The following is a 133456-nucleotide window of genomic DNA, read 5'->3' on the forward strand; positions in this document are numbered from 1 at the left end:
CCATTGAAAGTGTATGTACAGTATACTGTCCATGTCCAGAAAGGTAAGGAGACCCGGAAGAGAAGACAATGCTGAATAAAGTCCTAGTTTTTGTTATTTTTGTACTAAAATGTATTTTTGATGCTTCAAAAAATTCTAACTGACCCTCTGATGTCACATGGACTACTTTGATGATGTTTTTCTTACCTTTCTGGACATGGACAGTAGACCGTACACATTTCAATGGGGGGACAGAAAGCTCGGACTAAATCTAAAATATCTTAAACTGTGTTCTGAAGATGAACGGAGGTCTTACTGGTTTGGAACGACATGAGGGTGAGTCATTAATGACATAATTTTCATTTTGGGGTGAACTAACCCTTTAAGGATTTAAATTATGTTTTGTTCAAAATAGTAATACAATTTCTTTATTTTGTGACTGTTGAATTTCCATAAACTGCTCACTCCTCTTTATCATCCTGTGGTATGTACAATTCAATTAAAATTCAAACTCATTAATTGAAATGGAGCAGATTCTTAATTCTGAATATTGCCCAGTCCTGCTCAGATACGGATTCTGTACTTGTGCATGAACACTCCATCTGTCATCAGTCAGAGTTTTCTGTGTAGATGTGAATGTCTGGTTCTCAAATGTCTGCTCTATCAAGGACTCACTCTCTCTTTCTCTGGATTCTTGGCTTGAGCTACTGATCACTTGTGCTTTTGATCTTCCATTTCTTGGCACCTGTCTTCCACTCCCTTTTTAAAACTCACACAGTCTGTCTGCCTGTTGCTGTCTGTTGATCATTTCAAACTAGACGAAAATAAAAGGAGAGTTACAGAAGGACCATGGAAATGGTGCAATTTATGCTTAAAGATTTTAGGATCATTTAGAATTTTAACTGAAAAGGCTACTGAACTAAAGAAATTAAGTTAAATACCAGGGTTGTAACTGAGGGTTGTAAGATATTGAAGGACCATCTTTAAGGAGTGCACATCATTGACAGATTCATAAATTATCCTGAATACATACCACCAACCCTAAAAACTAACCCTAAAGCACTATAAAAGCTACATTAACCCTGTTTGGAATTCATGTAGCCTACTTACAATTTGAACATAGCTGAATCAGTACTGGCAGCATCATTGACTGGACGTGTCCCCACCATTTTTTTGTCATGGATAATTTCACCCACACATGTTTGCAGCATCAATACAGTGATAAATTAAGTCATGTCAGTTTCACTATTTATCCCAACATACAGAAACACACAGACTATATGAACCAAATTAATTCACTGTTTCTTCAGAACTTAAGTACTGAGCCCCAAACCCGACATGCAAGAAAAATTAAAAAAAAATTGTGCACAATGTACTAACTTGTTCCCTCGATGTACTAAAATATACGCACAATTTACCAATTTGTTCTCTTGATTTATAAATCGTGTGCAGGATTTAGCAAATCAAGGGAACAAATTAGAAAATCAAGGGAACGAAATAGTAATCGTGTGCACGATTTAGCAAATCGAGGGAACGAAATGGTAATTGTGTGCACGATTTAGTAAATCGAGGGAACGAAATGGTAATTGTATGCACGATTTAGTAAATCAAGGGAACGAAATAGTAATCGTGTGCACGATTTAGCAAAGTTTTGCAAAGTTTTGATTAGGGAGACTTTGTTATATCAGCCAAGTAAGCAGCTGTATTCTGTATGAGGTCAACAGCAATTTTGGCACATATAGTCATCATGTTGCAAAACAGATGGAGAAGAGCAAGATTTGAGCATTAATTGAATGTGTTATTTGACGGTGAGTGATGGGAAATAGATGGCTGTTGTTTACCAATGGGACTTGTGCAATCCTCATGAGAAGAAGAGTGATGTGAGAGGACAAGATCACCAGCCATATAGCAGTCACATGGCTGATTGAGAATGTTACGGACCTGCCGGCTCTATGGAAGTGTATGGTTAGCATAATTCAATTTGGGATGTAATATGCAAAATGACAATGCAATATGTAAAGTGACAATGCATTTCTTTATTTGCATTTACATTTTCCAATACATTTGTGCAACGTTTGGTGCAAAATGAAAATTAAAATTAAATTACATAATTTTCATTTGCCATTTCATACACCAGTTTTAATATGTAAAATGAATACTTATTTTAACGCTTTATAAGTTGCAAAATTAAAATGAAAATGTATTACAGAAATGATTAGATATGTATAACATGTTCAAGCAAAAACTGTGGCAAAATTATCATTTAAATGCTATTTTTCTTAAATGCATTAACACTCACAGTCAAGACACTTCATGAATGTAGCAAAATTCAATGTGCACATTGAAAATGCATTCCGAGCCGATCACGTGTCCGCCCCCTCGTGCCACGTCAATCACTGCGTGAACAAGGCGGGGCTTGCAGAAGGTCTGAGACTCAAATCTCAAGAAGAGGATTCAAGTCAGAGAACATGGACAAGACAGTTGGCCCGTGTACGTTTTGATCATTTCGGTTTATGGCTTCATTATTTAATTCGCACTTGTGGGCGGTGCTGAAGCGCTCCTTTCATCTGATTGGTCGAATCGCTCCACCTTCAACTAGGTCTTTTCATTCTTTCAGGCAGAATAAGAGTCAGTGCGAGTGAAGCACTGTAATGTCTGAAACCATCGCTCACTGTTAATCAGAATAATATTTGAATCAGATGTAGCTGGGCACATAATTCGTGTTGCTGAGACCTGCAAATTATTTCTAGGTTGTAGTATTGTATGAATATTGTCCCACTGATAAATACAGTGCAAATAGTTCTGTCTCTTTGGAAAAGAGTGAAGTGGAAATAAAAATCAATAATAGACTGAACAGTTCCATGTCTGTAACATTTACCACTCTCATCTTTTAAGTCATAAGGCACTAGTTATGTGTGTGTGACATTAATAAATAATTGTAAAAATTAATATTGTTACATTTCTGAAATAAAAATGGTATAATTAGCTCTATGCTGCTCAGTGCTCCTGTAGCCTACCCCAGAGCGCCCTCTCGCGGCTGTAGACGGTAATGTTTTCTCTTGGTTCTGAATAAATGCGACTTATATGTTTTTTTCCTCGTCATGACGTATTTTTGGACTGATGCAACTTATACCGAAAAATACGGGTAACATTATTATTATTATTTATTATGAGAGTAATTGACACAGACTAGAACTTTAATGTTTCACCAAATTCAGCTCAGATCTTCAGACTCGTCTGACTCGTGTTGCTGTATAACTGGCCAGACTTACCTTCCCAAAAAATCCTATTTAATTTTATTTCATAAATTTAACTATATTTATTTCCACTTCACTGTTATCCAAGGAGACAGAACTATTTGCACTGTTTTTATCAGTGGGACAATATTTATACAATACTATAACCTAGAAATAATTGAACGGGGTCACTTGCAAGTCACAGCAGCACGAATTATGTGGCCAGCATAATCGGATTCAAATAGTATGCTAATTAACAGTGAGCAGTTTCAGACATTACAGTGCTTCACTCGCACTGACTCTTATTCTGCCTGAAAGAATGAAAAGACAGAGCTGAAGGTGGAGCGATTCGACCAATCAGATGAAAGGAGCGCTTCAGCGCCGCCCACAAGTGCGAATTAAATATTGAAGCCATAAACCGAAATGATCAAAACGTACACGGGCCAACTGTCTTGTCCATGTTCTCTGACTTGAATCCTCTTCTTGAGATTTGAGTCTCAGACCTTCTGCAAGCCCCGCCTTGTTCACGCAGTGATTGACGTGGCACGAGGGGGCGGACACGTGATCGGCTCGGAATGCATTTTCAATGTGCACATTGAATTTTGCTACATTCATTGCGGGACATTGAATGAAAATGCAATCGAAGTGTCTTGACTGTGAGTGTTAATGCATTTAAGAAAAATAGCATTTAAATGATAATTTTGCCACAGTTTTTGCTTGAACATGTTATACATATCTAATCATTTCTGTAATACATTTTCACTTTAATTTTGCAACTTATAAAGCGTTAAAATAAGTATTCATTTTACATATTAAAACTGGTGTATGAAATGGCAAATGAAAATTATGTAATTTAATTTTCATTTTCATTTTGCACCAAACGTTGCACAAATGTATTGGAAAATGTAAATGTAAATACAGAAATGCATTGCCATTTTACATATTTCATTGTCATTTTGCATATTACATTCCAAATTGAATATAGCTACCCATATGCTTCCATACCGGCTCCTCCTCCTCGTTTTGCCTTTGCGTCTCCCCTACAGGTGAGCAGAGCACAGGTGTGGCGTGTTGCCTATAATTGCTTCCAGGACTGTGGGATTGCTTCTGGTATCCTGGATGTTTAAAAGCTCTCCAGACCTGGTTGAAGTCGGCCGCCGCTTCTCCTTCTCTCCCGCACCGTTTTGTTGATTTTGTTTCCTTTTACATGACTCTTCATATACCCTGATTACATAAGTTTTCAGTTCTCTAGTCTAACACTTATACTGACTTTATTTACTTTACGTTGCTCATTCTTTATCATTAATAAATATATTTTCTTTAAAGCAAATATCCGCGTGGTCTTCCCTCTCTGTTTCTTAGCCCGGCACAGGCTGCACCTCACAAGAATAATCCCTTAGGAAAAATGTATTGCTCAGTGGTTGGTTTTCCTAAACTCAGGAGACTTAGATGAGATTCTCATATATCTCTCATTTTAATATCTACAGCATTTCAGATGTTTCTCCTAAAAATCCTAAGGAAAAGTAAAAGTAGACACAACTGAGAGATGAGAAAGCTTGAAAGAAAGCAATCCAAAACGACAATGGGAGAGAAACGTGGGAGAAACATGGGAGATCTCATTATTGTCTTGCTGTAATCTCAAGACTCCATTATAAAAATGTTTTACTGCTCAGAGGTTGCTGTTGCTTTTTTTATTGCAATGGGGATTTTTTGGAAGACATTTAGTGTAAGAGCAATAGCTTTTTTTAACAAATGTAAGTGTCCCAGTGTTTTTTGTTGTTGTTTTTGCTTTGTTTAGTATTAATATTTTGTCTTGTACGGCCATTTTTTGCATATATGGAAATTGTTATGGTTTCCTCTGTTAAAGCACTGTGCAATAAAACACTGTCTAACTAAAACAACTTCAAATATGATAATGCATGTATTGTGTTTGATTTAAATTGTGTAGATAAATGACATTGAGGCTTACCAGAAGGAAGAAAAAAACAGAAATTAGGTTAATTAAAGATTAAATGGAACATTTTGCTCGAGTCTCCTGTCTCGAGTCCTTTATGCACACTTGGTAAATTGTTGAGATCTCTTCTAAAGCATTGCAGGAGACAAATACTAGACCCACAGATTATTTAGCTAAAGAGAACAATCTCAGCACAGTGTGTGATGTTCTTGAGATCTCTAATCTAAACTTTTGAGCAGACCAATGTGAGAGATCCAGAGTCTCTAGCTAAGGAGAAATATCTGAGCCCAGTGTGTGATGTTGTTGCGATCTTGTTTGAAACTTTGGAGGAGATAAATGTGAGACCACAAGAGTCTCTAGCTAAAGGGAAAAATCTGAGCAGTGTGTGATTTGTCTCTATGTGAAATTCTCACTAAATTTTGCAAACACAATCCAGTCATTTCAATCTGAATTTGCGTGATCTGGAGTGTCATGCAAGGGTTAAAGGGTTCATCATGGAGATTTCACTCACGTTCTAGTCTGGTTGTTCTGTATGAACAGTGCTTCATACTCTCTTTATGCTATTTCACAATAGATCATTTACCTTTTTGCATGTAAAACTTACCCTTCGCCGGGAGCTTGATTGACAGGTGATCTGACTAATCATAATGCTGAATGCCATTTTGTTTAACGTCATTAAAGAGCCACAAAACGATAATTATTATTTGAATTTCTTCAAAAATGACAAAATTTGAAACCTGAGACATTGTTTCACACCAGAAGTAACCTGCTCTGTGTTGTCTGTCGGTGTGTTGTCAGAGTCTTCTTTGCTCCATGGTGTATTTTTCACTGCGTGAGACATGATGTGTGGTGTGAGAGTGCCATGGCTTGTCGGACGTGGCAACAGTAACTAAGGGGGGCGGGTTTTTGCAAAGGTTCAATGCTATCTGCAATTGTTTGACAGCTCAAGTGTTCAAATTAACATTTGACTTGTACATGTATGATATCTTTATCATGCCACTGTTCCTCTCTGGATATTTTGAGTGGATTGATTCTTGGATAATGAGACAAATATCTGCTGGTCCATTATCAGCATTGCAGTTCAAATTAAAATGATCCTGTGACCTTTGCTTCGCTAGCACTATATCTTAGTTTTGAAAAATCATACTTTACTTACTGAACAAATTCCATATATAGGCTTACATATTTTTTGTCTTGTGTCCTTGTTATTATATTTTTTGTCTGTGTGTTACTAAATAGATTTTTTTTTATTTGATGGAGATTGAGTGCAAAAGTCTGAGAACACAAATGCTTCTCATTTAAGAACTTTTTTAATCAATAACTATATAAACAAATTATATTATTGAGTAAAGGCGGGCGTACACGGTGCGAATTCGGATGGTCGGAAGATCGTATGTCCACGCACACGGCACGAGTGAGTTTATCTGAAAATCGTACGGACGAGATGATATACGACACGATTTTACAACCTGCGAATTCCAGAAGCAATCGCACGAAGTTGATAGACGCGTTCGACTTGAAGCACCGCTGCACGCACAGAAGGTATGACATTAAAGTACCACGAGAGCGCTAAGAGAGCACACATAGCCAGTGTTGGGAAGGTTACTTTGGAAATGTAATAGGTTACAGATTACAAGTTACCCTGTTTAAAATGTAATAGTAGTGTAACTTTTTCAATTACTTTATTAAAGTAATGTAACTAATTACTTTTGAGTACTTTTTGATTACTTTTTTTTAAAATTAAAGAATAATAAATAAAAGCATAAACATCAACTTAAATACAGTTATCTAATAAGCATGTGACGTGTTCTGTGTAATAAACTCCTGAAACATTGGTGTTTTTTTAAACTGCTGTCTCTTTGTATATGATGATAGTTTTCTCAAAATAAGTAAAATGCACATGAAGTGACACAGAGCAGTTATAGAAATTATGTTTATGTGCTCGTGTACTCCTATATTGAGTCAGCAGAGGTTGAACACACTGCGAGCTTCAGTAGGCCTCTGTGTAGTAAATGAAACCATGTCTTTGCCATTAATTTACAGGAGGGGCAGACTGGGAAAAAAATTCAGACTGGAAAATTCAAACTCATACAAACAAATTCATGGACAAAACTATTTTTTTGTATGGACCTGGCATAAAAAAGGTTTAAATCTTTAATTTGGGGACATGCAAAATAATTAAAAGTTCTCTCCTGAACTGCACCTTCACTTCCATTTTTCTCTTCAGTTTCTTTATTTTGCCCTGTTATCCATCTCTCTCGTGACTTTAATACTCAAGATTGAACAAAACTATACTTTACAATACAATACTCTACAATACTACAATATCTTTATAGAAAAATCATTATACTGTACACGAGTCATGTTTTTCCCTTACAAAAGTTAACCTTGCTTTTATTAGCCTATATAAAAGTAAAATAACCTTGTTTTGTTTTTTTTTTGTTTTTTTGCAAATGGATTTGTATTTATTTTTAAATAAATACATTTGTAAAATAATTTTACATTTTTGGTTACCACATTTAAACAATAGTAACCATTTTCTCTGGATTTATAGTTAAATATTAAAATGTTAATTTTCGTAAGGGTTGTGTTGTTGTCTGTCGTAGCTCCCCCTAAACCTATAAAAAAATCGGATTTTTTTTTAGCTAAATTACTACTATAACATTACAACAGATAATAATGATGTCCTTTATATAGTATTTTGAGTGATGAATGGTGAGCAACGTGCTGCTGCTTGATTAAATAAAATAAAATAAAAAAGACAAAAAAGCATCTTTACAGATGAAACTGACCTAAAACCCTGAACAGTAGTTCTGCTTCTCTGCTCCAGCTGTGCGCTTCCACAGTGCACTTTATTCTCTCTCTCTCTCTCTCTCTCTCTCTCTCTCTCTCTCTCTCTCTCTCTCTCTCTCTCTCTCTCTCTCTCTCTCTCTCTCTCTCTCTCTCTCTCTCTCTCTCTCTCTCGCATTGATTACTCGGAGTCTGATCCAAACCGTTTGGCGGAGGCGCGGAGAGCGCGCGAGTCATGACTAACACTTCATTACTTATTAGAGATTTAATGATCATATGGCGGATTCGCAAATGATCGCTTTAGTACATTCGGCAGGCAATTATACAATAATGATATTAAATAGTGGGGCAAAATCGGCTGCCAGGCCACCGGGAATTGTCCCGGTTCTCCCGGTGTCCAGATCCGCGCCTGATTTCCAACACGCAGAATGTGCAAGTCTTATTGCATTTTTGGGGCTTTATATTCACATACACTAGTCCATGTCATGTTTTGATTCAAGTGTACTGACCTACTTTTGATTTAGTCATCCAAAATGTGGCATATTCCGTCCGCGTTAGGCATTTCGTTTTTATGACTGGATTCTATGAACCAGACTGTATTTCCGCATCCCGGAAATTATTAGGGCGGTATGTCTCAGAATAGTCAGCGCATTTTGGGAAAGAAATCAGTTGAATCTGTATGTGGATGTGTGTAAATATTCAAATGTAATCCCCTTTGTAATCGTTAAAAATTTCATAAGTAACTGTAATTTAATTACTCATTTTTTCGTAGTAACTGTAACTAATTACAGTTACAATAATTTTGTAATTAAATTACGTAACGCCGTTACATGTAACTAGTTACTCCCCAACACTGCACATAGCCAATGCATTCGAATCGCGGTACTTTGATGCCATACGGGTGATGTCATTCTGTGCAGCGCTGCTTCAAGTCGAACGCGCCTAATATAAAACGCGCCTGTTCCTGTCAGACTTCAGCGAGTTTATCCTCCTGGTCAATAGTCCACATTCGCCATGGCGCTGCCCTGTTCGTGTTTCTTCTTCTGTGGTTTTCCTAGTTCGTGATTGGTCAACTTCAGATAAATCAACAAATCGGCTCGTTCAACCGCGCACACGTCACGAATTCAAACCGATAGCTCACGAACTTTTTAGACATGTTTAAAAATGATCGGGAGGTCGGGAAGTGCTCGTCGTAAGCCACTCTGCTCGGCTCGTAATTCATCGCAAATAATACGAGCCGCGACCATACGAGCAAACGCGATTTCCACAAGATTGAAAAAAATCGCATGCGAACTCGTACGACAGCAAAAATCGCACCGTGTACGCCCGCCTTAAAAGACTGAGCTGAAAAAGTAGTTGGCATGTTTTTTTGTTTGTTTTTTGCTTTAATGACACCAGCTCCACAAGTTTGTGTAAAATCTGTTGATCATGTTGGGGGGCATCAGTGAAAGTAAATTCAAGCAAAAAAGGATTTAGACTGACCTAGATTATTTATATATATATATATATATATATATTTCTTAATTTTACATAAAAACGTTGCTGTTTACAAATCATACAACTTCTTGTTAATTTCCAGTGTTAAAGGAACAAGTCTCAGACTTTTACAACTTTTACTTCTTATCTGTTGATTCAAATCATTTAACAATTTGACATCAAAGTAACCACAATAATTACTGTAACAGTGACTAAATGACTGCTATTACAGGAATAGTGTGCAGTCATTTATAAGAAAGATGCGATCAAATCACTTATGGAGTAGCTGGTAGCTAAAATACGTCCAAAAAAAACTTACAGCGGTGTTTTGTGGAGAAAACGAGCTCAACGTCAATAGAGCATCACAGTCCCGCCCACAGCCCGAGAGAGCTCTGGTGCCGGAAGTAAATTTCCCATTCATTTCTCCAATTGACTTTCGGAAAAATCCGTATCTAAAGAGTTTTAGAGCATGTGTGAGGATAACCAGCTACGGCTGAACTCATAAGCATATAACATATCATTTCGAGTGAAAAAATTAAGAGAAAATCCAAAAAAAGTCAAAGGCACAAGACTGTGTACATATTTTCATTTCGAGCGCAGGAACTACTCATCCCATAAACCACCGCGTCTCACTGAATTCGACTGAAGCCACAACCACGAACGAGCCTTTTGAGCGACTTCCAAACATTCTTTTACTGTCTATGCTTTCAAATCTGATGACGACCGCTCGCGTGAACTTTTTCTTCCAGTGAATTTTATTTTATATAGTGAATGTAGTGAATTTACAATCGTGTAAATAAATAGTGTTTTATATAGGTATTGTGTATTGATTTTTATATTTATCATCGTGTATTTTATATATTGTGTGCATGTGTGGAAGTTGTTAACAATAACGTCAGCAACATGGTGCAGTGCTTTGTACCTGACTGCAATCACCGCTCAGTCGTCAACACATGTCGTTGCCATTACACAAATGTTCAGTAAATGCACAAAAAGGTATGCCTAGGCTAAATATTGTTTTGACAGTGGCATTTTTAAAATGCTTGATATGACTCATACCATATGAAGCCTACAGTAGCCTAGCTAAGTATATTACCAACCTCCCTGCAAAACTCTCTGTGTTTATTTTGCTGTGTTTATACTTCACCTGCATGTGGTTAGCAAACTGCTAACAACTTGCTGTAACTTCAACTTAACAACTTGACAACATTCTGTTCACTTTCAAATAGTTGGTCAACAGAATTGTGCTTTTCTGTATATGAAAATCAATGGTGTTATGTTTAAAATGTTAAAAAGAGCTCAGCTGGAGGGTACTGTAAATCTTGTTGCTGAAACCTTCTTAAAAAACCCCACCAGGGAATTTTTTTATAGGTTACTTTTATCATTTTGTATTAGCAGAAACACCTATGTCACACTGCTAAAGTATATATCCAATATGTTATCTTGTTTTGGAAGACACCCTTCCAAAACACCGCTTATACACACATCTTAAACGCGTGTTAATACCATTAATACATAGTTACTTAATCACTAAATCATGAAGACAATGGAAATCACTGATACAAATGTTGAGCCAAAACTGAAAGTGGACTTAAAATGGTAATTGCAATTGTTGCTAACTATAAGTAATAATGAATGGAACAGGTGTTGGCTATGGTCCCATGGTTCCTTAGGATATATAAAGAACCTGCATTACCCTGTGTAACACACAACAAAATGGACAACGTAACCATTAATGTGTTAGACAGCAAAGGCAATGTTGTCATGCTAACGGTTTCCAAGGACATCGCTGAAAGGAGGCAAAATGGTAAGTAAACAACATGACTGTGAAATAATTACAAGTCACCAATGATTTGTGCAAGTGTCTTATTTATCATTTATTCCCCCAGATCAAATGTTCCTTTCCTCTGTCATGGAGAAAGTATCAGCTGTTGAAACAAAAGGTACACATTTACTTAATGAACAAGAATATACAGGAAATAATTCTTGAGTGACACTGACCACATCTACAATCTTTCTCCAAACAGCTCTCCTCAGTGGCCCAGCTTGTGCTGCAAAGCTTCTCCAACCTCCTTTTCCATGTCCCACTACCTCCACTAGGTCGCCAGCACCCCAAAACCTCAGTTTTGTGAAACCACCATCCACCAGCCAGTGTCCCATTACTACCACTAGGCCCCCTGTACCACCTCCACCATCCACCAGCCAGTGTCCCATTACTACCACTAGGCTCCCTGTACCACCTCCACCATCCACCAGCCAGTGCCCCATTACTACCACTAGGCCCCCTGTACTACTTACCTCCACTGTCAAGGACCCACCACCTTCCACTGTGCAACCTGGTGCAGTGTGTGGAAACCCTTCAGCATCCATTCAACCTTCATCCCCTTCCTTCCAGTCAGACAGGCATGAATCTTAAGGTATTGCATCAAATACTGTAAGGAAGATAAATGGCAATACTGTTGTTAAATTACATAATTTTCTTTGTTGATCTACTTCTCTCCTTATCCCCTCCATTTTACAGAAATAACACATACAATGACACTATTTCTACTGGACCTTACTGTAGGGGAATTTACAGTTAAAACCCAAGGACCAGATATGTCGCAATGAAGACCAGGAGTCAGAGATGAGTTCAATTAATAATAATAATTTTACTTGAAGAAAATAGTTTGCAATTTCATCCGCAGAAGTCAGCTTCAATACTCTCGACGGAGTTCATAGGAAGCCCCCGTACAACTCAAAATCAACCACAGTTATACCCTGACAGAGGATACTAATTGCGTCAATACATAAGTCAACAAAATTCTGTTCCAAAACCTAGATAAACTGTCCAAAGACGTATATCTGATACGCTGGACACTGGCAATTGATCGTTTGTCCTGGGACTGTCTGAGCTTCTCCCTGTACAGACAGATACTAACACACATACACCGAGAACTTATCTAAAATTCAAGGCTTTCTAGCACTGGCGAGTGTCTTATCATTACGGTTGGATACACACACATAATATGTGGACATTAATCTTGAGGAAAAGAAATACAGGGTAGAACAGGATTCTTTAATATCTCATAAGTGCATATAAGGTTACACATTTCACTCTTGCCATAACTTGATTAATAGTCAAACAAGAAATCATGTAATAATATAATTAATATCAGTATGAAGGATATGGCAACTCGGCATCCACTCCTTCATTACAAGAACTCATCAGCACCTTTATTTTCGGAACAAAATGGCATAATATTGCCGGTAGCCATATCACCCTGGAGCCCAAGACCGGTTTCCCAATGAAGCTAAGCAGGGCTGAGCCTGGTCAGTACCTGGATGGGAGACCTCCTTAGAAAAACTATGTTGCTGCTGGAAGAGGTGCTAGTGAGGCCAGCAGGGGGTGCTCACCCTGTGGTCTGTGTGGGTCCTAGCACCCCAGTGTAGTGATGGGGACACTATACTGTCAACAAGCACCGTCCTTCGGATGAGATGTTAAACCGAGGTCCTGACTGTTGTCTGTGGTCATTAAAAATCCCAGGATGTCTTTTGAAAAGAGTAGAGGTGTGACCTCTGCATCCTGGCTAATTTCACCCATTGGCCTCTGACCATCATGGCCTCTTAACAATCCCCATATCTGCTGATTGGCTTCATCACTCCGTCTCCTCTCCACCAGTAAGCTGGTCTGTGGTGGGCGTTCTGGCGCAATATGGCTGCCGTCGCATCATCCAGGTGGATGCTGCACACTGGTGGTGGATGAGGAGATACCCCCTGTCTATGAAAAAGCGCATTGAGTGCCTAGAAAAGCCCTATATAAATGTAATGAATTATTATTCTATAAAAAAATACAAAACTTATTCTCACTAAAGGGCTACAACTTGTCAAGTGAGAAAATTCGAAAAAAAAACTAGCAAACATGTTAACTACTTATAAGAGAGTGAAAGACAGGCGCCGTGCAACTGGGGAAGGGAAGATCACCTGGGAGTACTATACAGTAAGTTGAAGACTGCTTTACTTTGTTTCTGAAATAACATTGTCATGTGTTACAAGACTGAAACATTGGTCATTTTCATTTTACATCCACCCCCACCAGCTAATGGATGAGTTATTTGGGTCATCAGGGATCGGTACTGCACCACCTGGCACCATTCACTCCACACCTCTGGGTTTGGAAGAGATCTCTTCCACAAGCAGGCCCACAACGTCTTCTCTTCAAGACCAGCCGGTAGGTGCTAGTATGGATGAACAGCCAGGAACTGCTACCATACAAAATGCAAACATCACAAGAAGGCAAAGACGACCACAACCCTTACAATTCCTGGACGCTTATGAAGATCATGCAGAGAGAAGGACTGCTGTGCTTGAGTCCCTGGTAAGGCCAGATCTGGAGAGATGGCGGCGACTTAAGGAGAGGTGGAGAAGGTCCTTCGGAAAAAAAGATGGTGACCAGCTTGGGAACAATTGTGGAGGAGCTAAAAAAAAAATGGGGAAAAGACAAGAGCAAATTATGCATCTATTACAGAACCCACATGAACCCCAATAAAAATATGTTTTAAAGATGTTATCTCTTTTGATTTACATTTACATTCAAATCTTTACTTTTCATCTTTTGTTTTGTATGTTAAGTATACACATACAAGTTAGATCTGGCCACAAATCTGGTCTCTATAATGACATGCATTAGTGTTGTGGGGTTGCTGGGGGTATGGTTCATCATTAACACCATCACTTACCACAACAACTTGATCACTGGGCTCTAAACAAAGATTATGCAAAATGCAGCAGGCTGAGACTGCTGAGCTGATATTAGAAATGCTTCTCATTTGCAGGTAATGGAGCCTCCTAAACTTAGATTTTAGAATGCCAAATGCATGCTCAATTACAACGCGAGCTGCATTGAGCTTTCTGTTAAAATATCTTTGCCTAGCAGACAAGTGGCCATTGTCTCAATAAGGCCTCATAAGTTGAGGCAACAAAGGGTAGGCAGAATCCCCAATTATGTGCATTCCCTGTGGAACAAGTGAATGAGGATCTTCTTCAAGAACACGACAAACTTCTGTGAAGCAAAATGCTCTGGTATCATGCCAACTCCCAGGGTGACCCACACTAATATGACAGAAGCGTCGCTGACTGTCACAAAACCCAGTTAAATTTACAGAATAAAACTGTTTCCTATTCATGTATGCTAGGGGATTATTACAGTGGGGTCTCATTATAGGAATGTGACACCCATCTACTGCACGTACAGTGTTGGGGAAACCTGCTGTGTCAAACCCTAACTTTGACATCTCCAGCCTTTGACCTCTGGGCCAGGATATGTGGTGGGCTATGTATGTTTTAATATTGTAACAAAACTCATGGAGATGCTTGGCAAGAGTGGATTTTGACATGTTAAATCTATCTGCCACCCCACGATATGACTCCTGATTCCCCAATGTCCAAAGGCAGACAAGAACACTGTTCGTGAGTGGCAGTTTGGTCTGATGTAAATTCATATACACAGGACCAAGGGTAGTGATGACATCCTGCAAAGGTAGAAAAATAGGTAATCAAGACAACATGCTAACACTTGTAATAGTTCAATGAATTTTATATTAACCAGTCCAGTACAAACCTCCACTTGTTCTCTGGAAAGCCTGAAATGACTTCTAAATTCTGAGAGACTGTAGAGAGGGACATCATCCTGCATAAAATTGGCTATTTTTGGAACCATTCTATATAGGAACAAGAGGAATTGTACTCACTATATACTACAGTACATGTAGCCTACCTGAACACACATGTAACATTAGTCAAACATTTATTATCAGTGTTTTATGTTGAATAGGGATTTTAATTAAATAATTAGTCTATACAGAAGTGTTAAAATTTGAGTAAAACTCAATTATTTATTTGTCAGAATGAGTCATTCTCTTTAATTAAACCAAAATAATAACAATTATTGTTAAAAGCCAAACAACAAGAGCTATTGATTACAAAAAACACCCATTACATCATTGCAAAGACTTTAGACTTTCGATACAGTATTTTTATTCAACATATAATTTTCAGATTTTAGGTATAGGTCTAGTAACTTTAAAGCTAAATTGATAATGTGTCTATAATTTGTTTAAAAATATACTTTTTACATTTAACCTTTACTCACCTTCGTTGCTCATCGTGCTCAATGTATTGCAAAAATAATGGATTTTCTATTGCTTCCAGCTCATCTGCGATCAAGTAAGCAAACGCCACATGATCTGCCATGACTGAAGTAATTTTAGCAAACTACCATAGACAGTAAAAGAAATGGACAGAGCGACCCCATTGGAACTCAATTGAGACAAGTGAAGCTCATTTTTAGCGATTTTTAGCACTTCCGTTTCTGACCAGGCGGGAAGGAAGTTGACCGGAAGTTGACCGGAAGGGCCATAATGTAACATAGAAGGTAATGGAGCCCTTTATACATTGTCGTGTATCTTTAGAAATAAATAATGGAGAAATTGAGTCTTTAAACGCCTCAGATGTAAAGTTATTCGCTGTCAAAGTGACGCCAAAATGAATGAGAGTCAATGGGATGCTAACGCAAGTAAAGTTCTGCTACAATGGCGGCACGCGGCCGACTTCAACTTCCGGTCGACTTCCTTCCCGACTGCAAACTACGGGAGCCACAACGTGTCCGGCTTCATATCTCCGTTGCACGCGACTACTCTCGCCGATCGGTTGCATCCAGCCGCAGCCGATGTCGAACACACCTGTTGCTTCAAATTTAGAACGAAAAGAATGTTTTGTTTAGAACGATACAAAACTAACGTTATTTATTAAAAATTAAGAACTAAATATATAATTATATATACTAAATATATACTTTGAAATACATATATTCCCTTAACATTGAAAAGTACTACTTCTACTACAACTACTAATATTTCATAAAATACCATTGTGTCAAGAATGAGCCGAGCTTCGTTAACACTACAAAACAAAACAAAAAAGTTTGTTTTAATGTGTTTCATTAAGTCTGCTTACGATTCTGATATAAGGCTCTGAGTAGTTGGATCTCCTCTTTACATGGTCTCGATAACGTTTGTCAGTTATAAAATTAATAATATAATTTTGCTGAAATGTATCAAATATAGACCTTATACGGTTTTGCTACGAGTGTGTGACTGAATGAATTTGAAGTATGCGATGCATTGTGTACAGAAATTGCTCGTCTTTGACTGCCTCCTTGTGGTCAGTCTAGGAAGAACATTTGTTTAATTTAATTAAAAATTAGTTTAATTCTGCTTGTGTAGCACTAATCAGAATACATTTTGTTCTACAGGAACTTTACACAGTGCCTTAGATAACAGCAGCATCTTTTGGTTGACAAATACTTTTCAATTAAATGCTCTTAACTGAAAAATTAAGGTGTTAGTATATAAAATGCACTGATTTATTATATATTACATATATTATAAGAATAGTAGTGCATCTTGATTTTTTCAAATCTGGTTGAACTGAATAAACTGTAATGCATTCATGGACAGAGGTTTATCCAGCCAACAACACATTACAATAAGCAAGTTGTAAAGTTATGAAGGCATGAACTAACATTACTGCAACACGACTAAAGAATATTCTGCAGCCTTTTTAAGATTTTTGAGGTGGATATTAGAAAAGTAGTTTTGAATATCCAGACTTTTGACTAATGGCACAAAGTCTTGTCCACACTGAATGTTTGATCCACTCCAGACAGGAACAGACCAACAAACATTTATATATATATATATATATATATCTACTACATTCTAATAGTATATACCAGGAGGTTTCATCAGATTTTATTTTCTTGTTAATCTAGTCACACCACCAAACAAATACATCCATTTAATCTTTTTTTATGTTTTCTAACATTTACTCGCCTTGCAACCTTCAGGTGTCACTGAAGTGTTCATTTCAGTGTTCTAAGCAACGTTAACCAATGAAGAACTTTTGTAAATGTTTAGTTTTCTTGATGGTCCTTCAAAATTAGTGTAAATATATTTGTGTGTATATTCAAGCAACTAATATTTAATTTTATAATAGATGTTTTACCAGTGCCTGTTTGCTTTAAAGGGTGAAAAAATGTCTTGCATATCATATCTCGGGACAGTCACTAATAAAAGCCTTGGGACTGTGGCATTGTTGTGATGACAACAGCATCTAAATTTTTCCTGGATTCATTGGTCACGTAGCTTATAGCCACATGGCAGAACTCGTATCCAATACTTCTGGTGAACCGAGGAACTGCCATCAAGATGAACAAGAATGCTAACAGATAGCTTAACATTTCTTGAGACTTTCCATTTCAGTTACTAGACTGAAACTACAAAACAAGATAAAAACTCAAAGCGATAAATCAAAAGGTAAGCAAAAATTTAGATAATTAAAAGCATATATCAGTGATGAAAAGAGGAAAAAAAAAAAGATTTGTGCTTTGACTATACATTAGATCCATGCAGGAACAGAATTAAATATTTCTAACAGGGTCTTGTATGTCATTCAATAATTCACACTGTAGTTTCCAACAAAAAAAAAAAAAAAAGAGAGAGAGACTTTAAATATATCAATACTTTTATTGAGTGTCATTTTGGAGTGTCTGGGTACCAGACACAAAAAAAAAAATTCAAAACCTTTAACACCTCAGCTTTCCTTTCCTGTTGCTAATGACCGGGACCTATACTGGAACATCTGTGCAACGTATTGAATATCATTTTATTAAAAAATAATAATTAAAAAAGAGAGAAAAAATTTTTCAAAAACAATACTTAACTCTGAACATTCTGCACAAGGAAAATACAATTTCAAGCACAATGCAAGCCTGATAGTTCCCTCCTCATTGTAAAATAAAGTTGAAACAAATAGTGTATATGTCTGTATGCACTGATGATCATTTGTATTTCCGTTTGCATTAGACAACTTATTTGAATTCCCTACATTTTCTAACAGAAAGGGCAAGACTAAACCAGTGGTCTGCGCATAGTTAATTTTGTAACTGTTACAAATCTCCCGTCATAATTCCGTCGGCCAGATCCTATTGTACCATCCCACCCTCATTTGCAGTTATCTTAGGATGACGTAGAGGATGCTGGGTTAATGACATCAGTGCACTGCGGTTCACAGAAAGCACCAAAGCGTCCATACACATCTTTGGCCCTGACGGCAAAATAATATGTGGATCCCGAGACAAACTGGGTCAAGGTGCACGCCATGGGCAGTGGCAGTGCCTTCACCTCCCCGATCTTCTTCCACAGTGACTGAGCCGAAGCACCAGTGCCTGATGCCGCCCCCTGGTGGTCCTGGTGATAGGCGTACAGGTGATAGGTGTCTACAGCGGCACAGTTGCGGTCGGTTTCTGCAACACACCAGGATAGGACGATCCCGTTTTGGCTCTGGACGCGGGCCAGTTTAAGTTGGGGTTGCTGCGGAGGGGACGTTTGGGCGGCCTCGGGTGGGAGACGTGCCGGTGGCGATGGTGCCAGTGGTAATGGTGGAAGAGTGGTGGAGGAAGAAGAGCTTGGACGGGATGGAGTATCCTGCGAGAACAGTAAGTGAAGGTAAGAAAGATTACAGGAGGCACTGGGTGTTAAAAATATAAATAAATGTCAAAACCATGGCCTTTGTATCTTATAGATTTTTATGGACACATACTTACCACAGAGGAACGTTGTGCTGATCGAGCTCCTGAACCAGGAAAAATATAAAACATATCAGCATACAGCTCTGAATTTCAAAAAGTAGAATAAAAGTAGAGGAAATAAATAAATAAATAAATAATTGTACTTTTCACTCACCGGCATTAGTGGTAGAGCTGACTAATGGAGGAGGCCCAGATGCACGCTGGGTAGTGATGGGGGAAACAGTGGCTTTCTGGACTCCTGTCACTGCACATCACCCACAAAAAGAGAAGATTATTAGTATAACCATTAAAAGTGCAAAAAGTGCAAGAGAATGCAAAATCTCATAACTAGGATGAGGAAAACTAGCAGTGAGACTTGGTTTGAATATTGGACTCGATGAATCCGCATAATCTGGGGCTTCATGAAACTGCTTGGTTTTAAAGTGACTTGTGTGTGAGCGGTGCTTCTTCATTCAGCGCTACACTAATAACAACAAAAATTGACTTTTATAGTTTTTACCTAACGTTAAGTAAGTAAAATTTCACTAACGTGATTGCACCTTACAATACAGAAATAAAGAGCAGATGTGTTTTACCTTGAACATCATCATCATCTTCAGTCAGATCTATCACAGAACCTTTGGGACGCCCAGTCTGTAGAAAGAGGAATACAATTTTGCACAGAACTGCACTTTTGACAAAAGTGGTATTTGCAATAACATTTGAAACATCACATCGTTTACAATAGGCCATTGTTTACCTGAGAGGGTGTTTTCGGTGTTGAGGCCTGATTATCTGTTAAATATGAGAGATTAATGAGATAACATTATGAAACAGCCCATAACATTTTTAAATAAACATTACATAATGCTATATAGCAAATAAAAGCAATGTGAGAATCATAATGCAAAAAAATAAAAATAATTAATTTATATATACACACATAACTAGTCACAATAATAAAGCTACATTTAAACAACATTTCAATGCATTTAATTAATACTGTATTATTCCATGCTTTTAATATTCATTAATTTTGTCTCATATCCCTCAATAGAAAAAAAAGAAATTACAAAATAGAATAAAGCACTTTTGGTCACACTTTATTTTAAGTTCAAATTCTCACTATTAAGAAAACATTGACTTTTGCTTCAGTAAACTCCTAATTTTTTGATCAATAGTTGGAAAGTTTAGGTATCATGTAGAATAAATGCTTTATACCTACTAATAAACAACCAATATGTTAATAATAAGCATTGCTTATAAGCAACTTGTTAATAGTGAGAATTGGTCCCTGTACTAAAGTGTTACCTCATTTTCCATTTAGCAGATATTCTATTAAAATATTCTCTCATACCTGTCTTTGAGGCCAGTGCGGAGGCCAATGGTGGACCAGCTGCAGCTGCCGCTGATCCTGTCGCCGCCGGTCCTGTGGTTCCTGGAGAAGAGGCCGCTGTAGACACTCCCACGACAGCAGCACACTGCGTAGGTGTTCGGGCTGTTGTCACAGATATCCCTGTGCTGGGTGAACTGACAGTCCCTGTGCCACCCGGATACACAGCTCTGGCTAAGGACACCACCGGAGCCGACGAGGTCGAGGAAGATGAAACAATACTGCCTGCTGGCTTTTGAAGGATGAAGGTGGTGGTAGGTGTAGTCGTCTTTGCTTTATTGTTGCTACTAACCGTAGATATTGACGACACCGGTATTAAACTGACACCACCAGCAGTACTAACCAATGCCCCACTTTGCCCATTTGCCATCGCTAAAGGCAGCTGAATCAAAAGAGGCTGAATAGACACTGACTGACCCCCTGATGTTGCTGAGGTGCTAGTCATGACCCCTGTACTGGGTCCAGTCTTAAGTAGTAGGGTGCCTGTCTGAGACTGGCCAGGCAAAGAGGTGGAGGAGGGAGTGGAGCTGGTAGTTGTGGAGATGATCTGTAGAATGGGTGCAGGAGAAGCTAATGCGGAGGAGGTTGGTGTAGTCAGTGTGGACAGAGGTTTGGGCTGGGCTGGGCTTGCTGAGTGGCGAAGGAAGTAAAAAAGAAAGAAATTATTCTAATCATTTGAGTTTATAAAGTTTTAAACTAGAATTAATAATATTGCAAGCATTTTACAAAGCTCACCAGTTGCATTAGAACCTGTGGGTGGACTGGACAGTTTGGGATCCACTGTGGTTTTAACAGTACTGTAAAGGAAGAGAAATGGTAGGGAAACATTAAAATAATGTCAATAACACAATCATTTCAAATATTATTTACTAAAGCTTTTTGAATAAAGCGCAGCACTAATATGTGCCATTTTTCTAAATTAGTCTTTGGCCAAAAGAGTGTCTAGAAGGGGTTTGTGGCTAGCTATTTTATGTTCGACCATAGTGGAAAAGATGTCGGCAAGTTTTAAGAGCAATTCACAGAAATTGCATTCCACTATGTTGCTTTTTCATTGGTTTTCTACATAAACTTTCACTAGATACACATTTTTGACCACTAAAAAAACTAAATGATTGTAATGTCTTGGAATGGAGGAAGAACAGCACAATCTTGTGAAGACGAATAGAGGTCGATATGTTTACCGTTGCGGGGTAGTCCTGTTGGTTGCATTGTTGGCCTGAGCAGCAGTGGAGGCAGCAAGAGCCTGATTAACAGAAAACAAAGTGCATTTAAAGTTTGACTAAACATTCAAAAGCACATTTGTTTGCAATTAATCAGTGAAAATGGTATTATATTTATGGAAAAGGCCCATTATTGACTTAAATCCTTATCCCATGACTCCCATATTGTTTTTCACCAAACCACTTTGACCTAATCAAGCAATAACTCTATTTTTTAGCAGTGATTCCCACTCTTACCTCTTGATTTCTCTTTGAGTTCTCTGAAGCCTGATTAGCAGCACCAAACTTTTTTGCCAGCCGGGAAATCTTGGCCTAAAATGACAACACCGTTTTATTGTTGTAAGGTTTAACAGTCCCTTTTTTTTTATGTTTTTTTATTGCATGTACAATACCATTAATTCTTGTATTTTACAAAAACTTCAAAACTCACCTGTAGTGTGTTAAAATGCTGCATCGTATTCTGTTGTTTGGTTGCATTGTCAATCTTCTCCACTCTCTCTTTCAGCTCTTTTATACTTCGGTCAAACACAGTCAACTGCAACACCCGTAACCGTTCCTCAACTAATTGCTGTACCATCTAATAGGAAAAGAGAGAGAAAAAGATTAAACAACATATGTCTGATAATCTGGAAAGTACTGGAAATCATGCTAAATTTTCTCTTTTCTTACAGAAGATTTTTTGAAGTCTATCATGAATGTTATCTACCAATATCCATTATTACAGACAATTTCCTACATTCTCCCAGAATTTTAAGGTTAGTTCACCCAAAAAGGAAAATTCTGAGAACCAATGTGTTTTGTTCTCATGTGGGAAACAAGTTGAGCTTCAGTTTACCATATGTTTATAAAAGCCTAAATTAAAGCAACCATGTCTCTCCAGAACACATCTTTATTTGTGTTCCAAACATGAGGAAACATTTTCAAAAAATATTTTATGTTCAACAGAAGAATACAGGTTTTGAACAACTAGAAGTTGAGTAAATTATGACAATGTTTTTTTTTTTGGTGAACCATCCCTGTAAGATTGATTTACTGTATTTGTCTATTTCTGTATCCCGCCAAAATGTGCCGTTGTATATAAGAGACTGCATGCTACAAATGCTGTGCTTAGAGATGAGGATTCAGGTTAAAAAATAAAATCAAATAACAAACCTTCTCCAGTTTATGGCGGCTGCCAGCACTGGCTGTGATTTTCAGCTCTAGCTGAGCCTCCAGCTCCTCACCCCCCAGCCTTGCTCGTTTTTCATCTCTCTCCTCCTTGACTTCTTTATCATCTTCATCTTTCACATCAGACAATGATCTCTTAGTACCAGCAGGAGAACTGCTGTCTGCTGTTGAGTAGAAGCAGAGGAAGAGTTTAGGCTTTAAGGTAGGGCGACTAGCTAAAGGAATGTTAGCTCATATGTTAAACTTCATGGCAGTATTATTGAGCTATAACAAATAGATCAAAACAATTATAGACTTTGGGTCTCAAAATGATCAAACTATTTCAAATCTATAGAATAAGTTTAAAGGCATAGTTCAACCATCAACAAATTCATTTAATTTACTCTTCCACATTGAACCAAAATGGTTTGACTTTTTCCAATATAAAAAACACAAAGATGTAAAAAATGTTGCAGCTTTTTTTGTCTATACAATAAGTCACTGTTTTTTGTTTTGTTTTTAAACCACCTTAACTTTAATTGTGAAAAAAAAAAAAAAAAAAAAATTATATATATATATATATATATATATATATATATATATATATATATATATATATATATATATATATATATATATATATATATATATATATATATATATATATATATATAAAACCCTTTCCTAAATTTTTGTTCCACTTAACCCATTCGGACCCTGCGTCCATTACAATGGACATCACATGTCAGCCCTTTTTTTTTTTACTTCTGGAGCATTTAACTTAGTTTAAAGCCTGCAGTCCATTAGATTGGACGCTTGTCATCCAATCAAATGGCAGTAAAGCTCTGCATGTGGTAATTTAAAAAAAAAACACTTAATTGAAGAGAAGCATGGCAGCACTTCACTCAAAGCACAGAAGTAAGCAGCATTTTCTATGGTTTTATTAACATTTATTGATATATTTGCCAGTATTTCATAGTTTGTATGTAAAATAGAGGGATTGAACTTATTAATTAAAGTTAAAAATCAATTATAGAATTGCAAGTTTTAAAGCAGGATTTTTTCAAATGTGTCTGTCCATTAGAATGGACAGTGGGTTCAAACGTCTGTTACTGAAATCACATGTCCTGTAATGCTGATTGAAATTTCTTATATATAAAAAAATCTGTATCACAGTACTAATACATTTTTTAAACTATTTCATATGCAGAATATACAGTTCTTGAAGTTCTTGAAAATATAGCTGATGGAAAATCTCAGATGTTGATTTTATGTGGAGTGATGAGGAAGATGGAAATGCAGATGGAAATGCAGATGATGCTAGATCTCCAACAATTGGTGAGTGTAGAATGAAAATTAGGGATAGTTAGTTAAGACGTTTCATACAATTAGATGTCCCTACATGTATTGAATAGTTTTATTTGATATACAGTTTCATTTATTTCCTGTAAAAATAAATTACACTATAAAACTTGTATGAAGTTGTTTTGTAAGGGACAGTTTTCGGTAATAATTTCAGGGGAGGACAGAGATGAGCCACCACCAGTAGTAGAGGAAGAAATTGAGATTGAGGCAGAGGAAGGTCAGGATCAAGAAGACAGAGAAGATTATGAGCATGAGCATGAGGCAGATGTAGAACCTGGTGATGATCCTTTTACAAATATCACAAAAAAGAGTGATATTCAGTGGCGTCGTCACACCTGCTTTACCCCAGTAGAAACAACATGGGAAAGTCCCACCAGTGACCCCCCTGAGCCACTAACACCATACGGCTACTTTTAGCAGTATGTTCCAAGTCAGATGTTTGAGCTGATGAGCACAATGACCAATATATATGCAGAGCAAAATGGAGTCAGGGGGTATAAACATGCCTCAGCTTCTGAGATTGAAGTCCTTGTCGGTCTACATATGGCAATGGGAGTTCTTGGTCTTCCAAGAGTGAGAATGTACTGGTCTTCCAGTATCAATATTGGAATTTTCACGGAAACCATGTCTCGAGATCGTTTTTTTCAACTCCGCTCCAACCTGCATGTTGTAAACAACCATGAGAGGCCTCCTGGAGACACTGATGTTTTCTTCAAGGTCAGACCAATCTATGAGTCCATAAGGAAACGCTGTCTGCAGCTACAACTGGAGGAAGATCTCTGTATTGATGAGCAGATTGTGCCTTTCAGAGGAACACTCTCTGTGATCCAGTATATCAAAGGGAAACCTACTCCATGGGGAGTGAAGATCTATTTCCTCTGTGGCAAAAGTGGGCTTGCTTATGATTTCCTCATCTATCAAGGTGCCACAACAGAGCTTTCTGAGAAAAGCAAAAATATTCTAGGGCATGGAGCTTCTGTTGTCTTCCACCTGTGCCAGAGAATTCAGAATCCCAACCACAAGCTCTTTTTTGACAACTACTTCACCACCTACAATATCCTTGAAGTTCTTGCAGAAAAGAAAATCCATGCTGCTGGAACAGCAAGGCTTTGCCGCTTTGCAAATCCACCACTGAAGCCAGACAAGGAAATGTCTAAGAAAACGCGGGGAAACCATGATGAAGTTATAAGTAGGGATGGAAAAGTTGTTCTAGTGAAGTGGTTTGATAACCGCTCTGTTGTACTGGCCTCCAACTTTGTTGGTGTTGGAGATGAAGACGAAATTGAGAGGTGGGATAAGAAAGAGAGGCAGTATGTGAAGATCAAGCGTCCAGAGGTTGTGAAGAAATACAACAAGGCCATGGGAGGGGTGGACAAGCTTGATCAGCTAATCAGCCTGTACAGGATTGATATCAAGTCCCGCAAATGGCCACTGCGCATGATTACTCATGCTTTTGATGTTGCTGTAGTGAACAGCTGGCTTGAGTTTCGCAGGGACAATGAATCCAAAGGAACTCAGCCACAGAAAATCATGGATCTCCTTGAATTCAAAATGAATGTGGCCGAAGTGCTTGTGCGTTCTGGGAAGCCACAGGGTTCAAAAAAACGAGGGAGGCCAAGCAATTCTGACGTAGCCAGTACCTCTCAAACTCCACATGAAGAAGCTGGACAAAAGAGAGGGGCAAGGGAATGGCGGCCAGTTCTTGAAGTCCAAAAAGATATGGTTGACCACCTGCCAAATTATGATGCAAAAAAAGAAGCAACAAGATGCAAATTGGAAGGTTGTTCTGGGAAAACACATGTCTTCTGTGATAAGTGCAAGGTGCACTACTGCTTTGTGTCACAGAGAAATTGTTTCAAAGATGCACACAGGAAATGACTCTAAATTGATTGATTGATTCCTATGTTAATTTTGTTATGAATAACACATGGGCAATTAAGGTTTAAATGTTATACTGTTCAAGTTTTTGACCTTGAGAAGAAGCTTAGAGTGTAGACCAACAATTTTTATGTTTATTATTGTTTTTCATAATGGTACATTTTTGTGAAGTACCCCTGTTTTGACCAGACGTCCATTGAAATGGACAAAAAAAATTACTATTAAAGATTATTGAAATTTGTAATATTTGTGTTTGGTCTCATTTATAGAAGCCTCATGAGCTGGGAAAATGTACTTTTATATTTTTCAGAAACTTGAAACATAATTCAGGTCTGAAGGGGTTAAGCAAGTCATATAGGTTTGGAACAACATGAGGGTGAGTAAATGTACACATTTTATTATTATTATTATTTCTTTTTTGAGCAAACCATTCCTCTACTAAATGATTGCAAAATAATTGATCTCCAATTGCCTGAAAGTCTTTTACAAGATTATTTGATAAAAAAATAAAAAAATAAAATCGGGAAGCTCATATTTTACTTCTCTGATTTAAGTTTTTACATGAGAACATTTTTTACCGTCTCCACAAATGAACTATACAGGAATGCAAGAGTGACAATTAATATCTGACCTCCCTGAAATTATCGACCGACCAGTAGTTTGCAGGCAGGTTGATTTTCTAGACATTCTCACCTCCTGCTTTCTCAGAAGTGCCTTTTTTGTCTTTTTGGTCCTCTTTCTCATCATCTTCATTCATCTTCTCCTCACTACTGTCTTTGTTTTCATCTTTGTCTGCTTGGATTTCATCCTCTTCGCTTAAGCACAGAAATCCTTCTTTAACCTCTGGATCACAATTCAACCCAGAGGGGGAAGCAGAAAGAGAAGAGGAGGAACTTTTATTGCTTGTCTCCTTTTTCTCTTCTGCGGCCACAAGGGGGTCGTCAATATCCATAGAAGGCGAGGTAGTTTGTGTGTTGGGTGGAGAAGGGGATCGAGAGAGGGTGAAAGATGGAGTAGGGGAACAGCGAGCAGAATCAGGGGCAGGTGACATCAATTTGGTCTCTTTATGATTCAAGTCTTTCTCCTGGACTTCCTCTTTCTTGGTGTGGGCGCCATTCACCAGTGGTGTCTGAGGTCGTGAGGAGGAAGATGAGTAAGAGGCAGAGCAGGAGGAGGTGGTTGTCAAGGTGGTGTGCAGAGCTTCCAGTTGCTGCCGGTCGCTCATCTTCATCGTTTTCCGTGCACGAAAGATTTTCTTCTGAGGTTCCTCTGGTACAGCTACTTCCATTTTCACCTGTGGAAAAACGGTTGGAGGATATGGTCAAACAAATGTTTTATATCCTAAACAGGCTAGTTAGCTAAACTCCATCCAGTACTCAACACATCTGATTAATCTGACCGAGTACAAGTGCCTGCAACTGAAGTGTGGCCACAAGGTGTCACTGTCACTCATCTAAATGCCATTTCCTGCTGTTCTAGAATTTTCTCTTGGCCTCCATCACAAAAGCTTTCTTTAACTGTAACAAAACAGTAGCCACATCCCTGGGCTTTGACTTTGGCTAAACTATTATCAAAAAATATATATTCAAAGTAAAAGTACTAAACTGTTTAGATCTGTTTGCCCACCCTATCAGTCTGAGCTGAAGCACCTTTCTGATTAACAAGTCCACAAACCACCCGGAATCTGTTGTGAATGAAGTTGAAACTAACATAAACCAACAATCTTCTTCAGTTCAATTGACATAAGTAGCGAGTTGGTAGGGCCTTAACAGTCAGCAGTGCATTTGATTTCAGAATACTGAGAGGGACAGCAGACTTTGTGTCCTCCCCCTCAACGTGATTGGTGCAATTCTTAACCAATGAGAGCAGCAGTCTACAGAATCTGCTAGGGACAAGAGGAGTTCATTATATAACGCAGATTTCAAAAGCTACTACTGGACCAAACCTAGACTAGTACTTCAGTCTGTGTCAATTACAAAAAGAAATTAGTTTGTCTTACCAGGCTTCTGTGATGTCTCGTACTTTCCTGTTCACGGATTTGGAAGCCAGTCGCATGAGGATCCTAAAAAAATATAAATTTTAATATTACGTTTTTAAATATAGTAAGACATTCTTTTGCACATATCCAAACTCATTTCTGCTGCATGACTTGGATCCATTTAACTATTAGTTCTTCAACTGAAAACCTGATCCAAACATCCTTCAGTTCCTGTTTAGTACAGCTCCCTCATGTTTTAACTAGTTGTTCTCAAAATGTTATTTGATCATTACAGATTTAAGGTACTTCACAGGAGTTCTGACAAAATACTTTGTTATCTAGTAATCTAGTCGACATACTTCGTTAATTCTAGGAGTATAGCTTACAATCCATGCTGAATCTGCAACCAAGTATGTATAGAGAAACAAAAAAACTTGAGCTAAAAAAGAAACCTCATTAAGCTGGCGACATCATGTAAGTACAAGTAGATAACACTTATTTCAGAAAAGAATCAGTACATCACACAATATTAGATACAGAGGTACATTGCGATTTGTTATGTTAAGTCAAGGTAATATTAAAAACACTTGCAAACTAAAGAGACCGAATATTACAGAAAGACAGGTATTTAAGAATAATTTATAGTATGGTGGTGTACTCTTTTATTTCTCTCAGAGCTAAAATAGTACACAAAGAATAGCCACCTGGCATAGATCTTAATTATAAACTCATGATGTGATACACAAAAATTAGTCAAGCCTAAAAATAGTGGTACTTGAGCATCAAACGCTAAAACTGTTCTGAAGATGACACCTGTCAGCCAGAACAAACAGATATAAATCAGAATACAGTAAAACTCAAAATAAATACATATTTACAATAAGTTGCTAGCACTGAAATTAATTTGCTATTAGCATCAAAGCACCTTCCTGGATGCAAACAATTAATCTGTCTTTATTTAATTCTAATGCTTATCTAATTCTGCAACTTTAGTTTAGTTAATCTCATCTCAGCTTCTTACTACACATCCCATAAAAATATCTTGCAAAGATCTGCCAGCATAAATCCACAGGACGTCGCATTGCTACAACAATCATCATCCTAGCAGGTGTAAATGACGTGGCTTCTGTATATGCCAAAATCTCATCCTCCTGGACCATTTGCAACACCTGTCAAGAGCCATTCCTCAGGGGTTTGGTATCTATGACAACAATGAAAAAGATCTCTACGCATCTCAATTGAAGGTTTTATAGCTTTGACTGATTTTCCATCCTAAACATCACAAACTACTCAGGAGCAAGGAGCAAGAGCAGAGTCAGGAGCAAGACTGTACAAGACACAAATGAAGGTGTCAAGTCAGTTGAAGAGAGATGGCAAATTGAGGTTCCATTAGTAACCCATAAGAAAAACAAGTAACATTTTCATATTCCAACATGTCATCCACCCAAAAAGAACAGACAAATGTGACAAAAACTAATCAGTAATAAAATGCAGCTCTGTATTCCTACATCTCCTCAGTTTTAGGTCCATAAAAAGGACATTCATTTTATAAAAATGGCTGCTAGCTTCTGGAGAGCTTGTTCTAATGTTGATCACCACGCACAGCCTTAATGTGGCCCTCCCCCACCCCAACTGTAAACATAAGCACTGAGGTTCCCGCTCGCTGCAAAATGATCGCCAGAGCTGCGGTGTAAAGCCAGGCTCAGTTCCACATTACTCCTTCTGAGGCTCAGACCTGAATCCACAGAATCTGTGGTCACTTTCAACCAAAGCTGATTTCAGAAACAACCTCTTGCGGATTGCCAGTAAAGAACTGTTCGCGTAGCAAATGCCTTACGTCGTCTTGAACACAAGTTACAAGGTCGATAACTGTCTGATACTTGAAATCATTTCTATGGTAAGCTAACAAAAAAAATTGTTAAACCTAAACTAAGATTAAATTAAATCGTTAAATTAAATCGTTCCTAGCAAAAAGCATTAAATATGAAAATATCGCAAAGAATCACGTTCGTTTACAGATTACACGCAATCAGCACTTCCGAAAACCCAAAGCATTAATCAAATTTTCAAGTTGAATGCAAAGTAGATGATCCCAATCATGTCAATATTGCAAAATTCTCACGAACAGCCAAAACAAACGCAAAAATAAAATCGCAAAAATGTCAACGTCCACAATAATACAAAAAGATGAACTTAGAATTCATGTAAAAAAAATCCAGCAAAAAGTCCATTAATCTAGAGTAAACACTACTTGATATGAATTTAAAAAATACAAAAATAAATAAAATGTGTTATCAGGAACCAAAACAGCTCAAAAACAACCTTGAGGTGTAGTCTTCAGGAGTAGGCCTTGATTAGTAGTGAGCGCGAAAAAACAGGAGCATGCCTAGTTCCCAACTAGCTCAAAAGCACACACAACACAGAAAAGAGGAACAGAGAGAGACAGAGAGAACGGGAGGGGGAAGGGATCGTGTGCCGAGAGGCGGAGCACATTCTTTGTAAGGTGTTGGCTGTAACAAGAAAAAAAACTGTGTAGCTACACACAATTGTAGCGTTACAACCAACAGGACAGCATTATATGAAACAAAAGGTCACTTTTTGACTCATGATGAAACTGTGAGATGATTCATCACCTCATAAAAACTCACTGATTGACCAGCGGTATTTTTAAAACCTGAAGAAGGTGTTCTAAAGTATGGCATTCAACTAAAGACCTTTATAAATCAGAGTAAAATAAAGAATCTAAAGAATAAAAACCTCAGCAGCAAGAAAGAAAAACTGCCAAGTGCTGAAAAGCACAACCTGCCCCTCCCCCACTGCTGCAGGCACAGAGAAAACAGGGTGGAAAATTACTGCGATGTGGATCGTACCATTTCTTCAGAGGAGGGGTGTCTCACATGCACCACTAGGTGTCAACAAGAGTGAGCTCAGCAAAATTTAATCTGCTCTGCTTTTTAAAAATACACTAAGTGACAAATTGTCCATATGGATTTTTTTTAATCCATATTTTTCAATGAATAACTAACTTTACAGCACAGACATCTTTTGGCTGTAGCTTTGCACAGAACAGGATAATGAGGTAAAAGGTCAAAATGTCACCACATACAACTGTAGATAACTTCTGACAACAAAATGAGCTAGTGGCTATCATCTTCGATATATAATGCCAGACAATTAAGCTGTTTAGCATATCTGATCACTTCTAACTATTTCTTCTTACAAAAAGAGGCGTCACATTAAATCGCTCACAGCTCATAAGCATTTCACACCTCTGCAGAAATTTGTGAGTAACTTTTGAGTAAAAACGCATATTTAATTCTGTGTCAATTTAGGATATTCTTGTGAGTTATTTCTAAAGGCAAGCTGATTAAATGGGAAACGAATCCCTATAATATTCTTTTTATTGTTTTCCTAGTAAAGGGTCATTTGTAAAACTAGCCTGAAAGCCAGACTAAAAGTCAGCAAACTACCTTTTTTTATTAGAAGTAGCAGATAGTGTATGTGCGTCGACACATTTAACTCTAGCGTTCATGTGGTTCACGTTTCCCCATCCTTTCCTGTCATCTCTCTACTGTGCCTATAAATAAAAGCTACTAGGACATAAAAAGCCTACATTAAGGCCATGAGAACAAAGCAAGGGACCTTCCTTATAGAAACAAATCAATTCTAGTTCAAATGGCTGATATGTCCACTGTCAATTTCCAAACAAGTCTTAAATTAGAAAAGAAAAGTAAAACCCTTACGAAATTTGTTGCAACTGATTGAGTTCCTAACAGACAGTAAATACTGATTAGTTTCCACATACTCAGGTTTCCGAACATAGTGTCCTAACCAGACGTGACAAGATCAAACCGCTCTTCCACATTAATCTGCACTTCTGTCTTAGCCATGACAAGTTATACTGTATTTTGCCAGTCTCTTGGTTTCCTTTTTTATGCATATTATCAGGTAGCTCCGCCCTTTTACAGAAAAATCTGATTAGGGCTGCACAATTAATTGAAATGGAATCAAAATCGTGATTTTCATGCATATCTTTCAGTGAAGTAAATCTCCACCCGAAGGCCAGAGGGCGCTCTTGCACTGAAAATCCAAATATGCACTGAAGAAGAAACCCATGAAATGCTCCCCGGGTGCCGCAGCATAAATGGCTGCCCACTGCTCCGGGTGTGTTCACTGCTGTCTGTGTGCACTTTGGATGGGATAAATGCAGAGCACGAGTTCTGAGTATGGGTCACCATACTTGGTTGAATGTCACGTCACTTTCTTTTTCAAAATGAACCCAATACTTACCAGGTACATCCTATGATCATGAGATAACGCAACCACGTCTAGCCAACTCAACTCAAGGAACACCCCCAAGTGTTAATGGAAGGGAAAGAGTTCTTTGCTCAACCTATCATGCATGCAAACGTGTTGACTTCTACACTTCAGGTGCAGTCGTGGCCTAATGGTTGGAGCATGGGTGCCCAAACATGGTCCTGGAGGACCGGTGTCCTGCAGAGTTTAGCTCCAACTTGCCTCAACACACCTACCAGGAAGTCTTTAATATACCTAGTAAGAGCTTGATTAGCTGGTTAAGGTGTGTCTAATGGTGCTTTTTTCCACTGCGTGGTACGACTCGGCTTGGTACAGCATGGCTTGACTCGGCTCAGTTTGCGTTTCCACTGCAGTTTAGTACTGCGTGGGTGGGATTATTCACATGTCGTTATTGTTGCGCCACCTCTACTGACACGACTCGTGAAAAACGTTTTCATTCCGCGTTGCTCCATCAAGCTCTTGCTGGATCCGCTCCTCTGCTATCAATGAGAGGAACGTCTGTACTTCCTCAACAGACAACAAAACAGCCTTTTTTGGGTTGTTAAAAAAGGTGCGCTCGTTCAAAATAGTTGTGTTCGCTCCGTTGGCTGTGCCGATTTAGATCTTGCAGTTCTTTTTTGTGTTGCAAATTCCGTGACGCAGGTAGTGAAGATTCTCTCTGGCCAATCCGTTATCAGCTGAGTTTACATGTCACGTTTTGGTAATGGTATGGTTCACTTGGAACCTCAAGCAAAGTGGTACTAAAAAAAGTACCAGGTACTGTGCCCAGTGGAAAACCCCCCCAAAAGTGAACCATACAAAACCGTACCATGCCATGCAGTGGAAAAGCACCATAATTGGGGTAGGATCTAAACCAGGGGTGCCAAACCCTGCTCCTGGCAATTGACTGTCCTGCAAAGTTTGCTCCAATCCTAATCAAACACACCTGAAGCAAATAATTAAAGGTCTTCAGGCACTTAAAAATTAAAGGCAGATGTGTTTGATTAGGGTTGGAGCCAAACTCTGCAGGAAAGTCGATCGCCAGGAGTAGGGTTGGGCACCCCTGAACTAAACTCTGCAGGACACCATCCCTCCAGGACTGAGTCTGGGCACCCCTGGGTTACAGAGTCAGACTTGTAACCCAAAGGTCACAGGCTCAAGTCTCAGTTCCAGCAGGGATTGTAGGTGAGGGGAGTGAATGTGAAGTGAAGTGACATTCAGCCAAGTATGGTGACCCATACTCAGAATTTGTGCTCTGCATTTAACCCATCCGAAATGCACACACACAGAGCAGTGAACACACACACACACACTGTGAGCACACACCCGGAGCAGTGGGCAGCCATTTATGCTGCGGCGCCCGGGGAGCAGTTGGGGGTTCGATGCCTTGCTCAAGGGCACCTAAGTCGTGGTATTGAAGGTGGAGAGTAGGTGATTGTAGGTGAGGGGAGTGAATGTACAATACTCTCTTCCACCTTCAATAACACGACTGAGGTGAGACTCTTGAGCAAGGCACCAAACCCCCAACTGCTCCCTGGGCGCTGAAGCAAAAATTGCTGTCCACACACAAAAAGTGTAAAATGGGAAAGGGAAAGAAGTTCTTTCATTTTACTGGTGAGACTCTGTGAGAACAGTCACTCCTCTCCCACCGCTGAAGAATGTGCAGTCATAACAGTATATTTATTTAAAAAAAAGACATGACATGGATCATACTATAACTAAAAGGGGTGTGGAGATGTAGAACTTTGAATACAAGGAAGTCTGTGACAACTTAAAAGAATTCAATCAATTCAAAAATTCATGTAATTATATACCAATGTTCCTCATGTCTGATGAAGCCCTTGAATGCAGCAGAACACCAATATTTTAAATCAGAAAAATCTGAAGCTCTACATTTTCATATGGAGGAAGTTAGGTGCCTTTTCATAAAGCATAGTCACATGAGAATAAAAAAGGAGAATAATACTGCAGCTATGATGAGAACAATAAAGAAACTGTGCTGTCAGGGTGTAAAATTAGATTCATTCTCTCCATTGTTTTCATTGCTCTCTATGGTTTTGCACTAGCCTAAGCTGTATACCACATATTTACACTGCTATCACTTTTCTGGCATTTTTGATTTCTTATTACAGCACTGCTAATATTGCTGGGTACATATAACTATCGGCTTGTGTTTTATTCTAATTAAATGTATTAGCATAAGATACTTTTTTCCATTATATTTTTATTCCAGTTAAAAATATTTTGTTCACAAGACCCTAGCATCTATCCTTAAAAATGTATTCCGAAAACTGATTTGATATAGCTTTGAGAAAAAAAAATTGTTTTAATGAAGAGAACAAACTATATTCCAAAAACCCGTAGCCACACAACTAATGTTCATCCTTTGCTCTTCATTAAACTATATTAGCACCATATAAACTCCCTTCATTAGTGAAAAGGGGATTTTATTCTGAACAAAGTCACTTAAAACCACATCATGCCTTAATAGCGATTTTCTAAGTAGGTTCACAAGCACCTGAGAGAATGTAGCGCAAGTATAAGTACAGACGAACGGCAACGGAAAATGTAATATTTACAACAGTGAGTGCCACTGGTGAAATAATAACGACCTGAATCCATCTCAAAACCCTCAATTCACAACAACTGTTTGTATAAAAACCACTTCCTCTAGCAACAAATTTATGAACAGCCTGCTAACAACAGACAGGACTGGCAGCAACAGGCTGCAACCAGTTGAGACGAGTTTACACCTCACAGATCTCTCATGGGTCTAAAAACACTTGGGAGGATTCAGGTAAAGCAATTAAACTAATCAGGTTGTCAATTTTTTCTTATAAATGAACTGATTCTCAGTTTCCTATATAGACTTTGCTCAGCACTTTCAAAACTACTAAAATTGCCGTTCAGATGCGTGAAATGGAAAATATTTCAGGCAATGGAGCTTAAACTCTTCTTAGAATAACAGGAACCATACACAGACTTATAGCAACCTAGCTTCAAATTCCCCTCCTCCTCTCTGCCATTTTACACTTGCAGCTCTACACTGCAATAACACAACATGGCCACCAGCTCGGCTTCTGGCAAGCTTAACAACTGCAGTTGTACTATTCACGTGATGTAAACCGGAATAGGCGATAAAATTTAAATTTAGTGGATTGATTTCACAACTTGCATAGAGCATGCATTTGACTCTGTCTGGTTCCTAACACTGTAGCTGTTTCCAGTAGCTGATTTTCTCACGTAAAAAAAGCCGGCTTTCAATCAATCCTCACGAGGGTTTCACCAACGATGTCTTCCATCAACCAAGGCTTTGAATCCCACAAAGCAACCTAATGTGATAAAATAGAGGTGACCTTGTCTTCTTCTGTGCCTTCTGGCCAGTGTAAGGATTTTTCTATTGACACGTCTGGTACGTGTTGCTCCTCTATGCGGTTTTATCATCAGTCTTCTGGTTTTGCTTCATTCTGGTGCACTGGAGTCCATTGCTTTTATAGGTACTCTTCAATCCACGTATTCCTTGTCTTCGACAACTTGTGCTTGATGAGTCAGTTATAGAACAGCATTCTCTACACATTAATTATGCATGGGTGGGCTAATCTATTTAGTATTCATCAAAGAAAAGGCCTGTTAGCTCTACTACAAAGGTGCTCAATCCTACTACAGATTTACCTTTGTGCAGATTTGGTTTTGAAGATTCTGATTGGTTCCAAAAAAGGACCTGAACCAGCTAATCATGCTCCTCAGGATGTAAATTACCACAGGTGAGTTAATAGAAGGTGGGACCTAAATTCAGATGAAAGGAAAATCTCAGGACTGAGTACCCCTGAACCACAAATAAACTGGTTAACAATCAACAAAGACTTTTAGCACATAAGTTAGACACTTATCAATATCATGTGATGTAGTCAAATACGCATTCTCTAAACAAAAACAAAAGAAAATGCTAACACTTTTCCGCTAATGAAAACAAAAATCGCAATCTAGTAACAAACCAAACATTCACAAAAACATTTTAATGAAAAGAAACAAAAGACAGGAAGACAGAGAGCTGGGAGCTTACACTGCTATCCTCAAATGCAGGCCACCTTCTGCTTGGAGGAGAAATCTGCAAGCGTGACTAGCCTCCGTATGATCAAAAGCCTAGCAGTAAAACTGAACACTGGGGGAGGGGCAGAGCTAGGGCTGTACCATGGATTTTACAGGGGTGCTAATTTTATTTATGTTAATAAATATTAAAACACTAATATACAGAGTTTGACACTGACAAATAAACTATACTAGCCTGATAACTCAGAATGAACAAAACAAGTTTGTTCTCTTAGCAAGTCAATTTATTCAGGGTTTACTTTTAGATTTGGCATAGACAAACATACATGTTTTGAAACAGAATTGACACTTAAAACTTCAAAAATACATTAGGTCTTAACATATCAAACTAGCTGAAATTAGTTCTAGAGCACAGTCACACTGCAGTGTAGCTCCACCCTCTCGCTGCAAAATAACAGCAGAGCAGACAATGGAAAATTACTGGGGAGTATGGATCATACCATTATATGGGCTGACAGGGGGAGACACTCCTAACTTGGACATTACAACTGTCTGAGTTCCAAACATACACTAACTACAGGTCATTTCCATCGGAACTCCCAACTAATCAGAGGGTTTTTATGTATGCCAAACAGCAGTGAGAGCCAATCAGAGCCAACTGGGTGCTGAAATCTATACACAGTAATTTTTTTAAATCTAAAAATACAAATAATTCATTAAATGAATCTGCAATGCAGCGGTTCTCAACTATAGCCCATGATTAGTCATGACTCAAGCACGTCTAGGCACCTTTCCTCAAAAAGCACACAAAGAATAAATGGAGGGGGGAGGGGAGCATTGGTTGTGCTCTACCATGTTTGTATTTGTCTTTTATATAAAGGATTAATAATGTAATAATATTGCTTTTCTAGTGTAGAAGATAAAATGTTAGAAGAGAGATTTTATATATATATATATATTATATATCTGACAGACCTTGCCATCATTGAACAAGCAAAAAGACAAACTCTTCAAAATAACTCCACGCTTTCTATTAAATTGCCCATTGCAAAAAAAAAGGCACAAAAATATTGGTCATATTTTAGTGTATATAAAAATCATGAATAAAAATATACTCTTTGATCCTGCATAACATGCGGTAAAAACTGTAGTATAATAGGCAAGGAATGCACTAGTTCCAAAAAGAGGGGTGTGTTCATAGTCCTTTGCATACAAAAGGAAGAACATGTTAAAACTGCCTAAATTTTCATACAATCATGATTTAATTTTAGTGTATTGCTGCATTCACAGATCAGTTTACATCTGAATAGAGGCATATGCCAACCTGCATCTCAACAGCTAGGAATTTGGCAATTCCTGTGTAGCACTAGCTGTCAGAATTGCTAGTCGGATTGTTTACCACAATAGTTTCAATATTTAGGATCGAGCTTTCAGGGTGAGTTTTGAGCCTATATATCCATTTCAAAATAGTACAAATTCACAAATGACAAAAATAATTCATTTGAAATTTCAGTAAATTACTGCCTAAGTGCCTGTATCTGTATTTTGTTTTTCATACGAATTCAGGACAAGTGTTTTTGATTTCTCTAGATGAAGCCCCACATGCTTATTTTACCCTGCCTAATAAGCCACAGATTCTTCTGCACCGCTAATCAGAGGCAGCGACGCACTGCTGAATCTACAGCACTACGGCAGGAAAAAATTATAGTTGAGCTGAGTTTTGAGCTTACAATCTGAAGCGAATGTGAAGAGAAAGACCAAGAACTGCCAAATGCAAATACTATAGAGACAAAATCAACATCTTTCTACTGCATGATTCTCGCTGACTGCACCGGAAACATTGCAGTCTGATGTGTGAACGAATGACTACGTGCCGCTTCTTTGTAATGAAGCAAACATTTTCGTTTCAAACTTGAGTTATCAGGTTGAATCGGTCTAATGACTCACTTGATGAATTAACATCTGACTGACTTAATGACTCATTGTCAAGTAAGACATGTCCAACTCAGAATTACCAGAGAATGGAATTGACTTCACATGACAAACAATATCAGGTTCTGTGTTGGCATCTCAGTACACACATGTTACTGGAGTAGATTCCAGCTCAGTTACTCAATATTGTACATTAGCCAGGTGATTACAGTTTAAGTCAGAATATAAATATCAAAATCTTTGCATTTGAAAATTGGCCGTTATTGCTGTTCGGAATTTTTTTTTGTTTTCCTAGGGAAACCACAGTGTATGTGCTCATTGAGCCACTGGCAAAGTAACCATGAATAATTTGACCCATGAGAAACTGTGCTGATCTAGCTACACAAAAACATAACTTACATTACATTACAAAAAAATGTATAAAATGTCTAAATCGTTTTTCTTATTTTTTACATGGAAATGAAATAAAGACAAAAGTAGGCAGCAATAAGCAACATAAAAAAATAAAAATGTATACCATGCTTAAAAGATCTCTTTTTAGAAGATCTCATTTTGCTAAAGTTTGAGGAAATAAGAGTGACAGATCTACAACGCGTTTATAAGATTTTGGATAATATTGGTGTACATTATTTGTTGGCCTCTTATTTTGCATACTAAAATGTAATTTTGTAAAGTTTATTTGTTATTGATTTTTGACTTTAGGTACTGTGTGACTACTAATATTCTATTCTTGGTGGCTCATTAAGAGTCTGTTTAAATTATTAAATTAAGTTAAATTAGTTGCTTTTAAGAAAAACATCTAAATCAATAAATACAAATATTATGTAAATGTTGTGGCATTTGGAAGTGTACAATAATATATAACAGAAATTCTTAAATGCATTTTAACCACTATTGAAAACAGATTACTAAATCTGTATATAACAATGACAGCTGAAACATCACTGCAAAATTATTTGCTGCCAACATGAAAAACAATCTGGGCCAATCTTGACCGAGAAGGGCCCAAGTTCTTGACCCAAGTTCCCCAATGGAATGTCCCATTTTCTAAGTTGCAGGGGCAGCACAAAGGAGGAGCTAATCCATACCAAAAATAAAATGCAAAGAGGGCTACTAGTGAAATAGGTACAAACATAACCTGAATTCTTCATAAAATCTAACATTTCAAAACAGCTTTCCTCTTGTAATGCTACTGTATGTGCAGTCTACTAATCACAGACGCAACCTGCAGAAACTAGCTGAAACCAGTTTAGACTCGCTTGGCTGTGGGTTGTATGTCATAGATCTCTATCACATGTGCCAGTCTAAACCACGTTCTGGTAGCATAAGTAAATTAACCAGCAGTTTAAAGTACCAGATTGAATTTTATATTAAACTAATCTAGAATTTCCTTATTGTGTGATGAATTGCTATGTTCAAAAACCCACAGAATTAACATACAAGTGCTTGAAATGAAATATTTAATGGGTTAAAGCCTATAAAATCCTTCCAGAATTGCTTGAACCAAACATGGCACAACAACAGTAATCCTTGCACGCTGCAGGCAGCACTCACAGTGAGGTCGCTTTAAGAACCCTTCCCCCACTCTGCCATTTTATACTGGCAGCTCAGCACTGCAATGACACAACATGGCCACCAGCTCGGCTGTTGTCAAGCTAAAAAAAACAACAACAAAGAAAAAACGAAGTTGCTCAAATCACAGGAAGAAATTACTAAATTAAAACAAAGTGGCCCAGTTTCATGGCTGCTTGATGTAGTGTTTCTTCATGTCTAACTCTACTGGTTCCTCACGTCAAGATATGTCGAGCAGTTCGTCCACACAGAAGCAGAAATTCTTGCTTTTAATATTTAATTGAAATTTTTATTCATGCTTGATTATCAAGTGTGTTCAGTCATTCAAGTCTCGTTACCCCACCAAATGACATCAGGTAGTTTTCTGGATAACAAAGATGGTATCCATTGACACATCAGGTGGGGGCTGCTTCTGGGATTATCAGAGAATACTTCAGTCTTCTGGCTTTGCTTCATCCTTCTGCACTGGAGTATTAATGGAACACTTTTAAAGGGTTGTCTCTTCAATCCATCCAGGTGTGTTCCCCACATTCAACACCTTGTGCACAGCGAGTGATAGTTATGGAGTAGCAGCAATGTCTACTGACATTATTATTACTTGTATTGCATTGGGTTATTATAAAAACATTACATCAATGATTATCAATGCAAGTCGTTTTTATAATTTTTTTTATTTATTTATTGTTACTTCACTAAAAACTAGTTTTGAGTTTACAGCTAACTGATCCATAGTTAACAATAATTTTAAAATTTATGTGCAGCTTTACCGCTTTCAGTACAGACAAGCTGTAACACAGGGGTGCTCAATTTCACTCAATCCTTTGGTTCCTCAAATCTTGCCCTGGAGGGCCAATGCGCTACAAAGTTTATTTCCAACCTGATAAAACTCACCTACCTGTGATTTTCTAATGATCCTGAAGACATTGATTAGTATGCTCAGGTTTGTTTGATAATGGATAGAGCTAAACTCTGCAGGAAAGTGGATCTCGTGGGCCAGATCTGAGGATCTATGGGCCTAGTCTACTATAATTTATTTCGGCCTCTAAACAAGCGCACAAGGAAGCTAATTAAAATCCTCAGGATCTTGTAAATTACCAGCAGGTGTGCTAAGGGGGACTGGACCCAACCGCTGCTGAAAGGAAAATCTCCAGATGCAAGATTAAGGCCAAGTACCATTTCTACACCTTAGAACTTCCTCTTTCTAGGGATGTCTTGATTCTCTTTTGGTTGAAGGGGTAGGGGTAAGGAGAAGGGCCAGATAACCCTTCAAACAAAGATTCTTTTGGATCACACTTCAAAAGAAGGGGTATAAATTATCTCAAAAACAAAAAGACACATAAATGTAAGCATTATTGGCATTAATAAAGATTTTAATTAAAACTTATAATTTGTTTTATGTTTACATCAAAAACAGCGATTTTATCCTCTCATTGTTGGAAAATATTATGTAGCAAGTATTTAAACTGTTATTAATAAAAGTCACGGGGCAGCGTTGACAAGTTTCTTTGCTCCTGGATGTGTCAGCTGCGCGATCTTCAATGTGTGTGAATGGTAAGGCTCTAATGCACACCTGCACACCAGTATAGGTGTGTGTATTGTAGGAGCTAGATGACGTTTGATGACGTGTAACGGTGTAGTAGTGGTGTACCAAATCCTAGAGGAATATTTTCACCCCTACCCCTTGACACTCTGTTTCAAGCGACAAGGGGAAGGGGTAGGCGTAGGGGTATAAAAAAGAATTGGGATTGGGCCTTAGTACACCTGAATCACATCTGTCAAAATCAACCAATTAAAAACCAATCTTCTACTTTAAGTAAACTGTAAGTAAAAAGTCATAACATAGCTAAACATGCATCATTGGCTAACACTTTCATACTAATGCTAAATCGCAAGAACCCCACTCACTGCATTAATATTACATTTAGTTTATTTAACATTTTGTGTAGTTGTAGAAATATTTTTGCTGAGAGAAACTAATGAAAAGACAAACATATAAACATGGACAGGAAGACAGAGAGCTGGGAGCTTACATTACTATCCTCAAATGCTGGCCACCTTCTGCTTATAGGAGAAATCTGCAAGAGTGCAATCAGAAGCCTAGCAGTAAAACCGAGCAGAGGTGTGGGATGAGCAGATTTAGGGCTGTACCATGGATTTTTACAGTGACCAAAAATCTCTATCAATATCAAAATTTCTATCAATAAATGTTTAAACATACTTTGCACTGAAATGCCCGTTACTATGTGCATACACATAACTGCAAGACATAAAAAAGTGTTACCAAAAAATAAAAAAATACAAATTTTATTCATTTCATTTATTGAAGTTTTATTTGTTTCCTTTCTAAATTAACTTTACAGTGGACATGCTATGAAACAGAATTGAGAACTGTTTCAATATAAATCAAGTCTCAAAATATTAAACCAGCTGAAATTAGTTCTAGAGCACAGTCACGCAGTGTAGATCTTGTTACCAAGTAACTCATCAGAGCAGACAACGGAAAATTACTGGGAGAGTTTGGATCATACCATTATAAGGACTGGCAGGGAGAGAAAGTCTAAACACTGTCGTTACGGGTGTGCCTTACACATCCTGGAAAGTGAAGCTGCAGGCTCTTTGATCGCCCCTTGATAGTTGCCTGAAGTATAGGTCATAAACCCTGCCCTTTCCATTTTAACAAATGGGACTTCAGATAAAAAATAAATAAAAAATTCTTAAAATTACACTTCCAATAGAATTTTCCGAAATATGATTTTGGTCATTTAAAGTAGTTATCACGCTGATATATGTTCAATTGTTAATTTTTGTGATACATTTGATTGTAGCTAGTAATTGGATAGTATAAAAATGGAGTGCGTCGTTGTGGTTGATTGAGTCTGTGGGAGTTTGATAAACCTCACAACACTACTGCGCAGACTCTGGTTCAGGTGTGTCTATGGCGTTTTTCCACTGCGTGGTACCACTCGGCTCAGTACGGCATGGCCCAACTCAGTGTGTGTTTCCACTGCAGTTTAGTGTTGCTCTAAAATTTGCTCATGTTGGATCCGCTCCCCTGCCATCTACAAGAGAAACGTCTGTACTTTCTCAACAGACCACGAAACAGCCATTTTTTTGGTTGTTAAAAAAGGTGCACTCATTCAAATGAGTTGCGTTTGACCCTTCGCTGGCTGCACTGATTTAAATCTAGGGGTTCTGTTGTGTTCGTGTCGCAACTTCAATGATGCAGGTAGCCATGATTCCCTCCAGCCAATCAATGATCAGCAGAGTTTACAAGTCAAGTTTTGGTAATGGTACGGTTCACTTGGAACCTCAACCAAGGTGGTACAAAAAAAAAAAAATACCGGGTACTGTACCCAGTGGAAAACCCCCCCAAAGGTAAATCGTACCGAACCATGCTGTGGAAAAGCGTCATTACTCAGAGATCTGACATATCTGCCAATCAGCATCTCCTCTAATCAGTGCCCCTCATCTTTAACAAATGTGCGCATACATAGATTTGTTTATCTAAAAATACAATTGTGAAGAAAAAAAAATCAGCAATGCAGCGGTTCTCAAACGTAGCTCATTAGTCGTGAGAGATCTCAAGCACATCTACCTTAAGGAGCACACAAAGAGAACATGGGAGGAGGAGGGGAGCATAGCTTGGACTATGTTTGCAGAGGCATCTTTAAAACATGTTTCCTTCTACACCAATAAAAAATATGCTCTGGATCCCTACTGTATCCTGTAAAACTAGACAATAAACTGTCCTCAGTGAACAGAATAGCCTGCAACCTCTACACTACTGAACAAACTCTTGCGCTTTCAAAAACGAAAACACAAATTAAGTAGAAGATGAGAAACAGAAATAAGTAACTAAATATTAGTGGGGTTAAAACTCATGGAAGTAAGAACACTCCCCCCTCCCCCACTGCTGCAAAATGAGCACAGTCGAAATTATAGGAAGGACAAGCACGGATTGTACTACTATTTAAAAAGGGTGTTGGAATGAATGTTAATGAAAGAAAGAACCTGGCAACTATTTAAAATCTCCGCCATTAGCATCCAGGCCACTGGAGCAATGCAATTCTCCATGCAATTTTCAGTGTACATTGCATCCAGCGGTTTGATGTTTTTGGCTACCTCTCTGGATGAATGCACACTTGGATGTTTTAATCTGCATGAACCGGTAGCCACAGTGTTTCCTACACTGCTAATTAGAAGCACAGATGCACCTCTGCTGAATCTACAGCAAAATAATTTTTGCCTAGCTATGAGCTTGCAGTCTAAATTGAATGATGACAGAGAAAAATATACACATATACACTCCTCATTTTACATAAAACTGCATGACCAAACATTGCTGATTAATTACAAATTTAAAACGTGTTTATTCTATCATTTCTATATTCAAGGTTAACTAACAGCAGCTATTACTCAGTTGTTATGAATGCCTTTGTCACTTGAATATAAAATAAAACATAGACTTAATGTTTTGTAGCTATGATGAGCAACAATTAATAAAGAAGTTGAATATCATCAGGGTGTAAAATGAAATTGCATACACTTAAGAAAATTAAACCTGCTGCTAAATTAGGAAACAACTGTGATGCCTGGCGCTGGAATTATTCTATTATTTAGGTTATGGAAAATAATAGTACAGTATTTGTTGCTCTCTACTCCTCATGCAGTAGCTTTAGCTTCATACATTTAATACTGCCTAAACTTTATACTATTCTTCTCCAATTCTTTTTTATTATTATTATTATTTGTAAGCTGCTCTCAATAAAAGTGCCTGATAAAAGAATAAATATAAATGTGATGTCAATATTTCGATATTTGCTAGTGCATTATAAAAATAACTGGCATTTTGTTCACAAGAGTTTTAAAAGCATAAAGATCACCATTCAATACAGAATAAAAACAGCATATTATAAAAATTGCCTAGAGAAAAAAAATAATTCTGCATGACCAACCCCCACCCCAGACCTGACTGAGACTGAAGGTGACTAACATATGTCTGGAAGTGGAACATACCATTTTCTAAATTTCAGGGGAGCAGAAGCATTTAAAGTTAATCCATGATAAAAAAATAAAAACCAAGATATATTAAAACAGAGAGAATTGTTGGTTGAATAGAAAACGGCTATATTTCTCAATGCTATTGTGTGCTCAGCCAGGTACTAACAGATATGATTGGCAGAAACTGGCTGAAACCAGTTCAGACTAGTTCAGTTATTGGCTGTCATAGAGCTCTCATGTATCGGCCAGAATTTGAAGGTTTCTGGTAAAAGATACAGAAACTAATTTAATTTGATCTACCATATTGATATTTAATTATAAAGTTAAAAATTTTAATAGTGATCAATGATTCTCATTTGTAACAAACAAATGTTATTACTTTAAAAACCACAAAAAATGTCAAACAGGTGTATGAAATGGAACATATTTCATGCACTAGAGCTTAAAATGGAATGACTAGAACCAAACACGGCACAATGGCAGTGAAGCATGCACACTACAGCTACCACTGAGAGCCAGACATCAGCAAAGTCTCTTTAAGAGCCCCTCCCCCATTCTGCCATTTCATAATTTGGACTGCAATAACTCAAAATGGCCACCAGCTCAGCTCCTAGCAAGACAAACAGATGCAAGTGCAGTGTTCTTGTGAATTAAGTGAGAACAAACAAACATCCAAAATCTCTTGATCTCAAAGGTTTTATAATTTAGTCCACAGATTGAATTCATCTAGCACATTTCTTTATCCTCAGGTCAAGGTCATCTGTGTGAGCTTACAGTTTCTTTTCATCATTTTTTTATTTATTTTTTAAATACTATTCCAACAAGTTTGCACAACTTCAAGACAGGGCACAGTGTTTTCAATCAATGAATCCGGTGCATTCTCCAACTTCATCAGATGTTATTCAATCCTGCTTCTTCATCCTCTAAAGAACTAGGCCTACTGACTGTTGTTGCTAAAACCTTCTCCACTAAAATTAAGAATGAAAACAGCATGACAGTTTCATCTACCTCTCCTTTTCTGTCATGTATTGCAAAGCCTCATTCTGACAGCAATTTAAATTGAAGCTTACTAAAATAAGAAAGTAACGAGCAAAATTACATAATCACAAAAGACTGATTAAAGATGCAACTGAATTAAGTTGCGGTGTAACAAAAATGATGTTGCGCAAGTATGCGTTGCATTCTCCGCATTGCCACAAGGGGTGCTAAAGCTGACAGTGTAAACTAGGGCACCAACAAACAATTATCTTGGTAATCGAATAATCTAACGATTAATAAAACAATTAATTGACAAATCATCTATTATTTCACTGATTAATCTGTAAGCTTTGATCTTTTATCCAACTTTTGCAATTCGCTAAAATATTGAGTAAATATTCTATACATATTCATTCAGTAAGCCACAATTCTCAGTATAATATTGAACTGTTCAGTACATGGTTCGGATTTGTTTGCACTTCTCATAAGGGTCTTCTTTTATTAAATTGCAGCTAGGATTTTTTTGTGCCACACTGATCGAACCACATTACTGCAGGCCCCTATGGGGCGTTTAAACCAGACGTGAAATTAACTTCACAACAAACGCGAATTTGCGTCATGGGAGGGGCTTCTGCCAGTTGAGTTCACACAGCATTCCGATTTCAACCATCATATATTCTGTTAATTTTCTAAATATTACAGTTATTGTATCATGAAATGTAGTTTTAAAACTAGTTCAAATATTCAGTTTATTTATAAAGGCAGCGCCTATTTAAAAATGTGTTTTACTAATTTCAAAGATGATCAGCTCCACACGATCAGCAGGAGCTCAGTGCTCATATTACCGACGAGAGCACTCTCAACTCGGCTAGTCCTTCTGACATTTGCTGCTGGCTCTGATGTCTCTTTAGTGGTTAAACATAAAATCTAATTTGTTTTGAGTAAATCTAACAGGTAATCTTTGGTCTTTATTTAATTAATCTATTTCTTCCAAGCAAGATCCTTTTTATTCCTGTTTCCGTAGAAGTAAGATGTATTATACAGCTCCGGGTATCCAGATGACTTTGTCCTCCATTGTTGTTTGGGATTTTCCCTCCACTCCCTATGTCGCTACTAGAGCAAGCTTCTGACTGGTTAACACGGCGCGAAATTTCGCCAAAGTTCAGATTTTTGAAGTCGCACATCAAAATGCCCAAAATGCTCAATTTGCACCGCGTCTTTCAAACCACAGGATGTCTATTCGCGTCTTTGCATTGACTTAACATGTAAATCACTCACGCTTAATGCTTCATTTGCATCTGGTGTCAACGCACCATTACATTCGGTCACAAAGAAATCGACTTTTCAACAACAAATAATGTGTCAACTATTTTTTTTATTGTAAATGTTGTTGATAATGTTGACTAATTTCAGTCCCAGTGCAAACGTCTTCTACTACATTTTTCTTTATGAGGTTGATTACGGTCATGATATTGCAAAAGTGTGAAGAGAACCTTGCTGAGCAAGTAAGTTAAAGTTGACCTGTTAATAGCTAACTAAATATATATATCTGAAAAAAGATCCAGTTATGGCACAGTCAGTTGAAGTTAATAAATTCTCGCCCTCTTTATTACTGAGCTCTGATAACATCAGATCAACGCAAGTATTTCATGCACTTGCAACACGTTGACCAAACATTCACATCTGAATTTGTGTGTACAGTACATTTTTGACCTTTTCTTCAACCCACACAGACAGTCATCACAATCCACACCTTGTGCTTAATGAGTGACAGCTGAGTAATATCTGTAGAAAACCTGAGCACTGCATCTTTAAATGATTCATTCAAGACAGGCAGTATCATATTATAAAAGTGTTGATGTTATTTACAAGAAAAACCCACAGAATGTTGCTCTTCCAAAAGTATTAAACTTTTCACACCTGCAAATTTTTCAAACCTTGATACAGAACTAAAGACACAGAGTCTACAAAAGGTATTAGGCATAATTTGTTTAAAATCTAATTTATAAGCAATCTAAAAAAACAAATCAATATGTAAAAAAATCCAGACAAAAGCTGGTGTCACGTTGTCTACTGTATAGTAGTTTAGGACGCGGAGATGCAGAAAATTCACATAATTTAATAATCCAAATAAGGGGGGAAACCAGGTAGGCAGGAACACACACAGCTCACAGTATTGACGATACCAGACAAAGGAATCAGGGAACAGACAAGACTTTAAAATACTAAACTGAAAGAGGGGAATAGAGGAAAAACCTGAAATCACATAAATCTGACGACTCCAGGGGGCTGACCAACAGTGGCGGAGCAGGTGGAGGAGCCCAAGGCAGAGATGGAGAGCTGGGTAGGGTTGCACCAGCCGTTCGTAAGTTCTTACTTAAACTGGAACGTAAAGTCTAAACTAGAGGCTTAGTAACTACTAGCTAGTTTATAACTAACTCTATCCAGCTCTATCCTGTTCTTTTTATTCGGTTGCACCATTTATTCTTAAGGCAGAACGTAGCTAGTAGGTCGTAAGCTCTCCGTAAAGTAATGCGTTGTCGCATAGAATGACGTCTATTTTTCTTAACCCAATCACAAGCCTTCTAATAGGTAAATAGGAAATAGTCTGAACAGCGCGTAATTTGAAACTCATTCTTGACTGGCCTAAACTGAAAGTTAAAAAAGACATTAAAGCACACGTTATCGAACTCAAAACATTACACTTTTAATTGAAAATATCTATCCCACACATGGAGGAGAAAAGAAACAGGAAGAAAAATTTCAGTCATGAAGAAATTCTTATTTTAATTGATGGATACAAAGAAAACATAACAGTCCTTGAAAGCAAATTAAACTCATCTGTTACAAACCGGAAAAAAGGTGAGATTTGGCAGGACATAACAAACAAAATAAATGCAAAAGGCTGTGAGCAGAGAGAGATAAAGGAAGTTAGGAAGAAGTGGAGCGACCTATGAATCTGTATGCAATCGCCGATTACATTTTGCATTGATCCAGTTGCAAAAAAATTTAAGGCGACACACACTTGAAGGCTTGGGGAGAGAGCGCCGTATCTGTCTGTCTCGTGCTGAATATCAGACGCTATCATGTCCGTTATCCGCATAATGCCCTCTCTTTTAAAGCGCAAACGAGCATATATGTCGACATCATCATAAATATCCAACGGATGATGTCTGTCTCGTAAAACTCGTTGACGAACTTGCGGCTCTTCATGATCAAATACGAGCTCATCAATGTGATCTAATCTGGCTGACATCTTATTCCGACCGTTATTCATGGACAGAGGCTTCCGTAAATATTTAGTTACAACGTATAGTTACGTTTAAACTAACTGTAATCGTGCAACGCAAAAATATTTAGTAGTCCGTAAGTCGTAACTTAGTGTCCATTTACATCAAAACTAGGCTAAGTTATAACTTACGCACAGCTGGTGCAACCGGCCCCTGATGATCCAAAGCAACGGGGAGGATCCAGAAGGGAAGGGAAGAAGAAGTCTGACAGAGCCAGAGCGACAGATATACGAGGTGCAGGAGTGCAGGAGTGGAGTCCCGAGGCAACGGATGGTAAACAACAGACCAAGGCAGAGCGGGAGGGATGAGGGAGCCCGGCTGAGACACTGGGTCGACAGGCCAAGGCAGAGTCTGGGACTCAGAGGCTGGAACTGGAGGCAAGGGATTGTAATCTCACCCTCAGCCATGGTGCAGTGGGTGGAGCTTCTCTCTACACTCTTGCTGTCCACAACCTTCTCCCTCATGGCAAGCATTGTAGCCAGCTGTTTCACCTGGTCTGACATCACTTGGAGCTCCAGCCAAGCAGTTAAAACATTAAATTTTTTGTGGGTCCAGTATTCTATCACAATGTCTACTGTATAGGAATGAAGGCGCAGAGACGCAGGAGATTCAAGGATAACAGTCTTAAATAATCCAAATAAGGGGAACACTGGGTAGGCAGGAACACACATGAAGCACATAGTATTGATGATAACGGAAAAAGGAATCACAGAACAGACAACACTAAATACTAAACTGAACGAGGGTAATAGACGAGACACACCTGAATCACATGAATACGATCAAGGAGAGGCCGAAGCACTGTCTGTCACAGGGAGCACATGGGATGGAAAACATATACACAGACAGTCCAGGGGCATGACAGCTAGGTGCACACTCTACGATGTATAGTAGTCCTTTATTAACAGACTGTATGAAAATGATTGCCGCTATAAGCCATGTCACACAGTGAAATCGCAGTTGGCAATAAGATCAGACTGTACAACAATTAAGACCCAGTGAAAACAGTTTTACGTCATCATTCCATGACAGGTTTGATGAAAGTTAGTCACATTCACATGCAGAACTGAAATGGTGGCTAGCAAGCAAAAACAATCTCTAATGTTAATTTTGATAATGACTTGTCTTGAAAAGAAAAATGGAATAGGTGTGGAGCAGGAGCATGATTTTTTTCTCCTAATGTGTTCTTGATTTGACAGTCATTGTAAAAGAAGCCTGACTTCAGTACTATGCCTAAAAACCTCGGACACTGACATAAGTTAATAAAATAAATTTGATCGCAATGGTCATTAATAAGCTGTTGTCAAACTAGCAATCAAAGACTAACGATTTTGGCCTAGAATCAGATGAATCTTTTAAGGATTCCCAAAATTCTAAATCATAGCCAAAGTCATACAGTGTGCACACAGCTTAACACTCTTAACATGAAACACAAAGAGTTTATAAATCTGTCTCCAAATACCAGTTTATCCATTTATATGATAAACAGATGAGTATTACACGTAATGGATGCTGTGTGTTACATTGTGCCTTGCTCTTCAAACAAACACAAACAAATTAAAACATTAGAATAAAATTGTTTACTTACCTGCTGCACAGTTGAACCAATAGTAAAATGTGAACATTGAAAATAAATTCAGCCACCTATTTCTATTGTATGGATCATTTGGAAGGGCCTGCAAAGATGTAGTTTTTTCTATAACCAGTAACAAACTGTTTGGGGACCTTATCCAACCTATTAATTTTTTTATTTTTTTATAAGCAAAATACAGTAGCAATGGTAACATTTAAGTGATGGAGTACCTCACCCGCTCTCTCTTTCTTTATCAATTCACCAAGACAGTTATGTATGTTGCAGTGGTGGGGACATTCAAATGAACCCCACATCCTGACATCACAATGTGACCTTTTTCAAAATGAGTAATTACTGCAGTGTGAAATACCTAAATGCTATTTGGACAACAAGGAACTTTTGAGTTCTGTATGTTTATAGTAAAATAACCCCTTATGTCAAAATATCAACAGAAATGTGATTCCTCAAGACAATCCTTTAAAGGAAATCAATGACCTAAATATTTTAAGCAAGTTCACCATATATCTGCCAAAATAAACTCATTAAAAACCAATCAATCTTAAACCTAGGTAAATATATATTTTTTTTTTCAAAATGCAAGCACTTTCCCGCTACTGCTAACAAAATCGCTAACAAGCCACTCGCAGAACATTACATTTAGTGCATTCTACAAACCATACATTCCATACATTTACTCCAAGATTCTAATGATAATACAGACACAAAACTTTACAAAAGAACAGGGAGACAGAGAACTGGAACCTTACACTGCTCTGCTATCCTCAAATGGAGGCCAACTTCTGCTTGGAGTTGTAAGCTTTCTCTTAAATCAAAAGTTGTAAGCTTTCTCTTAAATCAAAAGTCTAGCACTAAACTGAGCAGGCTGGGGGATGGGGGGTGGGATGCTGAGAAGGATTGTACCATTATTTTTACTGGGGTAATACTATTAATATTTATATCAGCAAAAACTCTTATATACTTAAAAATGGGGGGAAACAGTCCTGTGCATGTAATTACACAAAAAAAAACATTTATAAGCCCTTTTTTTATTAGCCTAATTGTTTTTATTTCTCATAGATAAACTTTAATGTGGACATGCTTTCAAAAAGAGTTAAATTAGAAAATGTAGCTAGACTACACAAAATATCAAAAATTAAATTAGTTCTAGAACACAGTCACACTGCAGTGTAGCTCCACCCTCTTGCTACCAAGTAACTCAGCAGAGCAGACAACGGAAAATTACTGGGAGAGTTTTGATCATACCATTATAAGGACTAAGAGGGGGAGACAATCTAACTTGTATCGGCAGAGTAAGCCAGGCACAAGAAACAGCATTAAACAGCAGTCTGCAGTTTTCATTGATTGGCAAGAGTTAAAACCTCCTCCTGTAGTTTAAGCAGAATGGACAACTAATAGCCAAGCAATCATATGACTAAGAAGAGAGTTTGTATGTAATATGTCTGTTAAGTGCTTATGTTTGCGTAGCACATTCAGTTAAAAATGCTATTGTTGAGTAGGAAAGTGCTTGTGTTCTTGCAATGTACGGTCAGGTAATCATTGTCGTAAAATATTTAATCAAGTCCTGGGTTTAATTAATGAATGAAGAGATGAGAAATGAAGAGCTGACAATTTAGCCCTATTTTTGTAAATTATTTATTATTTTTATGCTAGGATGTAGCATGAAGAGAAGAAGTAGGCAAAGAAACGAGATTCTGATCTGTTTTCAGAGGACATAATGCGAGAGAAAAAGAAGCTTCACTATTCAAGTATGTTAATCATTAAAACAAATCCAGTAACAAAGAACAAAGTAAAAAAAACTTTAGTGCCAATATCAAAGCACAGAAATTAATGTGCATATTGAAAACTGGATTCAAGAGACAAAAGCATAGCCTAGATGTTAAACATCAGTTACAAATATTCACACAATGTCCTATGCGAAAAATATATGGTCAACTAAAAAATGTCAAGTTTGGGACATGACTGTTTTCACAAATAATGACAAGAAGTATGGCAGAAGGGGTGGTAAAAGTGTTTGGCAAAGCCGTTTTGTCACTATTTTGCAATTCCATTTGATGCCACTGCTGGCAGAAAAATGACAGATGGTGCAGTTGGCAGATTTGTAACTTACCTAGGAGTCCAGTACTGGATTTGTGCTGTCAGTTAAAGACTACAATTTGTGTGCATGTTTGTGTGTGTAGCGGATTCACACAAACTACATCAAATGCACACAGAAAAAGGCACAGATGAACAAGCAAAATTCCTTCACTATTGCAGGTTTTCTTGGAAGCCATTGTATGACTGTTGGTAATGTTGTCAGTAATCTTTGCCAGGTTTCATTAATTATAAGTAAATTAATTATTGTTATTTTTCCTACTTTTCTTCTGGAATAACTTACTGGATATTACATTTAGAAACAACTGAAAAGTATGCTGAGATATATCTCATGATCATTTGCTCATACGTTTATATTCATGGAATCTGCCTTTACAATGTTACCATTACACACAAATCTATCATGCAATTTCTACGGCCTACCTACTGTCTGTTTATATCAAGGTATCGATTTATATGGAGATACCAGTGGCTGGTCATCCTATTGAAGCTATATTAAGATAAAAATGGTAAATTATGCCTTTTTGATATGAGACCAAGAACACAGAAAGCTATTTGATTTACAGAGACTTACGGTATAGGCAATCAATGTAATATTCACCTTCTATAGGTAACTCAATACCTTATAGAAGGTAGACTCACTGAATAACTGAACAAAAGACAAATTTAAATCTCTTTTCTTTGTTGGGATATTGTTGTTAGTCCATGTTTTTCTATTAACTTTTAAACCTAACATTTCTTAAAATAACCAGTCATTACAAAAAAACAGCATTAAGAATCGAAAAATCACCTAAAAAGACAAAATAGTTGTATTATTTAAAATATGTACAATTAACAATAGACTTTTCACCTGTATGGCACAAATAGCTAGTGACCTGAAATCCTTGTTCACAGTGCCGCTGTGCATTCAGGAAGTGAAGCTGTGCTACCACAGCCGGTTTCAGCTAGTTCTGTCCTATTCTCTACACTCAGAATACAAGAAGCTCTCTTACATCCTTTTTCAATCTTTAAACTAAAACCTTTTTTGAACTATTAATAGTAAATAAAATTATTAATAATTGTGAAACATCCTAAATTTATGTAATTGCTTAATGCACAACATATAGAAACAGAAACAGGATTTTTGAGGCACTAAAATTTAGCTAAATGAAATCGTAGTTGTTTACAGTGCCATTGTGTAATCAGGAAGTAAACTGGTTTCAGCCAGTTCTGTCCTAGTTTCTTCACTCAGGATATGATAATCTCTCTTACTCCTTCCTTTCATTTTTCCATTTTAGAGTTTGTTTTGACAAGAATATCAATACATTTTAGAAAAGTCACATTTTCTTTGAGATTAAAGTTTGTGCTTTTAAGTCATTACACTATTTATGATATAAAAACATATGGACGCAAACCAAGTAAAACATTCTGATATATATATTTTTTTTATTGAAAAATTATAGCACAACCAGGACCTGTGATATAGCCTAACAACACCCATTATCAATGCTTAAAAGGGAAGGGAAGACTGAACAATGTAGACATGGAACCACAAGTTAAACATGTGGTACTTGTCACTTGCACAGCTGACGCACAGTAATTGCATTTTAACCAAGTACACTCAGACCTGTCTGTGAACAAATGTCTGTGACTGTCACGCAGCATATAAGTGAAAACATACCAGGAAATATATAGCACAAAAGCACTGTTACCCTGTGACTTAAGACTAGCACAGCCTTACCCCTCCCCCACAGTGAATGTCAATGGCTGAGAGGAGAATTACCAACAGAAAGGGTCGTACCATTTAAAAGATCTTTAGGGGTGGAACTGAAAAACGTATATAGTTCAATAATGTATTATAAGAAAATATTTTTCCTTGTCTGGGGAAAAAGTTACATTGTTATACTTTTAAAAACATAAAAGCAACTATTAAAACTGTGAAATAAGTAGACAGGCAAGAGAAGCAAGACATGACACATGAGATCCACATGATGCGCAAAACATGTTATAGATATTAAGTATCAAGAATTTTCAATAGCTGTCCATAACTCAAGTCTTACTTTCTAGTGATGAATCAACAGCTCAACTTCAGCTGTTCAACTATATCTTGATGTTGCTTGGCAAGGTTCTTAACTTAAGTGAATTCTCCTTCAATGGACTATTTGACAAGAATGATGGACATCAAGAGATATTCCAATGAATTTTCCTATCTCTTATAATTGATCGGTTTCATTGTAACAAGGTGGATTTACTGCCATCTGCTCTAATCCCTGGTAACATGATCCTGCATTCTTCAAATGTCGATGTGTACTAGTCCACAGAACGTTTATAGCCAAGTAATGTAGCGTTTTTTGAAGCATGTCCTTGAGCAAAGCAAGCAAAGGCAAAACCAGCCAGTTTTTTTTTTTAATGGAAGTCATATCTTTAAAGAAATCTCTTCATGGGGAAGTCGTGGCCTAGACATAAATGGCTGCCCACTGCTCCGGGTGTGTGTTCACGGTGTGTGTGTGTTCACTGCTGTGTGTGTGCACTTTGGATGGGTTAAAAGCAGAGCAGGAATTCTGAGTATGGGTCACCATACTTGGCCGTATGTCACGTCACTTTATGAAGCAGTACAAACGCATAGCCTTTTAAGGCATACTCCGTTTCATAACATTGTGCAAACAAGGGCAGTTTATATGTGCACTAAAAATTTTCATCCCTGGCCAATGTCTGCGCAATTTCTCTCCATAAGTTATAAGTGACCCCCTTCATAAAATCTTGTATTTTCAGCTACATGAAATACATTACTTACAGTTTGGGGTGTCGTTGTTGGGTCCAGAATAGTCGGCACGGCCTGGACTTTGAGCAAAAGTGTTCTAGCAAAGCCAGCATCATACTGTGATTTATTCGCAAACAGTCATTTGTGAAATGTTGTGAACACATGTGTAAAATAACACTGACGTGAATGGGACATTCGCAAAAAAAAAACTGAATCCATCATTCCCTAACATCTGGATCCTTTGGCAGCATATTTTTCCAGAGCCAGGAATGGCATTGCAATCTTACTGTAAACAGCTACTTCTTCAGACCCACACACTGCACGTTGACTTAACACCTGGGAGCGTGACAACGATGCGACGATGCAAATTTATAATTATCATAGTTGTCTTGCATTGGAGGCGGTCATATGCAAATGACTGGTGCTAGGTGACATCACCTTGACCCATAGGATCCATAACAGGCCGTATTTGGAGCTTGATTGAATAAAATGCTTCGTTTATAATGGGGAGGACGTCTTAAGCTATGAAACTTGCAGGAAGTTTTAATAGTACAAAGACTTCTTATATGACAGAAGATCAAGGCAAATTTGGTTTCTCATGTCATCACCCCTTTAGCACAAATGCCACGTTTCCACCGAAATTACCCGGAACAATTGTACCAGGAACTGTTTTCCCCAGGAACTATTTTCCCCACAGACCTGTTGCTTTCTGTGTTTCCACAGCGGTCTAAAGTACCGTGAAGATTAGGCTAATAGTCTGGTGATGTAGGTCCGTGTTTCTCAATACAAAGTACGCAAATTTTGGACTTGCATCCTCTGTAGTTCAGATTTTGCGCATTCGACTCGGGAGTGTGATGTCCGCAACGACGCAAATTCGGTAATTCTGCAAACAGCAGCGTACTTGATCAGTCAGCTCGCCTTGGCTACTGCAATTTTCCTCACTGTATATTTACAATAAAACGAAATAGGATATCAAATACCACTGCCTCCTTTCATTTTCATTTAAACATAATAATAGCAGCAGAAATGTACTTAGTTCAGGGAAATGTGTGTGTGTGTGTGTGTGTGTATATATATACAGCCTTTACAATGAAATTGAATATTATATAAATTTCTTCTTTTTATTTTCAATTTAACATATAGATAAATTGAATACAGACCAAAGATTACCAGTTAGATTTACCCAAAACTTAATTGTATTTAATGTGTAACCACTAAAGAGACATCAGAGCCAGCGGCACATATCAGAAGGACTAGCCGAGTAGAGACTTGCTCTCGGTGGATACACGAGGACTGAGTTCCTGCTGATCACGTGCAGCTCATGTCTCCGAGATCGGCGAAACACATTTTCAAATAGGTGCTGTCTTTATAAATAAACCGTGGATTTGAGTTTTAAACAACTACATTCTCGCCTGAAATACTTTTAAAATTACATTTCATGATACAATGATACATTAGAAAATGATCTGAAATAAATGGTGGTTGAAATCACAATGCTGTGTGAACTCAGCCAGTCAGCATGTTTAGCGCCCAAGTCCCGCCCCCAAAAGTTCCGGAACTTTGAAAAAGTACTACCTCGCCAGCAGGGGCTTTCTAAGGGGCATTTTTTTACCCGGAACTTTATTTAATTCCTGGTTTCTGTAGTGGAAGCACACATAGTACCAGCCCAAAGTCCCTAGTTCCTGGGTAAAGTTCCAGCAGTGGAAACGCGGCTAAAATGATCTGCATTTAGGGTATCCACTTTTTATCCGTTCATGCATTGCTAGTATCATGCTATTCCGCTGACACATTGAAATCACATGACCATGCAAATAATAGTTCATTTTCTCAGTGTCCCTATTATAGGACACCAATTAATCAATAATGGCTTACAAAATTATGGCATTTCTCCAATGACATCAGTGACTAAACTTTTGCAAACAATATAACGTTACATTAACACTGATGTTAGCTGGCCAACTTTAAAAAAAAAATTAAATGAAGTCTATATGTAAAGCCCTTTTATTTTTTTGGATTTGTAAATAAGTGATGTTTCCATGTTTGAAAGAAATCATATTGTAGTCATAACACTTTGAAAAACCAACCTTATAAATTCAACATAAATAGCCTAGACAGGCGAATTTGTTTATTAAGTTTGTAAATGAGTTTACACCTGATGTAGCGTGCTTTACCACACAAGTACATTTTAAACATAAACATAGCCCAAATTCAACATAAAATGTAAATAAATCAATCAATAATAACAATAAAATGTATATTAAAGTTACAACTATTCTCAAAAAATAGTACAAACAACTGATTTTACAGAAACAAGTGTGAAAACTCACCCAATGTTTTGATCAGTCGGAGCGCCTTAAAACCGGTATCTCCAAAAATAGGTTACTACGATGGTCTCCGTTTCGTATTATTTAAGTTTGAAAACGCGGATTCTGTTGGTAACGTCTTTATCGTCACGCAACGGAATCGCATACAGTCATACAGACAGACAGCAGCACAAGGTGACTGACTGTAGGCTACAGTGAGAGCGGGCTGACAGTACCTACACAGTACACAGTGTAGTTTGGTTGGTGATTCGCGCTCTCTTCTCCTCTCCAAAGACACAACAACAGGGGGTGGAGACATGCGTTTCGCGGGACAACTGGAGAATCGAAAATAAAGCACCTCCTACCAGTAACGTGTATTTCATAGACTGTATAAAAGGTGTACTCGCAATGTTTAATCAAAATGTCCATTAGTAATTTTGACGTAGTTTCTGAAGTCCAGCGACTCATTTTTCCACAGGTACAACCGTGTTCTCATTTCTCAGTTAAATATTTATTTGGGTTTGATATAAGTGAGAGTACAACAGCAAATAGAGGCTAATAATGTATTTACGAAATGATTAACGAATAATTATTTCGCTGTGATTTCTGTTTTGACATATAGTTTGTGCCTACCGGAACAGAGCCGTTCAACAACCGACCTCGAGTTTCTGTTTTCATCGTTCACAAACTCAGACATCCATACTCGGTTTCACACCCTTTCAGATCTTCATAGCACCAGCTATCTAAATAAAATAAAAAATGAGTTGCCACGATACACCAAAACTCATAATGTTGCCATATGAACAAAAAGTATACTGATTTAGTCTTAATTGGGTGTTAAAACGTAGTTTTGGTTCAATTCATGAACATTTTGTATGAGTTATTTCGCTCCGATTGATCCATACCTGTTTTGATTCAGAAACAGTTCATAGGAGTCATTCGTTCGTGAATCGGACCACCTTGGTTGTGCAAAATAAAAAATAGCTAACTCAAAAGAACCATTCGTTCGGGAATCGGGGTACTGGTTATGATGCATGTTTCGCTCACGCTGTTTATTCTGCAGCTGTGGCATTGAGGCGCTTATGTATATAAGTGCAGGAAATACTAGTCCATGTTTGGGAACAGTTAATGGAAAAGAGATCAAATTGCTTTTTTAATCGTGATCTTTATTTGGTCGAACAGCTACTTAGTCACGTGACCTGTCAGTGGCAGCTCCTGCCAGCCAGTTGAAGATTGAACCCCTACTGTAAAACTGAGTCAAGCAATATGAATTAAATCAGGGCCGGCTCTAGGTTATTTGGTGCCCAAGGCGAGAGGCGAGAGAGCACCCCATAACCCCCCCCCCCCCCCCCCCACCCCGGGAAAAAGATACTCCACAGATATACAATAGTTATTCATTTTTATTTTAAATGTTCACACAACAACTCTTTAAAAGCAACAACCTGAAGGATACAGTAGAAAACAATAGAGAAGCATTAAGATCTCACCTCAAGGAAAAGCAGTCATAGTGTTTTCATTTTATTACGTGTTTTCATTTACCCCATCATTTAAAGCGCTAAAACCAGCTGTCAGATGTTTTCGCGCCACTCCCGGTTTCTGAGCAACGCGCGTGAGTTTGACAGCTGCCTGTCAGAGTGACTCAGTCGTTTTTTAGGATTGTAAATCTAGTAAAAGAAATGGACAAATACAAGCAGTGTGTGGACAGTGCACAGTAAAAGTGTACAGCGTGTTCGCAGCTTTCATAATACGATACATACATTTAATTAACTTTTTTTTTTAAATTCTGCAATTTTGCGCCCCGTCCAGCAGATGGCGCCCCAGGCGGCTGCCTGTGTCGCCTGTCGGCAAAGCCGGCCCTGAATTAAATTGTATAGTAACTGTAACACTGCACGATCTCACTATACTGCTTACATACATACCTTTGTGTATGGTAAACACAGGCTGGGCACAGCTATTTTTTTTTTTTTCAGTTTTCGTGTGGTGAAAAATGCTCACTGCACAATGTCAGTAGACGGACGAGTTGAAGAGGTAAATCCACATCTCGCTGAACACGTAGCAGCCACAGCCTTAGTCGCTCTGGAAAGAGTAAAGGTGAATCCTTTCATCTGTCGGCGTTAGTAATGCACGTTTACGTCGCCGTGGTTGTTTTTGACGATTAGGACATCCGCGACGTGCACACTTACGCACCATTTAAAATATATATAGCAATACCAAAATATAAACAATGTAGAATAGTTTGAATACAGCATGCGTCTCCCTTTAAACTTCTTCTTCTTGCAGCGTTTATTGGCGGTGGGCAAGCCAACATTTGGTGCATTAATGCCACCAACTGAACTGGAATGTGGAGTGACAATGAGAAACCTATATATATATATATATATATATATATATCGCCACAAAATCTACATAATCCAGAAGGATGTTTCCTGATTTTATGTAAATTTCCATTTAAAGATGAATGTCCTAATCTTATTCTTGCTATTATTACTTATTCTCTTCCTTTTAAGTCACTTTCAGTCTTGTTTTTTTAGAATCCTACTTTCTTTTGGATTTTATACAGATATCTACCTGTCTTCTCCGTATCCCATTTATGTTGCCAAGATTTAATTACAGCTTCCTTAAAGGGTTAGTTCAATGAAAAATTTTAATTATGTCATTAATGACTCACCCTCATGTCGTTCCAAACCCATAAGACCTCCGTTCATCTTCGGAACACAGTTTAAGATATTTAAGATTTAGTCCAAAAGCTTTCTGTCCATCCATTGAAAATGTACGTACGGTATACTTTCCATGTCCAGAAAAGTAATAAAAACATTTTCAAAGTAGTCCATGTGACATCAGAGTGTTTTCAATTTGTTGAAGCATCGAAAATAAATTTTGGTCCAAAAATAACAAAAATGACGACTTTATTCAGCATTGTCTTCTCTTCCGGGTCTGTTGTGAGCGCGTTAACAACACTGCAGTGACGCTGCTGACATTTTATCTTTGTTATTGGGCACACCAGAAAACACATCAGCAGCGCCACTACAGTGTCGTGAATGTGGATTCACAACAGACCCGGAAGAGAAGACAATGCTGAATAAAGCCGTCATTTTTGTTATTTTTGGACCAAAATGTATATTCAATGCTTTAAACAAATTCTAACTGACCTTCTGATGTCACATGGACTAAATTGAAGATGTTTTTATTACCTTTCTGGACATGGACAGTATACCGTACATACATTTTCAATGGAGGGTCAGAAAGCTCTCGGACTAAATCTAAAATATCTTAAAGGTCCTGTTCTTCGTGATCCCATGTTTTAAATTTTAGTTAGTGTGTAATGTTTTTGTTAAAGTATAAATAATATCTGTAAAATTATAAAGCTCAAAGTTCAATGCCAAGCGAGATGTTTTATTTAACAGATTCGCCTACATCGAACGACCGGTTTGGACTACATCCAGGGCCAGATTGGGACTCCTTTTCAGCCCTGGAGTTTAATGCCTTAGACCGGCCCACTTTAGTTCACAACTGACTATATTAAAATAATGTAATTAAAACCTCAGAATATAATTCCCTACAGCCTTGTAATTCATTGTATTTTTAAAAACATCATCATTTCCAATTCAGTGCAAAAACAATAGCCTATGTTTTGCTTCACAGTGAAGATTTATTAGAACAGTAAATGACAGGATAGTGTAAGAATCTCTTTTCTTTAAGATTTAGTATTCATAAATATCCAAACATTGAAATAAAGAAAAAAATTTAATAAAAACAAATATATAAAACAAAATAAAAAATAAAGATTAAAATAAAATGTATAGCACTTTCTAACGACAGTATCATCTCAGTCTCATTAATGTATTGCTGATTCATCAGGTATCATTAATTATCTCAGGGCATTTTTCATTGAGCAGGGCTCTTCATTACTATTAGTTCTTCTGAATGACAATCCTACCTGCCCATTCTGGTGTGTTGGGCTCATGACTGGAGCTTGGTAACGTTACTGGGCCTTGCTCTTCACTGTTAGCAGCAAACTCGACTAGAGGCGGCTGCTGCTGAAGAGCTACAAGAAAAAAGTTTGATACATGAGCGGTGGTTTGCAAACAACGTTGTTTTGCAATGTCGCTAGCATCTTGAACTGCTCCTAACTACCTTAACATTAGCTTACTCACCGGGCTCGTCGTCTCCATTTGTTTTTTTTGAGGAAGAATGTGCTCAGCTTAGAACATTTGTCCGCGTCAGTTTCCAAAGCTTTCTTCTTATTTATTCTGGACTTTTCAGCGCCGCATTTGCGCTTTCTGTTATCCAATTTTATCTCACTTTTTTTAGATTTTGAGCAACTTGCAAGGTGACGTGTTGGAGGCGGGGCAAGGGAGTCAACAGATAATCACATCATCATTATCTTGCAGGCTGCACTCTGCGAGAAAATATTAAATAAAAAATAGTGGGATGGTGGTAAAATAATAAATAAACAGAGTGGGGCTGCGATTAAAATAATAATAATAATAATTAAAGCTGCAAGCAGCGATGAACGGGCCCTCGCACCCGGGCTCACCGGCAGCTAGTGGCTTTAGTAAATAGGTGAACGGTGAGAAATATGCGTTTAAACTCATAAATATAAGTAGAATATATCAATGTTTATTCCATATATGTGCCAATCTTCCTGTTGCCAGCAGGTGGCGCTATCATCATAATGGAATATTGGCCTTCAGATGTGTTCAGGGCTGCACTCTTATCGAACATGTGAAGTTTGGGGAAGATCAAACATTTTATGCCTGAGTTACAACAACTTATCTTGCTGTGGCGAGACATCAAATTTTGTCATTTTTGCCATGGACACGCTCTTTAACAAAAACTCAAGATTGCCACAATTTAACATTACACAGGCATTTAGATTAGACTGACCACAAAAATACATTAATGTCAAAAAATCTCTAGGAGTAGTTTGTCTCAGCGTAAAATATGTCACTTCCTGTTGCCAGCAGGTGGCGCTATGACTATAATTGAATATGGGCATGTAGATCTGTTAAGGGCAGAAGTCTTATCTAACATGTGAAGTTTTGGGCAGATTTCGCAATTTAACATCACAAAGGCCGTTAGATTAGGCATACCAACTTTGGTGTTGATCTGAAGGAATCTCTAGGAGGAGTTCATTAAAATACAACGCATGGAAATGACAAAAATGACACAAAATTTGCTCATAAAATTAAAAATAACCGACTTCCTGTTGGGTTTCGGATTTCGTACCAAGAGACTTTTTTGTAGGTATTGGTGTGTTACATGTGTGTACCGATTTTTGTACATGTACGGGAAACGGAGCTCGAGGCGCGCTATGTTGAAAGTGTATAGGTGGCGCTATCGAGCTATTTTGCGCCACCCGATGGAATATTGGCCTATAGATGTGTTCAGGCCAAGACTCTTATCACACATGTGAAGTTTGGGGAAGATTGGACATTTTATGCCTGAGTTATAACATCTTTTATTCCCATGGCGAGACATCGAACTTCGTCACGGTGCCATGGACACGCCCCTTAACGAAAACTCAAGATCTTCACAACTTAACATCGCACAGGCCTTTAGATTAGACTGACCACAAAAAAGACATTGATGTCATAAAATTTCTAGGAGTAGTTAGTCGCAGTGTAAAATATGTCACTTCCTGTTGCCAATAGGTGGCGCTATGACTATAACTGAATATGGGCATGTCAATCTGTTCAGGTTCGGAGTCTCATCAAGCATGTGAAGTTTGGGGCAGATTGGACATTGTATGTCTGAGTTATAGCAACTTCATTTTTCATGGCGAATCATCGAAATTCGCCAGGCCGCCACGGACACGCCCTTTAACGAAAACTCAAAATCTTCGCAATTTAACATCGCAAAGGCCTTTAGATTAGGCATACCAACTTTGGTGTTGATCTGAATTAATCTCTAGTAGGAGTTCGTTAAAATACAACGCATGGAAATGACAAAAATGACACAAAATGTGCTCATAAAATTAAAAATAACCGACTTCCTGTTGGGTTTCGGATTTTGCTCCAAGAGACTTTTTTGTAGGTATTGGAGAGATACATGTGTATACCAATTTTCATACATGTACGTGAAACGTAGCTCGAGGCGCACACCGTTGAACGTGTATAGGTGGCGCTGTCGAGCCATTTTGCCACACCCACTTCTGAAACCCATATCAGACGTAAATTTTCGCCAGTTCTGAGGTGTGTGCAAAGTTTCATGACTTTTTGAGCATGTTTAGGCTCTCAAAAATGCGATTCATCTTAGAGAATAATAATAATAATAATAATAATAATAATAATTAAAGCTGCAAGCAGCGATGAACGGGCCCTCGCACCCGGGCTCACCGACAGCGAGTGGCTTTAGTAAATAGGTGAACGGTGAGAAATATGTATTTAAACTCATAAATATAAGTGTAATATATCAATTTTTATTCCATATATGTTCCAATTTTCCTGTTGCCAGCAGGTGGCGCTATCATTATAATGGAATATTGGCCTTCAGATGTGTTCAGGGCTGCACTCTTATCGAACATGTGAAGTTTGGGGAAGATCAAACATTTTATGCCTGAGTTACAACAACTTCTCTTGCTGTGGCGAGACATCAAATTTTGTCATTTTTGCCATGGACACGCTCTTTAACAAAAACTAAAGATTGCCACAATTTAACATTACACAGGCCTTTAGATTAGACTGACCACAAAAATACATTAATGTCAAAAAATCTCTAGGAGTAGTTTATCTCAGCGTAAAATATGTCACTTCCGGTTTCCAGCAGGTGGCGCTATGACTATAATTGAATATGGGCATGTAGATCTGTTAAGGGCAGAAGTCTTATCTAACATGCAAAGTTTGGGGCAGATTGGACATTGTATGTCTGAGTTACAGCAACTTCCTTTTTCATGGCGAAACATCGAAATTTGTCAGGCCGCCATGGACACTCACTTTAACGAAATCTCAAGATCTTCCCAATTTAACATCGCAAAGGCCTTTAGATTTAACTGACCAAGTTTGATGCTGATCTGAATAAATCTCTAGGAGGAGTTCGTTAAAGTACAACCCCTGAAAATGCCAAAAACAACACCAATTTTGCAGAGAACATTCTAAATAACTGACTTCCTGTTTGGATTCGGATTTCGTACCAAGAGACTTTTTCGTAGATATTGGTGTTTTACATGTGTGTACCGATTTTTGTACATGTACGTGAAACATAGCTTGAGGCCCACTCCATTGAAAGTGTATATGCACTCAGTTGAAAGTGTATAGGTGGCGCTATCGAGCCATTTTGCCACACCCAATGGAATATTGGCCTTCAGATCTGTTCAGGCCAGGACCCTTATCACACATGTGAAGTTTGGGCAAGATCGGACATTTTATGCCTGAGTTATAACATCTTTTATTCCCATGGCGACACATCAAACTTCGTCACGGCGCCATGGACACGCCTTTTAACGAAAACTCAAGATCTTCACAACTAAACATCACACAGGTCTTTAGATTAGACTGACCACAAAAATAACATTGATGTCATAAAATTTCTAGGAGTAGTTTGTCGCAGTGTAAAATATTTCACTTCCTGTTGCCAATAGGTGGCGCTATGACTATAACTGAATATTGGCATGTAGATCTGTTCAGGTCAAAAATCTTATCCAACATGTGAAGTTTGGGGCAGATTGGACATTGTATGTCTGAGTTACAGCAACTTCCTTTTTCATGGCGAAACATCGAAATTTGTCAGGCCACCATGGACACGCCCTTTAACGAAACCTCAAGTCCTTCGCAATTTAACATCGCAAATGGCTTTAGATTACACTGACCAAGTTTGGTGTTCATCTGATTAAATCTCTAGGAGGAGTTCGTTAAAGTACAACCCCTGAAAATGGCAAAAACAACACCAATTTTGCAGGGAATATTCAAAATAACCGACTTCCTGTTGGGATTAGGATTTTGTACCAAGAGACTTTTTAGTAGGTATTGGTGTGTTACATGTGTGTACCAATTTTTGTACATGTACGTGAAACATAGCTCGAGGTGCACTCCGTTGAAAGTGTATAGGTGGCGCTATCGAGCCATTTTGCCACACCCGATGGAATATTGGCCTTCAGATCTGTTCAGGCCAGGACTTTTATCACACATGTGAAGTTTGGGGAAGATCGGACATTTTATGCCTGAGTTATAACATCTTTTATTCCCATGGCGAGACTTTGAATTTTTCACGGCGTAATGGACACGCCCCTTAACGAAAACTCAAGATCTTCACAATTTAACATTGCACAGGCCTTTAGATTATACTGACCATAAAAAAGACATTGATGTCAAAAAATTTCTAGGAGTAGTTTGTCGAAGTGTAAAATATGTCACTTCCTGTTGCCTATAGGTGGCGCTATGACTATAACTGAATATGGGCATGTAAATATGTTCAGGTCAGGAGTCTTATTAAACATGTGAAGTTTTGGGCACATTGGACATTGTATGTCTGAGTTATAGCAACTTCATTTTTCATGGCAAATCATCGAAATTCGCCAGGCCGCCACGGACACGCCCTTTAACGAAAACTCAAAATCTTCGCAATTTAACATCGCAAAGGCCTTTAGATTGGGCATACCAAATTTGGTGTTGATCTGAATAAGTTTCTAGGAGGAGTTCGTTAAAATACAACGCATGGAAATGGCAAAAATGACACAAAATTTGATCATAATATTAAAAATAACTGACTTCCTGTTGGGTTTAGAATTTTGCTCTGAGATACTTTTTTGTAGGTATTGGAGAGTTACATGTGTGTACCGATTTTCATACATGTACGTGAAACATAGCTCGAGGCGCACACCGTTGAACATGTATAGGTGGCGCTGTCGAGCCATTTTGCCACACCCACTTCTGAAACCCATATCAGATGTCCATTTTCGCCGGTTCTGAGGTGTGTGCAAAGTTTCATGACTTTTTGAGTATGTTTAGGCCCTCAAAAATGCGATTCATCCTGGAGAAGAATAATAATAATAATAATAATAATAATAATAATAATAATAATAATTAAAGCTGCAAGCAGCGATGAACGGGCCCTCGCACCCGGGCTCACCACCAGCGTGTTGATTTAGTAAAAAGATGAACGGTGAGAAATATGCATTTCATGTCATAAACATAATTGCAATTTGTCAAAGTCATTAATATGTGCCATTCTTCATATTGCCAGCAGGTGGCGCTATCATAATAATGGAATATTGGCCTTCAGATGTGTTCAGGCCAGGACTCTTATCAATCATGTGAAGTTTGGGGAAGATTGAACATTTTATGCCTGAGTTACAACTACTTCTCTTGCTGTGGCGAGACATCAAATTTTGCCATGGCGCCATGGACACGCCCTTAAACAAAAATTCAAGATCTCCACAATTTAACATTGCAAAGACCTTTAGATTAGACTGACCAAAATAAAATGTTGATGTCATTAAATTTCTAGGAGTAGTTTGTTACAACGTAAAATATGTCACTTCCTGTTGCCAGCAGGTGGCGCTATGGCTATAACTGAATATTGGCATTTAGATCTGTTCAGGTCAAAAGTCTAATCCAACATGTGAAGTTTGGGGCAGATTGGACATTGTATGTCTAAGTTACAACAACTTCCTTTTTCATGGCGAAACATCGAAATTTGTCAGGCCGCCATGGACATGCACTTTAACGAAACCTCAAGATCTTCACAATTTAACATCGCAAAGGCCTTTAGATTTAACTGGCCAAGTTTGATGTTGATTTGAATAAATCTCTAGGAGGAGTTTGTTAAAGAACAACCCCTGAAAATGGCAAAAACAACGCCAATTTTGCAGAGAAAATTCTAAATAACCGACTTCCTGTTGGGATTCGGATTTCGTACCAAGAGACTTTTTTGTAGATATTGGTGTGGTACATGTGTGTACCGATTTTTGTACATGTACGTGAAACATGGCTCGAGGTGCACTCCGTTGAAAGTGTATATGCACTCAGTTGAAAGTGTATAGGTGGCGCTATCGAGCCATTTTGCCACACCCAATGGAATATTGGCCTTCAGATCTGTTCAGGCCAGGACCCTTATCACACATGTGAAGTTTGGGCAAGATCGGACATTTTATGCCTGAGTTATAACATCTTTTATTCCCATGGCGACACATCGAACTTCGTCACGGCACCATGGACACGCCTTTTAACGAAAACTCAAGATCTTCTCAACTAAACATCACACAGGTCTTTAGATTAGACTGACCACAAAAATAACATTGATGACATAAAATTTCTAGGAGTAGTTTGTCGCAGTGTAAAATATTTCCCTTCCTGTTGCCAATAGGTGGCGCTATGACTATAACTGAATATTGGCATGTAGATCTGTTCAGGTCAAGAGTCTTATCCAACATGTGAAGTTTGGGGCAGATTGGACATTGTATGTCTGAGTTACAGCAACTTCCTTTTTCATGGCGAAACATTGAAATTTGTCAGGCCGCCATGGACACGCCCTTTAACGAAACCTCAAGTCCTTCGCAATTTAACATCGCAAATGGCTTTAGATTAGGCATACCAACTTTGGTGTTGATCTGAATGAATCTCTAGGAGGAGTTCGTTAAAATACAACGCATGGAAATGACAAAAATGACACAAAATTTGCTCATAAAATTAAAAATAACCGACTTTCTGTTGGGATTAGGATTTCGTACCAAGAGACTTTTTTGTAGGTATTGGTGTGTTACATGTGTGTACCAATTTTTGTACATGTACGTGAAACATAGCTCGAGGTGCACTCCGTTGAAAGTGTATAGGTGGCGCTATCGAGCCATTTTGCCACACCCGATGGAATATTGGCCTTCAGATCTGTTCAGGCCAGGACTTTTATCACACATGTGAAGTTTGGGGAAGATCGGACATTTTATGCCTGAGTTATAACATCTTTTATTCCCATGGCGAGACTTTGAATTTTGTCACGGCGCCATGGACACGCCCCTTAACGAAAACTCAAGATCTTCACAATTTAACATTGCACAGGCCTTTAGATTATACTGACTATAAAAAAGACATTGATGTCAAAAGATTTCTAGGAGTAGTCTGTCGAAGTGTAAAATATGTCACTTCCTGTTGCCTATAGGTGGCGCTATGACTATAACTGAATATGGGCATGTCAATCTGTTCAGGTTCGGAGTCTCATCAAACATGTGAAGTTTGGGGCAGATTGGACATTGTATGTCTGAGTTATAGCAACTTCATTTTTCATGGCGAATCATCGAAATTCGCCAGGCTGCCACGGACACGCCCTTTAACGAAAACTCAAAATCTTCGCAATTTAACATCGCAAAGGCCTTTAGATTAGGCATACCAACTTTGGTGTTGATCTGAATTAATCTCTAGGAGGAGTTCGTTAAAATACAACGCATGGAAATGACAAAAATGACACAAAATTTGCTCATAAAATTAAAAATAACCGACTTCCTGTTGGGTTTCGGATTTTGCTCCAAGAGACTTTTTTGTAGGTATTGGAGAGATACATGTGTATACCAATTTTCATACATGTACGTGAAACGTAGCTCGAGGCGCACACCGTTGAACGTGTATAGGTGGCGCTGTCGAGCCATTTTGCCACACCCACTTCTGAAACCCATATCAGACGTAAATTTTCGCCAGTTCTGAGGTGTGTGCAAAGTTTCATGACTTTTCGAGCATGTTTAGGCTCTCAAAAATGCGATTCATCTTAGAGAATAATAATAATAATAATAATAATAATAATAATAATAATAATAATAATAATAATAATTAAAGCTGCAAGCAGCGATGAACGGGCCCTCGCACCCGGGCTCACCGGCAGCGAGTGGCTTTAGTAAATAGGTGAACGGTGAGAAATATGCATTTAAACTCATAAATATAAGTGGAATATATCAAAGTTTATTTCATATATATGCCAATCTTTCTGTTGCCAGCAGGTGGCGCTATCATTATAATGGAATATTGGCCTTCAGATGTGTTCAGGCCAGGACTCTTATCGAACATGTGAAGTTTGGGAAGATTGAACATTTTATGCCTGAGTTACAACAACTTCTCTTGCTGTGGCGAGACATCAAATTTTGTCATGGCGCCATGGACACGCCCTTTAACAAAAACTGAAGATCTCCACAATTTAACATTGCACAGGCCTTTAGATTAGACTGACCACAAAAAATACATTAATGTCAAAAGATTTCTAGGAGTAGTTTGTCGCAGCGTAAAACATGTCACTTCCTGTTGCCAGCAGGTGGCTCTATGACTATAACTGAATATGGGCATGTGGATCTGTTAAGGGCAGAAGTCTTATCTAACATGTGAAGTTTGGGGCAGATTGGACATTGTATGTCTGAGTTACAGCAACTTCCTTTTTCATGGCGAAACATCGAAATTTGTCAGGCCGCCATGGACACGCCCTTTAACGAAACCTCTAGAACTTCGCAATTTAACATCGCAAAGGCCTTTAGATTTAACTGACCAAGTTTGGTGTTGATCTGAATAAATCTCTAGGAGGAGTTCGTTAAAGTACAACCCCTGAAAATGGCAAAAACAACGCCAATTTTGCAGAGAACATTCTAAATAACCGACTTCCTGTTGGGATTCGGATTTCGTACCAAGAGACTTTTTTGTAGGTATTGGTGTGTTACATGTGTGTACCGATTTTTGTACATGTACGTGTGTGACGAGTGGGGCGGGGCCGAGGGACATGGGAGCGAGGCCGGGGGAGTGATTGGAGATGAACTACACCTGTTCGTCCCACCGGTCTCGAGGCCCATGGAGGAGATGGAAGGATATAAAACTGGAGCGACGACAGTGAAGGACGAGAGAGGACCAGGCCTGGGCTTTTAGTTGTGTTTTGGTCCGTGAGAATCTCTTTTGGGATTCCCACGCGGGAGATTAAACGAAACAGGGCGTCCGCCACACTCTTCGCCGAGATATTGCGGAGCGCCACTGCTTCGGGATATCGTGTTGCATAATCCACTATGACTAACGCAAAACGATGTCCCCGTGCGGATCGTTCTAATGGCCCGATGAGGTCCATACCAATTCGTTCGAAGGGGACCTGCACTAGAGGTAGAGGGCGCAACGGCCACCCCAAAAGCCGAGGCCTGGTCCTCTCTCGTCCTTCACTGTCGTCGCTCCAGTTTTATATCCTTCCATCTCCTCCATGGGCCTCGAGACCGGTGGGACGAACAGGTGTAGTTCATCTCCAATCACTCCCCCGGCCTCGCTCCCATGTCCCTCGGCCCCGCCCCACTCGTCACAACGTGAAACATAGCTTGAGGCGCACTCCGTTGAAAGTGTATATGCACTCAGTTGAAAGTGTATAGGTGGCGCTATCGAGCCATTTTGCCACACCCAATGGAATATTGGCTTTCAGATCTGTTCAGGCCAGGACCCTTATCACACATGTGAAGTTTGGGCAAGATCGGACATTTTATGCCTGAGTTATAACATCTTATATTCCCATGGCGACACATCGAACTTCGTCACGGCGCCATGGACACGCCTTTTAACGAAAACTCAAGATCTTCACAACTAAACATCACACAGGTCTTTAGATTAGACTGACCACAAAAATAACATTGATGTCATAAAATTTCAAGGAGTAGTTTGTCGCAGCGTAAAACATGTCACTTCCTGTTGCCAGCAGGTGGTGCTATGACTATAACTGAATATGGGCATGTAGATCTGTTAAGGGCAGAAGTCTTATCTAACATGTGAAGATTGGGGCAGATTGGAAATTGTATGTCTGAGTTACAGCAACTTCCTTTTTCATGGCGAAACATCGAAATTTGTCAGGCCGCCATGGACACGCCCTTTAACGAAAACTCAAAATCTTCGCAATTTAACATTGCAAAGGCCTTTAGATTAGGCATACCAACTTTGGTGTTGATCTGAATGAATCTCTAGGAGGAGTTCGTTAAAATACAACGCATGGAAATGACAAAAATGACACAAAATTTGCTCATAAAATTAAAAATCACCGACTTCCTGTTGGGTTTCGGATTTTGCTCCAAGAGACTTTTTTGTAGGTATTGGAGAGATACATGTGTATACTGATTTTCATACATGTACATGAAACGTAGCTCGAAAGCACACCGTTGAAAGTGTATAGGTGGCGCTATCGAGCCATTTTGCCACACCCGATGGAATATTGGCCTACAGATCTGTTCAGGCCAGGACTTTTATCAAACATGTGAAGTTTGGGGAAGATTGGACATTTTATGCCTGAGTTATAACATCTTTTATTCCCATGGCGAGACTTTGACTTTTGTCACGGCGCCATGGACACGCCCCTTAACGAATACTCAAGATCTTCACAACTTAACATCGCACAGGCCTTTAGATTAGACTGACCACAAAAAAGACATTGATGTCAAAAAATTTCTAGGAGTAGTGTGTCGAAGTGTAAAATATGTCACTTCCTGTTGCCTATAGGTGGCGCTATGACTATAACTGAATATGGGCATGTAAATATGTTCAGGTTCGGAGTCTCATCAAACATGTGAAGTTTGGGGCAGATTGGACATTGTAGGTCTGAGTTATAGCAACTTCATTTTTCATGGCGAATCATCGAAATTCGCCAGGCCGCCACGGACACGCCCTTTAACGAAAACTCAAAATCTTCGCAATTTAACATCGCACAGGCCTTTAGATTAGGCATACCAACTTTGGTGTTGATCGGAATTAATCTCTAGGAGGAGTTCGTTAAAACACAACGCATGGAAATGACAAAAATGACACAAAATTTGCTCATAAAATTTAAAATAACCGACTTCCTGTTGGGTTTCGGATTTTGCTCCAAGAGACTTTTTTGTAGGTATTGGAGAGATACATGTGTATACCAATTTTCATACATGTACGTGAAACGTAGCTCGAGGCGCACACCGTTGAACGTGTATAGGTGGCGCTGTCGAGCCATTTTGCCACACCCACTTCTGAAACCCATATCAGACGTAAATTTTCGCCAGTTCTGAGGTGTGTGCAAAGTTTCATGACTTTTCGAGCATGTTTAGGCTCTCAAAAATGCGATTCATCTTAGAGAATAATAATAATAATAATAATAATAATAATAATAATAATAATAATAATAATAATAATAATAATAATAATAAACGGAGCAATTCCAAGAGGGTCCTTACACCATCGGTGCTCGGGCCCTAATAATAATAATAATAATAATAATAATAATAATAATAAACGGAGCAATTCCAAGAGGGTCCTCACACCATCGGTGCTCGGGCCCTAATAATAATAATAATAATAAACAGAGCAATTCCAAGAGGGTCCTCACACCATCGGTGCTCGGGCCCTAATAATAATAATAATAATAAACGGAGCAATTCCAAGAGGGTCCTCACACCATCGGTGCTCGGGCCCTAATAATAATAATAATAATAAACGGAGCAATTCCAAGAGGGTCCTCACACCATCGGTGCTCGGGCCCTAATAATAATATAATATATATTTATATATATATATATATATTTCAACCCAGTGCCATGACAACAACGGCCCTCGGAGCCAAAAAAACATACCGGCCCACCGGGAATTTTCCGCGGTGCTCCCGATTAGCCAATCCGGGCCTGACTACATCCCTCTAGTTCTTGCAGTAATGACGTCACTAAAACAGTTTTTTGACTAACCTCTGCCCACATGAATACACAAAAAAGGGGGCGTGGTCTTAGTGTACTCCGAAGAAGAAGAGGAAGAGTTGCGTTTATGTTTGTCGCCATGTTGTTGAAACGCTGTTATTTTCATCTCGGAGTCCAATCACGTTTGTTTGTGCTTCCCAGGGACGCTGTACTTAGAGATCAATGGTTACAATTTATGTTTAACTCGGTTCCCGAAAATTATAATCCACATGTAAAACTATGTGCAGCACATTTTGCTGAGGACAGCTCCCTCAATCTCAATCAGTTTAATGCCCGATTCGCACAAAGATTATTCTTGAAAGATGGAGCAGTTCCCTCTTTGTCTGGAGAAGGCGTTGTTTATGGACCACAACCGGTAAGTGTATTTTATTATTTAAGTTGGTGCGTTCAACAGTTTCTGTAACTTATTACACAAAGGGCAACACTGTTTAGCTTTGTTAACTAGATGTTAGGGCTGTGCAAAAAAATCTAATGCGATTTTCATGCGCATCTCGTCAGTAAAAACGCTCCTGTGATTATAAGTACATCCCCAGCAGTTTTCAAAACAAATCCTGCCCACTTGCTTCTCAAAACTAGCCCAATCGCGTTTCCAGGAGCGCAGCGTGCTCTAAGCTGGTGTCGAATCACAAGACAGGAACCGCTGGCAGAATCACAACTCATTACGTGTTTCTGAAGGAGGGATTTTATAGAACAAGGAAGTCATCAGCCCATGTTTATGACAGTGAAAACCGTGGTATACAGATAAGTGAATTGTGTGAAAAATACAGTTTTTTACACACGAAACATGAACACATGTTATATTGCACACTGTAAACACAATCAAAGCTTCAAAAAAGCACGAAAAACGGGACCTTTAAACTTTGTTCCAAAGATGAACTGAGGTTTTACGGGCTTGGAACGACGTGAGGGTGAGTCATTAATGTCATAATTTTCATTTTTGGGTGAACTAACCCTTTAAAGGGGGAGAAAGAGACCCTGACAAAGAGGTAGTAAGACTTATGTGAGGGGGATGGGAGCTTTGACATGTGGGAGGACTTTTGTCTGCTCATATGCCGACTTCTATAGTTTTTCATATAGCATTTTTTTAACCAATATGGTAAACAAAACAAAAGGATTAAAAATAATGCAATGTTTATGGACAGAAAGGGCACACACCCTATAACTTTTATATGTAGTCAAAATGAATAATGTATTTTAAATTGATTTACATAAGCATGTTTTTCTTTTTGGGGCGGTGGCAAACTCAGAGAAAACTGCGATCGCTGTATAGGCTAATACAAAGTAGTCTTTGTTCTCGTGAAGCTCAGCCATTTTGTTGTTGACCTGTGGATTTTTCTATGAAATGTCTACTAACTGCAGTACTGCCTGCGAGCTGTTGGGGAGCTCACAAAGATGACAGAGACGTTTTATGCCACCAATATTGAATAAGCTTCACTGGAGAAGGTCTATATTTGTGTACACAACTAAATCTTAATTAAACATGGAAACGGAAATACTAAAGATGCTATATTAAGACCTAATTAACTGAAAAACATAGTTCTCCCCCTCCACCTAAAGCTTTAAACCATGTCAGTTGGATTCCACTGGATAGCTAACTTAGATTAATTTAAGTTACAGAGTAAAATGTGGTTTGAAAATAAACCACATTAGTACATTACACTACCTACCCAACACTCAGTAAAAAGTACTTCTCTCAGATAATAGAGCAGGGAGAGCATTTTGCTCCGCCTCCTTTTCCAAGCCAGCTAAAGACCCTGAAACGACAAAGACGACGATATTGCAGTATCGTATAAAGCCACGATAAATCATGTTGTCTAAATGAGAACCGACTTCAAATCAATAACCTTAGAGTGCCAGAGTATGTTAAAATGTCACCGCGCCAGGTGCATTTTACATAGAACACACTCAGAGACAAATAGCTCTGGTACAAGATAAACGTGTGTGTGTGGGTTGGGGGGCTAAATACACCGTGACCACACGTATAAAAGGGTTTTCATCGAGTCAACGCCAAGTTACAGCGTTTGAAACAGGATGGCAGGTACGAGACATATATGACGTACGATAATTCGGATGTACTAATAGAACGCAGTGTGAACCGAATAGAGTGGACTGCTGTGCTGTCACTGTGGCGATTCAGAATCGCGCCACTCACTGGACTCTGTGAATACTGACTCGATTTAGTCTTTAGTCATACAGCTCTCTCTACAGGCAAAATGTGGGAAATGCCGAGATGACGGTCTCCGTTTCTGTATTATACAATTCAAACTGAAAATGAACTGAACTGAAAAGACAACTGGTAAACTGTGTTGTGTTTGGAAACTGAAATTCAAGGCAATTATTGCAAACATGTTTATTAAATGAAAACATAAGTATCATAATAAATAAAACATACATACAATACAAATAATGTTTCATAATTATTGTTCAAAGGTGTTTTATTATTCCACACCAGCATTAATTAAATGTGATATGAAAAAGATGAGCTGATTTAGGACCAGTATGTATTTGTAGACTTCCTACATATGTAATGTTCTGTGAAGTGATGTTGTGAGATATATATATATACACACACACACACACACACACACACACACGATTGGACATATTGGCACACATGGGAAATTAAAATAAAAATTCCATCACATATGAAGACAGAAATCACTATTACCATATGCAAAACTTTGAAAAAGGTTTGTTATTTTTATACCTGTGCACACAAACATGGGGTGTCCATACAAATGTCCTTGAAGAAAATCCTCAAAACTACAACTCTTGATTTGTTTAAGGCACTGATCATTTTAATCAGTGTTCTTTCAGTTTCCACCTGAAGTTAAATGGGCTGCTGGAAAGTCATTTAAACACATTAGCCACTGTAAATCCTGGCACGCATTTAAACTGTTGTACCTGTTTGGAATGATCTGTAGGAATATGCCTCAGTGGTCACTCAGAGGTCCTCTGAGGCTTTTTTTGGCAGAGACACAGCAATGGTAACAAGTTAGTACTAGAGAATCTAACATACTTAAAGAAACACAGCTGTACTCTTATAGGGCCAAAGAAATTAAATACTTATTAAAACGCCTGCGTGTTAAAATTTAGTAGGCTTACACATAACTTGAGTATGTTTAATTGGCAAAGGTACTAAAGGTGTGCTAAATGTTTTAATAAATAATGCCCATTGAGCTGCAGACTGCAGTGGCAATGCTATCCCCCTTCTAACAATATAAAACTGCTCAAATTTGACTAACAGAGGTTCCAGTAAAGGACAGAGAAAATTATATGCCAACACTGGGCAATTTTTTAATTCCAAATGCTATAGCTATTTAGCTATATAGCATTATGGAATGATATTGCGGACTTTATTCAAAAGGAATTGCAAATTGTATTTGCAATTGCGTTTTCAATTTGTGGACGCATAAAATGTGACATAATCCAAACGCAAATGCAAATCGCGCATTACCGTTTTCATTTTCGATTAAGTGAAATCACAGTGTCTGCCAAATTTAAAATGGAAATGCAAAGTCCGTTTGCAATTGTGTTTCCCATATCTTACGAGCTATGAGCCTGTCATATTTAAATAGCAATATTAATTACCACATTTGCCTTTTCCCGCTCTCTGCACTGTGCATGTAAACTGCCAAAACTCAAATGGAATCGCAATACCTTTTGCATTTGAATTTCGTCTACACGTCTACACGGAAACCTGTCAATCAATCAGGCCATTTTATTGGGCGTGTTTGCATTGGGAAGTGACGATCGTACTAAAATGTACCATGTTTTTACTAGGGTAAATATGAGTTAACGATAGTGTTTATTATTAAGCCACAGTAGCCACAAATGTACAGTTGTCTGAGACGTTATGAAATGTTCTTTAACATCATGAACCATAAAATGAAGTCAGTGTTTTGCTATTGTTTATTTTCATAATAGGTAAACACAGGCCACAAGTTAACACGGTCACATTTCCTTGATTCAGCAGCTGCACGATGTAAAGCCGAGAGTCCTGTCTTGAATATAGAGATCTGGTGCTGATTCAGTGTAGCTTGGTAGCTCAGTGGTTAGTGACTGTCATCTCTCACAGCATATCGTCTTTTAGCGTGTGTTCGAAACCCGGGCCAACACAGACGTTCTTTATTTTTTTGTTTATCCTACTAACTTCAGCCACCAAACGGGCGATCATACAGTGAGGAAAATTGCAGTAGTCAAGGCTAGCTGACGTTATCAAGTACGCTGCTGTTTGCAGAATTACCGGACCTGCGTCCTCGCAGACATCACACTCCCGAGTCGAATGCACAAAGTCTGAACTGAGGATGCAAGTCCGAAATCAGCGGCTGAAGTTAGTAGGATAAACAAAAAAATAAAGAACGTCTGTGTTGGCCTGGGTTTCGAACACGCGCTAAAAGACAGTATGCCGTGAGAGATGACAGTCACTAACCACTGAGCTACCAAGCTACACTGAATCAGTACCAGATCTCTAGATTCAAGACAGGACTCTCAGCTGTACATCGTGCAGCTGCTGAATCAAGGAAATGTGACCGTGTTAACTTGTGGCCTGTGTTTACCTATTATGAAAATAAACAATAGCAGAACACTGACTACATTTTATGGTTCATGATGTTAAAGAACATTTCATAACGTCTCAGACAACTGTACATTTGTGGCTACTGTGGCTTAATTATAAACACTATTGTTAACTCATATTTACCCTAGTAAAAACATGGTACATTTTAGTACGATCGTCACTTCCCAATGCAAACACGCCCAATAAAATGGCCCCACCCTTGTCACTTGATTGACAGGTTTCAGTGTAGACGTTGGAAATTCAAATGCAAAAGGTATTGCGATTCCATTTGAGTTTTGGCAGTTTACATGCACAGTGCAGAGAGAGTGAAAAGGCAATGGTGGTAATTAATATTGCTATTTAAATATGACAGGCTCATAGCTCGTAAGATATGGGAAACACAATTGCAAACGGACTTTGCATTTCCATTTTAAATTTGGCAGACACTGTGCATTCACTTAATCGAAAATGAAAACGGTAATGTGCGATTTGCATTTGGATTATGTCACATTTTATGCGTCCACAAATTGAAAACGCAATTGCAAATACAATTTGCGATGCCTTTTGAATAATGTCCGCAATATCATTCCATATAGCATCTATTTACCATCATATTAGACCTGAACAAGATTATCACAAGCAAACTCACTTACCAAAGTGAGCAACTGGGGAAGGCTTTTTCTAATTTTCAAAAAGGTTGTGCAACAAGAGATGATGACAAGTTCCACAAAGAGTTTAAAGGAGTAAAAAGACAAAACCTCCACAGCGATGAAATCTTCTGAGCATGCACAGCTGAATTGTGATGAAAAGATGAATCTTCGTTTTCTCTTGCATCCTTACTATGCTGCTCATTTCTTCCCTCACAGGTTACTTTCTTGTGTGTCTTGGCCAGAGGAGATGGGATGTAGACCTCCATTATCGTTGAGCCTCTTGGCACGGTACGTCTCGTAGTGGATGTTATGAGTGACCTCCTTCAGGTCCTGGAGGTGAGACCTGAGTATATTATAACAATATTGTTTGTGTTTAGTCACTGTTATTTTTATTTATTTATTTTATTTCATAAAGCCTGCAAATTATATAAAATGTTTTTTATTATTATTAATATTAAGAGAGCATAAACATTGATAAATAAACAAAAAAAAAAAAATGAATAACTGTTTAAACATTTGGAGACAGTAAGATCTCTATGTTTTTGAAATAATAATAAATAAAATACTGCTGCAAAGATCTCCACTAAATAAAATACTCTCAGTCTCAAACCAATATCACATAATAAAATATAATGAAAAATATAAATTAATAACTATGATTACAGTGCAGCACTACCAATCCCAGCTTGTAGGCCTGCTTATATTTAAAATATATATATAACTTTTCCAAAGTGTAAAGTGCAGCAACAACAGTTTCAGTTTTTAGACCGCCTCAGATTTCGTTATTGCGTTGGACCGATCGGAATTAATAGCAAAGGACTGTTTAAATGCAGACGGGAGCTGCGTTTGAATTACGGTAGTTTTTTTCCTAGTTGTAGTGATGTTCACACTCGCGTGATGCCTTTTGAAAACTTTAGAATCAGCTGCAGGGCGGGATTTCCGCCACTTAATATGTTCGTGTGGAAACACGAAAATGTACCTATGTTCCGCACACAAAATATTGCATTTGGTCATTCGAATACACGTACCGTTACACCCCTATCATTAAGGGTGCATTTATTTGTTCAAAAATACAGTAAGAACTGTAATATTGTGGAACTGTTTTTTTTAATAAATTTTAAGATTAACTTTATTCCTGTGATGCAAAGCTGAGTTTTCAGCATCATTACTCCAGTCTTCAGTGTCACACGATCCTTCAGAAATCATTCTAATATGATGATTTGATGCTTAAGAAACATTGATTTTTATTATCGATGTTAAAAATGGTTACACTGCTTAGTATTGTTTGTTGAAAACATGTTTACAGGATGAATAGCAAGAATAGCATTTATTTGAAATACATTTTTTTTGTAGCATTATGTTTTAATTGTCATTTTCCTTGCTGAATAAACTCTTTAAAAAAAGTCTTACTGACACCAAACTTTTGAACAGTAGTGAATACAATAATATTAAGATTAGTATTTCAAATAAGGTTTCATACATCACCTAATCATGAAATCACGAAGTAAGGAGAATTCGCAGTGATTTGGGTTTTCAACTATAGAGATTAAACAAAAAAAAGTGATTTATCAGAAAATATGTATCAACACAATACACTGTACAAATACACAAGGTTTACTGTAAAATAGCTAATTCTTTATACACAGTATCTTAAAAAGATACTTTCAATTTGACATTGCCTTGTTTGATCAAGTCAAATTGTTAAAGCTGCCATACGTACATACTGCCAGGGTGGAAAACATACATGTAACATTTTGAGATTTCATTTATAAAAAATGTCAAAAGGTGACAAATAGCTCCTGAGAAAACTGGAGAACGTTATCTGATTGAAAAAGTGAGTAAAATTCATTAGGTTCACATTTTTGTAGTCATATTTCATATTTTGTGCAAATATAAACCTATAATCTTCTTAAAAGCTATTTCAGTCCATGTTTTAAATGCAACATTAGATAATTTTCTGCAAAACAGAAAATGCATTCAATATAGAAAATTACCCAAAAGGTTTGTTTGCCAGCTGTGGGAAGTTCTCATCGATTACTCTAAGATTTGACTTGTCCTGCCTGCCAGTTTCAAAACTCCACTTATCTATTTTGTTATAATAATAATAAGAACCACAATAACATAAACAAATAATTGAATCAAGCTTGGCACAGTGAAACAAACAGATTAAAAAAAAATTACATATATATATATATATATATATATATATATATATAATTTTTTATAGAAATCTGCATTAAAGGTTTGAAGTATCACAGCAAACACAGCCTACTCACCCTCCACCACTCCCCAGGGTGTCTTCCTGCCCAAAATTCGTTTGCCACTGGCCTGGTACTCTTTATCACTTCCTACCACAGCAAAGGGCATTGCCTCCTGTAATGCACAGATTTAATGAGACAAACATAATGTGAAAACAAAGACCAACAGATGAGGAATGAAAGATGAGATAAGAGAGATGTAAAGAAAAAGAAAAGCATGCAAGATGTGAGAAGCTCCCCTTACCCTGATCTTATCATTATCACTCTTATCCTCCATGTCTTCATCAAACTCCTTCTGTGGATAACACTCAATCCCACATGCTTCCAGCTCCTTCCTCACCTACAAGAAATTATATTAAACTATAATTAATCAGCGTAAATTGAGTAAAAATCAGAGTAAACTGACTTGATTTTGAATCTGTCTTTCAGTCTAACCCTCTGTTTAAATTCAGTTTTCTCATCAAGAGTGAGTGTGTCCGACTTGGCAATGACAGGAATGATGTTGACCACACGACTCAGATGTTTCATGAACTCAATATCCAACTGGCGAAGCCTGTGAAAGGGCAAAGATATGTAATTAATAGACAGATAGAAGCAGATTTTATTACAGGGCCACTGGCCTTTCTGAGGTTCACAGTTTGACTAATAAAGCTCAGTGAAGCATTACAGCTGATTGAATACTCACACACACGTCTTAAATCAACACAGTGACTTACACAGATGGCATACACTACACGACTTTTGCACAGATTTTTGCTCCAATTTGTAATCTGGACAAGTCGATGCAAATTGTCGAACGTCAGAGCCAGTCGGCAAATTTGAGATGACAGTTTCTACAGAAGATCACAGATTTCAATTTTTCAATTATTCTATGCAGTCCAAAGATATCACACGTTTGATATTTGAGCCAATTTTTGAATACATTTTGTTTTAATTTGTCATGCGTCTGTGTGTTTGGAATGACCTCAAAGTCTGGTAGTGTGTGATCCTCAGATGATGAATTGTTCCTCGCTGAAAAGTTTTAAAAACTATTCAGATTTCAAAAGTTGTGTAGTGTACTGTATTCTAGGTTTTGATTAATAAAGCTGCTACTGCAAGCATATTTCAACTACTGACAAATAATAAAAATAAATCGCAAAGATATTAATACTCCAGAGAAGCACATAGAAATCCATTATCTTATTGGTGTTTTCGACAGAGACCAATCTGGTTAATTACAATTAATAATATGGCAACAAAATGTGAGCTGATTCTGTATGATATTAGCTGTGGCTGATCATATGCTGTCATATATGATAAAAATATACACTTCAATACATACTGATAGAAACCGGTACATGGTATATGAGCTAAAGTAAAATATTCCTATGTAATTCAAACTCACGAGTGTCCAGTTGGAGATATGAAGTACAAGCAGCAGTGTACTCTGGTATCAGGGATGCGTTTCTTGCGTGCAATGTTGACTTCTTCCTTCAAAAATTTCTCGTATTGTTCATTGATGTATTTGGATATGGGCTCCCAACTTGGAACACAAAAGGAAAAAAAATCAACAACAGACTAGACCAAACAGTTTGTAGTTCATACAAAGTTTGAAACAGCTTGAAGTAAACGTTCCAGAAAAGTAGTTAATTTCTAATGTTCAGTCCGTCTTGGTCAGACACAACACAAACATACTAGAGAGTTACTTTTTAGTAGAAACTGAAGTTGTAATTCTACTTGAAACTAATCGACACTGACACTGTTATTTCATGTTTAATATGATAAAGCCGCTTGCTTAAAGCAATCTATTGTATGAAGTTCTACATCAATAAACATGACTTCACCAGAGTGCTGAATTATAGAGCTATTGCAAACATATCCACATCACAGCATGCAGCACATATTTACGTTTTCATCTAAATAACTCTTTCAACAGCATGGGTGGCATTGAGATATTTGCAAACAGTATACCACTGCCCACATATTTCAAACTTCTTTTTACCCCAAGCAAAAAATTAAAAAGAAATTTAGGTTCTAAGCTTTGGTTCAGTATGAATATAAAGCTGCATATAGGCGATATCAACACCCAAAAGCCAATGCAGCACTATTTTCTCCAAGGCATTTGAATGACAAAGAAAAACACTATGTGTCCTTTTAACTGAGATACTTGGTTATGATCACTTAGGGCATGCTGCCAAAACACACTCACATTTGGCATCCCTACTAGCAATCGGATTCTTGTCTGTGCAAATTAAGTGCAAATCTGGAACTGGAAGTCAAAACACTGCCCCTCACACTTGGAACATTTTTGTTCAGTTTTTGAAGCCAGTTAGTAGCAGCCAAAATTAGGCACACAACTGACCCCATTTATTTTATCTGACACAAATGCATGTCCTCAGTTTCCTAGATGCAGTGATGCAGGATGCACTGGCATTTTGGATCATATGCAACAACTACATTTGTTAAAAATAGCTACCTGTCCTCTGGCTTTAACCGAGAAATCACAAAAAACATAGTACTCACCAATTTTCATTGTTGATTTGGTCCCCAAAACCTGGTGTGTCGATGACTGTTAACTTCATCTTCACCCCTCCTTCCTCAATCACTGCAAAATCAATATTGATCAAGCTACAAATGCAGTAATGCAGCCAGTGATTGTTCCTGTGACAGGAACGTAAGAAAGACATACAAAATGTGCAGAGCAGTGGTACCCAGGACTGGAATTGAGAAATACTGTTACAACACAAATTACTATATTTTTTATATATTTTTTTTATGAAACCTGAAAGGTTTCTGTCCCACAACTAAAAGTCCAGGTAAACATAACTTAGAAGATCCAAAAAGGTCTTAAAGGCATCGTAAAATGAATCCATTTGAATCAAGCTGTAATAATGCAAGTCTGCTGTCCCCGTCACTGCTGACCCCGTCAAGTTCGCCATTTGCAGAGGTAATCAGGGTCTCTTTACACAGCATTTTCCTCTCTAATGTGCGGTAACTGGTGAACAAAATTGATGATTTACAACTTCGCATCACCCACAGTAAGAGACTTTTAGATTGCAATGTCATGGTTTTCACAGAAACATGGCTACACAGCGACGTACCCAATAATGCTATTGAGCTAGCCGGACGATACACGCTCCGGGCAGGTAGGACAGCAGATGACTCCAGCAAGACAAGGGGCGGCAGATTGTGCATTTATGTTAACAAAGCTTGGTGTATGAAAACTGTCATTGTTGGGAGGCACTGCTCAGCTAACCTAGAGTTTCTCATGGTTAAGTGTAGAGTAGACCTTTTTATCTCTGTGGGAGTTCACTTCCACCATTATAACTGCAGTCTATATTCCACCAGATGCTAATGCCAAGCTTGCATTAGTAAACAACAGACTGCTCACCCGGAGGCTGTTTTTATTATCACGGATGATTTTAATCACTCAAACTTAAAGACTGTGCTCCCCAAATTCCATCAACATGTTTCCTGCCACACTAGAGGAGACAATACTTTGGATCATGTTTACACAAACATTGATGGAGCTTACATCACAACCACCCTACCCCACCTTGGACAGTCTGATCACCTTTCTTTGTTTCTTACCCCTAAGTATTCACCCCTCATCAACCGTGTAAAGCCATCAGTGAGGACCATCAAAGTGTGGCCAACAGGAGCAGACACTTTAGTTCAGGACAGGTTTCAATACACAGACTGGAGTATGTTTGCTTCTCAGGCTGCCTGTGGCTCTCACACTGACATTGATATCTATACCTCCACTGTACTGGATTACATTAACACCACAATTGACAGTGTTCCAAACAACACATATGTAAGGATGTTTTTTGTTGACTTTAGCTCAGCATTTAACACCATCATTCCGTCCAAGTAGACCACAAAACTTGGAGACCTGGACATTAACACCTCACTCTGCAACTGGATTATGGACTTTCTGACCAACAGACCTCAGCATATTAGGTCAGGCCACACCTACTCCACCACCATCACACTCACACTGGAGTACCACAGGGCTGTGTGCTGAGCCCATTCCTCTACTCCTTCTACACCCACAATTACAAATCTGTGCATGGATCCAACCCCATCATTAAGTTTGCAGATGACACCACCGTGATTGGCCTCATCAGAGACAACGATGATACTGCCTACAGGGAGGAGGTTCAGCACCTGGCCACATGGTGCGCTGACAATCAAGCTTGGCGCCGGTACAGGATGGCTGCCTCCGTGACGTGCTCTGCATATGTTTTTGTCTTTTTGTTAGTTTGTCCTGTCTTTAGTTATATTCCTGCAATCAGTTTCACCAGGGATGAACTGCTGAACATTCGGCAGAACGCACCACAAGATGTTTTTCCGGATTTCAATTATTCAGACGTTTTCAGACGTTTCAGACGTTTCATATTTTCCTCTCTAATGTGCGGTAACTGGTGAACAAAATTGATGATTTACAACTTCGCATCACCCACAGTAAGAGACTTTTAGATTGCAATGTCATGGTTTTCACAGAAACATGGCTACACAGCGACGTACCCAATAATGCTATTGAGCTAGCCGGACGATACACGCTCCGGGCAGGTAGGACAGCAGATGACTCCAGCAAGACAAGGGGCGGCAGATTGTGCATTTATGTTAACAAAGCTTGGTGTATGAAAACTGTCATTGTTGGGAGGCACTGCTCAGCTAACCTAGAGTTTCTCATGGTTAAGTGTAGAGTAGACCTTTTTATCTCTGTGGGAGTTCACTTCCACCATTATAACTGCAGTCTATATTCCACCAGATGCTAATGCCAAGCTTGCATTAGTAAACAACAGACTGCTCACCCGGAGGCTGTTTTTATTATCACGGATGATTTTAATCACTCAAACTTAAAGACTGTGCTCCCCAAATTCCATCAACATGTTTCCTGCCACACTAGAGGAGACAATACTTTGGATCATGTTTACACAAACATTGATGGAGCTTACATCACAACCACCCTACCCCACCTTGGACAGTCTGATCACCTTTCTTTGTTTCTTACCCCTAAGTATTCACCCCTCATCAACCGTGTAAAGCCATCAGTGAGGACCATCAAAGTGTGGCCAACAGGAGCAGACACTTTAGTTCAGGACAGGTTTCAATACACAGACTGGAGTATGTTTGCTTCTCAGGCTGCCTGTGGCTCTCACACTGACATTGATATCTATACCTCCACTGTACTGGATTACATTAACACCACAATTGACAGTGTTCCAAACAACACATATGTAAGGATGTTTTTTGTTGACTTTAGCTCAGCATTTAACACCATCATTCCGTCCAAGTAGACCACAAAACTTGGAGACCTGGACATTAACACCTCACTCTGCAACTGGATTATGGACTTTCTGACCAACAGACCTCAGCATATTAGGTCAGGCCACACCTACTCCACCACCATCACACTCACACTGGAGTACCACAGGGCTGTGTGCTGAGCCCATTCCTCTACTCCTTCTACACCCACAATTACAAATCTGTGCATGGATCCAACCCCATCATTAAGTTTGCAGATGACACCACCGTGATTGGCCTCATCAGAGACAACGATGATACTGCCTACAGGGAGGAGGTTCAGCACCTGGCCACATGGTGCGCTGACAATCAAGCTTGGCGCCGGTACAGGATGGCTGCCTCCGTGACGTGCTCTGCATATGTTTTTGTCTTTTTGTTAGTTTGTCCTGTCTTTAGTTATATTCCTGCAATCAGTTTCACCAGGGATGAACTGCTGAACATTCGGCAGAACGCACCACAAGATGTTTTTCCGGATTTCAATTATTCAGACGTTTTATTGAATATTGTTATCGGAGGAGCAGCGGCGCTGATCAAACGCTTCAGGACGCGCAGACGGGGAAAACGAGCTGGCGCGCTCATCAGACTCAGGAAGCGCGGATTTCGAACGCCGTTGCCTAGCATCCATCTGGCAAATCTACGCTCTCTACCCAACAAAACGGACGAACTCCTTCTGCTTTCTCGGACAAATAAGGATTTCTCTCACTCTGCTGCTCTGTGTTTCACGGAAACCTGGCTGAATGACGCCATACCGGACAGCGCGCTCCATCTGCCGGGCTTTCAGCTGTTTAGAGCGGATCGCGACGCAGAATCAACGGGGAAATCGCGTGGCGGCGGGACATGCTTTTACATCAATGAACGGTGGTGTACAGATGTAACTGTATTAAAGAAGATGTGCTGTCCAGATCTAGAAATGCAGTTTGTCAACTGCAAGCCTTTCTATTCGCCGCGGGAGTTTCACTCGCTCATTCTGGTTAGTGTTTACATTCCTCCGCAAGCGCAAGTAAGTCTGGCTTTACAGAAACTCGCTGAGCAGATCACAGAGACAGAACAACAACACCCGGACTCTGTTTTAATCATTCTCGGGGACTTTAATAAAGCCAATCTCTCCCGTGAACTGCCAAAATACAGAGAGCATGTTACCTGTCCCACCAGAGACAGTAATATATTGGATCACTGTTACACAACAATAAAGGATGCATATCACTCTGTTCCACGAGCAGCTTTGGGACGTTCTGATCACCTTCTGGTTCATCTTATACCGACCTACAGGCAGAAACTAAAATCAGCTAAACCTGTATTAAGGACTGTAAAAAGATGGACTAATGAAGCAGAGCAGGATTTACAATCTTGTTTTGACCTCACTGATTGGAGTGTTTTTGAAGCTGCTGCCACCGATCTGGATGAACTCACAGAGACCGTAACATCATATATCAGTTTCTGTGAGGATATGTGTATTCCTACAAAGACTCAACTAAATTACAACAATGACAAACCGTGGTTCACTGCAAAACTCAGACAGCTCCGTCAGGCCAAAGAAGATGCTTACGTGAAGGGGGACAATGTCTTGTATAAACAGGCTAAATACACACTGGAAAAGGAGATCAGAGTGGCAAAGAGGAATTATTCTGAAAAAATAAGGACTCAGTTCACTTCGAACGACTCCGCATCAGTGTGGAAAAGCCTAAAGAAGATCACCAATTACAAGACACCACCCCCCAGCACTGTGGAGAATCAACGACTGGCAGACGATCTGAACGAGTTTTACTGCAGGTTTGAAAGAACACCCATCACCTGCCCTGAACACCTCCCCACACAACCATTCACACCATTCACAACTCCTGCAACCAACCCTGAATGCCTCTCCAAACAACCGTTCACACCATTCACAGCTCCTGCAACCCATCCTGATCACCTCTCCAATCAACCGCTCTCACCATTCACAACTCCTGCAACCAACCCTGAATGCCTCTCCAAACAACTGTTCACACCACTCACAACTCCTGCAACCCGCCCTGAACACATCTCCAATCAAGCACTCTCACCATTCACACCTCCTGCATCCCCCCTCTCCCCCACACCTGCAATACAGATCAGCGAGGATGCGGTGCGCCAGGTCTTCCGGAAGCAGAAAAGGAAAAAAGCACCAGGCCCAGATTGTGTTACACCAGCCTGTCTGAAATCCTGTGCTGACCAGCTGGCCCCCATCTTCACAAAGATCTTCAACAGATCGCTGGAGCTGTGCGAAGTCCCTTCATGCTTCAAACGCTCCACCATCATCCCCATCCCAAAGAAACCCAAAATTACAGGACTAAATGACTACAGGCCTGTGGCTTAAACATCCGTAGTCATGAAGTTATTTGAAAAACTGGTGCTGGCCCACCTGAAAGACATCACTGGACCCTTGCTAGATCCTCTTCAGTTTGCCTACAGAGCAAACAGGTCTGTGGACGATGCAGTAAACATCGGACTGCATTATGTTCTGCAACACCTAGACAGACCGGGAACCTATGTGAGCATCCTGTTTGTGGACTTCAGCTCGGCCTTTAACACGATCATCCCAAACCTCCTCTTGCCCAAACTAACTCAGCTCTCCGTGCCCACCTCTGTCTGTCAGTGGCTCAACAGCTTCCTGACAGACAGGCAGCAGCTAGTGAGGCTGGGAAAATACACATCCAGCACCCGTACAATCAGCACCGGAGCTCCCCAGGGCTGTGTTCTCTCCCCACTGCTCTTCTCCCTGTATACTAAAGATTGCACATCTGAGGACCCCTCTGTCAAGCTCCTGAAGTTTGCAGATGACACCACACTCATCGGCCTCATTCAGGACGGTGACGAGTCTGCTTACAGACAGGAGGTTAAAGAGCTGGCTGTCTGGTGCAGTCTCAACAACCTGGAGCTTAACACGCTCAAAACAGTGGAGATGATCGTGGACTTCAGGAGAAACCCCCCTGCACTCCCCCCACTCACCATCATGAACAGCACTGTGACTGCAGTGGAGTCATTCAGGTTCCTGGGCATCACTATCTCTCAGGACCTGAAGTGGGACATTCACATTGACTCCATTGTGAAAAAGGCCCAGCAGAGGTTGTACTTCCTTCGCCAGCTGAGGAAGTTTAACCTGCCACAGGATCTGCTGAAACAGTTCTACTCCACCATCATCGAATCCATCCTCTGCACTTCAGTAACTGTCTGGTTCAGCTCAGCTTCTAAATCTGACCTCAGAAGACTACAGAGGGTAGTCCGGACTGCTGAGCGAATCATCGGTTCAACTCTCCCATCTATTCAAGAACTGTACTTATCCAGAGTGAGCAAAAGGGCTGTTAAAATCACTCTGGACCCCTCACATCCAGCACACTCCCTCTTTGAACTGTTGCCATCTGGTCGACGCTACAGAGCACTGAGCGCCAGAACGACCAGACACAGGAACAGTTTCTTCCCTCAGGCAATCCATCTTATGAACAGCTGATAATAACTGTGGGACACACTACACTAATTATATTTATATACACTACACTTTTTATCCAACACACATACTTAGCGTACACGTAAATCTTTTGCACATAATATTCATGTACATACATGGAACACACTACACTACTTATATTTATATACACATACACTTATTTATCCAACACACATACTTAGTGTACAGTTTTTCCACATAATATACATGTACATACATAAATGCTTATTTTAATATACCTGCCATACATTGTCAATTTGTATATTGTCAATCATTACCCACCTATTTGTATTTTTTTGTATGTTTTATTCCTTATTGTGTTTTTTGTTCTGTCGCTGTTATGTTGCACTGCGGAGCTCTGTCACGAAAACAAATTCCTCGTATGTGTGAACATACCTGGCAATAAAGCTCATTCTGATTCTGATTCTGACAACAACCGGCTCCTCAACACCAGTAAGACAAAGGAGCTCATTGTGGACTTTAAGAAGAAGAAAGGAAGCATGCATGACCCAATCCACATTAACGGGATGGTTGTTAAACGTGTCTCCAGCTTACTGGGAACCACCATCTCGGAAGACCTGTCCAGGACCACAAACACCTCCAGCCCGGTCAAGAGGACTCACCAGGACAATGAAGAAGAACCAGCTGCCTAAGTCAAGTCAAGTAAAGTCAAGTCTGCTTTATTGTCAATTCTTCCACATATACATACATACATACATACATACAGAGAATTCGAAATTGCGTTACTCTCAGACCCCCGGTGCATACAGATAACATTAACAGTAGAGCCTAAAAATCTAGATCAAATATAAAATATAAGAAACAACTATACAATAAGGGAATGTAAAAAAGACATAATAAAATTAAAAATAAAGTTAAATAAAGCAGCACAAGGCACATGGCAGATAGATTGCAAATCAGTGAAGTGAACAAACAGTGCAGATAAAAGATTTTTAGTGCAATTCTTATAAATTGACAAAGGGCTCAAGAGCAGTTATTTTATTTAACTGACTGATGAGGTAGTAGAATGACGTCAGTTCCATGGTGAATGAGGTAGTGAGCAGACCAATGATGCACAAAGTGACTGGTGCATGTCATCGTATATTAGTGGGGGGGGGTGGAAGGACCTGGGGGGGGGGGGGGGTTCATAGTTCAGTGGTGCCTGGGGCAGAAGAGGGACGGGGGAGGGGGGGGGGGGGGGCAAGTTCTGGAGCGAGTTCATCCTCCTGACAGCCTGATGGATGAAGCTGTCCTTCAGTCTGCTGGTCCTGGCCTGAAGACTCCGCAGTCTCCTCCCTGATGGCAGCAGACTGAAGAAGCTGTGTGACGGGTGGTTGGGATCACCTGTGATGCAGAGGGCTCTGCGAGTGAAATGGGTTCAGTAGATGTCCTAGAGGGAGCTGCTCTCACTATGTGTTGCAGAGTCTTTCGGCAGGACACGTTGCAGGCACCATACCACACAGTGATGCAGCTCCTCAGGATGCTCTCTATGGTGCCTATGTAGAAGGTGTACATGATGGGGGGTGGGGCTCTGGCTCTTCTCAGTTTGCAGAGGAAGTAAAGGCGCCGCTGTGATTTCTTGGCCAGTGCTGCTGTGTTTTCAGTCCAGGAGAGGTCCTCTGTGATGTGCACACCCAGGAACTTGGTGCTGCTCACTCTCTCCACAGTCGCACCATTGATGGTCAGAGGAACGTGCTGAGTGTGTGCTCTCCTGAAGTCAACAAGAATCTCCTTTGTGTTCTCCACGTTAAGAGAGAGATTGTTGTCACTGCACCATCCGGCCAGGTGCCTCACCTCGCTCCTGTAGTTTGTCTCATCTTTGTTGTTAATGAGACCCACCACAGCTGTGTCATCCGCAAAGTTAATGAAGACGTTGGAGTTGTGTGATGGTGTGCAGGTGTGGGTCAGCAGAGTGAAGAGGAGGGGGCTAGGCACACATCCTTGGGGGGCCCCAGTGTTCAGTGAGATGGTGCTGGATGTGTTTTTGCCGACCTGTTCTGCCTGAGGTCTTCCAGTCAGAAAGTCCAACAGCCAGTTGCACAGCGAAGTGTTGAGCCCCAGCTGGACCAGTTTGTAAATGAGCTTTTGAGGGATGATTGTGTTGAGTGCTGAACTGAAGTCTATGAACAGCATTCTGACGTATGAGTCCTTTTTGTCCAGATGTGTGAGTGCTGAGTGGACGGCAGTTGAGATGGCATCATCAGTCGACCGGTTGGACCGATATGCAAACTGGAAGGGGTCCAGGGAGGGGGGGGGGAAGGCAGACTTGATGTGGTACATTACTAGCCGTTCAAAGCACTTCATGAGGATGGGAGTAAGTGCAACAGGACGGTAGTCATTGAAGCAGGATGGAGTTGGCTTCTTCGGAACTGGAATGATGGTGGTAGTTTTGAAAAATGTGGGAACAACAGCCTGACTAAGTGAGATGTTGAAAATGTCTGTGAAGACATCAGTGAGTTCTGCTGCACAGTCTCTCAGTACACGCCCAGGGATGTTGTCAGGACCCGGAGCTTTGCGTGCATTGATCCTGCTGAAGGATCTCCTCACACTGTCTGGGGTCAGCGTCATCACCTGGTCGCCGGGAGGAGGTGGAGTCTTCCGGTGCTGTTGCAGTGGTGCTGTTTTGTTGCTCAAAGCGAGCAAAGAAGGTGTTCCGCTTGTTCAACAGAGAGATGTTGCTGTCACAGGTTGTAGGGCTTGTAGTCCGAAATGGTCTGTATCCCCTGCCACAGGCTCCTAGTGTCTCTGCTGTCAGTGATTGATGGGCTATCTTAGTCTCTAAGATGCCGTGGGACAGGTTGGCCCTGGCTGTTCTCAGGCCCACCTCATCTCCAGCTCTGAAAGCAGCGTTCCGTGTCTTCAGGAGTCTGTAGACCTCCCCTGTCATCCACGACTTCTGATTGGCCCGGTCAGTGATGGTTTTTGTGACTGTTACATCATCAATACACTTGTTGATGTAGGCAGCGACAGTCTCTGAGTACTCCTGGAGGTCAGTGGAGTTATTGTATGTGGCAACCTGCTTAAACATGTCCCAGTCAGTTGTGTTGAAGCAGTCTTGAAGAACCTTCTGGCCACACTTGAATCTTTTTTTGAACTGGTTTGGTGACTTTAATGAGTGGTCTGTATGCAGGCATTAGCATGACAGTGATGTGATCTGAGGCTCCGAGGTGGGGGAGGGGGGGGGGGGGCTTTGTAAGCTCCTCAATGTGTGGTGTAAACAAAGTCCAAAATGTTATTATCTCGTGTTGGAAAGTTAATGTGTTGGTGTATTTTTGGAAACACACTCTTTAAGTCAGCATGGTTGAAATCCCCTGCTATGATGAGAAAAGCAACAGGGTGTGCTGTCTGCTGCTCACTGATGTGCTGGTACAGTTCATTCAGTGCGTCGTTCCTGTTGCTGTTGATGTTGTTCGGGGGAATGTAAACAGAAATGAGCAGTATGGCAGTATATTCCCTCAGCAGATAGAACGGCCGGCACTTAATAATCATAAACTCCACCAGGGGTGAGCTGTGTGTGCAGATCACAACAGCATCGCGGCACCACGCGCCATTGATGTAAACACAAAGCCCACCACTGCGGGTTTTTCCTCCCGCGACGAGAGCTCTGTCCACTCGATAGCACGTCAGCTGGTTGAGCTGAATAGCGCCATCTGGAACGCTGTTGCTGAACCATGTTTCCGTGAACACAAAAACACAACAGTCTCTTACAGTCTTCTGAGTTGAACGTAATATTCGAATGTAGTCCAGTTTATTGTCCAACGATTATACGTTAGCCAGTACGATAGTATGGATAGATGGCTTTTGTGGGTTAGCCGTTAGCCTAATCCGGATACCTCCGCGCTTACCCCTCTTCTGCTTCCTCTCTCACCGATTGTGGTGCGTCCGCTGTGGGTGAGATGCAGCCGTGGGGGTCGGTGATGGTGTAGGCCTCTGTAACAGACCGAGATCCCGCAGCTGTTCTGCGTGCGCAGAGTTTAACTGTAAAAATGCGGTTCTGCCGACATCGAGCAGAAACTCGTGACAAAAACACTGCGACTCACAAGACAAAAAACATGAAAACACCATTCTGTTGGGACAGAGAGAAGCCGCTGCGTGTGGACCCGCCACCATGATCATCCTAAAGCCATCCTGGTGAACTTTTACCAGTGTGCGATCGAGAACATCCTGACCAGTTGTATCACAGTCTGGTATGGGAACTGCTCAGTTGCTGACTGCAAGGCACTACAGAAGGTGGTGAAAACTACCCAACGCATCACAGGGACATCACTTCCTACTATTGAGGACATCCAAAGAAAATGCTGTCTACAACGAGCTCGCAACATTCTAAAGGACTCCTCTCGCCCTGACCATACACCCGTTTAACCTCCTGCCCTCCGGGAGGCGCTTTAGGAGCCTCCGGACAAGGACCAGCAGACTCAGGAACAGCTTTTTCCTTTTTACCTTACATGTACAATGACAAAGTTTAATCTAATCAAATCTAATCTAATAGTTGCTGGACTATGCAACACAATGCCCGTTTCATTTGATCTCATGAGTGGGAATCCTGAAAGAGATTCTCACTGATCAAGGCATGGCATTTATGTCACAAACATTATGTGAACTACAAATTATTGGGCATTAAATAGATTTACACCAGCATCTATCCCCCACAAACAGACGGCCAGGTATAATGATTTAATCACACATTAAAAAAACATGATTTGAAAGTTCATTCACAAAGATGCCAAAAATTAGAACAAATTGCTGGAACCCCTCATGTTCGCTGTGCAAGAGGTCTCACAAGCCTCCACAGGGTTTTCCCATTTTAGCTTCTTTATGGACATCCTGAAAGAAACTTGGGAGGACGGACCTTCAGAAACTAAATTCTGTATGTGCTGGACCTAAAAAACAAATCTCCACACTTTGAGGTGGCTCTCTATTGTGAATTTGTTACAGGCCCAGGACAAACAGAGCCAGCTGTACAACAGAGGAACCAGACTACGTGAATTTGCACCAGGAGATAAGGTACTTATATTGCTTCCTTCATCTAGCTCTAAATTACTTGCCAAGTGGCAAGGACCTGTTGAGGTCACATGGCCAGTTGGGGATATCAATTATGAGGTGGTTCGAATGTGCAGGAGTGGGGCAAATCAGATATATCACCTCAACCTCCTTAAAAAGTGTTGTGAGACGGAGTCAGTGATGTTAGTGATGGCAGTGAGTGGAGAGGAAGATCTTGGGCCAGAAGTGAGCACCAAAGTACAATTTTTGCTCTGTCCCCAGGGGGAGATCACCTCTCGCCTTCACAACTCACTGAAGTAGCTAGGTTACAAGAAGAATTTGCAGACGTGTTCTCAACCCTGCCTGGTCGAAAAAATCTCATTTCGCACCATATTGAGAGCAAGCGAAGCATGGTGGTGCGCTGCTGGCTGTATCTTTTCCTGAACAAAAAAATGTGGTTCAGACTGAATTAGAGGCGATGCTAGACATGGGGGTAGTAGAAAAATCCCACAGCAATTGGGCAAGCCAGATAGTTTTAGTGCCAAAAACGGACGACTCTTTACGATTCTGTGTGGATTATCGCAAGGTGAATGCTATGTCAAAATCTGATGCATATCCAATGCCAGTGGATTGAGGAATTTCCTTATCAGCTTGGTACAGCTTGTTTTATTTGACACTGGATTTAACTATAAATATGCTATGATGATGACACTAAACTCTACCTCTCATTCCATCCTGATTATCCAATGATAGCTGCTTACATCTCAGCTTGTCTAAAAGACATTTCTGTCTGGATGAAGGATCATCACCTTCAACTCAACCTTGCCAAGACAGAACTGCTTGTGGTTCCATCAAACCCATCGTTTCATCACAATTGTATCATCAAGTTAGGCACATCAACCACAACTCCTTCAAAAACAGCCACAAACCTTGAAGCTAAGACTGATGATCAGCTGACTTTCTCAGACCACATTGCCAAAACTGGTCCGGTCCTGCAGATTTGCTTTATTCAACATCAAGAAGATCAGGCCCTTTCTTTCGAAACATGCTTAACAACTCCTTGTTCAAGCTTTTATTCTGTCCAGGCTGGACTATTGCAATGGTCTTTTAATGGTGTCATTTGGGGCATCTGTGTGCTGTCCTGGGAGCACTGAGAGTGGCTGGACTGACGGCCAACCCCAAGAAGTGTGCAGTTGGGCTGTGGAGGTCAGGTGTCTGGTGGGCCATTCTTACCCTCTGCTATTATCTCCTGGGATGGGAATTCACTCTCTGTTCAGCCACGCACCCCTGCAGTGGCCTGAGTCAGGTGGTGGGGGTATGTGGCAAGGGTAGCGTGGTCCAGAGAGGTGTATGCAGCAGTAGAGAGGGACTGTAGACGAGTGGTAAAGGCTGATTTATACTTCTGCGTCTGACCTACGCTAGACGCACTCCCTTACGCCGTAGCCTGATTTGCACCTCTCCAAAAATCTAACAGCGCGTCAATTCTACGCGGACCGTGAGCACAGTAATTGGTCTGCTAGAATCTGCTAGTGTTGTGTGTTTATGTGCACTTTATAATATATTTTAATGTTACATCTGGTTCTTCCTCAGTCATCACTTGCTCGGCTCCAGATGGTCCAAAATGCTGCTGCAAGGCTGTTGACCGGGACAAAGAAATACGATCATGTTACCCCAATTTTAGCCTCGCTTCATTGGCTCCCGATCCATTTTAGAATTCAATTTAAAATTCTATTATTTGTTTTTAAAGCTCTTAATGATCAAGCTCCTTTATATATTAGAGATCTTCTTACTCCTCTTGCTCACACTAGATCTTTAAGATCTTCAGACATGGCTCTTTTATCTATCCCTCGCTCCCGTCTAAAATCTAAGGGAGATAGAGCCTTTGCCGTTGCCGCCCCACGTATATGGAACCAATTGCCTCTCGACATCCGCCTTGCACCTTCAATTGTTATTTTTAAATCTAAATTGAAAACTTATTTTTATTCCCTGGCATTTTAATTATCTCCTGAAGCTGTTTCTGTCTGTTCTGTTTGGTTGTTTCTGTGTTTTATTCTATTTGTTTTTACTTTGTTCAGCACTTTGGATAGCCCTGCTATGTTTAAATGTGCTATATAAATAAAATTTACTTACTTACTTACTTACATCTTCTTATATAAAATAAAACAAAGCAAAGAATAAGTGTCATATCATTTATTATACTACATAGCATTATATATCAGTAGTTGTCTGCGACAAACAATGTTGATCTGCCATGGTACAAGTCCTTGTGGAGATGGAAAGAATGCCATCTTCTCCTGTTCCATCGTTATCTCCTTTTGTAGTTTTAAATAATTATAATGATCACACTATAATGCTTCTCTAAAGAGCTGCTTCTTCGGCTTTTGTCGTGGTACTGCGGGTTACACCAGCAACATGCATGTGGACACTGCAAACTAGCGGTTTGCATGTGTACTGAAAGTCAATGTGGACAATGATGCAGAAGTATAAATGAAAACTGAAATATAGCCTACGGCGTAAAGGCTATGGCATAGGTCCAACACAGAAGTATAAATCAGCCTTAAGTAGGTTAAGTGCAAATCACCTGTGTCTGCTAGCAGTAATTGGCGTGGAGAGACTGGTTAAACAGGAATCTAAAGGAGGGAAACTGACTGAGGACCCGTGTGTATGTGTGTCAAATGCTCTGGAGAGCTGCCCATGGATTTATTTATTTTAGGGATGAATTTATTTGAAGCGCAGTGGGTGTGACTTTGTTTTGGAACATCCAATAAAGATCACGAGGCTCGGTAAAGATGACCCTGACGTTACATAGTGTTTTTGGTTTTTTTTTTAAGTCAGACATGTTATACACAATATCATGATGATTTTAAAACATTTCCCACCTGACACCTATTTTACACCTACATTTCAAACACTAGAAGAACAATATCTCACAAAGTCTACAAGAAATACATATTTGTTTTTTTCTGGACACCATTTGGACACATATGATATCATTTAGTTTGCCAGCTATTCACATACCAATAACGTATTCACCAACAGCTCCTAACTTGGCCTGGGAACAACACATGCCAGTCTAGACACATCTTACTCCAAAGCACATTTTTATGCTTTATGCTAATGTGCTACAGGCCCTTGGGGTGTTGATTACATCAGCAGACACTAAATGAGTCTTTCTTAATTAGACCATGAATGTCTATTTCTGTCGAGTGAAAGGTCTGTCCTTTAGCAACCAGTGCTTAAAATGTTTCCTTGAACAAGCAAAAGATGCTGTTGTGAATCCTTGTCACAATGAGAAACAGTTAAATGTTTAGAAATCACATAATCAGTATGCTCTTACCATGAGATACAGATTTAATCTCAACAGTCTTTGGGAACTTCTCATCACGACTCCAGCTTGTGCTCCTCCTGCTCAACTGTGACTTAAAGAGAGTATTCACTAAAGTAGACTTCCCAAGACCACTCTGACCTGGAGATAGAGAGAGAGAGAGAGAGAGAGAGAGAGAGAGAGAGAGAGGGGAAATGGTAAGAAAGTGAAAAATAGTAAAAAGTAAATCTGAACAAACTACTCTCCCACCCACCAACAACCATGATGTTGAAGTCAAAGCCTGTCTTCATGGTTTTCTTCCGCATCTGCTCGATGATGGTGTCTATTCCGATGTATCCAAGCAATGCAGATCCGCGACTTGACCCTTGACCTTCACCCCCCATTCCTTGGGGTGAAGGAACACTATTAGGCGGGGCCACATGAAATGGCTTAGCTGGGACGGTAGGTTTGGGTCTCACTTCAGGGGGCACAATATCTGACATGTCTGTGTGAAAGAGTGAATCAAACAATCAATACATTTAATCAGGCAAAATGTTTTTTTTCACTATAAATGCTACACTGTGCCACCATTTAATCTAGCAGTAGATGTATGATATCATATATTTAAGGTGCTGCAAATTATAATTTTTTACTTTATTTGTATTATTTATTTTATTTGAAGGTAGTATTTTACTACTTTATTCTGAATATTGAACTTTTAGTTGAAAATAATGTAAATCAAAATATTATTTAAAATTATTTATATTATTATTACGATACAATTTTATTTGAATGTAATCTGTATATAACTACATTCAAATATTCTGAATATGAAACTTTAAAATGCAAATCGTATGCATAAAAAAATACAATCTACAATAATTGTTTATATGAATATTAGTTATGATAATATCATTTTAAATGTAATTTCTATAAATTAAATTCCCATATTCTGAATATGAAGCTCTGCAAACAATATGCAGCAAAATTATACTAGTTTTGTTTATATTAATATTTGTTATAATATTTATGTGAAATGGAATTTCCAATTTAATCTCTAATAGGACAACATAACTAATGTGGATCACTTTTTATTTGGTGTTGTGAAGCCGCATATATTTATGAATTTGTTACATATGCTGTTATTTATTTTCAAATTACACTGCACAGCAGAAATATTACAATACAGAAATATTAGTTTTACCTACACTTGACTAAAAGTCAATGGCTACCGTCAACTGTTTGTTTACCAAAAATTCTTCAAAATATCTTCTTTTGTGTTTGGCACAAGAAATAAATGCATAAATGTTTGGAAGTAGATGGTGAGTAAATGATGATGACATAATTGTCTAATTTTGGTGAATTATCCCTTTAAGACACATTTCTTTTCCAAAGGACAACATAAGTTACTCTCATCTACTCTGTTTTGCATGTACAATATGTAGTTGTTTAGAAACAATAGGATTAGCTGAGGAAAACCACAAAAATTATAAATCAGTGAATAATTTGTCTGACAAAACCTTTGTATGCTATTGTGATCTAGTGCTTTTATTTCCCAGCCTGGTCCACTTTAAATGCTCCACTGAGTTGTCGGCCTATATTAACACCATATGCCACCCAAAATCAGCAACAAATAATGAATTATTACAGAGGCAATTCAGCAAATCTCTTTATCGGCTTAATCACCCACGGCTGGACCTTTCTCACGCTCTTTAAACATCAACAACACATAACTTGAGAGGTTTCCTTCAACGCGACAATGATGTGCGTCTTTCAGTAGAGAATAATATTAGTATGAAAGGCATTTTAAACGCTACTAACGGTTTAAACGACGGGAAGCCAAACATACACACGTTACCCAGCGTGTTTGTTCCATCATGTTTTTACCTCAAAAGGATTCGTATAATAATAATAATCAGAGGGAAACACTATTCACACTTACCGATCCGCGTTTTTGTATCGATCGAAGGATGTATATTTTTCGTCCTTTTTCTGCCTCTCGCTGTTTTTCAGTCTATTGAAGTATAAGTAGGCTAAGGCAGGAGTTGGACAGACGTTAGGGAATGATCATGTGTTCAGGTACCTCTCTCCTCGCTCCCTCTTTCTTTCACCCCGTCTCTCGCCTTTCTATTCACAGCTCGATGCACCTCATTCCTTCCTCCACCACCCTTTTTTTTTTGTTACCAAGGAAACTAACGGGAGACTGGGTGATGCAGTGCGCATGCTCAGTGCACGGGGTCGAGCTGAAATTAGGGATTCGGGTCGCTATGTGACTTTTTATATTTTTGCGGCACTCTGCTATTTTAATCGTAACCGTTTGTCTATGTTTGCTTAAGTAAGCTACATTTGTAAAGATATTTATATTAAACTTTACAATGCATGTTGTATCAAGCAGAATAATTAGACTATTAACGTGGCTAATGATTAAAAACAGGACTGGTGAATAGTGTAAAACAACGTGGTAGCCTATACAATGACTTTCCTTAAGGAAAACATTTGTTTGATTGTTTTTCGGTTAGAAAATATATGATAATCAAAAGAATATTCTTTCTTAAAATCAAAGTAGTTAATAATAATAATAATAATAATAATAATGGGTATTAACTAACATCTATTCCCTTCTGCTGACGTCATCGAGTTGTCTTATTTTCCAACCACCTTGTTCCATCCAACATTTTGTCCTCATTGAATATCCTGAAATACATCATGTTGTGAAAATAAAGTCGGTTTTATAAAAACTTAAACACACAATACCACATAATGGTATAAAACAAAAGATTAATTTTGATTAATTAAATAAAACTACTCACATTTCAGACTGCGCCTGCCTGTCTCATGGACTCTCTTCACATGTGAAGTGTTTGTGGTGTATTCAGTGGCCACTGAAGTGACGTTGAGCCTCAGTGTGTCTTTTACCTCATAACTGGGTTATCTCACTGTGTTTAGACAGGCCTGTGCTTGATGATAAGACACACTACTGTATACCATTTACAGTTTGTCCGTCATCATAGCTTATATTCTGCAAACACTCATTTTAGTGTTTCTATGGTTCAGATCTACATATTGAGTATTTAAAAAAACTGATCTACCACAGGCCTTTTTGACTTGACCTTATTTTTATTTGGTGATATATATTATATAGCATTGTCCCTTTTGGACACTGACATTACATTAATCACCAGTGTTTTTGTCACATGATCCTTAAGAGCTGACTGTAGAGATCATTAATGTTGTATGAATTCATATTAGAGTTGAAGGCTAGTAGCAGAATCCATTTGAAATTTTCCTGATGAAAATGCAAGGACTCGCTCGTGCCAGGTCAATGTGATTCAGTTACAAAGGTGTGACTGAGTGATTTTAGCATGTTGCTGTCCAACTGCTAAGGTGTTCTTGGTGGTTTTTAGCACATTGCTATGGGGCTGATAAAGTGTTTTGAGTGATTTTTTTTGCAAATTTCTATGCACATGTTGTAGTGTCCTGAATTATTTTTTTTAGCATGTTGCGAGTATTTGCTAAAGTGCTCCTTGTTATTTTTAGCACATTTCTATATGGTTACAAGGTCCTAAGTGCACATTGATAGTTGCTAAAATGTTCTGAGTGATTTTTAGCCTGTTGCTAAAGTATTTAGTGTGATTTTTAGTACATTGCTATTCAGTTTCTATAGATGTTTATAGATGCAGTGCCGTTTCTAAGGTGTTCTAGGTGAGGACCATTTTGTTATACGCTTACAGTGGTGCTTTGATTTAACCTCATGATTTCAGGTATCAAAATAAAGTATCATATTGTGCAAAAATTTTAATAGGCTTAAGGGCTGGTTCAAATCTCTAACCCTAAACATTAAAATACTAACTGTGCTTCTTGCCCAAATGTTCACCACTATTGACAAGTTAATGTCTTCCTCCCTGATACATGATACTTTACATGCCTAGGCTGTTTATATACAAAATGTAAATAATGCTGCTATGTATATACAGTACATGCTATTTGGGATTCTCATGTCTTTAAGCAGCTTTATATACAATCCTTTTAATGCAATTCCGGTAACTTAGCTTTGCACTCACCTGTAGACATGAATTCTTCAGGACAGGAATCTAAGTCTGCTCCACTCCTCATGTCTGCGACTCCAGATGGCTGTAATGGTGGGGGGTCTTCTTGGTCTGTTAACCACGAGGAGTTTATGTCTTGAAATCCCTCACAGTCTGTAGAATGAAGTGTGTGTTTGGACTCTTGTTGTTGATCTAGAGTGAATGGACACTGCGGTATCCATCCAGTCATGGAACATTTCAGCATTTCAGAGTTTGTGTGTGTGTTTGGGCTGTCCGAGAGGTCCGGGTAAACAGCTGCATCGCATTTCTCTCCAACAAATTTAGTTGGACAACTAGTCACACACTTTTTGTATAACCGCGAGCCTCTGTATCTTCTTGCAAATCTGTTAAATTCATGCAAGGTTGCTTCGCTTGAAGAGGATTTAGAAGAATCTGAATCCGAAAAGCTGCATCTACTTTGGGATGAATTGCTGCCATTCCTTCTTGTGTTCCCTGTTTGGTTTGAGGAAGATCTTCTCCATGCCTGAGGAGTTTTGAAGTATGTAGGTCTACTGTCAGATGTTCTTTTGATCACAGGTCTACAGATTCGGCTCAGCTGACCACATTCAGTGGATGATCTGTGACTCTTCGAAGGGAACTGGAAGCAGCTCATCCGGCTGCACTGATCTGATGTTTCACTGTAGCGGGATGTTATGACAGCACTGTCTGTTTCAGACGCTGCAGACTGAGGCCTGATATTTGGTTTAGACTCTTGGTTGACATTAGCACTGGTTTGATTCTGTTGGGAAGAGTTCATCATCATATTACTTTCATGAGAACGATCATTGGTTGCATCACAGTCACCTAAAGCTCTGTCTTGAAGCTCTGAGTTGGATAAAACCAGTACACTGTATTCCTTTGGAGAACTTACATTGTCCAGTTTTTTAAAAATATTCTTTTGGCTTGTGATACTTTTAGGTGATGAGATTGGATTTGTAAGTGCTGACTGTGTGGAGAGTTGTCTGTTTCCTTCAGATGAAATTTGTGGGTGGTTTTGAGGTTCCCCAAAGCTCCTCTCACTCATCATGGTGGGTCTTATTATCTGCTTGGCTGCCCCTAACATTATCTTTGAATGAGCAGGCTGTTTTAATTTCTCCGAAACAGCAGGATGTCCATCGCTCTGAATTTTTGGGTTGTTCCCTTCACTGCCTTTCTTCATCTTCTCTAGATTAGAAATCTGTGCACCAGAGTTTATAATCCTCCCTGTCTTAATCAAACCAAGCCTGATTTGTACTAGAGTAGGGTCTTGGGATTGCCGCTTCTTTGCTAAATTTTGTGGTCTGATTGCACATTTTTCAACATGTCTGAGGTTTTTAGGGCTTAAGCTTTCAAACATTAAAGGCTTGGTAACTCCCCTGCAACAGATGTTCGAATTTTGCTTTAGTTTATCCTGCTGTGGAGTTCTGAATGGTTCTTGTTGAAGGCCAGTTTGCTTTTTTTGACCCCTCCTGTTGGATATGGGGATTGATCTGACGGTCCTCTCAGTGAATAAAATGGGCATATTTCTAGACATTTTGTTTTCTACTGGCCTTGCTTTACCATGCATATCAGCAGAATGTAATGGTTTGTTTTCGGCAGTTGGTAGTACTCCAGTTGTTGTGTCTAATTGAGAAGTAGTCTTGACTGACAGCTGTGGTGAATTTAGGGATGTATCCACAGTATTGATGATGCTGTAGAACACAGAACAGTAAAATGGACAAGGTAACATTAATTATGTGAATAAACTGAAGTTTTTTATAGTCAAAATTTTCAGTAAAATATTGTTAAAGACATTTGCAATATGTAATATTAGGAAATGACACATGATAATGTAATATATTGGGACAGGGTTTTTTTTAACTGGCATCTAGGGACCCTCTATAGGGGCACAACAGGATTATAAAGAATTATAGGGAATAATTATAAGGAAGGATTTAAAAGTTAACTGTAAAACTATTTTTTAATGATATTTAGAGTTCAAATTTAACTGAAAACTTTTAACATTAAGTTTTTATATCAAATATAGTGGGGAGAAAAGGAAACACTCAACTTAACACTAAGTAATTATTTTGCAGAAAGCATTTAAATAATTTGCTTTGGTAGATTTTTTTAGTATTTAGTTTATAATATGTATTATTGTATATTCATATTTCATTTTACAAAATGCAATGCTTTAAAGTGTCACATTGTTTCTCTCACAGAAAAAAAAAGTCTTTTCTGAGAGAAAACATACCTTTGTGGAGAACTATCAGTCAGGTTCTGTTGTTCCAAACTTTGCCCACTCTGGCTGAAGGAGGAAATATGGATGGGCTTTTTTAAGACAACAGAGGGGGAAAGAGGTACGGGACAGGGGGACACTCTAGTGGGTGAGGTAGACGGGTCACAAGTGGAACAGGGAGACAGTCGCACTGGAGAGTATGATGAAATAAAGTGAGAAGATGGACTGAGACGAGAAGGAGAAGTGGATAATGCTGAGAGATGTGAGGGAGAAGAGCCTGAGGTAACTGGACATGGTGAAAGATGGGAAGGGGAAGGAGAAAGAGGGTTAAGACTTGGGGAGAGTCTTGCTGAGGACGAAGACGGTGAGTTGAGGGGAGACCCAATAGGTAATATTTTTCCAAGTGGATCTAGTTCCCTTGGGTTCATTGCAGTATATAACAGCCTATAAGATTTCATAAAAAAAATAATTAAAAAAAAACGTTTGAGCATGTAAAACAAAATTCCGAGTTCACTGTAAATAAAGAAAACCATGACTGAAAATAGAAGTAAATATTAATTCCAAAGTCAAATATTTCAATGAATACGGAGAAAAAGGGGTTGATTATTCTACTAAGACATATAGTGAGCATATCAAATTCAGAAAAGGATATGTAATATGACTGACCTGTGATCCTGTGGTCTGTTTACGTGAAGAGAGAAGCAAGAGAATGAAGGGGGAAGACTGTGTCAGGAAATGGTGGGAACTAGACTTACATTCCCTCCATTCTTCTTATCTGAAGCGCCACTGTCTCATTCACCCACTCTCTTCATATCATACTTGCTAAATGGCAGAATTAGTTAAACTCCAAAAATAAGTGAAAACATGCAGAAAAGCAGGATTTCTTGACCAGTTTGTGTTTATTTTTAAATAAAGTAATATTTGCAAGAGGGGGAAAGAAACATAGTACAATTCATTATACAATTATCCACTATATTGCGAATGCATTATATACGATTGTCCAAAGTATGATTATAACCAACAGCTTAACACAATTTTAACTCGCATTAAAGGCATTTTGTTGATGAAATTGGTGTGAATCTAGATGCTACAGACCAAAGATAATCTGAGTGACAAAAACTACTGGCACGTGAAAAAAACTAAAACTAATAAACTGCTAATAAACACTTCCAGGGCCTCAGAAAAGAATGCTAGACCACTGATAAGACAATGTGAACAGTGTGTTTTTAGAATCTTAAAGAGATTGCAAAAGTTAAAACATCTGCGACAGAAATCTAGTTGGTATTCTTAAAAATGAGTCTTGAACATGCTTTTGAAATATGGCACTTTTTATATCAGAAGGCAGTAACTGCTGCAGTTTCCAATATTTCTATCATTATTTAATGACTAATGACAAATAGCATGCAGCATGAGTATTTTGAGTTCCCTACTTTACTCTTTAATTCACAATATAACGTATGTATCTTGGGACACTGGTTTTACAGATATTTCAGGTATGTTCTAAAATGTGAACTGGAACATGGCCGTCATGATCTGGAAACATTCCCTCTTGTTTGTTCTTTGTTTGTAATGTGTTTTCACACAATACACCCTTTACATAAAAGTCAAGGATGTTCCTCCAATTTGGCCAAATGTCACCAAAACTTACTCTGATGTCGACTTGTGTGGAAGGTTGTGTGGGAATCATCACCGTTCTGCAGTTGAGTTCTGCAGTGTATTATACTATTTTGGTCTGTAATATAGAAACCCTGTGAAAGACAATGGATTTTGATAAAGTGGCATCAATATACAGTATGATTTGGCACAAACGTCTCATTGCAGCATCCACACATGCACTATCATAACAAGGCATTGCTGTCGTCATCTCTGCAGCATGTTTGTCTTATGGGAGCCAACGGCTGGTGCCTCAGTGATTTGTTGCTCCACTTGTGGGCATCCTGAAGACCTGGCTCCAGAAAATACAGACATGCTCCAAAACCAGCCAGGACCAGGACAGAGACCAGCAGATAGACGGGGACGAACCAGTCCAGAAACATCCAGGGCATTGTGTGATCTCAAAAGTATAGAAAGAGAGAAACATAGAAACATAGAGACACATATATTATTCTCTAAATGAGAACGCATCTGTGCACTGCAGCATATGAAATGCTGCATAATCCATATCAAAATATGATGGTAATGTCACTCATACTTAACAGTGCAGCAGGTTCTGTCAATGAAGTACAAAAAAAAAAAAAAAAATGAAGATGACGTAAAATGATGAAATACACTAAAGATTAAGCATACTTCTACAGCATGCGATAAACATCACTTCCACACATGCACATATGTGTGTCTTCACATACCTGCAGTCTTTCCTTGATCGTCTGTGAACTGAAGCTGTAGTTTCGGGTTTTAAATCTCAAACCCAGGCTAAGCAGATGGAATCGTCTAATTAAAATGCTGAATAACGAAGCTAAATAGCAGCTGACAAAGACATTTTATTTTATTCAGTACTATGGAATGAGGGCTTTTCTCGCACCCTTGCTTTTGTGCTCTCCTTGTCAAAAGCTGTACCATCCCATTCCAGTTGGGAGGGGGGGGGTAACCATGGAAATATCTCTGACGAGGAAAGGGTCAGAGCAGAAGTTATGTAATAATTTTTTGTTATCCCTTTCTTCTCAATCTTGCTCTCATATTACTAATCATTTCTTGTTAAACTGAAACATGGCACTTATCATCGGAAATTAGAGGAAAATTTTAGGAGGAATGTTATATTGTATAAATGTTTTCACATTCCCAAAAGGTTTAAATAACATACAGCATTGCGCACATCAAGGATAGTTCACAATTCTGTCATTATTTATATTTTAAACCTGTATGACTTTATTCTTTGGAACAAAAAAGAAGAAATTTAACAAAATGTCATTGCTGTCTTTTGCATACAATGAATGGTGGTCTGGTACATTGAATCTGTAAATATATAAAAAAATATATTTTTTGAAATTTTTAATATGCTAACAAATCTCCTAAATCGAATATTTACAACATATGCATAATCAAATCTGGTATGTCATTATCTGTAATGAGACTATCCATATTTTATTTTATGGAAATACAGATTTTAAAGAATTTTGGTAAACATTTCCGTTCCCATTGATGTCTATCATATGGACAAAAAATAAATAAATACAATTAAATACAATTAAAAAATACATTGGAAGTCAATGGGAATCAAAACTGTTTGGTGATCAACATTCTTCAAAATTTCTTCTTTTGTGCTCAGCACAAAATTTGGGTGAACTATCCCTTTAAAATCTCCTTTTGTGGTGTTTGAAAGAAAAATACAGATTTGAGGGTAAATGATTACAGAATTTAATGTCTTTAACATGAATGACACTTCCCAGAAAAATCTTCCCAAAGCAATCTTTCTTGCACACACACACACACACAAACACACACACACTCACACACACATTTGGAAGCTACATGACTCTACTAGCTTGAGGTGAGCAATGTCTGACTGAATATACATAAAGCAGATTTATAGACACAAGCACACATTACACAGTAGTTGGCCTTCAGAATATCATGCTATTGATAGTCAACACAAAAAGTATTGCACAAATTGCATTAGACTTTAACCTTTAGTTTCGCTTCATCACAACAAAAGTAAAAACGAACAGATGTTTTAGTTAATATTTACGTTTTCAAAAAAACTTTAGTTCATCACATATAGCCAGCTTCTCTCTGAATAGATTAGTAATATATAAAGCCAGTTCAGCACTAAACCTATTTTTTGAATACTGATTAATTTATAAGCGTTTATTTTGTATTTTGCCAATATAACATGGTCCACATCTCAAAAAGCACCGTACCAACTGTGAGGTGTGAATGTGGCTGCATCATTCTGTGAGGGAGATGTCCACACGCAGGGACTGAACATCTTGTTAAAAATGGAAGACAACTGGATATCGAAAATACTGGAAACATTCTGAGTGTTTTCTAATAAAATAACTTTTGTAAATTTAAAAAAATAATTTTAGGTTTATGATGCTTAAAGCATCACAGTATCATACAAAATTACGAGAATTGGTTAATGGTGTAAATATTTTTAATCAGTGTACTTCATTATTTGAATCATCTGAGTGCTATAATCTGGAAGACTGATTTTTCTTTGATTCATTCCCTGTTTCGTCAGGACTGTGTGACTGAAGAAAATCAGTGATTATGGAGGCTACAGACTCAGGTGTGTTGAGGTGAATGTGATGATCCCCTTCAATGTTAAGAATGGTGGCCTGCAGAGGATTGAGAAAGAGATTTCTGCTTAACAACAGACAGACATTTTGCACTTATGTTTGTGTGTATGTTTGCACATCTCACTTTTTGATCAATCCAGCTCTTCTGAATCATATCACCATATCCATTAGGAAGAGTAAACGTTTTGAATATACCATCTTTTGCCCTAAAGAAAGACACATCTTTCCTTTTGAAACAATGTGGCAACTATGTCACAAGACATGAATGCAAGACAAATTCAGATACTGATATTGTCTAAAACTGCTGTGTGGATAAATTGTGTTTTTTAACTGTAGTTAATATGCACTTAAGTCACACTTAACATGCATTCATACAGTTGTCTGCAGATGCCACTAGGTTTATATATCTTGTTATCTAATACAATGTCATTCTGGCATTTTATATTTGATTTAATACTTTTTTGGGGTCAGTATATTTTAAAAAGTAAAATATGTTTCATACTGTATATTATAATGTTGTGATGCCTAAATTGACTTTTCGTATATAAATGAATGATTTTCATTTTTAGTTATTTATTTCTAATTTATTTAGACATAACAGTAGAGAATTTAATAGCTGCCAATTATTAGTTTCTGGTCATATCATGAAAATAATTATCATCATATCAGTACTGGACAGAATTGTAATAATCATGCATCTCTAATTCTGAACATTGTGTTTAAATGTGCACAGTGTTTCTCTTGAAGACTATGGAAACTGTGTGTGTGTGTGTGTGTGTGTGTGTGTGTGTGTGTGTGTATGTGTGTGTAAACTCACAGCAATAGCATCACTCTGGCTTTAACTAGTAACAACATGTGGAGGCACTGTTCAATATTATTATTCACAATGTTTTTCTGAAACAAAAACAAAATTATGAAATGTATTGTGTGTTTTTTACAAATTCATTCCTAAACACAAGCAGAAACCACAACAAAAAAGGAATAAACTACTGTATATGATAATATGAGTTTTGGGCAGATCTGTCACAGATAAATAAGGGTCAAACAGTCAAACTAAATATGAAATCTTGTTATCAGTAATAAACAAACAACTGAAATGTAAAGGAATGAATAAATGGCTCACCAGGTTGATCCTGAAATCTCTGGTGAATACAAATCCTTTAAGAGAAAGGAAGTAATTTAGAGAAAAATAAAACGTCAGAAAGTCTAGTTCTGTAGAGTGAGAATTCAATTGCTGTATGTCTTACCTCCCTCAACTTCTCTGACAGCTCGCTCTAACAGAATGTCTGCAGACTGATCGGAAAGGGAGGGGTTTGCAGCCTTCAATCTATAAGAGGATAATAATAATAATAATAATAAATTCATTTGAATCATTTGTACTTTTTATTCATCACAGAACCCTGAAAAAAGTGTATCACAGTTATCATAAAAAAATATTAAGCAGCACAACTGTTTTTAAAGTTGATAACAACAATACATGTTTTATAAGCAGCAAAGATTAGAATGATTTCTGAAGGATCATGCGATACGGGTTGCTGAAAATTCAGCTTTGCAATCAATATGAGGTGGGTTAATGATTTTTACAGTTAAAGAGGAATAACTGTAAAAATGTTTACGTTGACGTTAAATGAAAGCTGTGATCACCTTTACTTCCATATTGTTACATATGTCCAAGTGAAATAATTTCTCAAATAAGAAGAAAATGTGGGGCGCGACTTGATTTTGTCCAAGATAAATCGTTTATAATAAATACTGCAATGTTTCATAAAAAAATTGAGTTTTATATTTTGAATTTTGGGTGATTTTAAAGAGAAGACACTCAAAATGTGGCTGAAACTCAACTGAAAACAAGAACATTGATGTGCTACATGTTTGTCTGTAACCGAATGTGAGGAATTCTTCACCTTTCTTTGGCTTTCTCATACGTGTACACCCTCTCTTTCCTCTCGTCCGTCTTGTTGTCATAGTGGATTTGATCATTAATCCCTTTCCTCATGTTCTTGAACATGTCAGTCTAAGGAAGTAACAGTAAACATGCGTGTTGTTATCATTGCTGCATGTATGTTGAATATGAAGTCTTCTTTATGATTTACAAATGATGACTCTAAAATGCTTAGTCTATTGATACCATTTGTGTTGGGAGGAATCCATAAGTATCCAAGAGAACTACAGCATCAACCATCTCTGGGTACAAGGCACTAAACTGGAAAACCAGAAGGAACTGTTATCACACACTACATTTACAAATTACAGCTACTTTATTTACTAAAACTTTGGTTCTGTTGCAAAAACCTAAAATGTATCCGTTCAAGGACAGCAGATAAACACAATGCAAGCCAGCTTTATACTCAAGCATAGCAAGATAGCAAAAAGTTAATAACTTTGCAAACTGTTGGAGCTTTAGAGCTTACTGTAATATTAAATCATTTAAAGACATTTTTTTTTTTTACATTGCATCGTTTTAGTACTGTAATACTTTTTTCCTTTATGTCAAATCTGAGTCATGAAGTAAACCAGCTGAGAAAAACTGTACTAAACAACAATAACATTCACATAAATATAAAAAAATATGATGGATACTCACTATTCCTGCCACATTCCCACCTGTAAAAAAAAAACAAAAAAAAAAAATCATGGTAAACTGACAAATAATTAACCCAGTTCAAAAATAGTTTCCACTTACTTGAATGTCATGAATATCTGTTACTTATTTGTGAAATTGACTGATTTTTAAAAAAATTATAATTTCATTTACATTGCAGTGTTATCCAGTAACCATGATTATTATTTATTACATTTAATTATTATCAATAATTATCATTATTTTTTATATTATTATTATTATATAATTGTGGTTATTTTATGTTACTTCAAGACTGTGCATTAATTTGGATTATACATTAATGTAAGGTAATGTTAATGAATTGTTCACCTCTTTTTTTTCTATATCTTTACCCACGCCTAACTCACACTTCTTTCCTACTGTGGAATATTTAAATCTTTGTTTTAAAATATATTTTAATTAATTTAAGATCAAATCTTAGAAAATAATACCACGGGTACTCAAATTTGATCATCATCTGGTCGTGAATAAGGGTGACATTAGAGAAGTGGTGATGCTATAAATAGTGAGGAAATACGAAGACAAGTTGGTGGCATTGATCCCAGAGTGTCCTTCTAACGCCCTTCTAGTGATCTACTAACATACATTTATGTCATTGAAGAAAAGCTACAAAATATAAAGGCTTTACATAGCACTACACAGCTGCACAATAAAATGATTTATCATCAGTTAACGTACAGTTTGCATATTTCCTCTGACCTTTCACACACACAAGAAAACTTTGACCTTTATAAATGTATGAAGTGTTGACTCACCCATACTATGTCCAATGATAGAGAACTGCTTCCACTGAAGAGCTGCAAACAAATGAAAAAAAAAAACAAATATAGTCAAACTTACAGTATGTATTAAATTAGCTTTAGCCTTGCTTTTTCAGTAAAAATAAAATAATTAAAACAAGAAAAACTTACTATAGATGCGTCACTGTATTATCTATTATGGCTTACTTTCATTGATTGTCTTGAATGTTTATTTTGCATTATTTCCACTTCTTTTTTTTACTTGCTTATGCATAAAATGAGTAAAACAAATTGCCAAAATGCACTGAAATTAAAAAGCCTATACCTTTGACAAGTCTTCTTACTTCAAACACTGTTTTTTTTTTTTTTGTAATGAAGATGAATCATGAATGGTTTGTAACAAAGGCTGAGTTGTTTCAAACCTTCAACAACTCGCCGAACATCAGCCACATACAAAGGGAAGGTGTAAAGGCACCCATCAGGCCGATGAGACGAGAGACCGTGACCTGGAAAGTCAATGGCTACGAATCTCCAGTCTGGGAGAGATGTGGAATTTAAAAACAAGAGAAATTGAGAACCAGTTTCACTTCATTTGTAGATGAGGTATGTAAGAATGAATTTATCCATGTGGACCTTCATAATGTTAATAAATCCTTCACTGCACCTTTAGGAAGCAGTGGAATCAGGGTACTGAATGTCCCGCAGTTGTCAGCCCAACCGTGCAAGCACAGCACAGGACGACCATTAGAAGGACCCCAAACCTGACCTCTCATCTCTCCCCACGGGACAGTCATTCGGAACTCAGACGCTGTCAAAATATAGTCATCATTAGATGACAGGTGAATTGATAACATTCATGTATATCATATAAAATATGCTCCCTTAATGTATTTAAAAGTTGATTTTGAAGCAAATATGATTAATGTTAACCTATGTAAATAAAAAAAAACCTAAATATTAAATTTAATTAAATTCAATACATTTTCTTACCTGCTCTCCTCACCGTAGTTGTGGAAAAGTGTCTGAGGCTCGTGAAGGCAGGAAGCATCGTCACACCTTGCAGTGCAGTTTAAGGAGAAATGTAAGTTTAATAGAAAAACATATTTGTAAAGGTTCGGAAGTACCTTAACATTATTCACCTGAACATGACATGCATGTAAAAGAAAAAATATATATTTTCAGACTAAATTCACAGATGCAGAACAGATATAAAAAGTATAAATATCTTTATTTATAAAAAAAGATATAAAAGTATAAATTCAGAAGCTGTTATGCTCCTAAACTGTCCTGGAACGTGAGGAGGAAATATATCTGTATAAAACTGTTAATTATATGGTTCCGCTTTCCAAATTAATTGCAAACTTACATCGAGGGATATAAATCGCCTGTTCTTTTCAAGTCTAGTTGCTATTTACAAGCACACCACGCACAGTGTGAGCAAAGCGCATCCTGACCACTAACTTTTAATTGACTTTAAAATAAAAGTCGTTGCTGCTGAATAATAATTTCGTTAGAAAGTGCTTTTCGAAAACGAATACAACGAAAATTACATTTCAAAAACTCTTTCCACTACAAAACACCATGCTTCGTTTTGAAAACGTAAAGTCATTGTTATTTCCCGTCCTACTTTTATATTGAAAATATGCGCTTACAAGCGTAGAGTGACGATTTCCGCTAATCTTGGCTTCACGCTTCCGGAACTGAAACCCAAAACATCAGGTAAACGCTTAGCAATGAAATATGCTTTGATTAAGATACCTGCCTTATCATTTCATCATTTCTTTACAAGTTGGCTCGTTCGATCTATTATTCAATCCTTATAAAATCAGGAAACCCTATAATGTAATTAGAGTAACTACATTAATGAATGACAAATCAATGAATTCTAAGGTTAACTGACATTCATTTGCGGATTATAATGTGCTGGTTTATTACAGAATATTTGTTTATATTCCAGGATTCCGTCAAATTCGTTGTTTAATTCAGGTTGTGATTCGATTTCGGTGTGGACGGAATGGAGGTGCGCTTCACGCGAGGCAAATCTGCGATCCTCGAGCGCTCGCTAACGCGCCCCAAAACTGAGGTGAGCGTGAGCGCGTTCGCGCTGCTCTTCTCAGAGATGGTGCAGTACTGCCAGAGCCGCGTGTACTCGGTGTCGGAGCTCCAGGCCCGGCTGGCGGACATGGGTCAAGGGGTCGGAGCCAGTCTTCTGGACGTCCTTGTGATGAGGGAGAAAAATGGAAAAAGAGAGACCAAAGTTTTAAACATACTTCTCTTTATTAAGGTATCATTGTTTATTTGTTTACAGATTGTAGATAGTTTTTGGTTACAGGAATAGTTCACCTAAAAATTAAAACTGACAGATGAGTTTGTCTCTTTAGATTTGGAGAATTTTAGCATTTACACTATTTGCTCACCAGTGAATGGGTGCCAATGGGAGTCAGAAGAACTAAAAACATCACAGTAATCCACAAGTAATTCACATGTTTCCAGTCCATCACTGTTGAGCAAGTGATGTAATACTACATTTCTCTAAATCTGTTATGGTGAAGAAACAAGCTCATCTACGTATTGCTGGCCTGAGGATGAGAATTATTCTTGGGTGAACTAATAACTCCAAAGTTTACATAGCCTATAGAGTTAGCTCTGTTTCTTTCTTTCTTGCTAGGTAAACGTATGGAAAGCATTATTCGGCAAGGAAGCAGACAAACTGGAACAAGCCAACGATGATGACAAAACATACTACATCATTGAAAAGGAGCCTTTGATCAATGCCTACATTTCAGTACCGAAGGAGAACAGCACTTTGAACTGTGCAGCCTTCACCGGTGGCATCGTGGAGGCTATCCTAACCCACAGTGGCTTCCCCGCCAAAGTCACTGTCCACTGGCACAAGGGGACCACACTGATGATCAAGTTTGACGAGGCAGTCATTGCTCGTGATAAATCTCTTGATGGCAGATAGCAGATGGCTCAAGTTTTAGTCTTGAGTCTGGAGTCTCAACATTGTTATTCCCCTACTCATTTTTAAAGCTTTGATAACAAATTCACTGAATCTAGCACAGATCTCAAAATAACTTCAAATCTGTCTCTGGCTGTCCTTTTTTTAAATGATGTTACAGAATATTGCTTAGGACAAGCCACACTAATGCAGTGAGGGTGAATTTTACACCTGAACAATAATAAGACATGAATAAATTGTAATAAATGATAAATTCAATCAGTATTGAATTTAGGCTTGGATCTCACTTGAATTTAGTATCACTGCAATGAAGTTGTGCGAAAAAAAATGACTCTTAGTTGCTTGAGTATATCACAGAATTGTGCAGACAGTGTACATGTGTCAAAATGAAAAATCTGAACTAGCAGTAACAGAGAAGTTTTATTTACAAAATGAATTATTACATTTGGACTTCTTGATTTTTGTATTATAGAGGATTGTTCTATGTGTTACTGTTTCATGTGCTCATGCTGTTTCATTTTTCATCACACAATATAATAAAAAGTTTTTAAACCACAAGGAGAGAGGAGGAAATACTGTCCCTTACAAATATGTACCATGATAACAATATTTTATGCCTAAATGCTGTTCAGTAGTTACAATAGTTATTATTAATACTTAACATAGCATTATGATTATAGATTTTCATAATAATTATAGATATTAATACTGACATTATGTAATACTGTGACTGTTTCTTTCTAATTAGAGTTTTATTGCAGTAACAATAACTTAAGTAAACAGAAGGGACATTTTTTCAGGAACTAGATTTAGCAGTTTTGTGTAATTAAGTGTAATCATGGCATTTAGTATCGGCTTGATTTCCTGTAAATGGTGTCATGTTGTAACAAATCAGCACAAACTGTTCCCAGTAAGTCATATGTTTCACACTGATTCTTGAGTACTGACAAAACAGGCTACAAAACTGAAAATTAAATGATTAATCTGTTAAATCTGTTCAGTGGTGTAAGTTTGAGTGCAAGTTCCTGCTTCCATTTTCTCAAAAGTTTTTTTTCTTCAGTCAATATAGGTCAAAAACAATAAAAAATAAGATACTATTCTGTATATATTAAAAAAAGCTAGCCTTCACTTTAATAAACAAATCAATGAATTATGACTAAAGCGTGGTTTCAAACTGATTTTCAGCCAATCACCCATGGTATGAACAACCTTTCAAACTATTATTATAATTTGTTTGTAACCGTTAAATATCAGAAAAACAGAACATAATACAGCTGTAAATTAAACTTATTATGTTTTAATATATGAAGGATAATGCAATGTCCTTTTTAAAGTGACCTCCCAATCTCAATTCGAATAGCTGAGTCTTTACTCATTTAAAAAAAAAACATCTAAAGACTCATCTTTTTCGCCAGCACTTAACCAACTAATTCTACCTTTTCTTGTCTATCATATTCTTGAAAAAAAAACCTGGCTACGTGTTTTGTGCTAGACTAACTGAGACTTGTCATGGCACTTGTATACTGTTGCTGTTCTCTTGTTGGTCTGATTGTTCTCATTTGTAAGTCCCTTTGGATAGAAGCGTCTGCTAAATGATTAAATGTAAATGTAAAGTAGAGAGAATCAATTGGTACATTAGAAATTTTGTGATCGAATTATTTCAAAGTAGAATTTAGAATACAGACACAAAGAACTCCCTTTTCCACTGTTACATAATGTGTATAGTTAATACACAACAAGCTCTGTTCACACTCACAGTCTATGGTCCACACACGCGCGCACCATCCGCAGCGTCAGAGTTTGTCACATGATGGTGTTGTCTGATCACGTGACATCATCGGAAGTTGCCTGTGCTGCTCGCGAGCGGTCGCTTGTAAATATGCGGTAGCCGGAGAGGAACCCTTCAATTAACCACCGAGGGCCAAAACAAGCCTGTTGAACAGTTTCGGGTTCTTTTGTACTGTTAATTAAACTGGGATTTTAATGCCGACGGCTTCTACGCGGGATTTTAAATCGCTGACATGGCCGAGGTGGACGCGAATAAAGTCAATCATGTTTCCGCCGGTGAGTTTCGGTGTTAGACCGCGAGAGTGGAAATAGAGTCATTCTTTATGGAATGGAGTACAAAATAGTTAGTTTATTTTCTGTATCGTGAATGTGTGTATTATATATTGTGCACAAAAGTGGTAAATGCAGAAAAAGTCACAGGAGTCTAGACTGAGCAGAAGTCACGAGCGCAGGATCAGAAGAGGCTGTCTTTTAGTCTTAGTCTCGCCATAGTTTATTATTCTAGATGTAAATAAATGGCTGTTTTGGTATGTGTGCTGCAAGTGCCATTATGATGATTCACGTAATTATTGTCTCAAACAGTCTTTCCTGTTCTACACCCTCAACAGAGCCAAAATATTTCGTTTCGAGCAGTGTGTAAACTTAGTGCACCTTCGTTCATAATGCAGATTCGTGTGGTCACCGTGTACAGTTTCACTTATGCTCAGGGCCATAACTACCATTGATCACGATGTGTCCCCAATAAAATGCAGAGTAGGTATTTTTGTGTAGTTTGCAATTAATTGCATCTTACCTTGGTTCCCCTTAGTACTAATTATTTGGTTACATCCTTTCCTTTATGTGTGCAAATAGGCCTATTTGACCTTTGTTGAAGGATTTTGTGGTTTGGATGATTCAGTATTTTATCACGAGGCTGTGTTAGTACATGGATTGTGATTTATTTTCCGCTGGCTTGTTTTGGTATTTTCTTCCTCATTTGTGTCCCATTGACCTTATTCCTACAGTAACACCATCATTTGCTTTTGGAGTCATAAAACATGCTGGAAATAATAACTACATTTGCCACCTGTTTAAAAAAAAGAATTACAAAAATTGGGTATTAGCTTTAATATTTTTGTCTTTAATCCTGGTCTATGTTGAATGTTAAGAATGTTATTTAAAAAAAGAAAGAAAGAAAATACATCTTTGTAATGTCTAGCAACTGAAAAGACTTTCTGCTGGTTATTTGATCATGTTAACCAATAGTCAAAAACCTATTTAATTTATTTCCGCTTTTAAGTCTGTTCTGTAATGTAGGATCCACTTATCAGCACTAAATTATTTCAAAATCGATTAAAGCAAGTCCTAAATGTTTTTCTCAATAGCTATGTAGTTTTGATCAAAAATATGTTTATGGGAAACTACGGAAGAACAATGGTTTGCGATTACATGCATCAATTCAGGTTGTCTACAGAGTAATAAATCAATTGCATAGGGAACGTTCTGACAGAAAGCCTTTTCACATTTACAGATTTTCAATAGTTTTTCTTTGAAAAACATGCACTAGACGAACATGTTTGGCTGTTGCCCTTGCATCTGTTGCAGCATCTAAAAAAAATAAAAATGCGGTGCTCAAGTAAATTGAAGTCAAACTTTTAAACTAGACTTTTTTTTAAGTGTTAGTGATTTTCTAAATAAATGTCTCCTAGTAGTTTTACATACAAGAAAAATATCTTAAGAATACTTTTTTCTAGTGTTGCAACATTTTTTTTTTTAACCAAAATTAAATTTTTCATTTAGCTTAAAACCAAAAAGAAAATAGTTAGTCATAGTAGGCAATGAGATAATGTCTCAATATTTCAACTGAACAAATTACATTCTGCCATTCTATCATTATTTTTGGTCACTGTGAAGTGTGTTCTGTCCACACAGTTTACAGGTTTAGTTGTTGTACATTTTGTGCTCGAAAAATGGGGGAAGTCGTGGCCTAGTGGTTAGAGAGTTTGACTCCTAACCCTAGGGTTGTGGGTTCGAAACTTGGGCCGGCAATACCATGACTTAGGTGCTCTTGAGCAAGGCATCGAACCCCCATCTGCTCCCCGGGCGCCGCAGCATAAATGGCTCCGGGTGTGTGTGTGTGTGCACTTTGGATGGGTTAAATGCAGAGCACGAATTCTGAGTATAGGTCACCATACTTGGCTGTATGTCACATCACTTTCAATTGAAATGTCAGTGTTGTGTTCAGCAATTGCAACCCTTCAAATACACTTTTGCCAAAATCTTTTTTTTTTTTTTTTGTCAGCTGAATTTTTTTGGTTGCTGGAATTTCAGTGCATCCCAAGATTTTCATAACATTTAAATTCACAATTGTGTGGCCTTATGCCTCACGCTCAGTTTATTTTCTTCTTGTGTTTGTGTGTGGGTGTGTGTGTTTGTTCATGGGTGGCTCAGACAGAACGATAAACCCTGATGTCATCTGTGATAGGGTTTATATAACATGCTGATGATAGACCTATTATGAAAGCAAGAGCGTGCGTGGAGCCAATGTATGCCTGTGCACTAAAACAGGGCTACCTGAAAAACTTGATGGATGAGATTTTTCAGTTTATTTTTTTGGCATTTGATTGACTATCACTTGTAGACTAAGGCTCATGATAATCACCCACATCCACTGCAGTTTTGCTTTCAAGATTCCTTTGACTTCACTAGATTACATTGAAATTTTCCTGTTATACAATAGCAAGAATGTGGCGTATTTAAGGTATTGTGTTTTAAGGCAAGATTCCAGTGGCTCGGCTCTGACAGGCACAGATTTGCTGCTAGATGAACAATGATGGTTTTGATTAGTGAGAACAATGAGAGCCAATAGGTAGAGTTTCATACATACTCTCAGTCTCTCTCCATTTTTGCATAATAGTGCAGTCATCGGCAGGTCAGATGTTCAAAAAATGAAGAAATCAGGGAAATCACGCCAGCTTGGAAACTCAGTATGAACAGTACAGGAACTTAAAAGAACCCTACGTGCATTTCATCCACCAGTCTGTAATTTTCTGCTGTGCAGTAATAGCATGAAATTTCCCATTTGTCAGCATGCACACGTTGTGATCATTAATCTCGTTTAAATGGCTGACCCACTTACTATTGTCTTTAGTATTTCACTTTCTGTTCAGCCTAGATTAGAAGCTGTCACTCTGGATGGTGATTAATGAGGCAGGAAAAATGGTGTTCCACCATATTTCCGTTACATATGTAGGCATGTAGCTGTGATAATGTGATAATGCACCAACCATCTTCCCTTAACTTGTAATGAGAAGGAGTTATAAATGGGCTGTTGTCGAAAAAATAGATTATTTTTGTCATATTTTTATTTAATAATAATATAATGCAATGTGTTGTTATGTGATTGAGATAACTGGTCATTGTGGTAGAGAGCTACTGCAAAAAAAAAAAAACACAGGACTGAATGAATCACTTACCATTTTGGTTTGAACAAAAATCTTTACAGAATTGCACAAGAAAATTTTTTAGCCACCACTTTCAAAAGATATATTTCTGGTAGTTTCAGACTTCGAAATGCTTTTGGGAAGTGTTTAGTCAGTGATTTGAAAGAAGCAAAGCATAGCCTATTTTTTGACTGTGTTTTACAGAACAGCAGTACAGGAAGTGCCTAGACAGTATTGAGGTTTCTGACACTTTTTCATCGTGAGAAATAAAGACAAGCTGATAATGTTTTGTTAAACTCACAGAGCATTGAGGCCATGCTAAGAGACTGGAATAAAACCCAACTTTCATTCTCAGATCAGCCATGCTAATTTAAAGACGTGTCCTTGACAAGCTATCCATAGCTAACCAACATTAAGGCCCTTTCACATGACTCGCTATGGAGTGAAGCATTAAGATTTGCTGCATTGCAAGTCGATTACAAAGCCTTGACAATTTTGTATTCTTTTCAAAAGTCTTTGACAGTCTACCCAGCCACGGTTTCAAAGCCTTTAGAATTTCTCCATCGATCTTGCATCTATTTAAAGAAGAAAACACTTATCAGATCTCAAGTTTCGATCTCTGACTGAAGTAGAATGAAGTTCATGTCCTAATTAGATCTTTCAGTCTGTCTGTCCCTTTAAAGCAGGGGTGCCCAAACTCGGTCCTGGAGGGCTGGTGTCTCAGCATCATTACTCCAGTCTTCAGTGTTACACGATCCTTCAGAAATCATTCTAATTATCTGATTTGCTGCTCAGGAACATTTCTTGCTATTGTCCCTTTTGAAAACAGTTGTGCCGCTTAATGTTTTTGTGCACAAACTGAGATGCATGATTTTCGGGATTCTTTAAAAGAAGCATTTATTTGAAATGGAAATAATTTTTAACTTTGTAATTTTTCACTGTCATTTTAATGCATCCTTATTGAATGAAAGTATTGATTTATCTCTAAATAAACAAATTAATTAAATGTAAACTTGTATGTGACTGTAATTGAAAGGGTATTAGAATAGGAGTTTATAAACAAAGAGACAATTTACATGTGATGTATCCAACTGGTACTATCTGTGTGTCTCTTTCTCTTTCAGAAGAGGATAGGCTACTGTTTCCGGTGACAGGCTGTGGTTTTAATGACTGCAGGGATGAGTATAGTAACCCAAAGCCATCCCCAGTTGCAGGTGGCTGGATAGGTGCTGACCAAGAAGAGGAAGCATTGCGCAGGAAGTTAAAATATTTCTTCATGAGTCCCTGTGAAAAGTACCAAGCCAAAGGCCGAAAACCTTTTAAACTGGTTTTGCAAATACTGAAGATCATTATAGTAACTATACAGGTATTTAAAATGAATCTCTTTTCTTAGAATTTCTTTCTAATGTTATTTTCATTCTACAGCTCATGTACTCAACCCAAAGCTTACTAAAGAAAGCATTGCAGCTCAATGTCTCAGTTTTACCCCCAAACTATTCTTTAACCACTATGATGTGGCCTACTGTGGGCCCATCTAAATAAACGTTTGGTTCTGTACTCTGAAGTATCACAGAGTTTCATAGGTTGGCTAATGGCTAGGAAGCATTAATTTGTCTTGTACAGTTTCAAGCCACACATTGAAACCAAGATCTCATCGTTCAGTGCTCACTGAAAGGACATTTTTAAAATGTGGCTCTTACTAAATATTCAGCTGAATAATACACAAGAAGAAATAAAATTAATAGAATAAAAAAAAAAACAATGAGTGTGTGTGTGTGTATATTAGGGCTGTGCAAAAAATCGAACGCGATTTTCATGCACATCTCGTCAGTAAAGGCGCTCCTGTGATTAGAAGTACATCTCCAGCACATGCGTTCATATCAGGATTGCCAGGTTTTCAAAACAAATCCTGTCTACTTGGTTTTCAAACCTTGGTAAAATTTGCATTTTAGGGGCTAAACATCACGTTATTAGTATTGGGGTCGCTTCAACCCGTGGACATGGAAAACAACCGCGGACTTGGCAACACTGGTTCAGGTGGAACGGCATTTACTACACAGAGCCATGGTCCACCGACAAGCTACTAATCACAGGAGTGCCTTTACTGACAATATGCGCATGAAAATCGCATTGCATTTTTTGCACAGCCCTAGTGTATATACACAGTATATATGTATAAATATACAGTGAAGCAATAGTTAGAAAGCAATAAATTGGTATCTATTTTATGTATGCATATAGAAGAGTTATTTAGAGGAAACAAGAAAAAACATCGATATACAGGTATACATACATGAAATGTTTTTTTTTGTTTCCTCTGAAAAAGTATTATATACATAAAATAGATATTATTTTATTGCCCACTATAATACATCAATATTTATATGATGATAATAATATGTATGCAATATGTCATTGGATATTTATATAAAATATATATACATACAACTTTTGGTCTCATTTGGTGCTTATTAATTGTTATTAAAAAGACATTTCCTCTCTTTGTTGCTGTTTCATTATCTCTAGCTGGTACTTTTTGGTTTGAGCAATGAGATGGCGGTGACGTTTAAGGAGGAAAACACAGCCTCATTTAAACACCTTTTTCTCAAAGACTATGATGATTCAAATGACGCACTTGCTGTTTACACACAGAGTGATGTTTATGACCACATGTTTTACGCAATAGAACAGGTAATGTATCAATTTGATAATTCATGTATTTTGAGGGATATATTTGGGTAGTTGGTTGTCTTGCATTTAATCTTTCTTTGAAAATTGTCTTGTTTTTTTGTCTGTAAAATGTAAGTCTATTTTAATTTCTTTTTTAAATGTATATTTTTATGAAAAACCACATTACTCTTTTATAGAAAATATTTTTTCTTTCCCAGCTGGAGTTTGATTGTGTGGTCATGTTTATTTTTTATCGACTTCTATAACACCAATCCTTTTCACTTGTCTTTCAGTACCTGGCTTTGCCAGAGAATACAGTGGGCCGCTATGCGTACGTGTATAATGTCGGTGTGAATGGAAGTGCGCTTTCTCTGTGTCAGCAGTATTATAAAAAAGGAAGGATTGACCCAGCTAATGACACCTTTAACATCGATCCACATGTGGTCACAGGTGATCGTTTTCCAGCTTCTTTTTCCTCCCAGTTTGTTTCTGTTTTGATTTTAGTACTTGTTTTAACCAGAACAGATGTTAGGATAATGTAGGATCAAGGCAAATGAACTTGAAATATAAATTTTCTTGCACTTATAAATGCTCCGGTTAATAACATAACCTCGGTTCCCTGAGGAAAGAGCTTTGTGTTAATCACACTATGGGAAAACTCCTGTTTACACTGATACTGAAGCCTGATTTTATCACGTTCTTGTAGCTGCACAAAATAATGGTGCTTCAGCCCAGCAAAAGGGCTGGAGTGGACTGCTGTACAAGTCGGCTCTTGCACCATGCTATAGGCAGGTGCAGAACAAAACTGCTCTGTGAGCCAGAGCAGGAAGGTTTTTAGTGCTACAAAAACCACCATCATCTCAATGCAGTTGATGTGTAAGCGTAGCTCCAGGTTTGACCAGGAGCCTAATGCCGGTCTGCCCTCGTTCAGAGCTCCCCAACCTGATTTGGAGGCATCTGTCGTGACAACCTTCCTTCAGGAGGTCAATCCCGACGGTACCCCAGTTTTCCAAGGGGCCACAGCTCTGATGCATTGGCTTACCCAGAGATTAAAATGTCCCAGGTGCCAAGCTTTGAGCCAGTACTGAAGGGGCTGCCATTGTAGCAGGCCCAGAGAAATCACAGAGGAAGCGGTCGACACAAGGCCGAACATCCTCTGGAAAGCCCTGAGGGAATGTGAAGTCCCCAGCTTGATGATGATGTCACTAGCCGCTGAACTATCCAAACTTGCATCTGGGCAAAATCGATAACTGTCCCCAGAAAGACTACTTGATGACTGGAAGACAAGGAGCTCTTGACTAAATTGATTTTCAACCCAAGCCGCTCCAGGTGGCTGAGCAGCATTCTGATCAGGCTAAAACCAGCCAATCGTCGAGGTAATTCAAGACATGGACTACAGAGGGGAGAGAGTGTGTATATCTACACACTTCGTAAAAGTGCGTGGGGCCAGAGACAATCTCAGTGGCAGGACTCTAAAAGGCCACTCCCTCGAATGTGAATCTCAAGAACGGTCTGTGCTGGGGGGGACAGCTATCTGGATGTGAAAGTAAGTGTCTTTCAGATCCACAAATATAAACCAGTCCCTTACTTGCACAAGGATCATTTTCAAAGTCAGCATCTTGAACAGCCGTCTCATAAGTGAGCGATTCAGATGGCTGAGATCGAGGACTGAGCCTGGTGTTGAGCATAGGGATGGAGATTGTGTGCGAGACTTCTTTGGTGAGACTCAAGCTCTCGCAGTGAGAACATTCTGCCTCGTTGAGCGCAGCCTCCATAGTGTGATTAACGCAATGGGAGAGACAGTTCGAAAGGGAACTCATTTTTTGGTTTGTTTATTGGTTGATAAACCTGATGAAACTAAAAGATCTTGTTACTTCCTCTTTTGCACATTGTTTTGCACTTGCAGTTCCTTGTTACTGAGTGCATGACAGGAATCACTTTCTAATGTAAATCTAAAAGAAATCTTGCTGTTGCCCAAACCGATGACTTTGATAGTCACTGAGGCTGGTTCAGTTAGTAATGAATTTCTCTCTTCCTTTTTGTAGACTGTATCGGAGTGAACCCTCTGTCCACTCCCACACCAAGTCTGGGAATTGATTACAGGAACTTCACCCTCAAGTTTCACAAGTAAGTTAAACAGGATTTTTTAAGCAAGTTGTTTTTGTTGCTCAGAAATTTCCATTGATAATAAAACTCAAACTCTTTCTCAGGCTCATTAATGTCACCATACAGTTCCAGTTGAAGGCTATAAATCTTCAGACCATCATCCACAATGAAATTCCTGACTGTTACACTTTCTTCATTACGGTGAGTTTCCACATAAAATGCTGCTTTCACTCAAAAAAAAAAAAAAAAAGACCTAAAATGTAATTTTAACAGACATGTAAATAAAAATTTGACTTAAGAAAAAGCAATGTGCACGTAAAAATATACAAATTATCAATATTAAAAAAAAATCATTATTTAAATGTAATTTAAAATGTCTATACTTTTTATGCTTTTTGATAATAAACAAAAAAATCGGTTTCAGTCTAGTGTATCTAGATTTTCTGTTTCCAATTTGGGGAAAAAAATCATTTCGGCGCATAGCTAGTAATGTTATACATTTCTCTTTATTTTGTATATAAAATTATAACTCCGTAGTTCTAAATATATATGGAGAAAAGGCATATATAGAAATTATCTTTTTAGTTTTGAGCAGTTTTTCCAATTTGCCAAGTATGTTAGTGTATAACTAATGGTATTTCATATATGTCATTAATATATTTATATTCATAGAATTATAAAATATTAAAATGCATTATTTAAAGAATATTTAATTTTAGAGGCCTATAAAAGAAAACTCTTTATCTGTAATTTTAGTTTTGACCCAGTATATCTTTGAGCATAACAATGTTATATATTTCTGTAATAATTATGTAATTGGTCCTGTTTTCTGTTCAGATTCTGCTGGATAACAAGGCCCACAGTGGTAAAGTTAAGATCAGTCTTGAAAATCAAGCCTCCATTAAGGAGTGTAAAGACCCAAGTGTGTCTGGACCCGGTAAGACTCAACTACTTCACATCATCATTTTTTGTACATTGTGGATAATCACTATATATGCTTATACTCATGCTGTCTCTCTGTCTCCAGCTGATAGTTATGCTCGTGTGTGGTTTGACGGGGTCGTTTTAATGGTGTGTGGTTTCTCTCTGCTCCTCTGTGGTCGCTCTATAATCAAAGGAATAATTCTTCAAAATGTAAGCCATTGTATCAAACAAATCCACATTAATGTGACATTCATTATATAGCGAATCCTGTCCTAACATTCGGTCTTGTATTTTCTCTTCAGGAGTTTGTGAAGTACTTTAAGACCTCTCTGAAGCGTGATGTTTGTTGGGGAGACAGAATGGAGTTTATTAACGGATGGTATATTCTGCTCATCATTAGCGATGTGCTAACTATCACAGGCTCCTTCATCAAGATCGGCATTGAGCTAAAGGTCAGTCAGCGCAGATGACTGTCAGCTTCAGAAAATGGAAATGTTTAAATCTTTGTTTATGGAGACATTGTGTTGGATCGCCACAATCAGCACTGATTTCATGATACTATATTTCAACCCTCAGAACCTCTCATCCTACGATGAATGTGGGATCCTCTTGGGCACCTCAACGTTATTGGTTTGGGTTGGAGTTATTCGCTACCTCACCTTTTTTCAGAAGTACAATGTGAGAAACAACACATCCACACACCAGCGTTCATGAAGTTACACTCGACATTTTACACAATTCACTATGAATTTTTAAAAAACTTACATTATTTTTAACAAGGTTGCAGATGTTTCTAGATTTTCACTTTCATCGCCGGAAAATAAACTTAAAATTACTGACTAACCTTATTCATACTGCACATTTGAGATATTAAATATATTTGAAATATATCGTTACCAATCCTTGAACTCTGTAAAATTTTGGAATAGATGTATTACAGTTTGAAAAAGAGTACTGTCTTGAAATAACGCCTGTATCCTTTTTTTGTAAATTTTTTATTTTTAAAACATTTTACTCATTAAATGTCACCACATCTCTAGTGGAGATTTGCTTGTGAATCAATTGAGATGTTTATTTTATATGCTCTGTTGTTTTCCTTTCTCAGATTCTCATCGTCACTTTACAAGCTGCATTCCCTAATGTGATCCGTTTCTGTTGCTGTGTGGCGGTGATCTACCTCGGTTATTGCTTCTGTGGGTGGATTGTGCTGGGTCCCTACCATGTTAAGGTACCCAACTTAAGCCCGACAAGGCCAAGCAAGCATGATACAATTAATTCAAAATAATTAAATCTGGAAATATATGGAACATGTCCCAAAAAAATTTAATACTTGGTTCTGATATTAGAAATATAATCGTCTTTCGTTTTGTTTTTTGTTTTGTTTAGTTTTTTAGTAAAATGTAATTTCTTTTTTACCTTTTTTTAACGTAATTTTTTTTAAGAATATGACAAATTATTTTATTTTCATACATGCTGTGTTGACAAAAAATTGTACAAGTCCAAAAGTGACTTTATAGGTGTATAGTATTTATACTGTTAATATGTGATTCAAAGGTTTGTAGTCATTAGCTCTGTTTCTATCCAAACTTGCAAATTTAACTTATGCACAAAACTGGAATATTGCATAAAACATTTGCGAATAAAGCACCGTTGCAATCCAACGAGTCAAAGATAGCAAAATCACCACTTCCTGATAAACTGGCACTAAATATCTCTAAGCAGACTTGGAGAAGCCACTGAATATAATAATTTTCAATGGTAATAAATTACTTGCGCTTCAGAGAGAGCAGACGTAACACAATAAATGCAGTCATTGCTTTGAGGTGAATGCCAGCTGTTTGGGAACGCAGTCATGTAAGACAGTAATTATTCAGAAATACTTTCTTTAGGCCAAAACAACATACAGCTGCTGTGAATGAGACCATAGTGCAAAGACACATGACTTTTTCAATGCGCATAGTCGAATTTATTCGGGGAGTGTGTTTCCATTGTAGTTTTATTTGCATTTTTTCTTATCGGATAAAATGTTTATCCTACTCAGTAGTGCGCATACGTTTTTAGGCACATTTTTAGAATTTATGTGCATCTTGGCATTTCCATCCAGTGGTTTTTTATGCGATAATCCAAAATGCACATAAAAACAGGTGGATGGAAATGTAGCTAATGAGATTTCTTCTTTTATTTAACAAAGATGCATTAAATTGATCCAGTTACAAAAGATGCTGTTCTTTCAAACTTTTTCACAGTGTTATCACAGTTCCCACAAAAATAAATTCGTCAGCACAACCATTTTCAACATTGATAATAATAAAAAACAGTTTTCAAAGGACATATCAGCATATTAAAATGATTTCTAAAGAATCATGAGACACTGAAGCCTAGAGTAATGATGCTGAAAATTAAGCTTTGCGTGACAGGAATAAATTATGTTTTAAAATATATAAATAAAAAAACATGTGTCTTCTCTCTCTTTATATATGGTATGTGTTGTTTCCTCAGTTCCGCTCTCTCTCACTGGTGTCTGAGTGTCTTTTCTCTCTGATCAATGGAGATGACATGTTTGTGACCTTCAGCGGCATGCAAGAGAGCAGCATGCTTGTCTGGGTCTTCAGTCAGGTGAGTTTGACCCTCAGCTCCTCACACAGATACACACACAACAAATGCTACAGAATTCAGTGCAGTAAACATACTCTGTTCCTTTGCAGGTTTATCTTTACACATTCATCTCTCTGTTCATTTACATGGTGCTCTCACTCTTTATCGCTCTTATCACTGGAGCTTACGAGACCATCAAGGTAAGGGTGAAAGACGAGGCAGATGAATAAAAAAAAGACTTGTTTTGTTCATGATATCCTCTCTCACACACACACACACACACACACACACACACACACACACACATATATATACAAACATGCATGTCTTTATAAAATAACACAATGTAAAACAGAATTTAATTAAAAAATAATTGGTTTTATGTATGTGTATGTTGTGTTCATTTTAAATGTTTTCTTCTGCTCATCAAGCCTGCATTTATTTGACCAAAAATACAGAAAAAACAGTAATATTGTGAAATATTATTACAACTTAAAATAATAGTTTTCTATTTGAATATACTTAAAAAAAATAATGTATTCCTGAGATGCAAAGCTGAATTTTCAGCATCATTACTCCAGCCTTCAGTGTCACATGTAACATCAGTCTATCACATGATCATTTAGAAATCATTCTAATATTCTGATTTATTATGAGTGTTGGAAACAGTTCTGCTGTATAATATATTTGATGAATAAAAGGTTAAAAAGAACAGCATTTATTCCAAATAAAAAAAAATTCTAATAATATATATTCTAATAATATATTTTCTTTACTATCACCTTTTATCAATGTAACACATCCTTGCTGAATAAAAGTATTGATTTTATAAAAAGAAAGAAAAGAAAATTACTGACCAGTAGTGTATATTGTTATTACAAAATATTTATATTTTAAAAACATAGCTTCTTTTTTTTTTTTTTTACTTTTTATTCATCAAAGTACCCTAAAAAGTATCACGTTCTGAAAAAATATTAAGCAGCAGAACTGTTTCCAACTTTGATAATGAATCATCATATTAGAATGATTTCTAAAGGATCATGTGATGATGATCCTAAAAGTTCAGCTTTGCATCACAGAAATAAATGATAATTTAAAGTATAATAAATTTAAAAACAATTATTTTAAATTGTAATAATATATCAGAATATTAATTTTTTTTTCTGTATTTTTTATCAAATAAATGCAGGCTTGATGAAGAAACTTCTTTCAAAAACATAAAAAATAGTAATGTTTCCAAACTTTTGGTCTGTACTGTATATATATATATATATATATATATATATATTAACTCAAACATGTGTTATACTGAAGTGTTGAGTAAGATGATCCAAACAGCTTGATTATAGTTACATGATATCCTTTAATTTCGATCCAGCATCAAACTCAGGAGTCTTTCCATATCACTGATCTGCACGTGTTCATCGCTGAGTGCACTGACACGCCCTGCTCTGGAAAGTTCCGCGGGTTCGAGACCTCGCCCTGCTCTGTCTTCTGCTGCTGTGACAGGTGAGTCACCATAGAAACAATCAAAATACCTCTTAATATCAGCAATCACAAATTTAAGTGCCCCTTATTAACACAAATGTATTGCATTCTGCAATCGCAATAGTGCAATAGTGAAGGGCACAAATAATACAGTTAGTTTCACACAAAAATACATTGTTTAAGAGAGATACTAATTCTTAAAGGTAAAGCATTGTATTTGCACTTGTGTTATCAAATATAATTGCAAAATTATTTTTTTTTTGCAATTTTTCTTTGATAGCACCACAATGTTTCTATTCTTACGAATTAACCTAGGGTTGTTACTACACAATAAAGTGAAAATTCACCATATCTATTTTCTATTCTTATTTCTCCTTTGTCATTTTTAGTTAAAACCATAACTGGATATTATATAACTCTCTGAAATTGCTAAATATTTAAAATCATTCCAAAGAAATAGCAAGTAACACATTAAATTAAACGACTGAAATGCTATTTTCTTTTAAAACACAAATCTTTGTTTTATTACAAATTTTAAAAAATCATTTTTTACAGTGTACTTTTGAGTGCAACACCCACATATCAATCTGATCAACAGTTTATCGATAGAATAAATGCTCGCTCTAGATTTTCTCTTTTTTCAATAATCAGTTATACTTCGATGTATGTAACAATACATGGAAGAAAAGATCTGGCACTACTTCTGTGTAATCGTGACTGAACTGGGATAGGAGAAAATATTTTACCATGAAATACTTTAAATGAAGACTTTAATCGTGTGTGTTGGTGTTACCCTGCAGAACCACCACGTATGAGGACGTGCACCTCATCAACTAGAACAATCTTGGGACTTGACGCCTGAAGATCCCTCTGCTGGTCACCTTGCAGTAGTGCAACAGGAAGGAAGCCAGTGGCAATGTGAGGAAAGCTCCAGACAAAATTCCCAAGTCGTCACAGTCGCTTCACTTTGGACCTTAAGTGGAGAAGAGCATATATGATTTTAACAGAAGAATTGCTCCAGTCTCTGAAAATTTAAGTTTTACCTCAAACTGATTTTAGTTGTAACTTTATTCTGGAGGTTGATAAAGGCAGCCCAGTACCGCCTCTTTGTCTGTACTGATAAATACACTAAGGAGGTTGAATTTAAACTGTATTAGACAGATAACAAACTGCACACATGCACGCGACATGTACAATAACCATTCCCTGAATGTTGATCCCACATGTTCGTTCAGTGCATGTGCTGTGGTGTGCAAGTGGGTCATCAGTGATCAATACTGGGAGACATAGTGGTCAGATTCTATTGCTGTTCATTCTGTTGGATAGTTTTTATGTCTTTGAGTAACTTCTAGTCATGTGCAACGTCTGCACCAGAAGAAGACTGAACTGGCAGGCCTAAGAGTTCAGCAGATGTAGAACACTGCTGCTGCCAAAAAAAAAAAAAAAAAACGACGTGATTAAACATCATAAAAAAAATCCTCTTATTCAGCACTTAGAGCAGACACTGCCATCCCTGGTGTCTTGATATCATCTCCATGTATCCATAACAAACAGCCTTTTTATTTAGCCTTTTTCCTTAGAAAAGTAGCCTTAACTCTTCCTGGTGTGTAGAGCTGGCTGTAATTTGGAATGTAATGCCTCATTGTTGAAGAGGGTGACTTTCAGTTGCTTTTTGTATTTTTCTGAGCTTTCTGTTAACAAATTCACAAGTAATGATACCTCCATAATTTAATTCCATACTGATTTATTTGTTTAATATGAATCAAATCCCTTGCTTTGCATATCATAAGTGAAATCTTATTTTATAAATTTTATTTGACAGTCTTAACCTTGATGATCCAGTGTTTTATAGAAAACGCATCCATTCTTCATCATCTTTGTTTTAAAATGGAGGCCTTCAAGAACATTATTGTAGGATTACTGTGTTCTGTTACCATGGTGACATATTAGAGCAATAGAACTCATCAAAAGTGCTTGACCCATGCATGACTTTCACTTCAGAGGACAAACGCGCCTAAATATATTATCTTCTCCATTATACTTGACTGATTAGAGAAGGAAGTAAAAATATCTATATTCTGGGGCCTGTGCAAGCCATTACTTCAAGTGCACAATAAGTAGGACCAAGTCAGTCAACTGCTTTTTGGTCATATTGCATGATTAGATCTCCTTTTAATTCTTCTTTATTATTTGAATGTGTAATTCAATCGTGTTGTAATGTAGTGTTTTATTTATGTTGTGTTGGCTCTGTTGCCTTTCTGCTTCAAATTAATTTAAAGCGCACAATCTGCAAACAGACTACACTTTCTGTTACTAACGTGTGAAGCTACACAGTGATGTTTTTCAGAAGTCACATCACATCATATGTTGCCTGATAATTGTGTCTTTTTAAATGTTTTGTAATGGAGAACTTGTTCGAATACTTTGCTGACCAAGGCAACACAACCAGCCTGTAGATAAAGTGGTGTAGAAGAATCTACTGACTTTAAAAATTAAGGATTTTTCTTTTATTTGTTTTAAATACTTGTACAAGTGTCATTGCATATTATTATATTACTTTGGTCTTGACAGGGTAATTTTTTTTTAATGTACTCATGTATTGTTCAATACAGAGATTTTTTTAAAGATTGTTTAATATTGACACATTTCCATTGTCCTGTTGTTGTTCCCTATTAGAATAAATTAGAACACGTTTTAAAGCTGTATTGATAGATGTAATCATTTCTTACTCTATCATACGAACACTAGGTGGTATAATGAGAGTATTTGATCACAAATCTTAAGCCTTTATAATTGTGGATGGCATCTGTGGCCCCTAAATTGCACTTGTAAAATATTAAAGTTGCTAAAAAATATTTAATCAAAGTTTATTGTATGTGGAAGAGGAGTTTGTAGGCATGTTTGAATAGCTGGTCTAAGCAGGTGCATGGACCATTGCATTAGCCAGTGTACGTTGTTTGAGTTGGCTATCTGAAACCTCAGAAAGACATCACACACACTGTTCAAACAGAGCAACCCCCTAAGATGTTGATCTCAGACCTGTGGCCCTTCTATAAAGGCCTACTTCCCTATTCTCAACCTGCGGTGGGAGTCTGAATATAAAGACACACCCAGCAATTCAAAACCGAATGAGTTAACTGGAAGAGATTTAATTTAACTGCCTCAATAAGCACATTGTGATCATATACAAACAGGTTTTACAGCAGTATAACAAGAAGATAATCTTCTGAGGCTTAATTTTGACTGATTTCCTAATTCATCTAATCCAGAACTACTGCTCACAATATCTTACTTCTATTGTAACTTAACCTTGTCATATGGGTGAGGATAGCAAATGCCAGACTGATGTGAATGGTATTGAGGATCATTAAAAATGTGCTATATGATTGACTCTACCCATAGATTAAAATTTGCATATTAAAGACAAAGCTGATCTTAAAAGCTAGACAAGAAGATCCATGTAGTATAGGACAGTGCACAGCTGCAGGCCTGTGAGAATCCATTTACTTACAATGGGGACTATTTAGACTGGACTATTTCTTCTTTTACAAAGCTTTCTATGTATGTATGTAAACAAATCTTATCCATGTAAACAAAAATCAAGTGC

General features: G+C 38.1%; 5 protein-coding genes and 2 long non-coding RNA genes across 18 annotated transcripts; 2 read left to right on the top strand and 5 right to left on the bottom strand.

Annotated features, from left to right (window-relative positions):
* Positions 1-11284: 11284 nt before the first annotated feature.
* LOC132141986 (uncharacterized) lies at positions 11285-11985 on the bottom strand. Its single transcript, XR_009433987.1, has 2 exons — positions 11734-11985; positions 11285-11363 (listed from the first exon to the last, which is right to left on the bottom strand). It is a non-coding gene; the product is annotated as an uncharacterized LOC132141986 (long non-coding RNA).
* Positions 11986-14795: 2810 nt separating this feature from the next.
* LOC132141987 (uncharacterized) lies at positions 14796-15691 on the bottom strand. The gene is made up of 3 exons (XR_009433988.1): positions 15566-15691; positions 15035-15134; positions 14796-14945 (listed from the first exon to the last, which is right to left on the bottom strand). It is a non-coding gene; the product is annotated as an uncharacterized LOC132141987 (long non-coding RNA).
* Positions 15692-17979: 2288 nt separating this feature from the next.
* On the bottom strand, positions 17980-58145 carry LOC132142644 (activating transcription factor 7-interacting protein 1-like). 6 transcript variants are annotated; one of them, XM_059552658.1, is made up of 15 exons: positions 36382-36428; positions 35991-36104; positions 28044-28106; positions 26738-27338; positions 22808-22986; positions 22086-22232; positions 21893-21967; positions 21617-21678; positions 21171-21232; positions 20400-21065; positions 19803-19837; positions 19639-19696; positions 19218-19307; positions 19079-19107; positions 17980-18959 (listed from the first exon to the last, which is right to left on the bottom strand). In XM_059552658.1, the coding sequence occupies exons 2-15, from the start codon at positions 36054-36056 to the stop codon at positions 18492-18494; spliced, it is 2601 nt and encodes an 866-aa protein (XP_059408641.1). In that variant the 5' UTR covers positions 36057-36104; positions 36382-36428; the 3' UTR covers positions 17980-18491. The 6 variants fall into 6 exon arrangements, with proteins under 6 accessions (XP_059408641.1, XP_059408643.1, XP_059408646.1 ...); XM_059552660.1 differs by lacking the exons at positions 35991-36104; positions 36382-36428 and adding an exon at positions 57894-58145; XM_059552663.1 differs by lacking the exons at positions 35991-36104; positions 36382-36428 and adding an exon at positions 51482-51508.
* Positions 58146-78660: 20515 nt separating this feature from the next.
* On the bottom strand, positions 78661-104725 carry LOC132142651 (neuronal-specific septin-3-like). 4 transcript variants are annotated; one of them, XM_059552675.1, is made up of 11 exons: positions 104309-104725; positions 102073-103766; positions 98286-98516; positions 98045-98173; positions 83475-83556; positions 82357-82494; positions 81408-81525; positions 81217-81312; positions 80991-81087; positions 80200-80251; positions 78661-79057 (listed from the first exon to the last, which is right to left on the bottom strand). In XM_059552675.1, exons 1-11 carry the CDS (start codon positions 104719-104721, stop codon positions 78925-78927), a joined length of 3183 nt encoding a protein of 1060 aa, XP_059408658.1. In that variant the 5' UTR covers positions 104722-104725; the 3' UTR covers positions 78661-78924. The 4 variants fall into 4 exon arrangements, with proteins under 4 accessions (XP_059408658.1, XP_059408659.1, XP_059408662.1 ...); XM_059552676.1 differs by lacking the exons at positions 102073-103766; positions 104309-104725 and adding exons at positions 100621-100705; positions 100822-100914; XM_059552679.1 differs by lacking the exons at positions 102073-103766; positions 104309-104725 and adding an exon at positions 100095-100500.
* A 3166-nt stretch (positions 104726-107891) lies between these two features.
* LOC132142646 (serine hydrolase-like protein) lies at positions 107892-113401 on the bottom strand. Of its 4 annotated transcripts, none has more exons than XM_059552666.1 (13): positions 113261-113401; positions 112898-112950; positions 112559-112702; positions 112317-112430; positions 111910-111951; positions 111116-111135; positions 110660-110734; positions 110436-110545; positions 109779-109858; positions 109655-109689; positions 109349-109425; positions 108656-108737; positions 107892-108570 (listed from the first exon to the last, which is right to left on the bottom strand). In XM_059552666.1, coding segments are annotated over exons 1-13 (981 nt in total). In that variant the 5' UTR covers positions 113263-113401; the 3' UTR covers positions 107892-108423. The 4 variants fall into 4 exon arrangements, with proteins under 4 accessions (XP_059408649.1, XP_059408648.1, XP_059408650.1 ...); XM_059552665.1 differs by having other exon boundaries at positions 112885-112950; XM_059552667.1 differs by having other exon boundaries at positions 112898-112974.
* A 149-nt stretch (positions 113402-113550) lies between these two features.
* Positions 113551-115046, top strand: LOC132142647 (trafficking protein particle complex subunit 5-like). The gene is made up of 3 exons (XM_059552669.1): positions 113551-113613; positions 113852-114178; positions 114563-115046. Exons 2-3 carry the CDS (start codon positions 113909-113911, stop codon positions 114857-114859), a joined length of 567 nt encoding a protein of 188 aa, XP_059408652.1. The 5' UTR covers positions 113551-113613; positions 113852-113908; the 3' UTR covers positions 114860-115046.
* Positions 115047-116653: 1607 nt separating this feature from the next.
* Positions 116654-131311, top strand: LOC132142648 (mucolipin-1-like). The gene is made up of 15 exons (XM_059552670.1): positions 116654-116920; positions 121191-121432; positions 122593-122757; positions 123030-123186; positions 124782-124863; positions 124947-125043; positions 125680-125779; positions 125870-125976; positions 126069-126218; positions 126343-126444; positions 126872-126994; positions 128266-128382; positions 128472-128561; positions 129740-129870; positions 130650-131311. Exons 1-15 carry the CDS (start codon positions 116878-116880, stop codon positions 130684-130686), a joined length of 1743 nt encoding a protein of 580 aa, XP_059408653.1. The 5' UTR covers positions 116654-116877; the 3' UTR covers positions 130687-131311.
* Positions 131312-133456: the final 2145 nt, after the last annotated feature.

This window comes from Carassius carassius, chromosome 6 (assembly GCF_963082965.1).
Source record: "Carassius carassius chromosome 6, fCarCar2.1, whole genome shotgun sequence".
Taxonomy (NCBI): Eukaryota; Metazoa; Chordata; class Actinopteri; order Cypriniformes; family Cyprinidae; genus Carassius; species Carassius carassius.

What these genes read in the sequence shown, in the direction of transcription:
- LOC132142644 (XM_059552658.1), bottom strand. Translation starts at nt 36,056, where the DNA reads ATGATTAGCTGGTTCAGGTCCTTTTTTGGAACCAATCAGAATCTTCAA. An exon ending in AGCATTTTAACACACTACAG is followed by an intron (nt 21,968 to 22,085) that starts GTGAGTTTTGAA and finishes TTGTCATTTTAG; the next exon opens with GCCAAGATTTCCCGGCTGGC. An exon ending in CACAGGTTCTAATGCAACTG is followed by an intron (nt 21,066 to 21,170) that starts GTGAGCTTTGTA and finishes TTCGCCACTCAG; the next exon opens with CAAGCCCAGCCCAGCCCAAA.
- LOC132142651 (XM_059552675.1), bottom strand. Translation starts at nt 104,721, where the DNA reads ATGAACCCAAGGGAACTAGATCCACTTGGAAAAATATTACCTATTGGG. An exon ending in GATTAAATCTGTATCTCATG is followed by an intron (nt 83,557 to 98,044) that starts GTAAGAGCATAC and finishes TTGATTTTGCAG; the next exon opens with TGATTGAGGAAGGAGGGGTG. An exon ending in CTTCGTGATTTCATGATTAG is followed by an intron (nt 79,058 to 80,199) that starts GTGATGTATGAA and finishes TAATATACTCAG; the next exon opens with GTCTCACCTCCAGGACCTGA.
- LOC132142646 (XM_059552665.1), bottom strand. Translation starts at nt 112,942, where the DNA reads ATGCTTCCTGCCTTCACGAGCCTCAGACACTTTTCCACAACTACGGTG. An exon ending in TATCATTGGACATAGTATGG is followed by an intron (nt 111,136 to 111,909) that starts GTGAGTCAACAC and finishes TTTTTTTTACAG; the next exon opens with GTGGGAATGTGGCAGGAATA. An exon ending in AGAGCTGGATTGATCAAAAA is followed by an intron (nt 108,571 to 108,655) that starts GTGAGATGTGCA and finishes AATCCTCTGCAG; the next exon opens with GCCACCATTCTTAACATTGA.
- LOC132142647 (XM_059552669.1), top strand. Translation starts at nt 113,909, where the DNA reads ATGGAGGTGCGCTTCACGCGAGGCAAATCTGCGATCCTCGAGCGCTCG. An exon ending in ACATACTTCTCTTTATTAAG is followed by an intron (nt 114,179 to 114,562) that starts GTATCATTGTTT and finishes CTTTCTTGCTAG; the next exon opens with GTAAACGTATGGAAAGCATT.
- LOC132142648 (XM_059552670.1), top strand. Translation starts at nt 116,878, where the DNA reads ATGGCCGAGGTGGACGCGAATAAAGTCAATCATGTTTCCGCCG. An exon ending in TGTTTTACGCAATAGAACAG is followed by an intron (nt 122,758 to 123,029) that starts GTAATGTATCAA and finishes CTTGTCTTTCAG; the next exon opens with TACCTGGCTTTGCCAGAGAA. An exon ending in GTCTTCTGCTGCTGTGACAG is followed by an intron (nt 129,871 to 130,649) that starts GTGAGTCACCAT and finishes GTTACCCTGCAG; the next exon opens with AACCACCACGTATGAGGACG.